The sequence below is a fragment of the Myodes glareolus genome, chromosome 26 (assembly GCF_982192425.1).
Source record: "Myodes glareolus chromosome 26, mMyoGla1.1, whole genome shotgun sequence".
Taxonomy (NCBI): domain Eukaryota; kingdom Metazoa; phylum Chordata; class Mammalia; order Rodentia; family Cricetidae; genus Myodes; species Myodes glareolus.
Genome location: NC_142051.1, coordinates 28,172,236 through 28,316,414, shown reverse-complemented (window position 1 = coordinate 28,316,414; position 144,179 = coordinate 28,172,236). Strand labels below are relative to the sequence as shown.

Below are 144,179 nucleotides of genomic sequence, written 5' to 3'. Positions count from 1 at the left end.
GCTAATGAACCTGGAAATATCATTTTGATTGAGTTAACGAGACCCATTTCCCATTTGATTAGTATATTTAGCTTTTAGCTTTTTATTTCACTTGTGTTATTATGCTCTTTAGAACTTCAGACTTTCTGGACATTAAGTCTTTGGATGTAGAGTTTGTGATATTTTTGAATGTGTTTTATTCTCTGGATTGTCTGTTCACTCTGCTTCTTGTGAATGATTGTCTTCACTCAAGTGTAGCCGCTTTAGAATTATGCAATCTCATTTATCTGCATTTTAGTTTTATTTCCATGCTTCACAGTATTGTCCAAAATATCTTCTGTGTGCCATAGACCCCGCCTCTTCAAGAGTTTTCAGTGCTCTGGGTCTTACCTTTCATCTTTTTTTTTTCTTTTTTTTTTCATTAAATTATAAAAGTTTCCATTTCAGCCCCTCCTCCCAACACCCTCCCACTCCCCCCACTCCCTCTCCATCCCCTAGAGCAGTCAGGGTTTCCTGCCCTGTGGGAAGTTCAAGTTCCTCCCCCCTCCCTCCAGGTCCAGGAAAGGTGAGAGTCCAAACAGACTGGGGCACCAAAATCCAGTATATGCAGAGGAAGCAAGTCCCAGTGTCATTGTCAATGGCTTTTCAAAAAGGCTCCGGGCCAGCCACATTCAGAGAATCTGGTTGGATCACGACCTCGTTCAGTCCCAGTCCAACAGGTCTTGGTGAACTCTCATTATATCAGTTCCCTTGTATCAGTGGGTGCTCGCATCCCTCGCAGTCCTGGTTACTTTTTTTATTTTCTTCATCTTTCTGTTCCTCATTTGGACCGTGGAGTGCTCGGTTCGGTGTTCCAATATGGGTCTCCATCTGTATCGCCATCCAACGTCGGATGAAGGTTTCCTCTGCCCTTGCCTTCTTTGCTCACGTTCTCTTTCCTTCTGCCTCTTATTTGGGGTAACTCTAACCAAGGAAATGAAAGACCTATTTGACAAGAACTTTAAGACTTTGAAGAAAGACATTGAGGAGGATACCAGAAAATGGAAAGACCTTCCCTGCTCTTGGATAGGGAGAATCAACATAGTAAAAATGGCAATTCTACCAAAAGCAATCTATAGATTCAATGCAATTCCCATCAAAATCCCATCAAACTTCTTTACAGACCTTGAGAGAACAATAATCAAGTTTATATGGCAAAACAAAAAACCCAGGATAGCCAAAACAATCTTATACAATAAAGGAACCTCTGGAGGCATTACCATCCCTGACTTCAAACTGTATTACAGAGCAACAGTATTGAAAACAGCTTGGTACTGGCATAACAACAGAGAAGTCGACCTATGGAATCGAATAGAAGACCCGGGTATTAACCCACAAACTTATGAACACCTTTCATCTTTAGTGTATGTCATTCACTATGTGTTTTTTTTTTCTTTTTCCCATTCAAAAATTTCTACTTCCTCCCCTCCTCCCATTCCCCTCCCTCTCCCACTCCCCCTCCTTCCTCCCCCTCCCTCCTTAAGAGAGGGCAGGGAACCCTGCCCTGTGGGAAGTCCAAGGCCCTCCCCCCACACACACATCTAGGCCTAGGAAGCTTTGCATCTAAATAGACTAGGGTCCCCAAAAGCCAGTACATACAGTAGAAACAAGTCCCAGTGCCTTTATCAATGGCTTCTCAGTCAACCCCCATTGTCAGCCACATTCAGAGAGTCCGGTTTGATCACATTCTAATTCAGTCCCGGTCCAACTGGATTTGGTGAGCTCCCATTTTAACAGGCACACTGTTTCAGTGGTTGGACCAACCCCTCGCGTCCAGACATTTTTGTTCATCTTCTCCCTCCTTCTGCTCTTCAACTGGACCTTGGGAGCTCAGTCCTTGCTCTGATGAAGGTCTCTGTTTCTAGTTCCATTCGTGGCCGGACGAAGATTCTATGGTGATATTCGAGATAATCATCAGTGTAATAGTGGTGCAAGGCCAGTTCAGGCACCCTCTTCTCTGCTGCCCAAGGACCTAGCTGGGGACATCCCCTTGGACACCTGACATCCCCTCTAGAGCCAAATCTCTTGCCAACCCTAAATTGGCTCCCTTAATGTGGATCTTCTTCCCTGCTCCTATATCTGCTCTTCCTCCATTTCCACCCTTCTACTTCCCCAAGCTCTCTTCAATTTTTCCTTTCTCCCTTCTCTCTCCCTATCTCCCCTTATCTTAACCCCTACCCCAATGCTCCCAACTTTTACCCAGCAATCTTGTTTGCTTCCAATTTCCTGGAGGATCTATATATGTTTTTATTTGGGTTCACCTTGTTATTTCACTTCTTTAGGCTTGTGAACTATAGACTTAATATCCTTGGTTTATGGCTAGAGTCCACTAATGAGTGAGTACATACCATATTCATCCTTTTGGGTCTGGGTTATCTCACTCAGGATAGTGTTTTCTATTACCATTCATTTGCATGCAAAATTCAAGACGTCATTGTTTTTTAATGCTGAGTAGTACTCTAATGTGTATATGTGCCACACCTTCTTTAACCATTCTTCTATTGAGGGGCACCTAGGTTGTTTCCAGGTTCTGGCTATTACAAATAGTGCTGCTATGAACATAGTTGAACAAATGCTTTTGTAGTATGATTGGGCATCTCTTGGGTATGTTCCCAAGAGTGGAATTGCTGGGTCCTGAGGGAGGTTGACTCCCAGTTTCCTGAGAAACCACCACAATGATTTCCACAGTGGCTGCACAAGTTTGCATTCCCACCAACAATGGATGAGTGTTCCCCTTACTCCACATCCTCTCCAGCATAGACTATCATTGGTGTTTTGATTTTAGCCATTCTGACAGGTGTAAGATGGTATCTCAAAGCTGTTTTGATTTGCATTTCCCTGATTGCTAAGGAGGTTGAACATGACCTTAAGTGTCTTTTGGCCATTTAAAGTTCGTCTGATGAGAATTCTCTTTTCACTTCAGTACGCCATTTTTTAATTGGGTTATTTAGAATTTTCATGTCCAGTTTCTTGAGTTCTTAATATATTTGTTTTCTATATCAAAGTACTGACACTCTGTTTCTCTTTTTTTTACATTAATGCATATTTTATTTATAAAAAGACAATGAAATAGTTATCAGATGTCATGAAATAAGGTTCACACAACACAAACCAAGGTGGTCCTTTGCCACCGACCTCTTTGCTCTCTATACCAGCAATTCCTCCAGTTGCCTTTTCCTCAAACATGCTCCATAGCAAATTCTCTCTAATTATGTACTTCCCAGGCACTGCAGGGCACTTTTGTTTTTCTTACCAGTTATCACCACTAGGTGGGAGTATAATGCCAAAAATAGAACTTTCCAAAGCCTCAGCATATGGGTAGAAACAGCTTTATGAATTTTACTTTGCTTCCCTTAAATTTAATCTTTAATCCAAGAATGGAATGCTGTGCAGGTGAAAAGTCTCTAATCCTCGCATTCTAGAGGATGGCAACAAGTTCAAGTTCATGGCAGTGCTAGAATTTTAGGTCCTGGCCAGCTTTGGATATAGAGGTCTTATTATTAACAAAAGAGAACAAAACAAAACCTCCAGAAAACAAAACAATAACAACCAAAAAAAAAAAAAGTGCTGTAATGTTTGTACCTTTCTTTATGTCCTTTGCCTTCAGGTATATTCTCAAGCTTTTAAAACAAAAAAGAAAAGCCACGTGTATTATACAGATGAATAGCGAGCTTTATTCACCATGTATTGCTTATAACCGAGAATTATGCTAATGTTAATTTCAAATGAAATTAAGGTGACTTAAGATAACAGTGCTAAAAGCACGAGAAGCTGGTTTTACTGTAAAGCGTCTGACACGCCAGTGCGAGTATGCATCCTCGGAAGCTTTATAAAAAGCAGGAATGATGGAAGATTGCTTGTAACTTCAGCCTTGACAAGAGGAAACCCATCCGGACCTATGAATGAAGTTCACTTACAGCCAATCTAGCCACTTCCGTTACCTGCAGATTTGCTGAGAGACCCTTCCTCAAACTATAAAGGTGGGGAAGAATGGAGTCAATCAGCCTCAGGCACATGATGGGAAACATCCCCAGCACAGACTGTCCGCACGCGCACATCAAAGAGAGAGCGGGCTGAGTAGAAAAACACCGAAGTGTAAAAGTAGCAGCTGGAGACATGGCTCAGAGGTTGCGAGCGAGCAGTGACTGCTCTTCCATAGGTCCGGAGTTCAATTCCACACGGTGGCTCACAACCATCTGTATTGAGATCTAGTGCCCTCTGCTAGCATGCAGACAAACACGCAGGCAGAACACTATGTTGATAATAAATACATCTTTTTAAAAAAGTATAAAAGCAAGGTTTTCTTTTCTCTTGGATCAGAACTTGGATTTGTGATTTTTAGAGATCGTTATTTTATTTGTTTTGTTCTGTTTTTCACTTTCTTTTTTAGTTTTATTTACTTTTTTTTAGTTTGTCCCTGACAATTTCATAGCTGTATATGATGGATTCTGATCCTTCTCTGCCATCATCCTTTTAAACAAGTCTCTCTCTCATACCGAAGTACCCCCATACTCCGCCACTCTTTGAACGGATTCATAATTTTTGGTTTTGTTTTGTGAAATGTTTTGTTTACCCGAGGCTATTTGTACAACCACCGGATTGTAACTATCCACTGGAATTTGGTGGGGGTCAACCAGAACCTTTTAGAAGAAACAAATCATGAAGCAGTGAGGAGTAGGATTCTGAGACCCTCTTCCCTTGATGTTTGACCATTTTAGGCCACTTCCGAAGAAACTTCTGCTGCTACTGAGTTCATGGCTGCAGTATCTATTCTTCCCAGAAGATGGCCCTGCTTGCTCATCTGACTTGCATTCTTGGTCATCAACTCTTCTCCAATATCCCCTGAGCCTTAACAGGGGTGGTATAGTATTTTATTTACAGTGAAGTTTTTATCACTATTACTCAGTTATTTTCAGGTCACTGTGAACTTGCAGACTTTTACTAGATTAGTCATATAGCACTATTGTCTACGATAATTTAAAAACTGTAATATTTCTCCTGTATTCCTGTCCGTCTTTGAGATTTTCTGTAATAGACATGAACAAGGTCCTAAGAGTGCCTCAAGAACACCAGACTGAGAACTAAATCGAAGGAATTAGTTACAGAGTTATATGTAGGAAGACGTTTCTGTCGCTCCATGAGATCCCGCCACAGACATTTCCTACCCTCTACTATTCCTCAGTCCAAAAGTACAAAGATCCTTCCTTGGCCCCGCCTCACCACTTCCTGTCTCCTCTCTGTCAACAGTCCTCCAAATCCCTATGGTCAGTTAGTGGCCAGCTCTGCCTTCTGACTCTAGGCAAGATTTATGATTTATTTGTCAGAACACAATCATAATATATCACACAACATTGAGGGAGGCTTGGAGATGTAAAACGGACTGGCCTGATCCCTTAACTTGAGGCAGAGTTTGAACCTGTCACACTCAGTCAATACCCATCACTCTGACTCTACTGATGATCATTCCTTTAATATTTTTATAACTATTTGTTTTCATCAAGTCTCTATATTACAAAAGCATCGAAGGTAACAGAGATATTCTTATATAAATTGCTATTCTACATCCTATTGCAGATGATATGACAACATGCACAATAACACACATGCACACAAGCACATGCAACAAATGTAAACAAATGCTTAGTATTTAAAAATTTCAAAATGGAAATGATAACAATAAATATTCAAAATAAATTTGCAGTTCTGTATATTAACAATCAGTAATATATCATGTAAATTAAGTAAATATTTCTATTGATAATTACAACACAAAATATCTACAAATTAATATCTGCAAAATAAAGGTGGGAGGTTTTTACAATATGAAACTTTTCCAATAAAAATTTGAACAGACCTAAGTCAGTGAAAACATAGCCAATATTCATGAGTTAGAAGGCAAATATTATTAAGAAGTCAGTATTTCCCAAAGTGACCTAGGAAGATGTGAAATATCCACCAAAATCTCAATGTTCACACCCAAACTAGAAACTTTGCATCTCCAAGTTCACCATATGTGATTTCAAGGGACATCAAATACCCAGATTAATATTGTCAAATATAAATTAGAAAGGACTTACATTTTCTCTACTCAAAATTTACTAAAAAGTCTTTAATGTCTAGCAGTTTTCAATGGAATAATATATTCCAGTAATAAGCCTGCATGAATATTGTCAGTTGATTTACATAGGGATGCAGGATCATTTAGAGGATAAAATTTAAAAATGTTTCCTCAAATGGTGCTCAATAAATAGGATCAAAATTCGGAAGAGTAAGTTTGGGTGCGTATTTAACCTTCTATTACCTAATGTCTCTGAAGAAAATAAAATGAACCTGAAGACATAAAATAAGGACTAATCCATGACAAATCTTGAAAAAAAAAAAACATAGGAGAAAGCCGCAGGACAATAGAAGAGACAATAACTTAGCACACCACAGTCACAAGTCTAGGAAAGAATCACTGTAGAAGGATATGTTTCCTTTCAAGTAAAGGGCCCCATCAAGGAGTTCTGTGATTTGAAGTATTTAAGAAATTTTCATCTATATTTTATTAAGGATGGTTGTTGTTCTATTTATGATAGCAGAAGAAGGATTGCGTATGGCTCTAAAATGAATTGAATTGTTTTACTTTCCCAAGATCACACCATTGCAAACTTTACATCAGATCTCATTTCACAGTGGCTACAAGAGATCAGCAAACTGATAATCCCTGCCCCTCCCAAAGAAACAAGGAATTCAGCAAAGCATGAAGGAATCACAATCTTGGGGCTGTCTGGTGAAAATGACTTCACAAGCATACCAGTCCTCATAGAAGACGTGATGGTGTAGTTGGCCATAAGCTATGCCTTGGTTTGAAGAGGGTTTTCAAGTTATTGGAATCTCAGAGATGGGCAGGTTTAGCCTTCATCTATTTTTAAATTGGTCAGCATAAAATGTCGGCATAATCATTTCTTAGGGCTAAAACAATCGACTTTTTCGGACAGTTTCTCCAGGGTCTTCCACATGGGTTTGATGAGCAATAGAATTTGCTCTCCAACCAGAAACTACCACTTAGAGATATATTCGTGGCTCTAAGATGTAAAGCTATAGCAATCTACAATGTGATGAGCTGTTCTGAGACATGGCCCTTTGTTTATGCACAGTACCTTGAAGAGCTGTGGCTAAAGCAGACTTGGCGAGCCTATCATTTCACTGCCAAACAAGCTATTTAAACCTTAGGTGATGTGGTAGTTTGAAAGAAAATGGTCGCCAAAGGAAATGACACTATTTGGAGGTGTGACTTTGTTGGGGTAGTTATGGTCTTGTTGAAGGAAGTATGTCACTCTTGAGGTGGGTTTTAAGATCTCATTTATACCTCTAGCCATTCCCTGAGAGGCAGTTCACTTCCTGTTGACTTTGGATAGAGATGTAGAAACTCCAGCACCATGTCTGCCTACCTGCTGCCATATTCTCAAGTGTCATGTTCCCCTCTGTGATGATAATAGACTGAACCTCTGAAACTGTAAGACCCCACCACAATTAAATGTCTTCCTTTATAAGAGTTGTCATGGTCATGGTGTCTCTTCACAGTTACAAAAACCCAAAATAAGACAGTGACAATGCTTTGACAATGTTTCACTTTTTTACCATGTATTGGTTATTATATACATGTAACTAGAGACTGGTCCTTCATTTCCTGACCACTCAGATTCAAATAATCACACAGATACGAAATTAATTACAACACTGCTTGGTCTAGTAGCTCAGCCTTCTTATTAACTAACTCTTACATCTTAAATGATCCCATTTCTATTAATCTGTGTATCGGCAAGAGGCTGTGGCTTACTGGTAAGGACCTGGCTTCTGTCTCCTGCAGCAACTACATGGCCTCTCCTTGACTCCATCTACTTTCTCTGTATATATCTCTTCCATCCTGGCTATATTCTGCTAAGCCTTCGACCCAAACAGCTTTTTTATTAACCAATGGTAATAAAACCTATTCAAGCATACAGAGGGAAATACCACATCATATAAATATCACAGATTTCAGTGAACTTGAGAGTTTTCAGGTCGTCACATCAAAGGGCTAAAAAAAATGGCCACTTTTCATCATTCTTAGAAAACTATCTTCAAAAATTAGAAAAGTTTGTCTTTTACTCATTTTTCCTTTGGCACTAGAAAATTGAAATTCCATTAAATTCAGTAACTGAGCTACATGCAGGAGTGAAAGAGAGAGAGAGAGAGAGAGAGAGAGAGAGAGAGAGAGAGAGAGAGAGAGAGAGACTGGTATGCATTCATAAAATTATAAAATTCTTAACGGTTCACTTATTGACCTTTTGGTTAAGATCAAGAAGAAAAGCACAAAGGCTTTCTTTCTTCTTCCTGTGCATATTTTTGGCAATCTTTCTGACCCATGCGAGAGGACCCAGTTAAAGGTGTGATGATTCTTTCTCTTGTTAATGAATATGACCTTGCGGGGACAGGTTGTTTCCAGGGGTTGACTTTTTCCCTGGGTCTTAGTCATGAATGATAGAGGTAATAATTTTGGCGTCAGTTCTGGTTATTCCCCTGGGTGGATGCTGCATCCGATTGTTTCCATAAAATCTTCGTCTAGAATAGTTCTAAGAAATAGCCTATTCCTGAAAGGAGACGAAGGATAGGGTGACCTAGGTCGCAGTTTAGTGTCTCTCAAATAGATGAAGTGAATCTTTCAAAAAGGTACGCAATACTGTTCTGAGCATTTTGCCACTTTGTGTCTTGCTGAAGGGTACGTGTACAGTTCTCCTTATTTCAAAGACTTTTTGATTTCCCTGGAAAGGGATCAAAATATACTTCACACGTGTTTCTTCTGTCAAATTGTAGAATTTGTTTTTAAAAGTTATTATATGCCTTTGTATTACACATATTCTTGCTCCATGGAGAGTCTAAGTCTGCTATCAAGATTATATTATTTTCTAAACCAGATTGAGAAAGCAAATGAAGATGAAAAGGAGAGACTGATGGGCAAGAAAAAAATAATTTGTCATAGTTTGAATTTATTTATTTATTTATTTTATATACCAACCCCAATTTCCTTCCATACACTCACATCTCCCATCCCACTCCCATCCACTCCCTAGATGGGGTGAGATCTCCCTTGTGGAGTCAACCAAGTTTGGCATACCAAATTGAGGCAGGACCAGGCCTCTTCCCCTGCATTAAGGCTGAGCAAGGTATCCCATCAGAGAGAATGGGCTTCGAAAAGCCAGTTCGTGCACCCCAGATAAGACCTGACCCCACTGCCAGGGTGTCACAAACAGATTGTGGCATACAACTGTCACCCGTATTCCGAGTTCCTTGCAGTCAGTCCAGAGTACATGAGCTCCTACTAGCTTGGGCCAGCAATCTCTATGGTTTTCACCACATGACTTTGACACCTAATTAGTTGCCTGTAACTCTACAAGGATTGAGTCCTGTGAGCATTCTCACATCCCCGTTGACTTGCCATGTGTTGTCATCATATACATAGGTCTTGTTCAGCAAATGAATTCGTTAAAATATCATAGCTGCACCTTCTGCTCATGTGCAGAAAGAGTACCCTCATAACAGATGGTCCTCTGACTCTTACGTTCTTTCCACCCTTTCCTCCACATTGAGCCCTGAACCTTCGATGTTGGGGCTGTGTTATAAATGAATCAATTAGGGCTGTGTATCCCACACTCATTTGCTTTCTGTATTTATTTATTATGCATTATCATATACATTTATTTTTCATGGCAGATTCTACAAATGGATTACTGTGGGTGGGAATATAAAATGGAGATCAGTGATCTGTTAAGTGGACATCATCACAAAAATTTGTGGGGTCAGCTGTCATTTATTCAGTACCTTTTTTTTTCTTGCTTTTTCGAAACAGGGTTTTTCTGTAGCTATCAAGCCTGTCCTGGAACTAGCTCTTGTAGACCAGGCTGGCCTTGAACTCACAGGGATCCACCTGCCTCTGCCTCCTGAATGCTGGAATTAAAGGCATGTGCACCACTGCCTGACTTATTCAGTACTTCTACTTGCCTATCACACAGAGTTAAATACTTGTATAAAGGGTATCACTTCATTTATAATAAACTAGAAAATATATTATATGTCATAAACAAGGAATCCTGCCAAAGTTTATAACAGAATCCAGAGATATTTTACTGAAATTAATATTTGTATAATATGTGATGAAAAAAATCTGTGTCATAGGGGCTAACAGTGACATTTAAGTGAAGAAAGGAAGGGTTCATATGAATAGGGAACAATATTAGTCAGAAGAATGGCCATGTAAGGGTTCCAGGACAGGAGAGATTATTGGTGTTCAGAGTGTAGAACCTAGGAGAGAGGTATAGATGTGTCAGTGGAGTTAGACCCAACATTGCTTTTGGTGTAAGTTTTTTTATTTTTTTCTTTTTGTCCTCTCCAAAGATGAGTGCCCTGGATGGTCACCCAATATCAGGTGACTAACATACAAGCAGCATTAAATGCATTTAACAGGTTGCATTCATTGATATGTATATGCATATACAAAATAATTAAAGAAAAAGAAGCCATGTGTTTAAGAGGGAGTAGATTGGGGAATACATGGTAGATATTGGAGGGGAAAAAGAAAGAGAACAAATGTTGTAAATACAGTAAAAATATAGGAAAATTTTAAAAACATCTTAATTAAAATCATAAAATGGTGCATTCTCATAAATACCTTTAATCACCTTGCATCAAGCTACAAATAAATAGGAAACACTGGACCTCTGCTAAAGCCTGCTAGTTCTGCTACCCCCACTCAATCAAGAAATTTAGAGTAGAAATTATTAACAACCAATGATTCCTAATGAACTAGATCATGGGTCCAGAAAGGTTTGAAATAAGCTGAATACTAAATGTAGAGATAAAATCATGCTGTTCTTGAGAAATAGACGAAAATTGGTTCCAGATGAAATATACGATTATACCCTCCAGCTTATACAGCTAATGGAGGAAGGAGAGAAGAGATCCAAGGATCTAAAAACGGCTGGTTGTATTACTGTGGCACACTCTGACTTTTTAAATCTCTGTGTCAGAAGTGCCCAACTTGACACCTAAAATAAACAACCTTTCTTTGGCCACTCAGATTCCCTAGTGCTTGCCATTATAAATGACATCTTTTAGTTCCTTTATATTAGAGAGGAGTCCCACTTTCGTGACCTCATTAAGCATTAATCTCTTCTCTAAAGGCCTTAAATCCAAACATAGTCACATTCTAAGGCACTGTGGGCTACAACACTGGGGAAATCTAAAGGTAATGTCTGCCTCCTAGGTGATTTTGTGCCCACAATTCAAAGAGCGACTCATATCAGTTCACCTGGACCAATGAATCTGTGCAACAAAGATTGTTTAAATAGAGATTACAGCTACATAGATTTACATAGATTGTTTACAACTACAGGGGAATGCAGCCCGCCAAAGTCACTGAGTCACCCTTTATGTGTCTATCAAGTCCCTAGTTTATACGGTTCAAATTCTAAAAAAGATGTCTGCAAACGGCTTTACAGTGTCATGAATGACCAAAGCAGCATATGTAACTGCCACCCAGATAACACAAGAAGAGAAAACTCTAGGGCAATGGTTCTCTACCTTCCTAATGTTTTGAGCCCTTAATACAGCTCCTCCTGTGTGGTGACCCCAACCATGTAATTACTTCATTGTTGCTTTATAACTGCAATTTTGCTACTGTTATGAATCATAATGTAAATATCTGATATGCAGGCTGTCTGATATGATACCCTCAAAATTAGGGTATCTATTAGGACTTCTGATACAGACTCTCTGGGAAAGTTGTATATTTCTGCATGCCCTATCCTTATTTCTAGCAAGGACTGTCAGTTTCCACAAATACTGTTTGATCCTAGGAATTCTGATTTCTGAGTTGTCCAACAACAGCAGTTTCTGGTAGGAAGGCCAAGACTGGATGGGGTCGAATCTGGTGCAACAGTCCAGCGGGATCCCCAGAGAGCTGCCGGTCTTCAGGCTATACTGGAATCCCAAAAAAGTAGGTTCTAATACCAGCAAAGGAACGTCTCAGCATCAGGATAGAGGAACACAGCAACGAGAGTGAGAGCAAGCAGGCAAAAGCAAAAGCTTCCTTTCTCCACGTCCTTTTGTAGGGGTGCCACCAGAGGGTGTGGCCCAGATTTAGGGTAGGTCTTCCAACCTCAAATGATCAAGAGAAATCTCTTTCAGATGTGCCCTGTTGGGTAGGTTCAGTGATTTCCAGGAGCAGTGGAGCTGATACCCAAGGTTAACCATCACGTGACCGGCACGGCTGTCGCCTATGAGAGCCCTGTTCTAGGTTTTAATACATGTCAGCGTTTGTTGGGCATAATGTTCTGTGGCAGTGCTTGTTTAGAGAGAGGGCAGGACAGGGATGGGATATCTAAAAGTAATTTTAAGAATTGAGCATTTAATAAAACTGACTTTTATACTTTTATTATGATGCTTCTCAATAAAAGAAATTACCATATGAACTTCCTCTTTTATCCCATTGGCTGATATTCAGGCATGCGAATACACTAGAAGGTTTAGAAAAATAATTTTCACCACGTAAAGAAAGTATTTTTGGTCTCAGAGACTAAGGGCCCCAGATCTATTTATAAGTTAAAAGAATGCAACTAGTTATCTAGTTGATAACTAGAACTTGCTTCATACTTTGAATGAAAAACAAATGAAAATTCTCCAAGAAGTATAAAAAAATAAAAATGTCTTCAAGAGTGTAAATCCTTAAGGACAGAGTTTTACTAAACTAATCTTGACTTGATACTTTCCAGCTATCTTTATGATCAATTTCTAGAACTTCACAAAGTATAATTTGTCACCTTTTCATTACTCAAAAAATGGTGCAATAGAAGAAATAAGCTGAACTTATCTATATTGCTCTGACTACACTCAGCCTTCCTTTGATCAAATATTAATTAGGAACAGCTAGCAATTTTATGGTTTCTGAGAATGGAGTTTAACATCATGATCCTACCAAGTAGTAAAGCAGTAGGTCAGAATTGCCCTCACGTAGGACACAGGGTATTTTAGCAGTCACTTAATTTCTACCCAAGGACAAAAAGCCTTATCATGCAAGTAAATAGGGACTTTTCCTGCTGTGTGACAATTTCAGCTTCGTATGTTGTTTCACACCTCCAAAAAAAGTAACTGATAATTATACTGCAAGGAGTGATGAAATCTCCTCTCTTATCCCAATGCCCTGCTGAAAACACCTGAGATTCTTATTTAAACTCACTCGTACATGTTTCCAGCTGTTAGTGTTCCGGTACTCCTGTGGATCGCCTTCCTCATGTGAAAGTGCATATATGGAATGTCTTACCAAAGATTAAAGCAATTTAAATCACAATGAGATATAAAAAAAGCATCTAGTCACTTATGAAAACTTTGAAAGCACTCAAAGATTTGCTATTACAGAATACTTATAAATCACTTACACTCTTCCTTTAATCAGCAAAAGAATCTAATATAGATTGGTTCTGGGTGTAACAGCAATGCCTTACTCGGTTAAAGTATTTGGGGCTTATAGCGGAGTTTGAATGTGTCTAACAGACAGTGAGGGCTCCTTTTTCTCTAGAATTCTATTATATATACAGCTAAACATAAACTGAGCTGAAATAGTGAGCTTTTGAAGTCTGTAGCTTCATAAGACATTAATGGCACTGCAGATTAGGGGAGAGCCTCACCACTGCTTAGAAAGAACAGCATTAAATGTGTGTATCGGAGCAAATAGGCTGATCTGGGTCTTCCTATAAAACAGTGGTTCTCAAACCTTGGGTCGCAACCCCGTTGTGCGGTCCAAAGACCTTTCACAAGGGTCACTTAAAACCACCGGAAAACACAGATATTTACATTATTATTTATAACAGTAGCAAGATTACAGGTATGAAGTAGTCACAAAATAATTTTATGGTGGGAGGGGGTCACCACACCATGAGGAACTGCATTAAAGGGTCCACAGCATTAGGAAGGTTGAGAAGCACTGCTGTAGAGCATCACTAGACACAAGAGCACAGTAAGAACACAAGTGAATCAGAGTCTTATTTTGAAAAACAGTACTTCATTTTTTCAGGAAACAGAGTCCACTGGACGTAATATAACTATAACTATATAACTATTGTATGCATCAAATCACAGCAGGTATTGCTGCCTGAACAAGACCTCATATGAGATAAAGCCAGTCAAAATTCTTGTATGGGTAGGTTAGGGGCCCCAATGCTTCATCCTTCTGGCAGATGGTTGCTGCTGAAGGAGGTACTCCAATTTAGGGATGTGGTTGCTGGCAGGTTGCTTATACCACAGTGAACGGCTACAGACCCATATACTTAAGGACTGCAAAATATGAACTAATCAGTTATTAAAAGCAAATAAACAAATTAAAAAGTAAAAGAAGGCATGAAGCTTGGCAGGAGATGGAATGGGTGCACCAGCGGGAGTCTGGGAGATCAAGTTGTGGACAATTGCGATGCACATTGCGTAATGGTATAGAACTTTCAAATAATAAATATTATATATGTAAGAGAGAGCCCAGGCTGCATGCAAGAAATAACTACAAAAATATAACCACGAAGAAGGTGTGATGCTTCATTTTAAGGTTCTTAGAAAAGAATGTGGCTATTATTGCATTATGTGCACAGAAAGGGCTAGTTAGCAGAAACACAATTTGTTGTAGGAATTCAGGAAAAGCAGCCGAAGAGAACTTTGTTATAAATTATGCTGAGGAAATTATATATTATATATATTTTACACATGCATATATATTATACACATGTATAATCTTTTTCTCATGAGAGTGGAAGATAATGAGTTAGGGAAACTAATAACATTTACAGAAAAATAAATAACTTCTAAATATCTAAACAGAAGAAAAACCAAATCACTGTAAATGTAAAGAATGGGAAAAGCAGAAAGCGATTAGCTGGAGAGATGAATATAGAATGGATGCTTGTATATGCTATTTCTAAGTTAGCTAACTTATTTAAGAGGTGATTTTCACAGAGAATGAGGCAAGATCAGGCTCATTTTTTTTTTTTAATTCTGAGTTTCACTTTCAAACACGCCTTGAAAAGGACTTGTACCATTCTTCTCATAAGAAAGGAGGTGTGCCACTGCTCAATATAGTTCCCAGTAATCACAGTGCACTTCTGTAAAGAAGCCATTGGATGAAACCTAAAAATTAAATTCCAGACAGAAATTAGGCTTCTGTCGGGATCAGATTTAAAGTTCCAAGGACAAGAAATTAGAGGAGATGAATTACAATACAATGTTATACGACATATTGCTACCGTAACGTGAAATAGTAGGAACTTTCACTTATGATAGGTGACAATGTAAACTGACAGCAACTTGCAGAGATAGATGGGTAGTTTCTTCAACACACTCTTAGAGACTGGAGAGTTGGCTCATATAAGATCACTGACTGCAGACGATCCTGAATCTCTGGTTTTTCTGATTCATAGCATCCTCACAACCATATGTAACTTCAGTTTTAGGAGAACCAAAATCATTTTATGGCCCCCATGAGCACCAATAAAACACATGATGGCTTGAAATGCAAGCAGAAGAGACCTACATAAGATAAAACAAATAAAATAAAGGAAGCAGTTAACTTTATTCTTAAGCTTTATGTCTTAACAATCACCCTCATTATTTACTCAAAATAATCAAAAACTTGTGGCAACACCAAAACTTTCAAACAAGCTTTTATTGTAGCTTCATTCATAATTATACAGCCAGGAAAGAGCCGAGGTGTTTTTCAGCAGGTGATGAATATGCCTCAGTGTGTTTAGATAATTTCTTAATAAAACATCAAATTATGAAAAAAAATGATAATAGGTTAGAGAAAGAATGTAATCTGGAAAGGGTGTATGTACTCTAATTCATAGACACTCTAGTAAAAAATCCTATGGACACAATAAAAAGATCAGTAACTGCCAGAGTTTGCTGAGAGAGGAGTGTGAAGTGAGCAGAGGATGTAGTTTAATGTTTCTGAAAAGAGAATGGTATTTTTATGATGGATATTTGTAATATATCTACACAGTTACATATATTGTTATACACACACACACACACACACACACAGAGAGAGAGAGAGAGAGAGAGAGAGAGAGAGAGAGAGAGAGAGAGACAATTGCCAAAGTCCATAGAATGTAAGAATGGAACCAATTTTGAAAGTTGAAGAAGTGTTAATGCAAAGTCGAGAGTTGTAAATATGTAAGTCTTTTGTAAGTAATGATGAAGAGTGATGGACGCTTTAATTCAGGGAGAGGAGACTGTGAGAACATGTGAGACCTCTGCATCCTTTTCTTAATTTTGCTATGAATCTAAAAATGTCCCCAATTTGGGCTTAAAAATGTTCTCCATTATGTTATCCACATACTTGCAATATTTAGAAGGAATAATGGGTAACATAACAAAATTGTATTGGGTAATCTTAGCATATATAAACCTATATGTATATGCTTTCATAAAGGGGTAAGAAGGACTGGAAATGATTACTTACTATTATTCCAGCTCTTCATAATCTGTATCTATTTATCTGAGTCATGGTGACCTTTATTTCCAGTTGACTTTGGTTTTTTTTGCTTTGTTTTGTTTTTTATTTATTTATTATTATTATTATTTTATTACTTTAAAAAAACTATCAATCCAAATTCCCACTTCCTCCCCTCCTTCTACTTCTCTCTCAATTCCTCCACACACCCTCTCCCCTCAACCCCTTTCAATCTTATAAGAGGTCAAGGCACCCTGACCTATGGGAAGTCCAAGGCCCTCCCTACTACATTCAGGTTGAGCAAGGAATACATTCAAAGAAAAGAGGATCCCAAAAAGCCAGTACATGTAATAGAGACAAATCCCAGTGCCAGTGTCATTTTCATTGGCCCCTCAGTCTCCCAACAATCAGCCATATTCAGAGGGACTAGTTTGATCCTATGTTCATTCATTCCCAGTTCAGTTGGAGTTGGTGAGCTCCCATTAGCTCAGGCACATTGTAGTAGATGAACTCCTCATGGTTTTGTCTTTCTGGCTCATACTCACCCTCCTTATGCTCCTCAGCTGGACCTTGGGAGCTCAATCCAGTGCTCCGATGTGGGTTTCTGTTTCCATCTGTTGTTAGACGAAGGTTCTATGTTGATATTTCAGATAACCATCAGTCTGACTACTAGGCAAGGCCAGTTCAGGCACCCTCTCTATTGCTTAGGGTCTTAGCTGGGGTCATCCTTGTGGATTCCTGGAAAGTTTTCTAGAGCCAATTTCTCACTAACCCCAAAATGGCTCCCTCAATCAAGATATCTCTTGATTGCTCTCATCTCTGTCCTTCCTCCATTTAGACTATCCCATTCCCTCAAGTTCTCCTAAATCCTTCCCTTCTCCCCTTTCTTCTAGCCCCCGCCCCCATGCTCCCAATTTTGTCATGTGATCTTGTCTGTTTCAAAGTCCCATATGGTAAGCAAGCACGATTCATTTCAATTTTTCAGTCATGAACAATGCTCCTTTTTATACAATTCTAGTCTGACTATACTTGGATTCTCTTTTCCTAAAATGCGTCATTCTCCTTATTGTAGTAAATTTCATGTACCAATTGCCGAATTTTTAATGAATCATGGTTTCCATAAAACTGTGCATTTAGTAGAGAAGGAGGGGAAGGAAATGATTGGCAAGTTTACACTGAACCTTTTGCAAGGTTGGTTTCATGATTAGAACCTATATACTTGTAGAGAGGTTGGAATGCTGCAGGCCCTGAGCTAATTATGATTTATCTTTGGCTGTCTTTAGCCTCCTTAAAGTCTGTTCCCTATGTATTTCTGCATCTTATCTAAGAGCCTTGTGATTGACAGGTGAAAACATTCCAAATGCATTGACCAGACCAAACAGTTTTCAACCTGTGTGTTGTAACCATTTTTGGAGTCCATTTTCAGATATTTTGCATGCCAGACATTTACATTACTATTCATAACAGTAACAAGGTTATAGTTATGAAATCACAATGAAATAATTTCATGGTTGTGGGTCACCACAACATGAGGAACTGTATCGAAGAGTTGCAGCACTCCAAAGGTTGAGAACACTACTGATTTAACCAATGACTAGCTTCCATTAGCCAAATGGTTAGGCCTATCATTTCTATCATTGGAGAGCAACTGAGGCCAATATAAAACTTTGTTCCCCTTCCTGTAACCTCCCTACCCACAGCCTCCAACCATATTTTGCAAAGGGCTTCTGTTTTTCACTTTCTTCATCCTCTTACTTCAAACGATTCTTGCAGTTGTTACCATGTTGAAACATGAAATCTGAAGCAATCTGACTCTATTTCCAGACCAGGGGCCATCAACCGAAATATACTTCCTCTCTTCCTTTTGGAGGTGGGAATTCTGTTTTATATCATCACTAGTGAAGTTCTGTTCTCCAACTAGATCTTCTGTTCTGCACTTCTAAGTGGGCTTTACTTGGCAGAGTAAAATTTTATGGTGTGAAGTATACAAGGTCCATTTGCCTTGGGAACACTGTACCAAAGAGATAACTACAAGAAGTAGGAAAGGTTTCATTCTAAATCTAGCTCTGCGTTCAGTTATCTATAGCCTTGAATGTACCTCTTTACTATTCTGTAGCTCCATAGTCCCAACACAATGCATGAGTGAATGGACCTCTCTCCTCTCCAGCCAACCACTGCAAACTTGAAAACTAAAGAGATGTTTCCATGCCCTGTGGGAAGTCCAAGATCTTACCCCCTCCATTCAGGTCTATAAAGGTAAGCATCTAAATAAACCAGGCTCCCACAAAGTGAGTCCATAGAGAGCGAGGGGGAGGTGGGGAGTGGGAGGAAAAAGGGAGGTGGGGAGGAGGTGGGGAGGAGGAGGATTATTATTTTTTTATTTATTTATAAATAAAATAAATTATAATATATATAATATAATATAATATAATATAAAAATAATTTATAAAGAATTATTTAAAAATAATTATTAAAAAATTAATTAAAAATTAAACATCAAAGAGATGTTTCTTTGAGTTAAATTGTTAATTTGGAGCTCAATAAATCAAGATCAGCAAAGATCAACAGAAGCAGAATCTGAAAGGTAGAAAGGAAGAGACATTGTATGGAGGTTGTTGTAACACGAGGGCCGGCTTGTTGGGGTATCTGTCCCGCCCGGTACCCCACAGTCGGCAATTCCCAGAGAAAATCAATCACACAGAGATCTCTATAAGTTATAAAATTGATTGGCCCATTAGGTCAGGCTTCTTATCAGTCCTTGTAACTTATATTAATCCATTATCATTATCTATGTTAGCCATATGGCTTGGTACCTCTTTCAGCTGTCAGCTCACATGTTGTTGCCTCTTCGGCAGTCTGTGCAGGAATGGCGGAGGGAGCTTCCTGTTTTCCCAGAATACTCCCAGTCTCTTTGCCCCACCCCTACTTCCTGTCTGGCTTTCCCACCTATACTGCCTGCCTGGCCAATCAGCGTTTTATTAAAATATGATTGACAGAATACAGACAATTCTCCCACACCAGGCTGTATTTTCCCTTTCCATGCATATCTGCACCTCAATCCTGGCTGATCTCTGGGGTCCCAGATGATCTGTGTGCCCCACCCCCCAGTGGGGTAGGAGTAACATGTTTGTTGGATTTGGAGTTAGTGAAAACTCTGGGCTTTATAAATGCTTTGAATTGTTCTAAGATCTAGTTACTGGGAAGAATCGAGTTTGTTTACCTTCAAGGCACATCTCAGCAGGAAAGCAAAAGCAAATAAGTATATCACTTTTAAGAAAAGTATCTTAACACATTTTTAAAATCCAAGATTTTGAAAGAAATGTTTGCAGTCCTGATTGCTGAATTTCACAAATAGCAAAAAAAAAAAAAGTTGGTTAAACCATTAGACTGTATAATTTTATGTTACTTTTGATAATAATACAAATGTGAAGTGCTGTGGAGGAGAAAATGGTTTTTCTTTAAAAGATCCTTGATTTTTTTTTTTTTGCATGAGATAGAAATCCGTTTGTTTTCGTATGCAAATCAAGAGAAATGAGTGGTTACTAACCTTTTCATTTTTTTAAAAAAATATGTGAAATGATTTTCATGCTTGTTATTTCACAAGAATAAAGGTACGAAAGAGAATTATAATTTTAGTAACATTTCAGAGTGGGAGCCTTGCAGATGCAAAGGTACATTGCATGCACAGGGACTACACTGTGTTCTGAAATCTGGGCAATGTTCAGGAAAGAATGGTTTGCCTTTGGCTTTTGTATTTAAGGAAGTGAAGGCAGCGGCAAGAGTGGTGTATTAGTGACTTTTCATTACTATAGAAAATACTTGATATGAATAATTTATTGACGAGTTGTTTTGAATCACACTTCTGGATATTCCAATCCAAGATTCAAGGGACTTTTTCCTTTGGGTTTCTAGTTGGTGGGTACGCCAGATGCTCATTAGGAAGCATGTGGCAGAGTAAACTGCTCATGTTATTCCAAGAAGCAAAGTGAGTGAATATAATTTTGGGTCCCAAGTCACCTTTAAGTTGTCCCCAGCAACCTAAGGACTTACGTACCACAATGTCACATGTTCTCAATGTTGCAATCAACTCCTGATGGTGAAATCCCAACATCAAGACTTTAACACATGGGCAATGGGGTATTTTGTATCCAGACCTATGTGATGGCAAGTCAAGTTCATCCACAAAGTAAAAAAAAGATGAAATGGAATTAAAACAAATTGGTCCTTATGGGTAAGCTAGGAGACTTGGTGCTGCTTTAGTGTCAATAGTCTGGGACCTAGACCTGGCACTAGATCCAACGAGGAAAGGACAGAAGGCCTATAGCATGCCAGCACAGTGCTAGACACCAAATTAGACCCCAGGCTCTTCTGGATGAGGAATATGGAAATCTGATATTGAAAACTTCCCACAATTCCTGTTCCACATTGAAGGCAGAGGGGAAAGCGATCAGATGGACTACTGTGGGGAATACACACACACACACACACACACACACACACGCACACACACACACACAGAGAGAGAAAGAGAGAGAGAGAGAGAGAGAGAGAGAGAGAGAGAGAGAGAGAGAGAGAGAGAATGCCATAGTGGATCTCAACACACCATACTGTAACTGGAGGTTTCTCTCCCACAAGCCAGTTCCCAAATAACTACTATGGGGTTTAATATTAACGACAAACTGTCTGACCTATTAGCTCAGGCTTATTGTTACCTATCTCTTACAACTTGAATCAACCCATTTCTATTATTCTGTATTTTACTAGGAGGCTTTTGGCTTGCTACCCAACACACATTGCTTCCCTGGTAGCTGCCTGTGTCTCCCTGATCCCCTCACCTCCCACCCACTTCTCTCTATTTGGATTTCCTGCCTAACTATATTCTGCCTGACTACTGGTCAAAGTAGTTTCTTTTTTATCTGTTGGTAATAAGACATATTCACAGCATACAGAAGGGCATTCCATATCACCATACTTCTTTAACAAAGAAAATTAGCCCTACAGCCCGTGGTGATAGATCCAGAGATTAAATGAGGAAATTCATGATACCAAAAGTCATATGTTTGATGGACAATTTTCCTTTTAGTGTGTGTGTGTGTCTGTGTGTGTGTGAGAGAGAGAGAGAGAGACAAAGAGAGACAGAGAGAGACAGAGGAGAGAGAGAGAGAGAAAGAGAGAGAGAGAGAGAGACAGAGACAGAGAGAGCTCTGTTATAGCAGGACCAGCAGGTCCTAGGAAGTGAGGTACCATCAGGATTCTAGTCTGGGAACTTTTTCCAGGACTGATGACAAATGCATAGGTGAGTAATGAAAAAAATAGTCAACTGCTCGGTAGCTGTACAGATATCATCAGTGTTGGAGAACATTAAGAAAGGGGTCCTTGACCCATGGACATTACACCCCTCTCTTCTGTTTCGTTAGTAATATTTGCAATGAAAGTATCATAACCCTCTTTATTATTTAAGTCACCATATAAAAGATGGAGATGCCAAGGCTTTTTTGAAGTCCCCAAAGGAAAACCTACTTCCTTCAGGTCAAAAGGTACAATCTGAGTTTTAAGTGAGAACATGGGTAGAGACCTGGCATTCCATGCTACAAAAATATTCATACTATTATCTCCCTCTTTTAAGAGTTACAAACATTCATCCAGTAACTGATGGAAGCAGATGCAGAAATCTACAGCTAAGTACAGGGCTGAGCTCCTGGAGTCCAGCTGAAGAGAGAGAGGAGCCATAATATGAGCAAAGGGGTCAAGACCATGATGGGGAAACCGACAGAAACAGTTGACCTGTCTGAGCTAGTGGGGGGTCACCAAATCTGGTTGTTTTAAATTAAAAAAAAATCTAAAAGAAGGGTAAAGAAAGTTATTCTGATTGGCCTATTAATCCTCTTGCCAGGAACCTATCCACTTCCCACCCAGGAAATCTGACACAACTAAAGACAGGCTAGAGTGGAGAAAGGACTAATTTTTTCCTTAAAGAGGTATCATGCTTCCTCATGCCAATTGCTTGCAGGTGCTTTTGTCCTGTAGCATGGTGGTGGATCTGTAGTGATGTGGTGGCCAATCTTTCCCTTTCCCTTTTTATCTCTTTCTTTTGGATCTAGGCCAAAGTCTGAACATGTTTTCTTTGATGCCTTGGGATTTTTCCCTAATTCCTTAATTTCTCACTGTGTCCCATTTGCCATGTAGAACCATTGCTAACCTCTATTACAAAAGCCCGGCTTTCTTCCATTGGGTTTCTCAGCTCCCTCCGCCAGGCATCTGCCAGGATTTAAAGCTTGCTATTATCGTAATTATTTAATTATGGAAACTAAAAATGGACCCGACTTCCATGTTTGAAAACATGAGGAGACCTCAAAGTCCGCCCCACCTCACCCCAAATTCTCCTGGTGACAAATCCACCTGACACATCCAGTGGGAATCTGAATGCTTTCTCTCAGTCTCAGACACATCTTTAAGCACAGATTCTAGGCAGGTGCTCATTTAAGAGAAGACATAAAAAGGAATGCGGAAGCAGAATTATCTTCCAGCAGTTCACACCTCCAGCTAGGACATTCTTTAACTGCTGCTTTGGGGATCCCATTTTTCCCCAAGCAATTTCTGTCTTCTGTTCTTATCATTAAAGTTGGGAAGATGAAACGGTATGTCTCCCTCTCCCCTGTGGGGTTATCTTTCCCCCTCAGTCTGTTGGCCACCACATCAAGAGGGGAAAGATGGGGTAACAGGAAGCATTAACGGCTCGGGAGCCTAAATGGAGACAGCTCTTCTCGACACAGATTTCCGTGAATTGGCTAGATTTTATTCCAGGGTAAAAGGAATATATAGGATTGGGGAGACTGGGGACAAACCCTAATCTGCATTAAGTGGCATTCTCCAATCACAAGGTTTTGTATGCAGTAGGGTCCTATAGCAGATCCCCCAACACAAGTCTTTTTATCAGGGATCTGTGCCCAGGGTCAAGCTAAAGATGAATCAGGCATCTTGTTTAGAGATAGCCTTTAGATAAGGTCAGTCCTCCAGGTCCAGGGACCCTCCAAATAAGGGCAGGTAGGGAGAAGGAAGCTTTGCTGGGGGAGGAGGGAGCCCCATGTTGCAGAGTTTATTGAGATAAGCTGTTATACCACGGGAAGGCTGCAGCTATCTCTGACCAGTCAGCAACATCTTCCAACACTCCCCTACTAGCCACCCATGAACCAACAGACCCTGTGGAGCCATGAGGGTACACAGGTAGAACAGGGAAAATACTACCACTTCTAGATCAGAAGAACAGTTCCAAGATATACAAGCCCCAAAGTCACTTTGCTGGTAAAAGAAGTTGACTCTTTTTTCCCATGAATTGGTCATTTGTTCCTTTTTTTTAAAGGCTGTTAGTTCTATTTACTTACTTTCCCGTTTCCATGTGGTTTTCAAGATTTTTAAAAATTCTATTTACAAATGCCACTGGAATTTTCATTCCTTTGATAATGTAGCTAAACATTTATTGCCAAGCTAAAGAAGTTTACATTTTTCGAGTGCTATAAATGTTAGAGTTTTGTGTTTTATATTTTGGTCTGTGATTCATATTAAAGTAGTCTTTAAGTATATAGGGTTTCTGTGTAGATGTAATTGCATATGCCTGTCTAGTTATTGTGGTCATATTTTTTGGAAAAATATTTTTTTCATTGAATTACCTTTGTTTTTTTTTTTTAAAGATTTCATGTTCATATATATGGATCCAAGTTTATATGGATCTACCTCAGCATTCTAAGGTGTTTAATTGATTTATTACTATACTCTTTCTTTAAACAAACGACACTTCTGTGGTTAACATTGCTCTAAGGTAAGCCTTGAAATAGGATGGTGTCAGAACTCTAGGTCCAGTGATTTGGTAGTACTTTATTAGTCTGAATATTTTGTCTTTATAAAGTTTCTAATCATTTGTTTATAACTACTAAATAGCTCACTGGGAGGTTTGGGGGATTACACTGAGTTGGTAAATCAGGTTTGGAAAGACTGACATCTTAGTAATGAGTCTTCAATTTCTTAAATATGGTATACTTCACCTACTTATTTTTCAGTAATTTTTCATCACAATTTTGTACTTTTTCATCCTATATACCTCATATTTGAAACAACCTGTAGGTTTTAAATGGAAAGAAAAATTGTAAGGAAATGATTGGAATATGTATTTCTTGTCTTCACTCTGTGCTATCGAGTGTAAAGAAAATGTTAGTTAATAGTTGAAATAATGACCTTGATTTTTAGAGAAAATCAGTAGAAATGACTCTGAGAACTCAAAAGGAGACGATATCGGTTTTACAGAGGAAGTTGCAGATGAAAGATGACTTTGGTGGCTAATAAAACAAGTGAGAAGATTTGCTAGGAGGAAAGGGGGATCTCTACTAATGATAGTATAATAATATATCAAGAAGATACATCATGAGAAAATTAGTACCACTGCAAGTATTTACTGCTGGATATAGTGTATTCCTAATGTGTTTTACAACAGTCCTATGTGTTATGTAATATATGTTATACCATGTATTGTAATCAGCATGTTTCACCTTTTCTCTACTACCCACTCTCTTAGCTTTTTTTTTGTTAATTAATCAAAAGACCCACAATTGCCCACCTTTGCTAGTAAACAAATTGAGTATAATCTTGATGTTCTGAGTTTGAAAACATCCTCTTAACCTCCATGACCATTTGTGCTATCTTGGTTAGTTCTCTGAACATTTTAAATGCTATGATTTCCTGACTCCCCAAGGAATGTGAAGAAGTCATAATGAAAGTCAGAATTTGGTGAAGAAAGCTCCTCCACCTGTACAGTTGTCCTCAATCCTGCTCTGGATAGTATTAAGCTTGGAGAAAGATAATCTCATTAAAAAAAAAGACTCAGTCTTTTTTGAAGATGACTTAGTTACGTGGGCTCTGAACACATCTTTCATGAGTAACAATGGATAGACCACAATTCTGTAAGAGCATGACCTTCCTGGACCCAGTAAGGGAAATAATTAAGAAAGTCCCAGGCGGCAGTGAAATGCAAAGGCTCATCTTATCATAACCATGACTTTAAAGAAAGTCAAGAAGAATTATTACATGCACAGCATTGAACTTAAATATACCTTCCCAATGAGAGAACAATATTAAATACAAGATCCCCTAAGTGACATTTAAATATGCATGCATAGTATTCTATCTTAAAGGTGTAAGAGAGGGGGGATTAAAAAGAATTCTCATAAAAATCAGAGAATCTGAAATAAAGCATTAGATTTTGATGGCTTGTTGAATTTTATTAGCTATTAAATTCATTTGACAGGCAAAATATTTACTTAAAGATACACTCACCAAGATAAGCATAAATAACAGTATTTCATTAACAATTCTTTCAGATGGGCCTTTTTATGACAATAACTTTGTTTTTTACTGAGTGATGAACCAGTGGTTTTTGGAAAGCAGTGTATATTTCTTTCAGTCAAAAAATGAAAGCAATCAAATGATCCAAATGGTGCCATTGTTCTGCTTTGGATTAATGATGTGTGCTCAACTTTGTTATAATCTCTTACGTTTTCACATAAAATGCCAAATGTGATGAGTGTTTGGATATCCTGTAATATATTTTGCAAAATTGCAAAACATTCTATATTTGATATGATTATTACCTAGTCCAATTATACAGAACACATCATGCTGAAGCTCTACATTTATTTGAAATCATTTAGTTTAATTGACAGGAATGCAGAGAAATAACATCCAATAAACCACAATCATGGCAGAGATGACATAATCAAGTTCTGTCACATTTACACACACATGAAACTATGTATCTAGGTGATCACATGATCATATATCTAGGTAAAGGGGGATCAATCACAATCACGTGTCAAGAGTCAGCTTCTTAGTAGTAGTAGGTGCCCCTCTTGAGTATGTAGGGCCTCCTAGGTTTACTCTCATACAGCTGCCGTTTCAGAATGTAAGGGATTTTTCTCTTTATCACTTCTTCCTTCTCAGTTTTGTCATTGCCATTGTCAAGAATATCCTCCTGAATCATCTAAAACAGAGAAAACACAAAGGGAAATTACATGCATGAAACATATTTCAGATTATTTCCCTACACTTTCCCCTATTTGTTTTAAGCAAAATGCACCTGTAGAATCAGAGAAACTACTTTGTCAGAGGACAGATGATTATCACGACTGAAGGGAAACAGATAATAATCTTTCTGATTATTTATGTCCTTTCTCAGGCCTACCTCTCATTAAAAAATGTATTTACATTTTCTAGCTTAAGGACTGTATCAGAGACACCTTCCAATTAGTTTTGAGTCTTTGAATATCATGGCAGTCCAAAATGATATAAGATATATCATAATAAATATAGTATTGAATCTCAATGCTATTTGAAAGAGAAGGTAACAGGATTTTATGCTGACTTAAATCAATTACTGCTAGAACTTGAAAGTTACTCTAATGACCAGTTTCCTAAACAGAAAAAAAGCAATTGCCCATTCCAAGTATCTTAGATGTTGTAGGAATCAACAACTGTGGAAACTCTGTTTAAACAGCTTTGATCTTGTCAGATTACAGCTGTCTCCTAAACTTTGGGGTGACAATAACAAATACTGATATTCTGATTGTACTGCATCCTATTCAATTGTCATGCCATCCTATCACCAAGTATTTTATCTCATGTTGCAGTTATTGAGTTTCAGAGAAGGTAAAGCAGCTACTGTCGGACAATTGAGGTTTTTAATCTTTACTTTCTTGAAAGTGCATAGTCTGTAATTACTTGTACTATGCTCAGTCTGATAATATCATTTTATTTTTAAATGACTCAACAGTTAAAATAACAAGAGTTCCAGTCTTATGTTCAGTTGACTTATCTGCTAATTAGTTTATTGAGGGTCTTTCTTCTCTGGATAAATAGAGCATAATTGGTATTTCCCTCTGCTAAGATCTGAATGTTCAAGTTTTATTGAGCTAAATAGTGTTTTAAAGACTGTAGCATTTAGCTGGAATTAAAATTAAAGGATGAATAGTACAACAAGGTAATTTGAACTAGCCTTTTCGGTTTTTCATCTGGAAAGCATACCAGTTAGGATAAACACCAGCAGTCTTGCCGGCATTCCCTTCTTCCACAGGGCATCTCTGTGGCAGCCACGCACGGGCTTGTTATATTAACAGAGAGGGCTCTCAGATCTGCAGGGTTGGTGCAAACCCACAATCTAAACCATGAAGCAAACCTCTCAGGGCTTGGTCTGAAAAAATGTTTCTCCAATCGGAAAAGTGTAATAGTATCCTCTTTTTCCCCTTTCTTTCGAACTCTAATTTAGTTTTTAGTGACATGTACGTCCAGGCAATAAAAAATAGTGTTTGAAGAGAAGGCCATCTGTAGATGACCAAAATTTTCAGTCTCTGCCCCCCCCCATTTAAAGATAGGTCAACCAGACATAATAGTACAGGGTAGTCATACTAGCCCTTTGGAGTCAGCGGCAGGAGGACTGCTACAGGTTTGCGACCATTCTAGACTACAGCCTATATCTCAGGACAGCCAGGGTTACCTAGCTATTAGACCTTGTCTCAAAATATGCATAAATAATCCTAAGGCTCCTAAGGATGGACAGCATCCTTAATACTATTCCTTTCATGATGTCTTCCTTGTTTATTTTATCAGTAGGAAAGTGGGCTTTGGAGTTAATGTTTGGGGAACTGATGCCAATTTTGGATATACCTAAAAGATGGTACTTCATCTTTCTGAATTTAAGTTTTGAGTTCGAAGAGGAACAGGGTTAATTCAACAATGTCTGTTTCAGAACCTTTAATTAACAGAAAAACTGGAATATGGACATAGATTGTTGATAATGAAAGTTATGTGTACTTACCTACTAATCTATAATGTAAAGGCTTTTCCATATTTGTATGTGTGTGTGTGTGTGTGTGTGTTGTGTACCTCTCTCTTTCTCTCACTCTATCTATATCTATATCTATATATGTGTGTGTGTGTATAGTGAAAAGTATATATATTAAAATATATATTCAAAAGAAGGTGAAAGTTATATATATATATACCTTATTTTAAAAATTAATAAATATTTAACTTTCTCAATAATCAAATACAGTAGCTAAAAAACAATTCCTATGCACATTCTAATTTGAAAATTGCAACTGGAATTCTTTAATTTTGTTCTCTTTCCTTGAAACTTGTATTTTGTTTGGTTATAAATAATTAAACATTATTTTTGATTTTGGTAAAATGATTGAATTTACTTAAATTTCTTGACATCTGTCCCTACTGCCTATTTAAAGCAGATCTGCCTCAGTGTTTCAGCAATTTACATTCTTGGTTATCATGTTCCTTAAGACATATCATTACCCTTTTAAGATTTAAACAAGAAGAGTTTGTTAATATCCAAATATTTGAAAGACACTTTGAAGTTAAGAAGGGTGTTATCTTCAAAATATGGTTTTACTCATTACTTTCTAGGATTCGTAATTCTCCCATACTGTGATTTTACCAGCGTATAAGAATGAATGCAAATGAGAGCCCACTAGTGCAACGACCCATGTGTCCATCTCTGGGTTCTGTTTTACCTCCCAGTGTTGAAAAGCCCTGCTGTGGCAGATTTTTTGCAGCTGGAATATGGTCAGCATTGCTTCCACGCTAAAGCCATCGAGAACCATGGGGAGTTTCCTTTTTCCAACAAGACCATCTTCATGCATTTCTCCTGCTGCCTCTTCAGCTGGGCTGTTCACGTTGTTGATAAGGCTGCAAACATTTAGCAAGGTCATTTTCCAAGAGGGTGGGCTTGATTTACTGATCTGAAATAGTGAAAAAAAAAAGAAATCACAATTAAAATCTGTTAGAGGAGTATAGAATATGCATTGATTGGGTTAAACCATTCTATTTTAAGTTTGACTTGCAATAAGACTGAATGTGTGAATCCTACTTTAATACTCTTAACTCACAGGCATTAAAATTTATGAGTATCAGGATACTCCCTCTATTTTCACAAAGATTGCAATTCCTTCTACTACTTGCCTTGAACAAGGCTATCCACATGTTGTATGTAATGTTCTGAGTTAGTATGGTATTCTAGAAGAAACAGTCTCCTTTTAATTTCGGTAATACCTCGTGTCTTACCAGTTCATTTGTTACTTTAGTTGTACATTTAGAAAGTTCTTTCAAGATTTTCTATTTTAGTGTTTCCTGAGATTAGTTCATTAGACTCCGATTTGTGTGCTCAACTCTTTTAAAAATATACTTTAAACTGAACTAGAACCACTTTCCTTTTCCCCTCTTTTTCCCTCTTCATCCTTTCCCTCAAACCCTTCCCATGTTGCCCCCTACTCTTAAGTTTATGACCTATTTGTTTTTTGGTTATTATTGTTGTAAACATACTCATATACTGCTCATACTCATATACATGTAGTGTATACACAAATTCATGTAAATGCAATTTGCTTAAACTGGTTTTTTTGTTGGTGGCGTTTTACTGAAAACTATGTATAGGCCTCTACTATTTTAAAAGGATATTAGCATTAAAGGAAATGGAAAGGGTTTTTAATTAACTACCCTGAGATCATACATAAGAATGTATAAGTGGGTTAGTAGAAGTTTGAATAGGATAGAATAGAATAAATAGAATATTCTCCCTACACACATTTGAACACAGAATGTAGAGGGAGGATAAAACATTGAGCTAACTGACTGTATCAGCTCTTTTCCCGTCTAACAGTAAAAAATGTCACTGTGACCCCTCTCCTACCAAGACATAGAACTGGAAAAAATGATAACCCAGGAGACACATATATATTTGGAGAAAGTTTTATGTCTAAATAACAAATTCTAAGTATAGTCCTTCTACTGTGTATTTCATTATTAAATGTGATCTAAGAGATATGGTTAACCCTCTGTGCCCATGATTCACTGATCAGAGATAAATTTAACAGGTGGCAAATCTGAAGATGTCAACAGAGTGCAAGTGAAGTAAAGTCATCAGGTATCATTTGACTCTAAAACTTATGTCTGAATAAAAGAATTCAAGAGTTTGTAACAGATCCTGGTTCCCAGTTGCTTATTCATAAACATGCATTGAACTCCTACTGTATATAAGGATTTGAGTTTGGTTACAATTATCTAGTTAGCTTCCAATGGGGAAAAAACATGCTTTACCAATACTGTTTCTTCGTAAAACTATACTCCAATGCCAGTCATGATAAAATATATCACATATATGAATATATATTTATATATATAAAGAGAGAGTGAGAGAGACGGCATTGGAGTATGTATATATTAAGAACAAAAAAATAAATACTCCTGGGTCTGCTATTTCTTGTCTCTGCCATTTTTTAATTTGCTGGAGCGCCTGTTACCTAGATAGTTTTAGTAAATAGCTCTTCAGTGTCTAAACAACTTTGTTCTAAAAAAGAAATTGTTCACATACTTGATTTAAGGAGTGAAAAGAGGAAAACTCATGACCTCTGAATCTTTTAATAACATTGCAATAACAGAAGCTAATAATCTTCTCCTTAAAATTTTGAATGCAGTCATTTGGTTAAGGTGGTCATATATAGAGAGTTCTCATTTACGTAGTACTGTAAACAAACAAAAATAGTTGAGTGACAGAAATGAATTATAATGTGATGGCGCAGCAAACATACGCTGTGCTTTTATTTTTATCCTAGCAGCAAAATTGGAGTAATTTTATGTCTGGGTACCTTCTCATCAAAGATTGGATCTTACTTATCTCAGTTGAAATGAAGCAATGAAATATAAATACTGCATCTTGAACAATTTTAAACTGATTGAACCTACACCATTGCACCATATTTTCTTTAGCAAAAAAGATGTCACTATTCCAGATATTGAACTTTTTTTCTTGCATTTGCTTGGTCAGCGAGAGTAAACCAAACACACACAGGGTCTCAGAATGGTAACACTTTGTCAAAACTCTGTCGGATTGGGGGGATTTCTTAGGACATGTATGTGTAAGTAATGTATATTTAGAATTTCAAAAATAAAATCTATTCTAAACCACTAAGGACTTGGAGTATAGTCTGAGAGATTATTGATTGACTCCACATAATTTCCTACCTTGGAGAAGAAAAGCTGTAGTCATTGACATCCAGACTGAGTACTAAACAAAGGATCTGTTATAGTTGGATGAATAAATTTCTCTTTAATACTGACTACATTTATAAAGAAAATGTATAAAGAGGATGTTTCTGGTGTTCAATTTCCATAATAATATTTGGCTTCTATTCAATTGATTTTAGTAAATATTGGCCATTATTGAATTCTATGTGATCTTAGATATTACCAGGGTATCTTTTAAGAACCATAGCAAAACACACATCTTCATCACTTGTAAAGTAATATTATAATGTGCTGTCAATCACATACTTGCAAAATGAATACCTTTCTTTTCTGCTCAGTGTCAAAGACAATAAAATTGACTTTACATACTAGAGACTTCTATACCTAGGATAAGCTCATTCAATTAAGGAAGACTTCTGCATGGAAGAATTAATTAAAATATTGCTTCAGAACTTCGGTCAGCGTCTGGGTCACTTTCCATCACGAGTGTTAAATCCCAACCTTGCTACTACAGTTTTTAATTTTGGGGGTATTATAAGATGAATTGAACTAAAAATATTCCCCATCTTTTCATTAGAAACCTGTATCCTAACCATCAATTTCGATACACAGTGATTTCCTGACTCTGAATCAATTGCATAGGGTAACTTGGTTATGTGAGCTATTGTAACAGTTTTGTTCCTAGGCAAAGGCTGGTAACTAGAAAAGGTGCTCTCGAGCTTGCAAAACTTTGTTCAGAATAGAGAACTTCACTAAACCGATTCAAAAGATGTAAACTTTGTCATAGGTAGTAGAGTTTATAATAGCCTATAAGAAAGCCGTAAAATTTGAGGTTCCACACTCCTATCCTTGTACTTAAAAAGATCAGGAAAGTCAATGTCAATCTTATTGACTGACCAGTTGCCTAAGATTAAATAGACACAAGTTTTGGCTTCAGGACTATATCTCAAAGTTAATGTTTGCATGTTCGTAGCTTTCCTCTATGTCATGTTTCCTCTTCATCTTGCCTTGATGCCATGTTTTAGGAAATAGATTTTTCCACAATTAACAAAAACATGTAAAAATTTCAATTAGGCTTCACTTATTTAACTTGAGGATGACCTGACTTTTATGCTGTCAATCTAATAATCATGAAAACAGGTTAAGTTTGTTTCCCTGTCTCCGTGACATTATCTGTGGTTGCTTAATTAAAATTGAAACATACCAATTGGCAGCCCTATACATAATTCCTTTTCCTATCAACACCTTTCTTCTTCAGAATAGTGGTTCTCAATCTGTGGGTCAGAAACCCTTTGGCAAAATTATATCTCCAAAATTATTTACAGTCTGATTCATAGCAAGCAAAACTGGAATTATCAAGTACCAATGAAAATAATTTGGTTGCCGTCACCACAACAAAAGGACTTTACTAAAGGGTCGCAACATCAGGAAGGTTGAGAACCACTGCCTTAGAAGAAAAAAAATAAAATCTCCCCAATAGGAAATGTTTCCCAAAGATCTTTACAGTTTTGAACTAGGTAACTATATCTATATTGATTAACATAAGAAAATATTATCATGCTTAGAGTGGATATTCACATCACCTTCAAGCCTGGATGAAAGAAAAAAGTTACCTTTGGCGCATGCATGTTTGTCAATAAATCTGCCTCTAAGGCTCTCATGTCCTCTTCGGAGTCTGAAAAAAAAAATCAAAACCACATGTTGACTATGTAATCGCATATCATGTTGTCACATTGAAACCAACATATTTCAAATTAATTTAAAGAATTAGTCTTTGAAATTTATTGTCTTCTCCATGTAATTCCTTCAGAGCGGTACACAGAGAGAAATGGTTCACAGCTTCACTTTCTTCTGACAGCTACGGTAGCAGAATCGCTTCCAAGAAAATGAGCACAAGAGAATTTGCTAAGCGAAGTATTCATGATTTGGAGTTGTTTCATCTCTGAATCGCAGTAAAACACTTAATTATATTGTGTAATCTAGACCTCAGTGAGACTAGTGCTGCACCCAGTCTCATTCTTCCCAAGGGTAGTTCGCACAAAATAAAATAGGAATACAAGTGTTGTTTTTTATTTCCTGGTAATTACTTCCTGCTAATTTTGGAATAAAAATGATACTAGGATTCACTTCACTGAAAATGTCATTTTATAAAATGGTCTTTGAAGGAATTGGTTTCTGCTTGAAATAAGAGCTTTGAATTTTGTGCTTCCAATTTTATCCTAGGCAGGTGAGGACTTGGCTTAAGTAAAGACAGAGCTCTCCGTCAACACAGGGTAAGCAGTATTGGAAACAGATCCCTGATTCATTTTGGAACACATTTTCCATGATTCCATTTATGAGCGTAGTATAGAAAAGCAAAATTTAGGAATGCTACACAGTTGTAGAGCATTTTCATATTCAGGAGTGTCATACTAAAGCAGAGCAGGGCTTAAAATTGTCCCATAAGCCACTCTGCAGTCATTAAAACACAGAATCCCACCTGATGCAACCAACTCATAAAGTGCATGCAAGAATTGAGTTATCCCATAGATGCTTCTGCTTGGCTTATTACAAATACATACTTGTTTGCTTTTCAAAGTGAATAATAAAATTAATTGTATTAATCATTGATGAAAATGTGCACTTGTCACAGAAAATAATTTCAGTTAATACAGACTTTTTAATCACTGAGCTATTTTAATCTCTAATTATAACTAATTTATGCACCATTTGATACAATTACATTTACAGACAACTCATAAAATATTTACAGAGTTTTATGTTAGTAAAATAATTAAATCATTCTAAATAAACTTCATTCCATGCTGATAGAGTTATCTTTGTACTTGTAAACCTTAACAGGAGTTTGATCTAACCTTTCAGAGCCCTAGTTGTTAACTATAATTTCTACAAGTATAACTTAAGTGATTTTATTCCATTACCCCATAAGATTTTCCACTGTGATGTGTCTGGTCAATTATTTCTAATCATTAATTAAAATGCACTGCAGTCATCGAAATATTTCACATTGTTCTTTTAAATGTACCTTATTTCTAAGGGAGTTGCTACATGTTTGACAATAATGCACTGATTCTCCTTTACTGTTATACACAAAACACTCTAAAGCTAAATTGTATCAAAAACATAAGTATAACTGATTTTATGACTACAGCTTGTGCCTAGCTAAATTACCTTAGGAAAGCAACAGCTATATTAATATCACAGCTCTGTAACAATGAAAGAGTATAAAATGTACTTTCAGAAAAGACTTGGGACATTTTGTATTACTAGAAATAATATTCTGTAAATCTTACTCACTCATTTACTTACTGACATTAATTTCCCATCTCCTAACACAGATATAAATTTACAAATAATCTGAAGAAAATCACAAAAGAAGGTGAATGAGAGACATCACCACCTAATAGAACGAGAAAAATGAGACTATAGATTGTGAATGGGGTGTTTTAATGTCTGCACGCTGACACACACAACTTCTATTCTTCTCAATAACGACCAGCCCACTGCAAATTTTCAGCTTTGTCTTATTACTCTGACCTATTTTCTCTCTAGTGGTTATATTCCAAAGGAGAATGAATATGTTGCATTTCCTTGAAACCACATTAACTGCTTTACAGACTCTTAGAATGGGAATAAACATTTGAGTTCTTACAGTCAGAACAGGAGAGAAACGTAGCAGTCACAGTTTCTGTCACCGAAAGGCAGTTAGAGCAGAGAGGAACTCCAGGATTCATTAACCTGAGCAGCAGCAGCCTGCCAGAGAAATCACTTTAGGGAGTTGGGAGATGTAGTTGGGCTTACCTGAGCAGAGACTCCAGGAGCTGAAAGCCAGAAGCACCAGGCAAACCAGCTGGATGTTCAGTCCTACCATCATCTTTCAGCCTTCTGACAAACAGGTCCAGACAGAGAGACACTGAAGTAGCGCTCTCTCCGTGCTTTCTCTTGCCTTCAGCTGGCTTTGAGAGTGAGTGAACTCTGAAAGATGCTCTGGCCATTCCCTGTATATATACCAGAGCAGGAGAATGATGTCATAGCTGTACAGGATGTGCCCTGCCTTCATCTCCATCGCCCCCCCGCCCCGTTCTCTCCCCACTTCCTCCTCCTTTCCCTTTGTCCCTCATCTCATCCCCCACCCAGAAACCTTGATTGAAAGTGACGATCTTCTCTAATTGCAGCTGTTGCTCAGGATTTCTGACTCACGGAAAGAGTTGCTCAAAGGCACTGCCATATACAGCAGAGAAGGCTCCCCTGGTGGCATTTTTTCTCGTTTTCTCTCATGCCCCCGCTCCAGAAATTTGTCATTTTGCTATCTGGAAAGATGAGTTTTTTTTTTTAAAAAAAATTCCTAATATTTAAGCAAAAGCTTAGGGCAAAATCACTGATTCCTTATGCAGGGGAGACTAAAAGACTTGGATATATTTTCTGGTAACACAAACTTCAGAGGAAACATTTGTTGTTTCAAAACTTGCAGAGAATTTGCATAGCACACGCTAAAACAGGAATGGAAATAGAAAAAAAATGGATATAGTAATGAGATTTTTAAAAAAACTCAAAAAAGGGGAAAATCAGTTCAAATAAGGAAGAATATCAGATCCAATGAATAGTATTATTGTCCACTGAGCTGAATGTATATTATATGTAACTGGGGAAAGACTAAATTGCATGTGTTGGCCTTTAATTGAATGTTTTAAAACATTTTTATAAAATAAAGACTTAAAGAGTTCATCTGTTAGAAGATAAACTGAAATTGCTGTATCAATAATACCTTCCAAATAATTATTTTTCTTATGACATATTTAGCTCTTTCTTGATGTGAATGCTGTGTCTCCATAATTCCTTCATTTCATAACCCCCCTCACTGTTTCTCTGCATTCTGTCGACTGCCCCCTCTCAGTTTAACACTCTTTTATTGTAAAAATGAGATTCGAGTTTCAGAAAGAGAACTATTCTATATAGCCATTATCCACCCGAGTCTCATTTCTAAGAAACCTCAGGCAATCTGTGAGTTACAATGCTATTCTTTCCTTCCCTTGGCCCCTGGAAGGAAATGGCTCAAATGCCTTTGATGGGGGGGTGGGTCGCTTTACTCCTGCATTCGATACTTGGTAACACAAGAACTGGTGTTAGGGATATGACTATTTGAAAGCAAAGATTTCTAAAATTTGTTTAATTTTTTAAAAAAACACTAAACGTGTGAAAACATCTAAGGAAAAAATCCAGACTGGCAAAACAGACAATTGATTTATATTATCTGGTATTTGCCATAAAATTAACTTCTCAGTCTTTGCACCAAACCAAAAAGTTATTAATTATAGATATTTAACAACTATTTAAAAAATAAAGATACATTAATATAACTCAAGGTTCAAAAGCTAAATGGAATCCGTCTTTTTTAGTACTTTAATTTGGATTTGTAGTTTCTGTGAAACAGATGTACCCAATTCACCTCTCCTTGAAAGTTTTCTCGCAAGGATGACTGACTAGCAAACCTGACGTATGCACAGATTTTTCCTACCGCTAGGGGGAGCAGTGGCAGTTTAGAACGCTTTTCCTTTTCTCTGTGAGAAGGCTTGCTAGGTGTTCCCATTAACCCAGTTTCTGTGCGACTGAATCATTTCAGACTTAACGAAGAAGTCAATAAATTATGTATTCTTTGAAGCATATTTAAATTAATTACTTTCTTTGCTTTTAAATTGTAAAACACAAAGAATAGTCTTTGAAAAGGTGTTAAAATGTGTGCTAGCAGTCTCAGAGTAAAAGGAAAATTTGATGCTTATTCCCCCGAGTGGTTTCCTAACAAGTGGAACATAGGGAAGTGTTTATAAACGTATCCCTGATCAATTAAGGAAAAAAATAACACTTTTAACTAATTTTAAGCATATCACATGAATATTCATTAATAAAGTGAGAATTATTTTTGGTATATGATAATCCCAGAGAAATAACACAAGAGCATGTATCAACCAATGTCAAATGACTCAAAAGTCAAATATATTGTTAGGTAATTTTCCTTATTATTAAAAATGCATATATACCTTTTTCTGTCAGGGTTATAATTTTGGTACATGCTTTTAAATGCTTTGATAAAATGCTCTTCCCTTTCTCTTTTAGCCTTGATTACTGGAACTTTAGAAAAATTGTTAAAGAGTGTTTCAGCAGGAAGGTACAGTTGCCCAGTGGTCTAGGCTTGGTGCCTGGGTACCATACCAAATAGAAAGGCCAAGACAGGGCTTCAGAGAGTTTCAGTTACTCCCAAACAAAATAACTGAGACTTGACAGAGAAAAAAAAATACCTCACAAGGTGTTTTGAGACATACTGTGAGTCAAAATACTCATAAATTGTAAACGTAGCAGAGAAACTTTCAGAATAGGTGGTTTGAAAATGTTTAAGTAAGTAAAAAGAATGAAAAAATCCACAATGCCTCCACCTAAGGCTCAGGGATCATTGCAGAAGATAGGGCAGGAAGATTTTAAGAGCAGAAAGATCTGGGTGTTAGCTGTGAGAGTTTGCCTCCTATAAATGTCAGAAGTTGCATTCTAATGTCTCGCCAACATGACTTCCTATACATGACCGGAAAGAGCAAGCATCAATAGACATGCTAACACTGACAGGGGAGAAGGCAGGAGGAAGCTTAATCTACACAAAAACTACTGGCAACTAAGAAATGCTGAGAGTGGGCTTTGAAACAGTCTTCTTCAGGGAAATGATGTCAAATGGTCAGTTTTGAAAAAATGCATACAAGTAGCATTATACACACCAATCATGCAAGCATGTTGCATTTAGGAACACACACACAAACAAAAATCAAAGAAAGGAGAGTTCATATATTTGAAAGACAGAAATGGGAGGTGAATACATGGTAGCGTTTGGATAGAGTAAAGGGAAGGAGAAGATTATATAACTATAATCTCAGAAAGGATTTTTAAAACATAAAAAATGCATAGTTAAATTAAATACATCATCAGGAGAGGTGCCTTATATGGGAAAAGGCTTGGACTGGAGGCATGAACTCCAGATGAACATCTGAATTTGGAAATCTAGAACCCATGTAAACGGTTGGGAATGGCAATGTGTTTTTATTAGTCCCAAACTTGCAGGGAGGGAAGAAAGAAAGGGAGCAGGAGATATCCTGAAGGACTTTGACCAACTAGCCTATGCAAATTCATGAGCTTCAGATTCACTGGTAGAGTCTTCCTCAAAAGAAGAATTGAAGAAAAATACTCCCTGTCAATCTCTGGCCTCCAAACATGTGTGTAAGTACATGTATGTGCAGTTTCATGAATATGTGTGCACACAATGCCATACATACACGTATACATCACACATGTATACACACATATGCATGCACACATACTCATATACACACACTCATGTTCATTCACATGCATACATACATACATTCATTACATACACATATATGCACATAAGCATGCACTCATACAATACACACATACATGTATGCATACACACACTACATTAAAACTGACACAAATGAAACCTTTCACACAGAGTTTAGGTGTCCTTCTATGGTTATAGGTGAGCAATTTTTGCTTTAAAGCAGTTTTACGTGGAAAACTGCCTCACGCAGTAACCAGCAGCTTGTGCCCCTGGATGACACTCTTTGTACTACTCTTCCCTTGCTGACTTTCCAGTTTGAGGTCACCATGTCAACAGGGTCCCCAGTGAAGGTTTCTACAGGAAATAACTTCTACTTTTGGACAGCTATTTACTGCAGTTTAATTTGCCAGTTTCTCAAAATAATCAACTAGGACAGATTAGTAATTAATAATTATAAAGCATTGATGTGTTCTCCTGTCTTACTTGGACAAGAGAGAGCCTGAAACCAGTTGATGGACAGCTGGTCTGCAAGATCACCCCTGCTCATTCTACACCTCAGGAGACCCCCTCACCTCACAGAACCCACCCGAGACTTACTAATACTTTGGTGCTGACATGCATACCTGAATCTGATAGTCCGTTTCTACAAGCTGCATAATGCTGACTTCCTTCAATTGATCTGTGCTCTCCTTGTGATATTAACTCTCATTTTAAAAAGACGTTCTTTTGAAGTCTGACTTCATCAAAACCTTTCCAAGTTAGAAACCTGTGGTACTCATAATGCCTTTTGCTCTCCCTAGGTTCTCCTGAAACGTGTGCTCTGTATGAAAAGTTGTATACTTCAGATGGAAAGGACCATACATAATTCTTCAGTATTTCTTCAGAAGGTTTACATACCAAAAGCTAACTAAAATACTAACTTAAAGATACTTCTAATTTCTCCAGGCCAAATTTGCCATTCTTTTGAGTCATAATCTCTCAAATCTCCCCAATTCTTTTTCATCTTTCTTTTTTATGTGCGCCTTTAGAGTGACTTTACTTTCTCAGCCTTTCCCAGGTATCCTTTCGTTCCATGACTAGGGATATCAACTTTGTAAAAGTCACTGAGGGAGTTCTTCCTGGAGCCATGGTCTTTATCAGCCAAATGTTTAGATAAATGGTGGCATTAGTTTTATTTCTCTAAATGCGTCTCAGGTCTGGAGCTGTGGCTGTGATTCATCTGAACAAACAATGTGACAGATTCCTGTAAGCCCAATTGATCTTTTTCTGTACAATTAAAGACCATTTTCAGGACATAGATAGGTATGTGTGCATACACCCACACTTATATACACTATCTTATACACTCAACGTGTATTACACAGACTTTAGAGATGTAGGTAAATGGAAGCCAAATGGGCAATTTCCCCCTGGAAGCATAATAGGCTTTGCCCATAATCTCTACAAATCTCCAGTTCATTTTTTGAAGGTTCTTCCATTTTCTGTTGCTTTATCTTTAGAGATAACAAACAGGGAATAGTTGGTAATGGATTTCTATAGTCAAAGCAAATTTTACAACTGAAACTCTAATTATCATCCCTGGTTTGATTAAGATTGACATGTTGTACATTAACATATTTAACGAAGGCTGTTACACATTGGGATAACATAGATTTCATTTACTATTTTCTTTCTCGTATTTAAGACCCATGCAGTGCCATTATTCCCGATGTGTAATACTTAGGTTAAGGGTCCTTATAGGGCTTCTTTCTGTAAAACCCCTTTTTAAATAAGAAGTTAAAAAAATCCTCCAGAAAACATTTTTATGCTTTTTGTCTTCCTTTAACAAATTAGTGCAGTTATCAAGAATAAGAGATAAGTTTTACTTGGAATAAAATCTTCTCCCTTTTATGTTCTGCAGTTTGTGGATATTTCCACAGAATCTGTAATTGCTCACACTGAGACTTACTTTAGTTACTGTTTATGAATAGTTTATTCCAATTTTATAAACATGTAACTCCTCCCCCCCCCTTTTTCACTTGTTTTCATGTTCCTGGGATCAAAGACAGGGACCCATGCATGTATGACAGACAAGCAATTCAGCAATGAACTACAACTCCAGGTCTCAATAAAACACCCATTTTTCCTTCTTTTTCTTCAAGACACTGCTAGTGTCTTTGATACATGATAGTTCATACTAACTTGATTCTTTTTTTGTCATTTGTTTACTACTTTCCCATGAGATCCTGATGTGAGCCCTGGATTTAAAGACTCCTTTGCTCCTTGTGGTCTTAAAATGTGCTTCTCTGATGTAATCAAATGTACATCTGTATGTATAATCACACCCATATCGTCTCTGTCAGCATCCTGTCCACAGTAAACCTTTAGACCCCAAAGTCCTTACTAGACATAGGCCCCTCTCCTTTCATTTTATTAGAAATTATGATTTCAAACAAGTCATTGATCTTAGATTATGATTTTTTTGATGGGCATACAATTAAAAGGTAGGGATGCTATCATCTGATTTTGTTTTCTTTTGTTTTGTCTTCCATTTCCAAATACTTCCGAGCTAGCAAAAGCCCATGGGAGCCCAGCTCTACCATTAAATTATGTTCCATAGCCAAATGCTTTATTTTCTTTTATTACCGCCACCCAGTTTCAAGTCAAACCTGACTCCTGATTTGTTACCATGACTTCTTGAGCATTCCTCCCTGAGTCATCCATGATCTCTTCCAATGCAGATATTGCACAGGCTATACGGTTGGTATGTAAAATATAATTCTATTCTTGTCGTTCTCTGAAAGGTTTCCTCCTGCAATAATAGGGTTCTCAGCTGACACAGAAAGCCAGAACAAGTTGAATTAAAAAGTAGAAGACCAGGTTTATTGGCAAAGCACTCTCTGGTGACTTTTCTGGCCCCCAGAGATGAGGCCAGGGAAGGGAGCAGGAGAGAAATCGCATGACCAGTCTGGAGTTAGGGGGGCCTAGATACCCTGTATAGGTAGGGTCTGAGCAGCTAGACGCTTTGGAGGAGGAGGAGCTGCCACCACCGCTATAGAGTCTGGTATTTGGAGGTTTTTCTGAGATGGTGGGGTTTAGAATGGGGCCAAACTGGAGGGGATTCCAGCAGAATAGTCTTTACTTAAAAGAATGTAACATTTTTTATTTGTACTTAGAGCAAAGTCTTGACTTCAGTCTATAGTCTAAGAGTGGGCCTTTACTTCTTTTCAGTCAGCGTATCATACGTTTCTTCTCTTCTGTGTCTAAACTTCAAACCTATTAGTTTTCTTGCTCTTTTGCACAGATGCTTAACTTCTTTTAAATAAAAAATTGAAATGAATGTCATAAAATTAGAATAGTATTTAGCAAATTCTCCCTGACGACTCACAGAGTAGAGCAATTATATCAGTCACTGTGTGATATTGGCTTCAGTAATGGGACTTACTTTGACCCATTTGAGGATGTTAGCAAAAAGAAAGAAAACTGATTTGAAATGTCTTTGAAACATCAGACTTGATTCCTTATTTTTCTACCATTGCCTAAAGAATAACTTTGATTCAATAAACTCAAGACCTAAAGAAACAGATGACCAGAGTCATTCCACCTAACATAGACCTTGCGATATGAATCCAAAGCTTCTGTGCTCAAGCTAGATTTACCTGGATTATTGAATGGTGGCAGGAACTGGTTTCATTGATTAGTTTTAAATAATTAATCTTTGGAGTCTTTTGTTACACAGCATTTTTGTAGCAATAGCTGACTAATAAGGTATCTATGTGAATCCCTCTCCATTGGTAAATATTGATAATAAAATGAATTAATGACATTCCAAACGGCCCTACCAATTACACAACTGCCATCTTTCCCTTACTTTTCAAAAAGGACATTTTATTCTCTACTCTATAAAGGGTGACTCTCACAAAAGAAATCCTTTGAGGTGATTCTTAGCTACAGGAAAAATCACGACAAAACTTTCTTTCAATGAGTCTTGAGTATTTTTTTTTAAGTTGCCGGGGACATTTTGTAACCTGCCATTGAGAACTGAGTGGGAAGAAGATATCCTAACAGCACCTGAAAATCCCCCCAATTTGATGAGTCATTTTGTACAGAGCAACTACGCAGCATTGAGTTGTCAGAGGCAAAGACAAGAGTGAACAGTCTAGGTCAGAAACAGCCGTTCCAACCAACCTCAGAGGACTAAGAAGAGCCTAAATCTGAATCTAAAATTCATTCATTAAAAATGTCTATGAGAGATATGCTGCCAGGTTAATTTGATTTCACATAACCCAGGAAAGTTTTAAATAAAATTAATAGGATGATACTATATACAGCATAAATATTTATTTTTAAAAAGACATGGCTTAAGTATGGCTAAGTGTTCTGGTTAGAGTGTTGATAAAAATGAAAATTATTTCATTGTCAAAACCAGTTAATCTTTGTTACATGAATAACACAATCTTCAAGTCTGAAATTCTTATATGAATATCTTACAGAATATATTGCTCCAATAAAGGATGAGTTAATATTTTTAACTTAAAAATGCATTCAATAAAACAATAAAATGTTTAGGTTTTAGTTCTCTTGCCATTATATTAACCATGCTTTTCTCCTTTTGTGCATATTACAGATTTTCAATGCATAAACCCTTTACGTCAGAATTCTTACTGTGCCAACTTCAATGAACTCTATAGGGTATGCTTTGCTTTACTGGGTGTAAAGTTAGCAAGTACAAATCGAGGAGATGAAGACAGTGAACTAGGAGTCTAACCTGAGGGCTAAAGAAAGAGAACGTTTCCCACTCTGTCCTCTAGGTGGAGACACCAGTTTATGGGTGACAGTGACAGCTGGGATCTCTTGCTAATAGCAGACATTTGAACATCACCGTGAGTCCTTGGCTCAGTGGATACCAGACCTGGAAAAAGTTAGGTGGACCTGGTTTTGAATTTTTATTTTTCACAGGGAGAAATGCAGGCTAGATGCTGTTCAGTATCTTTTCACACTTTAACAATGTTTGTTCCTATGGTGTTTAACTAATTTCACACCCTATCCTAAGAGTGGGTTATCATGGAACATCAGTCTAACTGTTTTGAGAAATTGACTTCCTCTGAGGGTTTCTCTCCTGCTAGTCCTGCATCCCCATAAGTTGGAGCTCATGCAAAAGGTATTGGCCATGTATTTTGTAAAACAATTTACCTTTTGGACAACTGTGTTTTATGCTTTCTTTGTAATGACGCTCTTGCTTTTGGTGTATTCTATTCTGTTGCTGTATTTTTGTATACCCAGATCTGTTAGTTTTTATATTGCAGACTCTCTACAACTCATCTTTTCTTACAATATTTAATCCTCCTTTTATTCTTTGTCTTGTCTGGCTCTGATGTGTAAAAAGAACGGTGGGCTGTGTTCCCACTCAGATCCCGGCTAGTTTACCCCCAAAATAATTACACACAAATTATATTCATTTATACACTGCCTGGCCCATTATCTGTAGTCTTTTATTGGCTAACTCTTACATATTGATTAACCTATTTCTAATAATCTGTGTAGCACCATGAGGTCGTGGCTTTCCGGGAAGATTCTAACCCACATTCATCTTGAAGAGGAGAGCCATGGCGTCTGCCCCACTGCCTTCTTCCTCCCAGCATCCTGTTCTGTCTTCCCCAGCTGCCTATATTCTGACCTATCAGGCCAAGCAGTTTTCTTTATTAATTAACCAATGAGAGTAACACATAGACCGATGACCCTCCTCCATCACTGATGTCAAGTGAAAATGGACATAAGCGATACATACTGAAGTGCTTAAGAGACTCAGTTGAGTAAGATATCCCATTTAGGACTTAAGAGAAGTATTCACATTTGCTTAGATTTTTTTCTTCCTGATAGGAAAACATACATGAGTGATTATTAATGTTAACCCTCATTAAGATGACCTTAATGATCATTTTTTAGTGTAGTTATTATGTGAGATAGCTCTCTAATGTTCTGGTAATAGCAGTTGAGATAATTTTTCAATAAGGATTTCCTTAGTTTTAGATGCATTACCACGTGATGGCTGCATACCCATCTGTGATTTGAGTTTTTTAAGAGTGTTCTCTTATAATACAGATCATTAATTAACTATAATTCTCTTCAATAATTGAGAGATATAGTACTTTTTAAGCTATATTTCTGTGGGATCTATAGCAATATTCTTTTCAATGACTATTTCTGCATTTCCCTTTATATTATCACTGAATTTTGCTAATATTTATCAATCTTATTTATCCATTCACAAAATAACTCTCAGCATTTATTTTCCCCACTATTTACTTTCTGCTGCATTAACTGCAGTTCTTAACACTGTTCTTGCTTCACTTCTTTTTATTTTACTTTAAACTGCTATTTCCTCTCTATTTTCTAGGAGTAAACCATAGAACTTTAATTCTGATAGTTTTCTCTTTTCTAAAATAAGCATTATATCTATGAGTATCTCAAGACCATGATTATAACAGTTTTTAACCATTTTGTTCATTGTCTTAATCACTCATTTATACTTGATTTATATTTGATATTTTTATCAAATATATTTTTCAATTACTAAAATATGAAATTAGAAATCTTTACTAGAAATGATTTTATAAAATTCACCAATATGGGCAAAGTAAGCACTATGCCATTGGCTTCAATGGATGAAAGAAGAAATGAAAAGAAAAAGTAGAAACACGGAGTTTAAATTTTTTTTAAAATAGCACATAGATACTTAGGCATAGATAAAAAGCAGTCATAAGAACAAAGAATGCACACTGTTTCAAAGAATATAAAAATCTCAACCCAAGTCATACACCACAAAAAGATATAAAATAAAATAAAATGAAGCAACATAATACTAACACAGTGAAGACAAAACAGAACAGAGATGACGAAAGATTATAGAAAGAACTAGGATAAAAGAAAACAATTCCAACAATGATAAGGAAATAGTTTGTAGGATTATGTAGCAGCAAATTGGATAACCTAGAAGATAAGCAATTCACTACATATATAATACTTTAACAAATAGATCATGAAATATTGAAAAGGTACTTAGACCAATAATGAGTAGGAAGAAGAATCAACAATAAAAATCTTAAAAGGTTCCCATTGAAGAAAATCCCAGAGCTTGGTGGCTCCACTGAAGAATTCTAAAAATATTTTAAAAATATTTATTTTGTCCTCAATTTCTTCCTCAAACTCAGTTTATGAGACAAGCTATACTCTGATAACAAGTCTCCATGAGGACACTTACAGATGCTAAGAATATTAAAGGTCAGTATTCCTGTAGGTATAGGTCAAACCCAACAAAACTATCAAACAAAACAATTCATTATAAAATGGATTTATCACGGAAATGCCTACATGTCATGGATTCTCTCATGGAGAGCAATTTCAGCAAGGGTTACTCACCCACCCATAGCAATCATACCACTATCACACACACAGACACACACACACACACACACACACACACACACATACACACATACACAGACACACATACACACACACACACACATACACACATACACAGACACACATACACACACACACATACACACATACACAGACACACATACACACACACACATACACACATACACAGACACACATACACACACACACACAGACACACAGACACACACACACATACACACATACACAGACACACATACACACACACATACACACATACACAGACACACATACACACACACATACACACATACACACACACACACATACACACATACACAGACACACATACACACACACACATACACAGACACACATACACACACACACACAGACACACAGACACACACACACATACACACATACACAGACACACATACACACACACATACGCACGCATCTTGACTGGTGGCTCATACTACAGTTGACAGATATGACAGCTGTGGTGGACCTCCAATGTCTTTACTTGCAGCAGTTTATATAGTAATTTCTAGCACCAAGATACCCACCAACATGGAACTCTTCTTTACTCCATTTTCATTTTCATTACTTCTTGAATCCAAGCTATGTGATGCCTACAAGAGTATGGACTTATTAACTAATCTTGGTAAAAACCTAAGGGGAATGGTAAGAGTCTGGGGTTCTGGGCAAGGGGCAACCTTTGAGATTCTATGACCAATGTCTCCTACAGAGATGCCTTATATTCAGCGCTAGAGTTTTTGATTTATGACTTTGTTTTGAAACTATATTTGGACCCAGAAACGGATTATTCTGGCAGCAGAGTTTGACACTGAACACATGACAAATGACATTATTGTAGGCATGAAAAATCCAAAGTTGACTTTTCTTTGACATTTTGTTGTTCTTTGGAAGAGAGGTGGCAAGGACTGTGGACAGAAGTGAGAGGATGTGGAGATAAGTGAAATTGGGATGTCTGATGTTAAACCCACAGAGAATCAATAAAAATTGAAAAATAAAGAAAAGAAAACTTCAAGCTACTGATTTTTGAAAGCGTCCACCAAGACTGGGAGACAAGATAGTATCTAACAAGACTGTATTTCTTATAAAGAGCCACTACAGGACCACTAGAGAAGTTGAAAGAATAAACCCTAACTGCAGTGAAGATTCCAGCATGTGATGAGTTTGAAAAACGTGGTATCCCTGCAAAGAGAGCTAGAAGCTGTATGATTAGCTGACCGATAAGAATGGTCACATAGGCAACAGCTAATATGTAAGTCCGTAGTGTGATATTGTTCAGACCCTTTCCAGCTCACTTCATACTACCCTGTGTCCTAGAAATAGGATGTGAGAATAGAGTACTTAATGTTTGCCCTCTGGCATTTTCATAATCCTCTTGTACTCTGAGCCACCTCATACTCAAATTATGCAACCCATTTTCTTCTACCATTTACAGACCAGCTTATATTAAAAGTTTGTTCTGAGTCTCTGAGAAGATTGTCAACTCCAGCTTTTTATGAATCCTTGAAGACCAGCTTTAGGATTCCCTGGATAGACTGAATACATGGCATATTCACTGACATAGGGTAGAGATGATGTTTTGGAGGCCAGGAACTTAGTAGTTTGGATACAGAATGTTCCCCAATGCCCATATGTGGATGACTTGCTCACAATTCTGTGGCACTATTGGAAGGTGGTAGAATATTTACAAAATGGATTTAGTTGATGGCCATAAGAACCTGACCAGGTTTTACTGCATCTAATCTCAGAATGAAAGGAGCTCAAAGTTGGTTAGTATTAGGGTGGAAACAAGTGGGACTTGGGAGAAGAAGGTTGGGTCATATATGTAATTCCATTATAAAGGACAATTACTGCTCCTTATGTTCTTATCTCTCTCCCTACTCCCCGGAAACAATGAGGAAAGCAGCTTTCTCTTACATATGCACACACACACACACACACACACACGCACACACGTACAACGCGCACATACACACACATGCACACACACACACACACACACACACACACATACACATGGCAGCACCTATCATGATATACTGTGTCCAAAGCAAGAGAGACAAGCAACCACGGGTAAAAAATTCTTAAACCATAAACCAAAATAAAGATTTTCCCTTATTAAGATGACCTACTTAGGTATTTTGTCACATTGGTAGAAGCTAAGAGAGTTCCTATGAAGAACCCAGGTAGACATTCTGACAAGTCTCAGTTTCACATTATGTGAAACTGAATTGAAAATTTGACAGCAATTCTCCAGAGAGTCACTTACAGGTCCTCAAGCTTCCTCATGTTGTGACCTTTTAATATCATTTCTCATGCTGTGGTGACCCCAAACTATAAAATTATTTCACTGCTACTTTGTAACTGTAATTTTGTTACTGTTCTGAATTGTAATGTAAATATCTGATTGGCAGGATCTCTGATATGCAATTCCTATGTTAAGGTTATTCAAAAACTCATGGGGGTCACAACCCACTCCTTAAGAACTTCTGCAAGAAGACTTCTAGGGCAAGATAGAAACTGCAGTCTCTCTCAATCCAACATTGAAAGTGATATACTATGTCTATCTATCAATCTATCCATCTATCTATCTATCTATCTATCTATCTATCTATCTATCTATCTATTAATCTATCTATAAACCTATCAATCATCCACCTATCTATGATGTATTTATCAATCATCTATCTATCGATCGATCGATCGATCGATCCATCGATCCATCCATCCATCCATCTATCTATCTATCTATCCATCCATCCATCTATCATCTATCTATCTATGTATCTATCTATCTATGATCTATCAAACATCTATCTATTTATCTGGATGTCTCTCCATCCATCCATCTCTCCATGCATCCATCCATCCATACATACATACATACATACATCTATCCTATCTATCTAGCTAGCTAGCTAGCTAGCTGTCATCTATGTGTTTTGATCTCTGCTCATGATCAAGGTTCCAGGCCTAACTTTGATCCATTACAAAGAAATACACTGTGCACAAAAACAGGGCAATCAGCTTCACCTATTGTATGTAACAACATGAAAGAATCCATATTTTTTATTAATGACAAAATATTAAGTACCTTTATATCTTATAGTGATCTTGTTTTTGCATCTATGACCATTGTTTTTTATTGTAATTTTTGCAACTCTTCTATGAAACAAAACCTAATTTTTTCATTGAAATTTAACTCACTGAGTACTTTGTGAAATATAACCCCATTGTTTTAAATAGAAATCTATCAATTACATTATTAAATAATTCTATTATCAGGAAACCTAGTATGCTTTTACTCTCTTCATTACCTACGCTCTACATCACCATACCAGATTATTGATTTTTTTAACCTGTCCTAGTTTCATTGCTTTATAAGCTTAGTCTCAAAAAATAAGCATTTTTGATTTCTATTTGTGATCACTGCTATCCCAATTTGAGAACCCTACAACAATGCAAACCTTAATGCTCATGTCATATGATCACATGTTATATCACTAATCTGCATTCACAAAGGTGAATTTTCTATAAATCATGGTTTCTAGATTGTATCTACTCTATCCTTCTTTACAGGCCTGTAGGGTTTTTGTTGTTGTTGTTGTTTGTTTGTTTGTTTGTTTTACTGTTGAGTCATAGTAATAACAGTACAAAGTTTGGTTTGAGTTATAATTTGATTTAAATATAATTTAAAACTCTGGTATCATATTGATCTGCTAGGGTGGTTTTACTTACTGAAAAATTGATGCTATTGAGTTCATAGGGAAGGGAAGGACTCGGGATCCTCATTCTTAGGATTCTAGCTTTAGATGTCAACTCACCTGTTTTTAATATCAGAACACAAAGAAATAGTCTTTTTTTAGTGAATACGTTAATTTAGTGCTTTAATAGAGAATATAGTTGGTGTTTGATGGGCATATTACTCTGGTTCATCACAAGACACACACAGGGTGGCTAAACGACCTAAAATTTACATTCATACCATTTTGGAAGCTACTAATTCATAACCACAGTACCTAAAATTCCAGTTTCTCATTATGACACTCTTTCTAGGTTATAGGCATATTACTGTTTTGTACTCATATCACACAAACTTTCATCTGAGTCATACATAGTGAGAAAAAATGGGTATCCTTTTTTCTTTTTGTAGGAACCTTATCTGTTTGAAAACCCATTCTTGTGTTTCCTTTAAACTTAACTATTTCCTTCATGAACCTGTCTCCACAAACAACATTGGTGGTTAAACTTTCTCTATCTGATTTTAGACTGAGGCACAATCCAGCCCATAATAATTTATTTTTTAGACCTTTGATATACACAAGACTAGCATGTTTCCAGAGCAAAAGGAATAAAAATTTTCACAGTTTTGAATTCACAAAACATAACATGCATTTTATAAAACTGTTCCCAACCTACTCTAAAGAAGAGAAGTATCAACTAATGAAAAACTTTCAGCCATAGTATAGGTGATTTATTATACAGTTGATAACACGTATATAATAGCACCCCTCAGTTACATGACTTCCCTCTATCCTGAAAAAGTTTGATTCTTTCCCTTCTCTTTATCAAAAATCCACTTTACCGAGAGAGCTCAACTCAAGGAATGGTCTTTTATATAATGCTCCCCTTTGACACACAACTTTGTAAGTTGGCATTATGCTTCTTCTTCATTGTAGGATATTTTAACATAGTGCTTTCGTACTGCATATATATGATAAGCGTTTGTTTTGTCAAAGAACAAATTAGTTTCAAGGCTTGCTGTCTGCCAAACGTGAGACAAACATCAATGGGGAGGAATGATCATCGTCAACCAAGTTATGATTCTGTTTGCATCGTCTTTGTACTAACATGTTAACCACTCTTACCATTAGCTACAATCATCATATTTAAAACCATTAGCATTTTCCTTTGTACATTTTCTTCAAGTTCAGTCACATCCTACTTTACATTCCAACCAGAATAATACTTTTTAACAGGAAGAAAATGAGATGTAAAGTCTTTAATTTTCTGTTAAGATTTGAAGCAACCCCATGGGTTTAAAATCAAGAGATGGTAATCCCCTGTAAAACTTTCAAATGCTATGAATTGTAAACAAACTTGAATCCTTACTCTAATCTACAGATAGAAGTGACTGGCATTCTGATTTTCTTCCTGAATCTGATGCAATACCCTGATATCAATTCTCTGCTACAAATATCAGTTATTATGTAGTAGGTAAAGAAGCATTTTACCAGGTGTGATAGGCATATATTAATCCCAGAACTCATAGGTTAGGGCAGGAAGTTGGTGAATTATAGGCCTACAAGTTTGAGGCCATCCTGGATTATTATATTGAATCTCTGGGTAACAGATATTGAACTTGCTTGTATCAAACAGAACACAGGGCTTAGGTTATAACTCAGTGGTATAGCGCTTACTTAACATGCATAAGACCCTAAATTTGATCCCTAGCATATAAAAAAAAGGTCCTACCAAATAATATCTGAAAATATATGGATTCTTATTTCTTTGAATATTCATCCCTTATTCATTAAAAAGAGTTATGTATCTTAAAATTAGTCTAACCCCTCAGATTTGAATACTTTTCTATTATTAAGTTTACGTATGCCACAACTCTCTACAAAACATTATTTATTTTGCAAAAAATAGTTGTAGCGCCTCATGATTTCCTGATGTTTTGCTTTGAAATGAATATATCAAGAGAGTCGTATTTCAACTCTAAAATTATGAGAAATTTATCAATAAATGTATTCCTTTCTAGATTCAGCACTCATAGAAGAAGCATGAATCCTTACAGGAATAAATTCTATCTCTTTCATCGGTAGACTTTAGTTTTGTTTATTTATTTATCTGTTTATTCATTTTGTCATGGTGGATGACTTCCAAATAGAAAATAGCCTATACAGTCTGTTTTGTGCAGGAGAAACTGCTGAACAAGTGCTCTCATTGCTGGGTCCCATAGTCTTTATTTGTACAGTGAAAAACTGTAGGTTGAATATCTATATTTCTTAGAAGAATTCGAAAATCACCTTGAACTTTATCATGGTTTTGAATCATTATCCAGTTGACCAATGACTCACTTTTCATTGAAATTTTATGGTAATATATGACAGGATTGTCCTTCTTGGTGACCAACCTTGGACAAAATAAGGTGACAAATACATTGATACCTGTACTGCACAGAGTATTACAACATTGCTTACTGCGGATAAATGCATTTTGGGGACACTGACATATACATATGCCTTTTAAAGTTTTTGTTCAAGTACCAGTTTTCCTAACTTTCAAAACTTTCCCTGAGGTTGAGCAATGTCTACTTGTAGCCAGCCTTATATAGACTTGTCACTTTATCTCATTAAAGTTAATAACAGCCGTGACTACTTAGTGAAAACATTTGGCCTTTTATTTAGGTCACAGGTATCTGGCCAACACCCAGCCAGTCAGCTATTCAAGCACCGAGTTTAATTAATTAAAAGCTATTTTTAATGGAAACACCCATTGAAGCAGGGTGACTAATTATATACCCCGACTATATAAGCCCTACAAAGCTTAGGAGTGTCTTCATAGGCTTTTATGGGGAATCAGAAGAACATGGCCACCATAAGGTCTTTTAGCTGAAATGAACTCTCAGCTTCTGCTCTTGGTCCACAGCATTCCAGGTTGGTATTCATTCCTGGTGAAAACCTCTCAAGGCATTTCGCAAGCCTTGCCACTCTCATAGGATTTAAACTGTTTTGTGGGCAAAGCCACATCCATTCCAGGTTTTAGACACACTTTCTGTAAGCATGGTCAGGTCAGAGGCAGGGAAGAACTGTAGATGACAGACATTCACTGGGAAACAGCCCCAGCAACCGTGTATGGACTCTAGAATTAGGCTACACTCTTTATTACCCACAAACCTGCATGGATTTTTGTTCGTTCTTCTGTAGACAGCGCTGTTTTGTCCCATGTCACTTTATCTGCCACATCCCGGTAGTCTGAAGACCCACACACTGGCTTTCCTGTCACCCATCTGACAGGCTTGAATCATTTCTGCTCCTTTCTCTCTTGTCCAAACAAAAGGTTGCATATTTCATTATTTCCCTCTTAGTTTGAGAATAGTGTTTTCAGAAAGCCAGATGGACTGATTGGTTTTCACAAGTTACCTAGTGTGCTCTTTCTTCGTAGATCACCATGTAAGCAGTGTCAAATTGGCTCACAGTCACTTGTGTGTAATCCCCAGACTTAGAACTTCGATTCTGCTGTTCTTTTTAACACAGGCCCCAGGGAAAACTGGCTCATCCCAACACAGATGCTTCTGATAAAATACACCAGTACGCCAATTTAATTGTTAAAATGTGAAGAGAAAATGACTAGTACCAAAAAATTATAAAACATCTACATAAACTACGTTTTAAAGAAAAACTTCCCCTTAAATTTGCATGTCATAAGGGAGTTGGAATACATTATTATTCCTTTTTTTTTCATTTTCCAGAGCAGAAAATCGAGGCTCTGATTAGTTAACAATTACCTACAGTCTCTTAACGGAAACATAAAGAGTTGTGATACAGAGTTCAGCATAGTTAGAACACAGAACACGGAAACTTTAATGTCTATGTGGCTCAGTGAAGTCATGCATGCTACAGTTAAGGAAACTCAGTAATAACAACCCACAATGCCAGGATAGACAGCTGATTATATAAGAGTTTAGAACAATTTAAATTGATAGTGATCGTGGTATCCATTCTTTTTTATTTTAATTGTTGTGTATCTTTAAGATATATAACAGATTAGGAACATGTACTTAGAGTATTTGCTATAATGAAATGAATTAGCAAATACAGCATTTTTTGTATGATAAGAAAACCATGACATCATTTGTATTAAAATTAAGATTTTTGGAAACACATGTATTTTCTTATGGCAAGAACAATTATTAAGCAAAGTCCTGGAATTTAGTGCTTGATTCACGTGGCCTTCTTGTTGTACATTAGCTCTTTGAATTTGCTGCTTTGGATTCTTAGTCTTGCATTTCCCCAATCCCTCTCTGTCTCCTGACACTGGTGCAGAGAATAGTATTTTCAAAAGATTAGCTTTCTAATGTACTAGAGGAGAAAGGTAACTGAGGTGTTGACATAAATGGCTAAGAGTATGTGCCAAGGATCTACCCCACATTATCTGCATGCAAAGAGCAGTTCAAACTGTCTTGGAATTTACTTGTCAGCCAGAGAATGAGACCTCACAATATCAATTGAACTTAGTTCTACACTTTAAAAATGAACTGTACCAACAATGGTTCATATATTTCTTGTTTGTAGCTTACAAGGTAGGTTTTTTTTTTTTCTGTCCAAGTGTTTTGTCAGTTTTTGTCTTTTGGCAGCAATTGAAACACAGATAAAATAATATTCATCTGTTAGTGTAAATATTCATTTTTTCATTATTAAGTTCAATGTCATCTATGTTGATGTTCAATTTATAATCTAAACATGGAAGATAAGGTATTAGTTACTTCTGTATGATTGTCAACAAGTAACTAACATTATAGCTCCCTAGAGTGAAGACTGATTTGGACTCAAACTTCAGAGAAAGTTCAGTCCATCATCACGGAGTAGAAGGCAGAAGCATTCAGAACACAGTTGGTGCTGGTCACATCATGGGCGGGGCCTAGAAGCAGAACACGGATGGAAACTAGGGGTGGATATAACCTTTAAAGTCTATCTCTACTGACTTACTTCTACCAGGGAAACCCATGTAAAGATTATAGAGCCATTTCCAATCACAGAAAGCATGTACTTTCTATTTGGGTCAATTTTGTACTCATAGAAAGAATGAACATACTAGACACCATCTACCATCATAATCATTTGGATTGCTCCTGAGCAAAAATCATTTACAGCTTGTATATATTTTGTCTAATAATTTAGCATCAGTTTCATGCTACCCAATAAAAAGTATAAAAATGTATTGTTCAGATGCTCAGATAATCTGTATAAACTCAAATAATAGCAATAAGAATAATTACTGATAGACAAGCATTCTATTATATCATTGGAAGGACAAGGAGTTTGCCTTATTTTCAATTTTGGGATAAGTCTGGGGGAAAAGGCACTTAGGCTAATACTAGCTGTCAAAGTTAATGTACATTATTTCATGTACTTAGCAAAATAAATGTCACCGAGCATTAGCTCTTTTCTGAAACATTTTTTCTTGGGAAAACTTCTGATAATAAATTGGCTTCAATGTTCAATATTTTGCAGGTTATTGTGGTACAAAGTCAAGCTCATTCATAAAATTACACATCCATTTATACTACTCATATAGATTATGATTGGAATTTTAAATAGCAAACAAATTTACAAAATCAAAGTAAAAGTCACCTTTACTATTATCTACAGAATATCTTCTCCATGAATCAGATATTATAAAGCATAGTTTTGTTATTGTCTTTTAGCATCAGGGTTAGAGTTGTTGCTTCCTAATTTTTTTTTTTATTTAAGTACTAGGGCCCATGTTTTGAATTTCTTTTAGCTTTTAATAACTAAGGGATGGTACCATTTTGCCCTTTTCCTCAGCTTTATTGACATATAATTGACAAATAAAAACACATTTGTTTAATGTATGCAAACCTCTCTGTGTTTAACTCTCACACATGAAAGAGCTTGTCATGAATAGTATTCATAGACTATTTTATGTGATAAATAATAATATGTTAAAGGCAACTCATTTGTGATTACTTGAAAGTAGCATAAAGGTTAGGCTAGTAAAGGTGTAATGCTGTTTCCTCTTCCACCATGAAAAGTCGTTATTAAAACTATAGTGTGCATACATAAGTCTACAGATATTGATAGCACAAGTAGGGGACCAGAATTAAAGAATCTACGGAGACAATAGAAAATGCAAAACTCACTGCAAATTGACAAAATTATTACTGAAAAGTTGCTGCACCCCAATAAGCCTCTCTTCTGAGGCAATAGTACAAATCAGACCAAATCAATCTGAATTAGACAAAGCCCAGGTTTAATAGATACAAATGTTCCCGGATAATCTTACCAAGCCCCCCAGAGAGGAGACAGGAAAGGAAGAGCAAATACCAAGTGATTTTTTTTTCTCTGGGGTGCAGTTTAAATGCGCTGTGGGAGTGGGGTTGAGCATCTCTGGGAAGGGGGTCATCATTTGGTGGACTTTCTTCCTGGCTGAGTCTGAACTGAGACAACTCCCAAGGGTGGGGGCTTGGGATTGAACTTCCACAAGAACAATTACATAAATATATTAACATCTAAGCTATAGAAACTCAGTTTTGAATGACTTAGAGAAACTATATAAACTTTCCTAATGACTTAAATCACTTTATGTGTTAACAAATGAAGGAAACAGAAGAATACTCCAGATTATGTGACTTTTATTACAAAGAAAGTGCATATATATGTGTGTGTGTGTTTGTGCAGTGAAGAGTACACATGTATTTGTATGCAGAGAGAAATAAAACATACAATTGGCACCTTTATTATTGTAAAAGTTTTTTCTAGCATTTAAAGATGATTATATATTCTAAAACAGTTCTTCCGGGGATGTACAATGTGATCAAATTATAATACCGTGTAGTATAATTTTTAAATTTATAATGGTTCGGGGGCATATGCATAATTTATATAAGTTTACGAAGAAAAATAGAATTTTAATCAACATAAAACATAAACATAGTATATTGATGAAGTTATGACTACGTGATGAAAAATGGTTCCTCTGAGCATTAGGAAATCCAGAACACTGTTTAAAAGAAAAAAAAATGACCCCTTGAAAATCATGTCTCCCCTGCTGTTCCTGGCAACCAGGCCAGACATTCAGAGAAATCTGGGCTGTGTGTTTTGCTGGGATACAAGGCAGCCCCAGCCTGAAAAGGGAAGTGGTGAAGTTCCTTGCTTTCTGCTCCCTCCCTCATCACCCCCCTCTCTCTCACCCCCACCCCAACCATCACCCAAACCTGTGATTAGGTGCTGGGTTGTGCTTGGGTGAGTGATTGTTGGTGGAGAGTTGAAACTGAATACCCAGAAGGCCCCTGGGTAAATCCTCCAGCACCCCAGTTCCCCCAAACACACACACACACACACACACACACACACACACACACACACACACACACATAGACACACACACACACACACACACAGACACACACACTTTTCCTCCTGTTGATCCTGAGCCGCTGCCCACTCTCTCTTAGCCCCCAGGCAGGTCAAGGGTTCGAGTTTTTCCACATACACACACAGTTTGGTCATAATCTCCCTAATTTCTTTCTAGCTTTTTAGTTCCAGAACCCCCCTCAACTGTTGTATAGTTAAAGGCGGTGGCAAACAGCTCACTTTTCCTATGACACTCCCAAGGTCCCGCGGGCACAGTAAGTGATCACACAGGCTGATGGATGTCAGCATTCCTAGGGGTCAGCCAGAGACCCAGGAGGAATCATAGGCAAGGCAGGTATTGCTAGTTTTGCAGTCCTTGTAGAAGATTCGTTTGAGAGTGCACAGGGGGAGTCGAGTTGAGAGAGACGTTCTTAAAATGGAGAACCAGGGAACTTGATTTCCTGGTAGCTGCATTCCTCAACTGGCTTTTAACCTTACGCGCATTCAGGGCAGGGGAGGGTTTTTATTTTGCGTGTAGGGAGTCCGTAGGGAAAGCATTCTTGGCCCTCATTCCTGTTTGCCAGGATCAGATTACTTTTTACAGACTGGAGCTGGCTGGCAGGAGGCGGCTGCGGGTGGGTGGGAAGGGTTGGGGAAGGGTGGGGGTTAGTTTAAAATCTTTTATGTGTGTACACCTTGTGTGGTTGGGTGTGGAAAGCAGGAAAAGGGGGGTTTCCAAGTCGAGTGAAATTCCCATCCTATGGCTATTACCACGCCTGTAGGGTTGGCAGGTTTTAGAGGTTAGGTAGTCGGCAAAAAAAAAAAAAAAAAAAAAAAGCGCTCCAAAACACAATAGAGTTAACCCCCCTCCCCTCCCTGCCTCTTTCTTCTACTCTCCCTCTTCCCCTCTCTCTCTCCACCTCTCTCATTCTTCTCTCTCTGGTTTTTCTGCTTCCAAACAAACACCTTCTTCCAGGCTGAAGTTGGGCTGGTCTCCCTAGGAGCAGCAGCCACAACAATCCCGCAGTTCAAAGTTAGGCAGCAATTACACAACTTCCAGCAACTCTCTCAGCCGGCTGCTAATGAGCTGAAAGCCAGGAACATCTGAGGAGGTGAAAAGGAAGAGTCCAGCCCTCCTCCTTTCACCGGAGGGATCCAGGCACCCCTCCCCAGACCCAGATCACTTTTCTTAAGGACTGTGTTTTCTTTGCTTGCCTTGCCGGACAGACCATGGCTCCCTTTGGAAGAAACTTATTGAAGACGCGACATAAGAACAGGTAAAAAGTTTGTGTGTGTGTGTGTGTGTGTGTGTGTGTGTGTTGGGACTCAGTTTCCTAAGTGTGAAAATATGTTTCTTTGCACTTCGATTCAGATGAAAACTGTTTTGAAAGCACAAAGCCCGGAGGAGTCAGGTCTAGAATGAAGAGCCAGCTCTTCAGAATCTATGTTCTGTATTGATGGCAATGATACAAGGATCATGGGAAATCATGACCGATTTTAACTCTCTTTTCCCTTTATCGCAGTCTGAGTTCACTACAGACACCAACATTTTCTCTTTAATTTATCCTGACCTTTGCGGGAGAGAAGAATAACAAGATATATAATTTGTTTAAACACGGGTTTAGAATATTCACTGCTTGAAAAAGCTTCAGACTTTGATAAGATGTAAGTAGAATTTCTCGCCACTTGTTAGGGGTAAAAAGTAAGATGCTGATATCGTCTGGAAACAATGCTTTGGTTTTCCTGAGAGTGGGGCATACCGAAGGTCTGGAAAGTTCCCAAGTGAAACCATTCCCATGAGGAGATTTTTATGAACTTTAGGTGACTTAGGCATTCAAAGAGGAGTCAAACAGCTGAGTGCCTAAGATCTTTATGATTTACCACTTTACACTTTACCTTGACTTCATACCTCAAGTCAGCATTAACTCTGGTTTAAATACATATATTTACACCGAAGATGATGAGAGGGGATAGGGAGAGCAAGGGATTGAATTTGAGATAATGGGATAATATCCATATTTATATTTTAGTACTATAAACTATTTTATTTATGTCTCATATATTACATTTAATGCAAACAGCAGAAGGATAATTTTTGAAGGCTTTATATATCTTAATTTATTTCTTTTGGCGTAGGGGCTTTCCAAACACTCTCCTCTCCATTATGCCTGTTTGCGCTTGTCATAATTTGCTTAGCGTAAATTTTAAACGGATACAATTACAAGGTAGGAAATGATATAATTATTTTAAAGCGTCTGCGTGAAAACATAGTGATACAACTTTAAAGTAATTCTTCATACTTTATTTCAAACGTAAATATCTACTTCGTCTATTCTGTTTTTAACCCTCTCTAAATATTTCAATGACTTAGTTGACTAAATTTCTTGGAGAAACAAAAAAAAAAAGCCATCTTAGGTACTCTAAAGCTTTCTAAAGGACTTTATTTGCTAATAGCTCAATACTTTATGCTAAATGTGGTACTTGTGAATTAAGTATGCTTTATAAAATGTTAAGGGAAGACAATAACAGTGTATTTTAAAAGCTAGCGATGCATGTTAAACTAGATTTGTGGTATTAAAAGTGGCAAGGTATATGAAAATACCCCCAGAAAACCCACCCAAGCTGTCCACCCCCAATTCTGTTGTTTCAAAGCGAATTTTTCTAGTGCCACTAACTGTAGCGATTTTGCATTTCTTAGATCACTATGAGATTGTTTGAAAAGTATTCTGGAAAGGCTTAGCGTTTTGGCAAACAAGTTGTGCTTCTGGCAATCAAGTCTTCTCTTCAGAATTGTTGTGTGTGGTGAAGTTTTTCTTAAACCAATTCAAGAACGCCATCACTGCACTGGCATGCTATCTAACAGTGCCCTGAGCCCTTGAGAGCTCCCCTGCGGTCGCTTATCAACGTGCATAGTCCATTTTCACCTTGTGGCTTTTGTGACTGCACCTTCTGCTCTGCCCATAAAACTAGCAGCCATTCAAGGGACCTACAGGAACAACTTTAGCATGATATTTTAAGTGCAAAATTGTGATCAAGAGGTACGAATGACAGACAAAACTGGAAGTTTACCAGCATTTCATGTTTCTCTGAGAGAGCAGGTGTTGCTAAGGGTCATGGTTATTAGGACCTCCATTTGAGGGCATGAGCAGAGGCGGTAACAGGGAGGATGTGCTTAAGCTATTCGGGTAGGACTGGGTTGCTTCCTTTTGCAGATTTTTGCTTTTTTTTTTTTTTTTTGGCTTGGAGATGGAGGGTGAGAGAGAGAGAGAGAGAGAGAGAGAGAGAGAGAGAGAACATAGCTAAGGACAATAACATAAAAGTATGAGTATATATGAGTGTTCGAAACTGAGAACTCAATAAGTCACATTGGGCATTGAAACAGAATAATGGGGCAATTTATATGAGGTCTTGTTAATGGAGTTCATCCGTAGAGCACCTCAAGATGAAACAACAGATGAAAAAGAGTTTTAGGGTTCAGTTCATCTGTTTCATTGACCAGGATCTATGTGGTTTAGACAACCCCACTTCATCAGCAAAACAAGAAGTCTTTTCACTAAGTGATGAGTCAGTCAGCTGCTTAGTAGAGATGTGATTGGTAATACTTGTCTTATAAGAACTAACTGATTCGTTGAAATATATTCTATGAGATACACATTTGTGGGTACAGGAATATGTGTATAAACAATTTATCAAGCAGAAGGATGAATTTGAGTAGCACATTTGTGTGTCATATGACCTCTAACTATTCTTGAAGTTTGCAATTACAGAATTTTGACCAAGTTCACATATTAATCTTAAGTTTTGCATAACTTGTCGCTTTTTCTTCACTGTTGTGGTGGTGTTAAATCAACCAAGACTGTCTGATATGAGCCAGGCCTGGAGCAGCTCGGAATAAATATATATCTGAGAGTTTCAAACATAAACATCATGTAAACGGAGCTGCATAGGACAAGGCATAATAACATTTAGCTAACGAGCTGTGGAGTGAGGAGGGTGGAGTCATATCTGTCTAGACACCATTATGTGTCCAGGCCTGGGAGAGTGCCTGGCATATTGTAGACCTGTAATACAGTTGTTTGTTTAGTTTTCTGTACTAAGTTATAATTTCTCCGCAACCCAGAAAGACTGTCATTACATTATTCCTTCTTTGTCATGTGATGCAAGCCAGAGTTGCTCAAAACTCAATACTCAAGAGAAACCAATTGACATTGAATACGATCAAAACCACGACGAGATAGCCAAGTTATTTTATAGATTCAGACCCAAAGCTATTCCTCTTCTACCAGATAACTCATCACAAGTGGAATGAAAGCTTTCATTAAAATGCTTGGCAAGTTTTGTTTAGAAAATTCAAAAATACTACAAGGCAACGAACATTTCGGGTTTTTAACTCTAACCTTTCATGTAAATGGAAGAGAGCCAGTCTGAAAGTTTTAATGATTATAATTAGCATTAATCTGCTCAAATGTTCTAATTGTATATTTAATTAGAAGAGTACCGTTTTCAAAGTACCTCGTGTTCTCGGGGAATGAATTGTTTATTGTGGCTCCAAAATAATAAGATAGACTGTGACTGAAACTGACAGGATCCTGGATATTGTTGCACATTTTGCTAATAAGACTTTTGTTCAATGTAACTAAAAATGAAAAAAAAAATCGAGATTGCTTTTTTCTTTCTTTCCTTCTTTCCTTCTTTTTTCCTTTCTTTTCTCTCTCTCTCTCTCTCTCTCTCTCTCTCTCTCTCTCTCTCTCTCTCTCTCTCTCTCTTGTTTACCAAACAAACCATTCAGCTTTTTAAGGTGTATGCTAATGGTTACTAGGCAACCATTTTTTTTCTCACATAAAAGGTAAGGAGTAAATCACAAAACACGGATCCATTTGATATTCTTATAAACTTTCAGTGATTAAACTTAGGTTTTTAAATATATATTTAGCTATTTATAAAGACATTTGTGACTGTGATAGCCTTTGTATTGGTTTACACCCTCAACTCAGTATTTTTCATAAATTAATATAATTAACTATTAATTTAGAACATTCATAAAAGTTTGAAGAACTACTGACATTGCAAGGTTAAATTGGGATGTTTAATTAGGAAATATAACTCTTTTGTTTTGCTTAAAACAGCCTCACTGTGCTTCAAAACCACACTGGCCTTCAGCTTATGACTCTCCTGCCTCTGCTTCCTGAGAGTTGAAGTAATAAGCATATGCCATCCAAACTTGTACAAGACATGATTTCTTTATGTATTAATTAATAACATTCAGGGAAATGGTATTGGTTGCAACTTTCACCAATTTTTACCTCCGTTGAGGGTGTCGGTCTGTCATGGGCTATACAGACAACTTTTTTTTTTCTTTTTCTTTTCTTTTCTTTTCTTTTCTTTCTGTTTTTTTTTTGTGGATCCTAAATAAAAGGGTTCCAGAAAATGTACCTGTAATGAATATATTTGAAACAGTACAGTTCCCCTCACATTTAAGTCATTTTTAAAGCATTGACATTCATGTTAGTGTTGTGTGGTTACAATTTACCTGGCTGTATTTTATTTTATTTTTTAACAAGCACACGTATCATAAATAAACCTTGTTAACTATTTCATCAAAAAGAAGAATTTGGTATTATGGTTAGAGTCAAAGATTTTGGCAAGAAGACTGTCTCCTTTCTGTGATTAGAAAATATCAGGTACTATTTTCTGTAACTTCAAGTGGAGATTCAAACTGGTCACAAACTTGGTTTGAGAATTGCCAGATTTTTTTTTGAGTTTGTAAATGCTTGCCATCCTCTGAGTTTCTGAAAAGACTTCTCTTGATTATACCTGGGTCCTTAAGTGGTTGTCAGTTGGCAGCAAACAACCCATTAGGAACAATGACTGGAATGCTTTATCCCTGGCAAAAAATTGGCAGAGGTGAAACTGAGCTCCAGGTTAAAACTTGCATTGATTGGGGGAGGGGGTAAAAGTCAACTTAGCCAGCCTAGCATTTATGGTGTAATATGTTGCAGTAGGCATCATACCAACAAGTGGCACACGCCAGTGAGAGCAGCTCTTGAACAAAAACTGTTTTGAAGCAAGTCAAGCAACTTCTAACTGAATAACAATTTAATTTAGAAAATGTCTTGATCAGTTTGACTGGTTAACAGAGCATTTTAAGTGTATTGGATGTACAGTTCTAGAGGAGCTAACAACAGCTCTGAGCATTCACAGAAGTTAACTCTATTATATAATATTATATATATATATATATTTATACATTGAAAAACATATTGACATATGGGTTATGAGTTTACTTCTTCTGGGTACATATGGGCTTATGACCTTGACAAGGCATCTGTCTTTTGCATGTTCATCTTCTAAAATGAGCTCTAATAATAACTGTACTTCAAACATGACAAAGGAAAAAGTCTAGCACATTTCTGTCTTCCGCAGTTCCTTAGGCATTTTCTACTTAAGGTGGGTTTTGGCTTGCTTGTTTTGGTCTTTCATGTTAGTTTTGTCTCATTTTGTTTTGCTTTGAGAAAATCCTTCTGTATGTATAATTAATTCTCTCATGCTCTTAGGTTATAATTATGGCATTTCCCCCCTTTTTTTTCCTCCCCCAAACCGTCCCATATACCCCCTCATCGCTCTCTTTCAATTCCATGGCCTTTTAAAAATTAATTGTTGTTGCATAAATATATGTATATGCATATATGTATCCCTAAATACCTAAATACAGCCTAGTCAATGCATATAATGCTACTTGTATGTATGTTTCACAGCTGACTATTTGGTATTTGGTAACCAACCAGTGTATTCTCTTCAGGAACTTTCTGCCTTGCAAGCATTCCTTAGCTGACAAACTGTGTAGTGTTGAGGTCCGAGAACTGTATACTGGATCATACCTATTGCCATCCTTATTTAACTCACACCTCAGTACTTATCCTAGTGAGACTTTATGGGTGCAGTTTCTGATGTTCCTAGGACCCACACCTCACAGCAAACTCCACGATTTTCTGGCTCTTACAATCTTATCACCCTTTATTCTGCTTTGATCCCTGAGGCTTAAGTGCTGGAGTTGTACTGTAGATGTATCTCCTGGGACTGGGCTCCATAACTCTGCATTTGGTTCTGCTGTGGCTTTCTGCAACAGTCTCCATCTTTTGCAACGAGAAGTTTATTTGATGGGGACTACCATTATCTGCAGGTTTAAAGGCAAATGTTTAGAGTGTAGTTAGGGATTATGCTGTTGTACTAAAGTGGCAGTTTTAGGTTCTCCTCCAAGATTCATAATTTCATTAGCCCTAGGTAGTTGGCTAGGTTTCCATTATCTGGCCTGGTACCAAAACCAAACCAAAAAGGGCACTGTCACTAGTGACACTCTGGTGATGTTCATGCCTTCACTTGTGTGTTTTGAATGCAACTGTATGTGTACATAAATGAGGTTCAGTGGCTCTCAGTGAACAGGCCCTGTAGATTTTAATGCTTTATTAGATCATTCCTCCTTTTTTTGAGACAAAAGGGAAATATGGCTGGAAACTATGTGTTCTCCCAAATAAAAGACATGTTATGTTAGACTATTATAGTGTATAAGACAAAGAGCAAGTGTTCAAAATACACAGGAAAAGTATTTTGGCTATGAGTGATTCTGTATTCACACAGACTTTAGGATACAGCCCAACTATGTCAATACTAGCCATGTGTGCCAAGGGGTAAACAATAAAAAATTCTTAAACAAAGACAACAACAATAATAACATGCAAGAACAAATCTAAAATTTGCAATATCTGCACGCATGTGTATATGGGGGGGTTTTATTTAAAATGACGTGTAGGCATCAATTAATAAATTATAAAATTCGTTCTATGACTGGAAAAGTGATTCTTTTGCTGTATTAGCAGCAAGTTGCTTCACCCTCGCTAGCGTTTCTTATAACAACTCATTTTCTGTTGAGGATCTTTCTGAGACGGTGAATAAATAAACTCACAATTCACTTAATATTTAATGCTGTAGAAAGCAGTAATTATCCAGACTCTACAGATGAGGCATCTAAAACACTGAACCTTGCAGCATTCAATAAGTGAAAAATGGTTTCAAATTATTATTATTATTATTATTATTATTATTGCCCTTAGGCCTGCTGTGTAATGTCTAGAATCCTTGGGATGTAATTTTCTCATCTTAAGAAAACAGAATTAATTCTAAGCCAACAGATTTGTGGATTAGACATCTAGGAAAGACTTGCTAAAGTCCTGGAATATAATAAAAGGTCAATGGTCATTCCCCTTTCAGGAATGTTAGGTAGAAAATGCTAATTTTATGAAAATTTAAAATACATAAATATACTGTGTGATATTTGGCACTTTGAAATTCTAACACTCACTTATTAGAGTTTCTGCAACAGAACTGGTCTCCTTATCACTAGTATAAAAAGAATTAGAGTATGGATTATTGAACATAAATAGAAGTGTCTACAAATACTGTCTTTTGGTGATGATGAAAGCACTTGAATACTAACAGTATTTTAATCCCAAATTAATTTGCTATACATATTAAATATATAACACAGTATGGTGTTTGTTTATTATTTAATTATATGTATGTATCTGTAACTGTATATGGGTATCTACATTTAAAAATTGGTACTCATGAAGCTAGGACAGGGTGTGGGGTCCATGGAGCTAGGGATTATAGTTGCTTTTGATCAGTAGAAAATAATGGGTGTTGGGAAACAAACTCGTGAATCCTTGGTGATTGACTCTCAATATAAGCATACGGGAGAGGAGTGGATGGAAGTGAAGAAAATAAAGGAACAGCATCACAATTAAGTAGCATTTATTAAACTCCCACTGTGACAGGTCTGTGCAAGAGAAGGGAACGCAGTAAGATGTGCAGAAAGATGTGGGATGGGGCTGAATCACACAGGCATAAGACTGAGTCAGTACCATCAAAACAGAAGAACCCAAGAATTGAACAGCATTATGGATCATTTACCAAGAATCCATAACTATGGTGGTACTGGAGGTTGAAAACTTTTTAAAACTGAGTTTACAATGGATATGTTTAAGAAATAATTGTGAATGTTTCTATGACCTTGCCCCTCTTAATCTACTGTAGTTGACCTCAAATGATTCTAATAATTTTGTTAGATCCATCAGTTTATTGAATTATGTGATTGAGTTGTTTTAACTCTTAAATTTTAGTCAATATTTTTGTGACTAGCTGCCCAGCTTTTGAAAGCGTTCATGCCCTCGTCCGTGCTATACAATTAGTACATGCTACATGTGAACTCTACTTATGTACTTAGGAAGTATGTTTGCTGTTCTCAACCAGTAAGGCAGGTATTTTATAGAGTCTTAAATGCCTTTAAATTATTCTGGTGTGTGTATCTGTTCTGATCTCTTTCAGCCCCACTGGAATTTCCTGCCATTGTGGTTAGCTGAGGGAAGAGGCAATGCCTTTGAGAGATCATAATCTTCCACAGAAGGGCCTGTGGGTAGCTTTTTTTTTTTTTTTTTAGCTCTACCAATAAGACCTCAGATTTTTCTGGAAGCTAGAGCAGATGCCTTCGAAAAGCTATGGTCATTTTCATGGAGTAAACATATAATAAATCCATTCCTACATGAAGAAAAGAAACTCATTTAAAAAAATAGCTCTTTGGAAGCTGCAGATTCTTGATATTTCATTGTCATTCACTGTGCAGGAACCTGACCACACCCTTTTAGGAGGCTACAAAGTATCTGCAGTTATTTCTTTGCTTCCTAGCACCGCTGTCAGAGAATGTCAAAGGAAGTCCTTTCTTGGAACTGTTAAAAATACACACAAGACTTAGCAACATGATCATCTTAGTGCTATTGGTTGTATTTTAAAATGGATAAAATCATATTTTAGATAATTACATGAGTGAAGATGTACAACAAAATGTTTTACACAGTCTCTCCCAATTGCACTATTATGTAAGGTTTTAATGTATTTTGCCAACTGAAAAGAAAACATTCATGGGTTACCCCTTTCTCTCTCTCCCTATACACATATTTTATTTACTATATATGTCCACTATTTGAATATTTGAATATGTTATACACTATTCATTTGTTATGATTCAAGGTGCTGATTAGTGATTTAAAAGATCTTGAAATATTATTTAAGCCCAAATTTGGGTGACTTATAAAGGATTAGTGATAATTCCTATACAGATGATGGTTTTTAAGGAACTGAATAATTGATAGACTTATAAGACCTATCTAAACGTTGAAAGTGTGGGCAATTACAATTGTCATTTAAAAAAATCATCCATCCAACAATAAATGTGTATCTTATCTTGAAATATATACTATACCATATGTTATTTAGTTGCTAAGAATAAAGTGGTCAAAGTTCCCTTGTTGCCTAATATATAAGTATGGTACTAAAACAACATTATAAAACAGTAAATTAATAAGAAATTTTAGATAGTTGTTATTGCTATAAGGAATGAAAACAGCATGTAATATTGAAGAATGTTTTGTAAAGGTGCTTTCAAATTAAGAGTTAAATTGACAAATGGATTAAGGTATGTAAGGAGCCAGGGGAAGACCATTTCAGGCATATAAAATAGCATATGTATTGTCTTCATCGTGGAAAAAGGGCTGCAGATCACAAGTGATTGTATTCGATAAGGAAGAGAAATTCACTGGAATGTGTGTAGTAAGGGAAATATATAGTCACCTTTGTGTTTTCGAAAGATCATCGTGTCTATTAAATGAAGTGATAATTGTGGTACATGAAGAGAGAATGCAAGTGGTAAATGAGAAACCTAGTTGCAAGTCTAGTCAAAAGTCATTACCAGGGTAGTGACAGTAGTCCAGCAAGAGCAATGGAAACACTGAAGACGATTGAAAGTAGGATTTATAAGTGTTTAATTGTGAAGGAATACTGGAATATGAATAATTAAGAAATTTTAAACTAATTAACTATAAGTGGTTGTGCCGATAGAAAATATGTATGGAAAAACAGATGTTGAAGACATGTGGGGAATTAATGATTCTTGAATGCTTTGTTAAGTTTCAAATGCTAACTCAGTATTTGAGGGGAGATGCTTAAGGTGAGATTGATGTCTAATGCTCAGGACAGGAAATATAGGGAGAAGAGTTTCTTCAGTGATAAAGAGAAGTTTACCTTGTTGTTAGATAGCAAAGGCAACATTAAACTATAAATGAGATATAAGATTTGACTTAAAAAATGGAAAAAAAAGAGCAAAGAACATCTCGGGCTTAAAAAAGACAAAGAGAGAAAAGTGAGGTGCTTGGTTTTGCTTCATTTTGTTTACAGAAAACCAATGGTTTACTTTATTTCATGCTAGAAATCCCTAACGATCTATGATTAATCTGGAGACATAAGGTTGAAGGCACTTCAGAAATAAGACGTATAGGCCAATGAAAGGAGAGATAATTAAAGAGACCTCTTCATAGGAGAATGAAGAGTTCGGTAAGAGTCACCATTGGAGATCGAATTTATAACAATTCAAGTTCAGTGACCAGGGCAGTGTCAGGATGGAAGAGAGAATGCATGAGGCCAGCAGTTTTGGGTCTGAGTCACTGAGGACCTAGGTGTGTCATGGAGAAGAGCAGGAAGAAAGTAACCAGGACAAATTAAGAGAGGGAAGATCAAGGGAAAGAGTGAAAACACAAGGTGCCATTTAAATGTTTCCAAACATCCTACCTACGGACACCTGGTGTTTGGACATATGCACCTGGGGAGGGACCATGATAGCCTCCATTCACCTTGTCTATACCGCCCCAGTTCTGCCTTCATGTGGGCATTATTTATGTGGGTCATCGTGCTCCTGGAGAAGGGCTTTATAGGCCACAGGCACTGGTTTTCAGCCAAGAATTCCAGGGTGACTAATCCAATGATAATCCCACTCAGTGCACATGGATCAATCATCTTTACGTGAAAGAGAGAGAGAGAGAAACAGAGGCAGAGAGAAAGAGAAACAGAGGCAGAAAGAGAGAGAGAGAGAGAGAGAGAGAGAGAGAGAGAGAGAGAGAAACTCAGAAAGACAGAGCCAGAGATTTAATTCCTACCATACAAGGTTTCTAGATGTCAAAGATGAAAGGTTGAGAACAAGACCATATGGGAAGCAAATTCAAATTAACCATGGCAGAATATGCTGTTACTGAACATCCACTAGATTCTGCGGAACCATGAGAAATGGGTGTCTATTTCCATTTGGGATTGTGTGCATGGTTTTTTTTTTTCTTATTAAAACAAACATTTTCTAGAGGACAATTTCAGAGAATTTCCCAGAATAAACAACATTGGGGGCAGAGTGTTATTCAGCTGGGGGAAAGAAGGGGGGTGTTTTGATGTTTCGTGACCAAACATGTATGTGTGTTTGTGTGTGTGTGTGTGTGTGTGTGTGTGTGTACATATATGTATCAAGGTCAGTTCATTCTGTTTGAGAAATCATATTAATAACAGAGGTCAGCAAGTAATTAGGAATTAATGTACATGTAAGGAATTGATTTGTTATGATGTGGAGACAGATCAGGAAAAACTAGTTAAAAGGTTGAAACATCAGCTATCTGCTCCTATGATCTGCATGTCTATTTATTAATGTGGAGAATTTAAGAATTTCATTATATTATATATAATATAATGATATACTCATTTTTTGTCTCCGCATTTCCTACAACTTTGCTTGATGATTATCTCTGCTTAAATTCTTTCTGTCTTCTGTCTCTTTTTCATCAATTCTTTTCTATTACCTGACACATTACCACTTCTACCATTTAATGACATCTTCACCTCAATTATCTTTCTTACACAAAGCCAAACTGCGAACTATAATCACTTTCTCTACTTCATCACTTGCATTTAACTCTTTAACTCCACACAAAGTGTCTTCTCCCAAGTCATTCCAGAAGGGACAACTTTCTTCTCCTTATCAGGTAGCTTCCAATTGCCAAAGTCAGTAGCCAGTCCAAGAACTCATGCGACTCCACCTTTCATAATGGGTTGTGACTTCTTCAAGCTGTCCGGAAGCCCTCTCAGTCTTGGCTTCTAGGACACTGCTGTTATGTAATCTTTCCTCTATTTTTTTCTTTGATTCTGATGTCAAGTTTCCCATAGGCCTTGTGTATTCAACCCTTGGAACATGAAATCCATGTAGCCACCAACTCCTTATAGTTCCTTTAAAAAAGAAAAGGTTTATAGTCCTTCATTCCCTCCTTCAGTAGGTCTTGCTATGGCTCAAAAAGAAAGAGGGAGAGAGAGAGAGAAAGAGAGAGAGAGAGAGAGAGAGAGAGAGAGAGAGAGAGAGAAAGAAAGAAACAATGAAAGAAAAAACAAAGAAAGAAAGGACCAATGTCATAAAAATATATTCTATGGAGGTACATGGAGGCTTTCAACCTCCACTCTCTTCCTTTGGAATGTTTCCTGAGATTGTTCTTTGATGACAAACCTGCCATGATGTGCTGTGATGGGCAGAGCGAACAACACAGGCAAAGACAGCTTCCGCTACCGTCCTTAGGAAGAACCCGCTACTTGGAAAGCATAATCAGTTAATGTTTGGAGTTCTCCAAAAGGAAACTGATGAAGAAAGTTCAAATACATACAGCTCTCAGTAAAGACGACATTCAGGTTAGGTAGCTTTTCCTACAATCAACATGTTCTGTTATTATGAAATAATTTTCTGTATAATAGAAGTCAATAAGGAAACTTTACTTTCCAGGTAGAGACAGAGTTAACACTGGGAAGCACACACTGGAATGGACCCAGAGATTTAACATTTTCTCAGGGGTTTATCTGGTAAATACTAATGTTAAATATTTACATTTTGATTAAAATCAATTTCCGGAATCCAAACACTGAGCTCAGTTTACTTACCCTCCAGTAGTCTTTTCGATGCACATTCTTCATACACTCCCTTCCCTTTCCCTGTGTATGGGGATCATGTTCCAAACCCACACTGCCGCCGTGGAATGCCAAGGGCTCTCTTCTGCATGACTCTCTTATGGTTTCCCCCAAAATTGCAATGGACATTAGTGAAGCAGAAAACTAGTAAATGTTCACACAGGCATGTGCCAAACTGGGATGGTCAGAGCCATCCTTGTCACATTTGTCTCCATTAATATTTTGCTCTCCTGCCCTGTCATGAAAAACTAAGTTTTCTTACAGAACTCTAATTCTCAAAGTATTTTAATCAAAATACTAATGATCTACGTGTGGAGGAGGTTTTGTAGGGTTTATGCTTCATTTCGAAAACCACTGATTCATATTTTCTCTGTGACCTCAGGAAGGATATGGATTACTTAGCAGGGAAGGGTCAGTGTTATTCTCTTCCAATTGGCAGTTCTTTGCTCAGAATTGCTGTAGCTAGCATTTGCTTCACACTGAGTCTAATTAGCCCAAAAGTGGTTGTGGGGCAGAGTTGCCTCGCTTGTGTGTGCTTGATTAATTTTAACTTTTATCAGATTCCATTTTGTGAGTTTGTAGATGGCTGAGTAAACTTTTAAGCAGTCAATTAAAAATCACCATTTATCATGACTACATCTAAGGCATGTATAACATATTTGCTTAACTTAAAACACCTTTATATTTTTAGAGATAGCACAGAAAATCTCAAAATAACTGGCCTTAAAGTACATGCTTTGATTCCAATACTCTGAATAAAGGCCACATGAACTAATCTCTGTGAATTTTGGACGAACCTGGTCCTACAAAGTGAACCCCTGTCTCAAAATAAAATAAAATAAAATAAAATAAAAGCAAGCAAGTCAGCAAGAATGAAAGAAGGAAGTAAATAAAATTAACTGCCCAATTTAACTCTTAAATACTGGTAAGAATGAGGAATGTATCTGGTTCAACACCTTATTAAAAATAAATTCAACACTTTCTAAAACATATAAGGTCTATAATTCACATCAGGAGTGTTAGTCAGCATGTTAATGTTTTAAATTATCAGCCCATCAGCATATTCTATAACATCAGACTAAAATCATGTTATTTTCATATAAAATATCAAGGTTTATCTTAGTTTATTATTAAATATTCAGTGAGAAGGCAAATGACACAGTTCATTTTTTTTGTAGTAAAGAAGGTAGCTGAATTTGTGTACTGAAAGTGTTTTGTGCAGATCATGAATTTTCTGAGTTGTGCCTAGAATACCAAATAGTTTAGTAAGCATTAAAATGTGTGTTTTTCTTTTCCTGGGTTTACAGTGAAACTGTACCAGGTTACCTGCTCTCGGATTTCTAAAGTCAAGAATTTCCTTGTGTTTGTTCATGAGTAGGCAAAAGTTCTGTGGGAAGGACTGGGTAATAAATGTCTTAGAGTTTGTGATCCATCAGATCTCTCTCTGCTAATTAGCTTTGCCATTATCGAGCAGAGGAAACCAGACAGAGGATGCAAATGAACAATCGTGACTGTGTTTCAATAAAACTTTATGGACACTAATATTTAGTCAGACAATGTCCATGGGTTATGAGATAATTTTTCTCCTTTAGGAACTTAAAAATATTAACAAATTTAAGAAACACTCTTCGCTTCTAGAATGATGTCTTTCACTTTTAGATACCAATTCTAGCGTAAGCAGTTGTTGTTTAAGACAAAGTACTGATTCATCTGCAAAAGAATACTGTGTTGTAAAGAAGAGTTCCTATAAAAAGTCAATATGATGAGAAAATATAATTTTGAATAAAATAGTTTAATATGAAATTACCTGTTCTTATTCCTCTGTAAAATGGGCACAGCAGTAGGACAACATTTCTTTGTGATGAGGGTTAAATAAATAAAAATATGAAAATTATTTGGAAAGGTGCAGACAGAGCTCACAGTCAGCGTCTGCTCAGTGTTATTATTATACTGTTGTTTGAGTAAAGCCATCATGTAAGCTCAGAAAAACAATGAGGAAATGAATATTTTTCCACAATGCTCTTACTTCCCTGCTATGTGACAATTTCCTGAACAGAAAAGTCAACCTGTCATCTTTGTTTGTTATTGGACCAGTCTCAAGCTTCTGATGTTCCTGCCTCTGCTTCCTGAGTGCACAGTCATCTCAGCACTCCAGCACATTCCTTCAAGTTTAACTAACAAATGAACGCAGATGCAAATTACAACTTATACACTGTGTGTCAAATGCATAGGCTATTTTGAAGTCATTATCCAAATGAAATGGTCTAATAGATTTACAAATGTTTAACGTTTTGGTTTTTTTTGTACATTTAATATTTGTCCTCATGAAGCTTTACCTATATGTTTCTATATTGATGTCATGCCCTCTCTGACAAATCTAACTGGTCTTATTTTGATCAAGCATATACGTTTCTGTCATGAAATAATGATAAAGCTGGTGAAATGAGTCAGATAAACTAATCACAGTTGCAGGTTGACAATTCATAATGCTTGGGAAAAGTGCTACTGAGTTAGGATTTATAAACTTCCGGTCTGAAAGTAGCTGTGACATTTTAATTGTTGTTAAGCTTCCAAACTGATTATGTCATTCTCAATATTTTATGCTTTTTAAGTGAAATGTATCTGGATTTACAGCCTCAAAACCAATTTATAACCTCTGGCATATATCTTAATTTAGGGAGCGTCTTCTTTATCAAAAGGAATTCAGTGTTCTTGGTGCCAATGGGATGGACCAGCAGTTAAGATGGTATACCGCTCTTGCAGAGGAACATGAGCTTCATCCCTAGCACCCAAATCAGGCACTGACAACTGCCTGTAACTCTAGCTCCAGGGTTTATTTCTGGACTCCTTAAAGAATTAAAAGTTGTGGTTAGAGCCATATGTTTCTCTATAACTTCTCGCCATGTTTGTGTCCGTGCTTAGTAAGTACCTTGCTATTCTTTAGTTGCTTCCATAATATTGTTTCTGTAATCTTGTCATATGGGCTCATTTTCTTGTTTATTGACATGTTAAAATACGAAGGCCATTCACTTTGAGTTATTGAAAGATTCAAAACCTAGACCTCATTTCTCATGAGATTTAATAGCCAATTTGGGTGGAAAAATATGAGAAAGACCTGTTTGAAGGGATTTTGTAACTGCCATGGCCATTTAGCTTCTTCATGCTCAAAGTAACTCAAAAACTGAACTATTATGAGTCACTGAAATCTGCGATTTCACTGGAAAGATGACATGTTGGATAAAGCACTTCGTGTACAAGTGTGGGGACCTGATTCTGGATCCCCAGAACCTACATAGCAAGTGTGGCAGTCATTTGTCATCTCAGCATTCATGAGTCAGAGACTGAGATTCCCACAGTAGGCTAGGTAGGTTGGACAGATCCTTGGAACCCTGCTTCAATAAGTATTGTGGAGAATAATTGGGGAAGGCACCAAGTGTTGTCAACTTCTGGCTTCCACATGCACACACGTGCAAATGGGTGTACATGTGTCCCCACAAATGCGTGTTCATACACGTGCAACATGAAAACATATGTACACATACTCACCAAACACATGTTAAAAATATTTCCTGCTCTATATATGATTCCTTAAAGTTATTTTTTCTATTTTTCAGAATACTGGTTATGTAACAGTACATAACATATTCAACTTAGCATATTAGAGTCTTTTGCAGTCATGAATTAAACCAACCACATATCTATATATAAAGCACTACAAGAAACAATTGTATTAGTCCTGAACATACACAGACTTTTTCATTCCCATTGTCATTATTCTCCACACAAGACAGTTTATCAAAATGCTTGCATGACTTCTTTAAGATATAGGTATTTTTGAATCATTCAAAAACATGGTAGAAAGTGCAAGGTAGATGTGCAAATCTTGTACCACTTTACAGAGTGGCTGAAGCATCTCTGGGGTTTGTCATCTCTGAGCTATGAGGTCTGCAAAACAAGAACTGTGGATCCTGAGAAGTGACCTTGTGTTGTAATAATTCTGTTTGGTTTTTGTTTTTAAATCTATGAAGACAATTTTCACTTCCTTATGGAGCGAGAATTTTGAGTAAAATCCATTTATTTGCATTCTACTTTACATGCTACACTGTGACATTTTCTTACCCTAACCAAAAAGGTTGACAATATACAAATCAGAAACCCTCACTTCACAACCAACAGATAAAGGCAAAAATGAGTAGTTGTTGTTTTTTCTTTTTTTGTTGTTTTTTAGTTCATTGGTTGATAGTACAGTGTTAGGATCCAGGGACTAGGGAGATGACTCAAAGGGTAAAGGCATCTGCTCCTGTGCTTGATGTTTGAGTTTGATTTGGGACCTACGTGTTGGAAGAGGTGAACTAACTCTGGCACATTGTCCTCTGTCCTACAAATATGTGAGATGTTGTAAACACACAGACACATAGAAACACACACACACACACAGAGACATAAACACACAAAATTAAATGAATAAATAAGTAAGAATACTTTTATGTGGTATCTTTTGATGATCAGAAAAAAAAAAACAATGCTACATTCATTGTACTTTTATTGCTGAGATGTTTCCTGAAGGCTGTGGCTGATTGATTTATCTGGTCCTATTTAACATTCTTACAACTCAAATAGTAACAGGTGAGAAAAAAAAATTTCATCATTTCCGGCAGCGGTAGCTGGATATTTCCATTTCATCCTACAAATGCCACAGGAATTTTATCTTGTCTTCCTCTTCGCATAAATTTTGCGAGCTTGGAAATTCCCTCAACCATAATCTGGCTTGTTCATTCTGTCTAGAACAGGCTAGGTTTGGGGGCAAGTGTGAGAGAGTGACACACGGCTCCTAGATTCCAGTGACTCCTACCCCAGACAGCCATCACCCAGGTGTCCCTGTTTGTTCCCTTAACTCTGTACCCACACATCGCCTTTCACCTTACAACCCACACTCCAGATTTACTAGCCTGGCGTTTTTTTCCTAACGAAGAAGGAGGCTTTGAGAAGGTGTACAACCAGGATTTTCCATGGACGAGCAGAATTTTATTTTGAGTGTGTTTTGACAGCATCAAAATGCAAAAGTCCTATTTCTTCCAGTCAGCTAAGGGTTAACAGAATGCCTACTTCAGAAAGGTTGGCTATGGAATGAAAGGGGGAGAAAGTTACCTTATGTTATATTTAATAGAGGGCTAACTTTCATCAACATTTGTATTTGACTGTGTGAGACTCATAATGTCACCTTTGTTTTTTTGCTTTCATGCATTTTTTTCCTACTAGGTTCCACAGGAAAGAAAACAAAAATGGGTAGAGGTGAAGCTTAGATAAATCTTGGAAGCAACGAGCCATTAATCTATACTAGGATTTCCTAAATACTTTCCTTTCTTAACTCTTTTTTTTCTTCCAAATTTTATATGGCCCAAATCTGTCAGTCTTCTGCAGATTTACATTTGTAAAAGTCAAATGCTTACTGGCTATAAAGCTAAAGACATTTTGTCTAAAATATTATTTTCTATACATTGTCTATATAGTCCCATGTAAGCTTGCCTGTTCAGAACCAAGACTAAAGTAAAACACCTTAGATCCATTGTATACTTGTTTCTAGGTAATTTAGGGTGACTGCACATTTCAAAAACCTTCATTACTGCCAATTTTTTGACCTCTTGCATTTAGTTTCTTCAAGACTATGACTTTTGATTCACAATTAAAAAATCTATGCTTTAAACAGTGTCATTGACATTTTAGATTGGACAGTTCTTGCTGCAAGGGACCCTTTCATGAATTGTAGAATATTGTGTTACTGTCCTCTATGCAGTAGATGTCAATAGTGTGTGGCAACCGATGTGTAAACTAGTAGCATATATCAACATTGACAGTGTGTTCTGAGATGTAATCTGGTGTGGAAGATCGTCTGACATCCAATGAATCTTTAGCTTAAAATTCAGTTGCAGTAAAAAGAAAGAAGAAGAGACTGGACTTTGGGAACCAGTCTGTACTAATTCACTACCAATGCACCTCAGCTCACTTCTTTCAATAAGATTATCACAATTTTTAGCACAAATATCAGTGGTATAAAAGACCTCATAAAATGTCTGAATTTGAAACATAAAGACTTGTTCTACAAAGGTTCAAGTGACAAACACGTTTTATTTCAAAGCTGTCCTGTTCAAGATAGATACATTGTATCCGTATCATATTTTCCAGACAGACCTAGGAAATGAAGAAGTTTTGTATAGAATCCACAGAAAAAACGTTTCCAGAGTTCCAAATGTTGTTATTATGTATGGATTGTATCATAATGTTTCTATGCAATATTTGACTGACAAACATATTGTATAAAGTAATTATTCTTAGTCATTTCTACTGATTCTTATTGATTTGAAATTTGGTTCTCTGTGAAGTAAACAGTTATACTGGTAAGTTTAATATATTCACATTCAACTATATTGTCTGCTATATTCCTTTAAGAAAGTCTGCTCTTTAATTCTACATACCAATTTCAGTGTCTGGTCCATTTGGATAACTAAAAACTAATGTCAGTTATCTATTCACCTTCAATTTTTTCTGATTTACATGTAACACCTTGTATAAAGACCAAGTTTAGGGCTCTCTATTTGGCATTGTAATGCTATATATAAGTATATATAAGTATTTCACTTAATTTTAGTTTATAACTTCAAGATTTGAGTTTTTAACTTATTTTCTCGTGCTTTATTCCCAGGAGTTATTCAGTGGAAAGTTTGATAGTATGAATTTTGAATTTCTAAGCCAACCCATCCTAACTGTGTGAAATTTGTGATTCTAAATTTAATTATTAATGAGTGGATATTTTGTATTCCTATTGAATGACAGACATCACATACCTAACACTCAATATTGTACATCCAAAAACAGAGAATCATATAACTATACTGAGAAGGATTCTCTTTACAAATAGTGCTAAGATACAAACACCAACTTGAAGTGAATCATTAGATGTAGCAAGGAGGCCACTTGTTTGTCCTGGCTGCCCAGAACTGAAATAATCACACAGAAACAATATTAATTAAATCACTGCTTGATACTTTAGTTCTAGCTTCTTATTGGCTGACTCTTACATATTAATTTAACCCATTTTTATTAATCTGTATATCACCACGTGGCTGTGGCTTACCAGCAAATGTTCCATCTGGCTCTGGTGGGGCTACATGGCTTCTCTTTGACTCTGCCTCCTTTCTCCCAGCATACAACCTAGCTTTCTCTGCCTACTTCTGTTCTTCCTTGCCATAGACTCAAAGCAGTTCTTTATTCATTAACCAACAAAAGCAACACACAGATAGACGGACCTCACACACCAATTAGACTATGAAGTATTCTAAATTAAAAGCATTAAAATTGGTTGTATTGTACTTAGAACCTGTAAGTTTATATATGATATACCTTACAAATGTACTTGTGGCTCAAATCATTAAAACTTCATTGAATTGTGAGGGTTCTAATTTCATCTATACATTACACCATTTTGTGAGTTCATAGATATGTTGCTAAGGACAGATCGAGGTGATGGAACATTTGGGGTACACCCTTGATGTTTACTACTGGTACCTAGGTCTTTCCTTTTGCTCTATACTTCCTGGCTTCATGAGATGGGCATCTCTGTTCTACTGAGTCCTCTCCACCATGATGATTTACCTCACCAGTTCTAAGACACAATGGAGCCACCTGATCATGATTTGTAGTTTCTTAATCCATGAGCCAACATAAATCCTTCCCCTCTTGGGTTCTTTTCTCAAGCATTCTGTCACAGCAAAAGAGTCTGATTAATACTCTCCAAACCAGAAAGCAAAACCAACACAAAGTACATCTCAGAAGTGTTATGTGTTTTCACATTTTTATTTTCATGTAGCAAGGCCTTGAGAAATCAGTCTTGGATCTCAACCACTACAGTCGCATTCACTAGATAAGCATTGTTTGTTATGTTACATCACAAACCAGGTTATCACACTAAGTATGTATTTTCATTCTTTTGTTATGTATATATTTGTAGATAATACGACTTTCACCAGATAGCACATTTCCAAAACCTGATATGCTGGACCTGAACTCCGGAGTTAACTAAATTAAGAAACAAGCCCTTCTTTCTAATGTTTCAGAGTTAATTTTTTTTATCCATATCAGGCGATTAAACTTTGTATTATTCAAAGAACACAATTATGTATTAAGGAAATATTAAGAATTCTAGTGTGATTTAATTTTTTGGGATGTTTATTTTGACTTTGTTTTAATTTTGATACTTTTTTATTTGGGGAAACACAAAGACTGATCATTATTCCTCAGCAGTGAAGCATTTGAATATCCTTGCTATATTAAAGGACTTAGTAGATTTGTCACTGAGAGTGTGCACATGCCAACCCAACACCTGTTTACCACAGTGTGCCAGAGATAAGTCTTGTAAGTCATTCCTGTCTTTGTATCATGTTCGGCTCCATAGAAAAGGTGATTAGGAAATATTTGTCAAGTGGGTGTATAGAAACTCAGTCAGAACAGTATCAGAAAATAACTCATTTTCAAAAGCCTAAGCCAGCAATAAAATAACCTTTAGACATGTCAAAACACAGGCAAGTTGTGACAGATTTGTTACCTGCATTCGGTAATGAGTGGTCATTACTTTTAAATGTGTTAGGTCAAGTTGCAGAAGTTCTAAAAATTATTTTGTTTCAATAACAACTTTAAAAATCCCCCCAAATATTAGTAATAGTTTGTAACACCCGATTCTTTGTTACCCCCTCGGTACAGTTCGTGTGCCACTCTGCCATACATGAGTCCAGGCAAGGGCCTGGAGATTGAAAGAACACACAAGAGACCTGGGTCATTCTAAAGAAGATCAGCCGAATGCCCTTTATTCAATTTAGGGGAAAACCTATTATACCTGACTGCTGCATAAGGATTTCCTCCCAGGCAGGTGGGAAATTACCATACCAAAGATGAAACAACGCCCTATAGCTAATCACCAGGCTAGGGCAGAGGGAGCACAGGAAGAAACAGAAGCTGGCTAACCAGAAATTGTCCTCAAGATGCACCCTAGGAGCAAGGGTAGACCCGGGCCCAACAATGGTTTACTCTAGAAGATGTACAAATGTTGGTTGGATGTTTGAAAGAAGATATTTTAAAAAGTTCAGAATCAGTGGGATTATGAGATTATAATAAAGTCTCTAAAACCAGTGAGATTATGGGATTATAATAAAGTCCCCAATTTCATATGTAATACAAATAAATAAATGTTTCTTTCTCATTGCCTGTAATGACCATTTTTGCAGCTTGATGGCAACAGTTAAAAGGTAGCAGCCTTTTGGGGCAGGGAAAACTCAGTGTGTAAGAATACGATCCTTTCAAAGTAGGAAACATTCCAATTGGTGTGGGAGTTGAGGGAATCTTGGGGAATGGCCATGCATATCATTGTGACATTTCAGAAAATGAGCTTCATAAAAGGAATGCATGCTCTGCTTGCTGCTTTTCAGTGTTATTCATACCTCTAATATAGGGCTGAAGAACCCATAGGTCAGATGACAACCGCTGCTGGAGACCAGAACTAAAAAGAGAAGAGGAACAGCTATGGTGTGTGTGTGTGTGTGTGTGTGTGTGTGTGTGTGTGTGTATGTGTGTGTGTGTGTGTGTTGAATATACATGATTTGTCAGCTAATGGAGATGCCCAAAGCAGCTAAAAGTCGTCACACTTTATCAACTTAGAGACATAACTAATCTTTAGAAAGTGTTGTAAACATTAACGTCTTCCCACACTTTCCCTGTGACTGCAAGAGAGAGAACCCCTTCAGGACGAACTGAGGACTCTGCAGCGGACACTGTGAGGTTATTGCTCTCAGAAGATAAAGTTTTCATGATAAAATTCAATAAAATAGCACTTTTAAAAATTTATTTAACCCATATGTCTAAAAGATCCAACTTAAAATCTTAGAATGTCCCCACACTTTATTTTTATTGGTGAATTGAGCTTAATATCTGTTGCCCTTATAGAACTGTGACCATTAAACAATTTCATACACAGCTGATATGAGAAGGAGGCCTGGGATATTTCAAGTTCTTTAGATTTCATTGCTATAATTTTCATTGTTGTACTTTTAAATTTGTTGTTTTATTTGTTTTAATGTGCGTGCCGGGATATAGGTTTGTGTGAGTGTGCCTGTGTGCGTATGTGTGTGGTGTGTCTGTGTGTGGTGGGGGTACATGGCACTGTAGGTGTGTGAAGGTGAAAGAAACAATTTGTAGGAGTCAGTTCTGCACTTATCCCATGTGCATTCTGGGACTTGATCATTAAACTCAGATGGGCAGCCAGCCAATAGTATATATATATATATATATATATATATATATATATATATATATATATATATATATTGAATAGGCTTTTGCAAACCCCAAACATTTAAAAAAATAACTTAAATTTTTTTTATTTGTTTAAATATTGTGGTTACTTGTACTATCAACTAATGTTGATAATAAAACAAAAACTAATGTTTTTATTTTATATATTTTTATGGAAAATCACATAAATAATTTGTAATTAACAGAAATGCAGAATGAGTGACTGCTTTTAAAATTATCAAAGCTGACATAAACCACACTTAACTGCAAAGCATTAAAATATTTGCAGTAATTTTTAGTATTGTATGTACATGGCTAAGATGAAAAAATAGAAGGTTATTTACAGCTACTTTATACTATATTGCCATAGCACAGACAGTAATTGTTCAACTACTTCCTTTGAGAAAATATTTATTTTCATTTTGAATACTGTCGTGGACTTTTTCTCCATGAGTAAGAATATAATTTTTGTTGTTCTGAATTTTATCAGTTGGCGTGGCACATAATTAGCCAATGAACTATAAACATCATCAGAATACCACACTTCTTTTAAAAAATATATCATTCAACATGAATTACTGAGTGAAAAGATTTTGCAAGAGATTTGTCAAAATCCATTATAGATTTCAGGTGATGATATAAATTCTACTTTCTAAAGTTGAATATTTCATTTTCCTAAGTCCTCTGCTAGGGAATGAGTTTGATCTTGTATGGCTCTAGTGTTACTGATTTTCTTCTTCTCCACCTCAGAAGTAAATAGCTAAGGTGAGATGTGAATTCCTCATGAAAGAAAACCCATAGAAGATCTTTAGTGAGTTTTGCTTCAAAAACATAAACATGGTACATTTTAAGTGCTGAATGAAAGACTGACAATGTCTTTGGTAACTTTTTCATTGAGTGTATGCTTCAGGACCATTACATAATGTGATGAATAATTTGCCTTAACTCGCACAACAAATCTCTCATGGCATCATAAATCACATCGGAGTATAAATTGTATCACCGATTTGCTAGTGTTCTTTTGAAAAGAATTGCGAAACACACAGTCCATGTGACTGACACGCACAATGGAAATGTGGTTTTAACAGTTCTCTAAAGTGACTATTAGCAGTCCCCTTACTTTTTAACTCAAGAAAACTTTTTATCTACCTCTTGATAAATACTTCTTTCTATTTTAATTTACATTTGAAGTCATGCAACGGTTTATTTCTGCCCTATATTTACAGTAACAATGGACTGGATAATTTATGTAACTATGGTGCTCAGAAATATAATCTTAGGGAACTGATTAAGGCTGCATATCCTTGCATGTGCAAGGGAGTGGCTGCATATGGCCATGCACCCTCTCTATATCTTGCCACGGGATGCTCTATGATACTTTGGGATTTTTATCAGCAAGAAGTCCTTATAAAATGAAGTCCCTAGGCTGTGCGCATTTAGAACTGTAAGCCACAATAAACCTTTGTTCCCCTTTAGAAAGCAGTCTGTTTCAAGTTATTTTGTTAGATAGTAATCAAAACCAAACGGATGCACCAGCTCCCTCAATAGTAAATAGAGGATATGCTACCAAATCTATGAGCATGCATATTCCAACTCCAATCACTTTCTAATACTTCTATGTTTAAAAAATAGTTCCTTAAACCATTATTTTTTCATCCTTTCCCCAACAGACTTGGATAGGCCGGTGGGAGGTGAGCCTGGGTGAAGGATGCTGGTCATTTAGGGCAGGTCTTCTGGGCCATGATTCTTTCCTGTTAGAAATCTGTTTGGTGTATGCATCACATTATAAGCTGTTTTTCTATTCCCTGTCTACCACGTTCCCTACTCCACATGTCCCATCACTACCATGGAGTTCTTCCCAAGTATATGGAACCAAACATTAGAATAAAGCCTCTGAAACTCAGTGAATCCTTCCTTCCTTGAATGGGCTATGCCAGGTACTTTGACAGGGCAATGCAAAACCTGATAGTTGATACCACTTTTGTAACAGATTCCTGCCTAAACATCGCCTTTGTTTATCGCTATTACTCCTATTACCATTTCGGCAGTGATGTCAACCATGCTTGTATAGAGTTGGCATAAGTGTTAGGAATATTTCCTAACATGAGCTCCCTGCCGACGCAAAAATTCCCAATCAAGCCAAATCAAAACAAGCCAAATTAAGAAATATCCAGGTTTAATGGAAGTTCTGCACTCTCGGGTGGCCCCACGGGGAATGGGAAGTCGCGTTTATGGAAATTCGACCCCAGGGAGGAAGAAAGGAGGACCACGTGTTCCTCTTTTGGTGGGTCACTTAAAAACCCTGGGGAGTGGTCCTGACCCCACCCCCAGGGAGGGTCAGGACCTGGCCTGCTGGGATTTGGAGTCCAGACCAGGCCTCAGGGCTGGGATAGATGCCAGGGGCAGGAACCTATGCTCCCAACTTGACAATAAGCACTTGCTCAATGAAGGAATGACTGCATTGAATATAAACTCACAGAGCTAGCGATTTTTGGCTCTACGAAATACGAACTACCTAATCCGACCGTCCCTGCTTATATACTCTAACCTTAAGACTCCTGTATAAGGGGAAATGCCTCATACAATATCTTCCTTTGTCAAGCTCTCAGCCATTACTATCACTGTATCTGTTTTGCGAACATGCCAAGACTAATTTTAAAAGATTAAATAAAAAAGAAAACATTTCATTTGTTTATCAGTGACTATGTGCGCTTCCCATAACCAGCTAAAAAGGCAATTGAATAAAAATCCAAAAGCTTCGCATTCCTATCTTAGAGCACTGCTTCCTGTTCTGCAGTCACGATGTCAAATTATGTCCCTCGTTAGAAGGAGAGGCAAGAAAAGGCATTAACGCTAAACCATCGTTCTGAGTTTACACAGGTGATGACAGAAATATAATGCTCTTTGTTTTCCTTTTAGATCTCCAACTAAAGACATGGATTCCGAAGAGAAGGAAATTGTGGTTTGGGTTTGCCAGGAGGAAAAGATTGTCTGTGGATTAACTAAACGCACCACCTCCACCGAGGTCGTCCAGGCCTTGCTGGAGGAGCATGAAGCTACCTTTGGAGAGAAGCGGATTCTGCTGGGCAAAGCCAGCGACTACTGCATCGTGGAGAAGTGGCGGGGCTCAGAGCGGGCGCTTCCTCCCCTGACCAGGATCCTGAAGTTGTGGAAGGCTTGGGGAGATGAGCAAGCCAATATGCAGTTTGTTTTGGTTAAAGCGGACGCCTTTCTCCCCGTTCCCCTGTGGAGGACGGCGGAAACTAAACTTGTGCCAAACAGTGAGAAGCCATGGGAGCTCAGCCCGGCCAATTACATGAAAACTTTACCACCTGATAAACAAAAACGAATCGTCCGGAAAACCTTTCGGAAACTGGCGAAAATTAAGCAGGACACGGTTTCCCAGGATCGAGACAGCATGGAGACGTTAGTTCATCTAATTATTTCTCAGGATCATACCATTCACCAGCAAGTACAAAGAATGAAAGAGTTAGATATGGAAATTGAAAAATGTGAAGCTAAGATCCACCTGGACCGGGTAGGGCATGACGGGGACAATTACGTTCAGGAGGCGTATTTAATGCCCAGGTTCAGTGAAAATGAGCCTCAGCTGGATTTTCCACCTGAGGACAGCCAGGCTCCGATGGACCTGAACAACAGCGAGGGGATGGCTCAGCTGGAAGAACGTTTGCAGTACTACAGGGTGCTCATCGAAAAGCTCTCCGCGGAAATTGAGAGAGAGGTGAAGAACTCGGGCGTCGACGGAAGTGAAGATGCAGAGGGGGCAGCGGCCTGGGAACTCGAAAACTCTGATTTAGAGAACATGAAGTGCGATTTGGAGAAGAGCATGCAAGCTGGTCTGAAAATCCACTCTCACTTGAGCGGCATCCAGAGAGAGATTAAATACAGTGACTCACTGCTCCAGATGAAAGCAAGGGAATATGAACTTCTAGCCAAGGAGTTCAGTTCGCTTCACCTTGGCAACAAAGATGGATGCCAGCTAAAAGAAAATAGAGGAAAGGAATCCGGGGCTCCCAGCAGCGGCGAGGAGGTCCCTCCATTAACTCCAAGGGTGTTGAACACATACACAAATGACACAGATTCGGATACTGGCATCAGCTCCAACCACAGCCAGGACTCGGAAACGACTCTTGGCGATGTGCTGCTGTTGTCAACGTAACTCAGATGCCTTCCTTCTGACAATGACTCATGTTTTGTGTGATTGAACTAGAAACTCTGTTCCACATATGACTCTGTGAAAGTGTAAACCATGCTAAAATATCCAGTAGTTAATTAAAAAAAAAAAAGCTAGTGAACATTGTTGTTCGTTTACATATAGTGCTTCCAGTTTGACTTACTTACAGGTTCAAGCAAGGAACTGTGTATTGGGGATGCAGCAGATCTAGTCCATGGTTACATAACACAGAAACAATGTAATGGGAATTGATTGACAGTTCCCCACATGAGACAGGAATGACATGAACTTGAAAACAGTTCTCAACTTTGTTGATCAAACTATCCATGCCCTAAGCTGACAACATTGTATCGTTAGAATGTTTAGAGTCTATAAAGTACAAGTCTGCTCCTATGTTGCATGGGTCATAGATGGATTAATTCAAATCTTACTTTTTCAATAGTCAGATTGTAAAATGTACTGTGCGTGTGTGTCTGTGTGGGTCGCTTCCTGACTGCTCTCTGTTTAAGTCTGAGGGACAGGAAGCTGTTGGGACATGCATAATTCCTGACAGTGAACCAGTTTGGGCACAGAAGTGGCAATGTCAAGTGCTATAGACATTCAGCTTTCTTCCCCCGAAGCACATCTAACATGATCACGAGCTATACATAAATTCTTACTATCTACCCATTAGATCTGTCAAAGGATGCTCTAGGTTCATTATTTTGGAAGTTAGAGTGCAGGTTACTGAAGAACTCAGTCATTAGTGTATTTATACCCTCTCAACTGCATACAGTGAAGTGGAATTTACTGTCCTTTGTGTATATAGCAGTGTTTTGTTCTCTGTGAACAGAGTAGAATTGAATGTTTATTCTAGGATCCTGTAACCCTGCTGTCAGGATTTCCAGGGTGGTTAAAAGAGCTCAGTACTTTTACGCTGTCCTAAGCACACTAAGGGAAATTTAACAGATCGAATGGATTATCTGGATTCTGTCTTCTCTCTCAATTAGAATGTTTTGCTTGATTTTAAAACGGACATTTACCCTCCTGCTAGCTTATTTTTTCTTCTCATCTCACTTTTCCTTTACCCTTCTTCAAAGCTAAGACAGGATGCCATCAGAGCCAAAATAGTTAATTTATTATTTTGTCTTCAACTGAATATAGGTGTACCTTAGTTTTCTTTAGTTAGCCAATTTCACACAGATCGGGCTACATAGAGCAGACATGTTAGTTGATGTATTTATAGTATGTATATGCATTAAATATTATTCCTAGAACATTTCTCTTTTATACAAATTGATGCAAACTTTAACTGTTTTTTCTTTTAAAGTTTGAAAGTTTTAAAGATTTTACCAGTTTTATTGTGGACTCAAAGTCTTTAATTTGCTCTTTCCAAATGTCGTGCCTCCCCCAACTCCCACCCCTTGCTTTACTTGCTTCCTGTATCTTTGGGAAGATGCTTGAATTTCCATAGAGTTTTACAACTCGGAAGCACCTCTGCTACCTTTTTTTTTTTTAAAAAAAATATAATTTCAGGCAATACAATAAGAATTTCTATTCCAGGGAATACTGGAATAAATAATAAGTAATCACGTTCACATAAATTATATTTTTAAAGGAAGAATGGAGCAGTCGTTTGTGAAAGGGGCGTTCACCTGGTTAACAGTCCATTAGATCACTAAAACATATGTTAAAGTGTTGAACATATTTATTGTTACCAATAGAGATCAAATTCAGAAGACTATCATAAATAATAAGCCATTTGGTTCTTTGTCTCCCTGAAAGGAAAGTTTTCTCTTTGGAGTTTGTGTCTAGTAAGAATATAAACGTTGCGCATCGTAGTATGCAACTGGATAGCAGTACCTAAATTCAAAAGTAGTCATGCTATGAATTGTCACAGGATTTCACTGTAAGGAGGGTTTCAAGACAGGTTTTCTCTGTCATTTCGGAGCCTGTCCTGGTACTTGCTCTGTAGATCAGGCTGACTTCAAATGAGCTCACAGAGATCCCCCTGTCTCTCTGCATTTTACTTTTAAGAATGTTTAAAACACGTTGTAGAATGCTGACTCCTTATACGTCTTGTACTTTCCTTCATCATTAAAATATATTTGTATCCTTGGTTGTTACATTAAGTCACATAGTAATTGGTTTCCACTGTGAAATTCTAATAGAGTTCAATATAACCATATTTATGCGGATAGAAATCATGAATGATCTCATGGGTACTATGGTATTTATTGTTCAATTGATGGTTAAGCTTATAAATACAGGACTTGAAAGTTTAATGCTTTAATTATCTTGAGAAACTTAGTGAATTACAAACCCTTAAGTAGCCTAGCAGATTAATCATGAATTAGCCATATGCAGCTAGAAGAGGCAAGCCACAGCTGAGGATACTTACTTTTCCCAGGACTAGGTTCTAGAGCACGCCTTCTGCACTCTTTTGCTCAGGGGGCCTCTTCCTCTCTACTCTTACTCTACACCAAACACTGCTGACTTTCTTTTCTTTCCTTTTTGTCTTTCTAGGTTTTTCTTTTTTACTTTTTCTCTTCTTTGTTTTCTTTTGTTTTTCAAGAGAGGGTTTCTCTGTGTAGCCCTGGCTGTTCTGGGACTCCCACTGTAGAACTCAACCTCCCAAGTGCTGTGTGCCACCACACCCAGCAAATATCTACATTCAAAGTACTTTAAGTCTTAACAATTGTGTTCCATTTTGGCAGTTCTAATCTATTATGTTAGATGTATTTCTTTTTGGCTTCTCTTATATAATCTGTTGTATATATTTATGTAACCATTTAACTCCACTCACCCAGCAGAGTTTTTATCTTGTTCTTTTATTATCTGCCTTTCTAACTTAATTAGTAATTACCAATTTCTTAGGTTCTTGTTTCATTAGTGGAGTAAATTGCTACTTGTAAAGGGTTTTAACATGTTTTATGATTTTTACATTGTATTTACTTGTGCAATTTGTATATAAACATGCATATAAGCAGGTATAACAATATTAACTGGCATTCTACTTATAAATTTAGGCAATAAATACTAAATATTTACAGGACATCATTTTTGATTAACATAAAAGTATACATTATTAGGGGCCCTATGTGGTAGTTCAGTACATATATGCATTGTATAAAAATTAAGTCAGAAAAAAACATTCACTTATTTTATTAAGAGTTTGTGACTTTAAACAACTCATATGCCTTTTAATTTAATGGCAATGTTATAACATCTACGTAGATGAAAGTATCTGTCCCACCACCAACTCATAAATAAATACACTGAAGATTGTATTACTTACAAATACTCATCCAATAGCTCAGGCATATTGCTAAGTAGTTCTTACAAGTTAAATTAATTCATGCACATCTAAACATTGTGCATATATAAGAGTAAAATTTCATAGCATTGAGTTTGAAGTAGTAGATACTCCAGAACTTTTAAATGAATAAATTAAATCTCTGCATCATTTTTGTTTTTAATTGCAAATTATGATGCTGTAATATTATAAAAAAACCTTCCTAACCCTTTAAATTTTTATTTTTGTATTTATTTAAACTGTATATGACAAAATATATTTCTGTGGCTGCATTTTATAATTTTTTAGAGTAGAGTTATTGTTATATTTAAAGCATATTTTTCTAGTGACAAAGGAATACAGTTTCACCCTGATATAGCTTTTGAAATAACATTGAACTGCTTCTTTTCATATTGTCTTACTGGTTTGGTAAACTTCATGTGATAAACACAAAGTTTTATTTCTTCAAGTTATAACTAATCCAGAAAAATAAAAGATTATTGTATCCTGTCTGTAGTATTTTCTTTATTTAAATAGCTATGTTTCAAACAAATTGCATGGTATTCAGAATTATATAATTGCTAAGATAAATGAGCACATTCATTTTGGGGGGGTTGGTTAGTATTTCTTGGCAAAAACAAATGTGTGGAACATAATATCAAAGTAAACTTTTTAATAGGTGCCTATGTACTTGTTCCAATTTGTTATGGAAGTATGCCCCAACTCGTGTGCTGATTTTATGCATGGCTTCTTTCTTTGTAAAGTGGAGCTATCTCATGTAAGATTGTTCAAGACCTTGTTGGTTCTTTCTACTATAATTTATTTTGTCATTGTCTTCTGCAAAATAAGCCTTCTAGATGGACTGTTTTAAATAGCTGATCACTGAAGTCGTAAGATCCATTACCTCATTTTATAACCATCACCAAAAATTTCATAAAAAGATTGCAATAGAAATAAGTTTACACTATTCTCTTTTCCTATATGTTATAATGATTAAAGGAAAGGGGCAATATTTTCTCAATCAAGCTGAATTTGTGCTTTTAATAACTGTTGAAATGAAGAACTAGAAATTTTAGTGTTATTATCAGTAGATTTATGTCTGAAAATCACAGACTCTCTTTGCATTTCAAGTAAGCTGAATGTTGTTTTTCTGAATCAGACATAGAAGAAGCTATTATATGGGGCTAAGTAGATGCCACACTGTGTAATATAATTGGATATTTGATTTTTGGTAAAGTGGATACATTATATAAAGCTCAAATATTTTTTTGAAAATGAACACTATGAAATCTTACTTCTACTACTGTGGGCCTGCTGCCCACATGAATTCATTTTGACACTGAAGATGTAAACTATAATTTATGAATTTCTCTAGAAATAAAGTATGAATAAATAAGTGTGTATTTAGTTACATATTCTGACATATGTAGCATAACATATCCAGAACAGTTAAGTGATCTGTTACTTTGCCTTCATACATACACTCTTCTAACTCAGAGATGTGACTATTTTGGAAAGGGTCCCACATTGTTCATATGGAGATCTTTCCTTCTGTCTCACTATATTAGAGTATTCTGATAGCACATTAATTCCATGATCAGTCACATGACTGTCTGATGAGGATTTGAATGGCTTCCAATTATTTACTCTGTTATTATAATATCCTTCCAAAATTTTCTGTGAGGCAAGATGTAGAAATATTGGCTCAAATGGTGGCAAATGTGTTTTAATTTTGAGAATATAATTCACATATGTGGAAATTAATATGTTATGAACTGAATCGAAAATGTGCTCAGCAGAGACAATATTATTTTTCTATTCGTATGTTTAAAATGCCAAAAAAGATCAAACATATGTAGTTGATCTTATGAGTTACTATTTAATGATGTGCTCTCTGATCATTCTTTAAGGGGCTGTGAGGGAGATATGTTTCTATTGTTGTGATAAAACTCCTTACAGAAGTAATAGTGTATTTGAGCATATAGATCCAGAGGGATACAAGTCAATTATGGCAGGGAATGGTGGCAGCATGAGGGAGACATGGCAACAGAAAGAGTTGAGAGCTCCATTTGCATACCACAAACAGGAAGAAGAGATAGTAAACTGGAATTGAAATGGCACTTGGCTTTGTAGCCCCCAAAGTCCACCTCCAGTGATGTTCTTCCTCCAACCATGCCTCCTAAATCTATTCATCTGTCATCACCAACATCTGACTCCATAGGGCACATTCTCAATCAAACCTCTACAGACTCTCATGTCATATTACATAATAAATATTTTTTTAAAATGGTTTCTATCATTTTTATATACACATTTATGTTTCAGTTTTAAATTTTGGAGCGATCTAGCATTGCAGGACTTTTAGTTCTTGAAAATACCGAAACAACTGATTTTTATTTAGATGATTAAAAATTATTCCATAACATTTATCACAGAACTTTAGCCCACTTTTATAGAGCGGGATCTATTATTGATTGTGTGTGAACCAAATTATGGTTTGTATGTTAGATGTATTGCTGGCTTTTCTATATCATTTTCTTGCTATCTTAACTCTGTATTTATATTATGGTACTCTATTATCTCTTCACACCTTTAGAATGCTTTTAATATTTGGTATATTAAAATGGCATATATACCCACTACATTTTACAACACATTTCTTTGATTTTTTTTTATTTTCACAATGTGCTCAACCATGTTTCAAGTACAAGAATATTACAATGGCATTTTAAATGTGCTTATGCAAAATTTATAAATAAACACAGGGAGTGTTGGATTTATTTGACACTAGAACTTAATATCTGAGACCTCTGTGTTCTTTAGTAGCATTGAAAAGTTTTATTCAGTTCTATCGCATGAGGTATTAAATTTTTACTGATTTCTTCTCCTTCCCTGTTACATATTAGATAGTATCTTCCCACTAGATTATTCAGATAGAAGCTATCCTTGCCCTCTTTGTGCAGAAATTCTTTACTGGTATCTCGTGTTAAGTTCATACTCAACTATGTCTTATCCATTTATGTTATCATAAACTTGTCTAGTCTTCTACTCTCTCTTTTACTGATGTTATTTCGTATCAGAAAAGTAATCTGGAAAAAAAATAAGAAATAATGTACAATCTCAACTCTTTGAAGAGAAATTTCTGAACAAAACCAACAAAATGAAAAAACAAAACAAAGGAATGGAAAGAAATATAGATAATGCCCCGGTTCCCATAAATTAAGACAAACAAAAATGCTCTTTCCCAACCCCATTTATTCGTTCCTACATTACCATTCACTAGAAGTCTGCCTTGCTTTCTTTCAAACACGGAAGCACTATAAATTAATTTCAGTACACTTCAAATAAGTTGCAAAACTAAAATAATTCATGCTAACTCTAAAATCTATGTGCAAATGGAAATGTACAGATACTGTTGATATTTTCTTCTTATCTTGATGACTTGAGAATTAATATACCTCTGCTTTCTCCATGTATGAACTTCTAAACCAAAATTCATTATGATAAAGATAATTAAGATTGTTTACTATGTGAAACATATTTCTGACCTTTTCCTGTATTTATTGAGACTGTCAAAATTAGCAAGCAAGCAGCTAGGTAAATGTCAACTGCTAGAAATTAGATGTTGAGTACCTTAGAAATAAACTTGACTTCCAAAAGTCGAATTCTAATCCATAAATTAATGTAAAAATAAAAAGAAGATACCAAACAGCTGATTTTGTTTATATATGATAGAGGGTAGCATGGATTGGGGTGAGGTATAAAATTATTAATTACTTTCATTTTTGAAATCTCTAGTTCCAATATTTTATTTTTGTAGAGCCAACAAAATAAATAAATATGAAGTAGACTTCTAACTGACAGACTTGGAGTTAATACTCAAAAATTCTGTCTTTCCTAACATTTTCACATCTGTCTCTTATTTATTTCCAGAATAGCTAAGTAAGGTCGTTATCATCTACTTTAATTGACAAGAGTTATCACTATGATGTAAACAGAGACTGTTTATTTATTTCACAGCCCCCAAACCTGAATAATCACACTAAATCTATATTAATTATAATACTGTTTGGCCTATTATCTCAGCTTCTTATTAACTAACTCTTACATATTAAATTAACCCATTTCTATTAGACTATGTATCAAAAATAGGCTGTGACCTATTGGGAAGGTTCTGGTGGTGTCTTTCTCCTTTGGCAGCTACATGACATTTTCCTGACTCTGCCTATTCTCTATATATGTCTGTTCAGTTTCCAACTTGCCTGTACTCTACTAAGCCATTGGCCAAAACAAATTTATTCATCAACCAATAAAGTAACACATATACAGAAGAGCATCCCACATTATCTCCCCTTTTCTGTCTAATTTAAAAGAAGGTTTGGACTTTAACATAGTAAAATTGCATATAACAAAATAGCTATCAAGCAAGAATTATAGTTACAATATTTAGTACATTTATATTTGGCAAAGTAGGGGTAATACTTTATCATCTATCCTATCTTTATGGGTCTAAAGTTTCATATCTAATTTATCTTTTATCATAACTAAGAAAAACTGTAACTATCTTTTTTCAACCCCATCGAAGACTCCGGAGGGATATAATATTACCTAGTAAATAGGGAGTCCAATGCTAAGCAACTTCCAAAACTGTAGAACTGACACAGACATCTTGCAAACCTGGACAGTCACACAAAGTTGTTCTGTAACATGGGGGAATCAATCTTTAGCCTATAGGCACATGGTATCTGCAGACTTAGTAGGGAAGCAGGAAATTTAAAGATTTGCTCTGCCTTTTTGCCTTGTTCTAGCAAAGTTCATTAGTTGCTTTCTTCTGTGTCCTGCAGAATGTCTGACACTTTCTTCTGTGAAGCAGGAACCCTGAAGGACCATTCTGTCTTTTGGAAAATTCAGCAGGAACTTTTCTGTGGATACTGCGTGTCCATTTCATACAGAATACCATCAAGCAGGCTAGGTTCTACCCCTGTCCAACATGGCAGAGGTATGTTCACAACCTCAGCATGCCATGTTCACTGCCCCAGCTCCAGTGATGTAGTGGGTCTATGCCACCATTAAGCAACTAGTACCTCGCTGCTCCAATAAGAACGAGAGTTTGTGCTGCCAACATGAATCAGGAAGCCTTCTCTTAAAGAAGCCATGCAGTTATTGCTGCTAATGCTGAGTCAGGAAGCTTTCTCTAAAAAGGAGCTGCTACTCTACTCACCACCAGCAAACAGAGTCTATCTAAAAATATGTGGCTGCCAAGAAGCTCCAACTGACTACTGTTTTTGACACTGGAAGCACTTTTTTTGAAAGCTTTCTTAGGCTTCATGTGAAGTATGTTGCCAAGCATTGGGTGTCATTATGTAAATGGAGACTGCTTGTTTGGTTCCCAGGTTCCCAGACCTGAATCATACAGAATAATCATACAGAAAGTATATTAACTATAATACTGTTTGTTCTATTAGCTCAGGCTTCTTATTAACTACCTGGTACATCTTAAATTAACACATTTCTATTCATCTATATATCACCATGAGTCTGTGGCCTACCCGTATGGTTCCAGCAACCTCTTGTATCTTTTTTCTTCAGCAGCTACATGGTGTCTCCCTGACTCCACCTACTCTCACTCGTCAGATTTTCTTCTGTTTTAGATTTCCCATTTGGCTGTATTTTGCTAATTCATTGGTTGAAACAGCTTTATTCATTAACCTATAGGGCAACACATATACAGAAGGACATCCCATATCACCATGATATCCAAACAAGATATGGCCAAGAAAACTTGTCATCATCTAATTTTCCAGAACATAGAGCAGATCTGCAAATACCGTTGGAGACATAATTCCTGATTTTTAATCTTTTGAATGTCAATAAGTATTAGTAGTTGATATTGGCCAATATGTTATTAAGTGATACAAAACTGGAGGTCTAACAAAGTTTCTATAACATAAGACACATTCTACCAACTCTTTTTAGTAAAATAATAAAGAGTTAAGTTTGTTTCTACCCAGGGATAAAATATAATTTACCATGATGTACAAAATGAACATCTTTTATTTCTGTTTAGAGCATATAAACAATGATATTCATGAGTACATACATTCACATGAACTTTTATTTATTGCAAAAATAATTTTAAAGTTTTTTTCATTATGAATAGCATTTGTTTCATTTCATATAAGAAAGTAAGGGGAATTTTATATTTTCCGAACTGAAAAATATTTTGAAACAATTGTTAACGTCACCCTTTCCATATGTGAGATTGTCATGACTCATTCTCCTTTAGGATGAAGTACAGGATTTTCTGATTGCTAATAATACTGTGTTGTGAGTACAAATATTTGACAAAAAAGTAAATTTTCATTAGTCGAAGGAACTCAAAGTTGACTAGCAGCTATACAACTCCTCTCTAAAATTTACCTACAATAATTTATCTTTCAAAGGACTATAAAATGCATAAATACTAAGTTTCATGAGGAAATTCAATGTGACTTTGGATGAAGCTATCATTCATTATAACTGTAATTTATAACTCAAAAACAGGGCAGACTGTGGAGGACAGTGCCCTCTGATTAAATTTCTAGGTCACACTGAGTCATGAGTCTTTCTGAGATAATTCCCAAACGTGTTTCCACAACACATTGACAAAGAGTTCCTGTTAAAAACACAGATTCCTAGATTTCTCCTTGGAGATGGAGGGGTCTGGATCACAGTGTTAACTTCCCAAGGTTGAATTTATGCCCAAGTGATTGTAAAACCAAAGCATTAAAAGTGGTTTATTAATTTCGGCAGATCTGGTAACTAAAGCTTTCACCAAGCAGCAATGAAAGAATGTGGGAAGCCAGAATTACCATGGTAACTGAGAACTCATTAACTAGGAAAAACTCATTAACTAGGAAAAAAAGCCTCTAAATTCCCAAGACAAAGGTGAAACAGAAACAGAAACCTGGTCGGTCTCCTCCAGAGACTGCAATTGCCCAAGGTCAAATGCTTTAAGGTCACATTTTAAACAGTACTTAGGCTAAGGTAGAAATAACAGAAAATATGACGAGCTTGGAGGAATTTCTGCTGTCATATAAGTGCTGGACATGTATTTTATATGCTTTACATTTTCCATCAAATATGCCATTGGAGGTTATACATCAAAAATTTTTAGCCTTTCCCAAAGTGGTGTTTTTCTTGGCTCAAACTAAATGCAATTTATTTTACTTAATGATTTAATACCTAATGATTTTAAATAGGTCTTGTTCAAGAGGGCATACAGAGTCATTTCATATATGTGCTCTAAACTTTGTTATTCTGTTGGCTTAGGAATTTTAACATTTAGGTCCCCAATTGTTGGCACAGTTTGGGCCACTCAATAGGCATGATCTTACTAGAGGAAGAACGTCATTGTGGCAAAGTTACGAGGTTTAAAAGCCACATTCTATTCCCAGTTCAGTCTCTTTCTGCTTTCAATTTGGGATTTCAAGATAGGAATTCTTAACTTGCCATATATCTGTTTGCTGTATATCCAGTTTTTCAGTTGCCATATCTCCCTGCTGCCCTGATTTGTCATCATGGTGGTCATAGATTCTATTCCCTCTAGAACTAAAAGGCCCAGATTTCTCCTATAAGTTGCTTTGTCATGATGTTTTGTCCGAGTAATAGTAACTAAGAGAGTTACTAAGACAGCATTATGATATAGTCACAAGACTCAAGGGATGGGACCCAGTATGGGATGTTGTGGTTTAAATAAGATAGCCTCCATACACTCAGATATATGAAAACTTGGTCCCCAGTTGGTAGTATTAGTACGGTCATTTAGAAGATGTGATGAGATGAACTGTCACTTGACTTGGGCTTTGAGGTTTCAAAAGACTGGAACCTTTCCCAGATTCCTTTTTCTGATTCATGCTTGTTCTCCAAGATGCAAGCTCTCTCTTTGTTGCTCTAGCCACTGTTCCTTCCTGTTGTCATACTTCCTGGCCATGATGGCAGACTCTTATTTCACTGTAACTCAATAAAAATCTTTTTTCCTCTAAGGTGCCTTGGTCATGATATTTTACCATGGCAATAGAAATAACTGAGTCAGCTATATACACAGCATCACTACAATTATTTATTTGTGCCCATTTTTTCAATCAAAAAACTGAGATGAGTAAAATTATGTGAGTTATTTTGAGATTCCTAAAAGATAAGGAGTATAGAATGAAAATAGTCATTTGACATAGACTAGTTAAGTATTAATTTTTGGTAGAGCTTATTAATAGACCTGTATTTTATTTACATATAACTAGTCATAAAGGTCAATGTTGAAAATATGAACTAAAGAAATTGGATAATTCTTAGAAGAGAGACACTGACATAATTTATGATAAAAATTATGAAATTATTTACTAAAATCCTAAAGAACTTATTGCTTCATTCAGTATTTAAAACTGTTTAAAAGATATATTCTTTATATAAGTTGTTCTAATTAGTCTCTAAAAAATTTTTTTTCATTTATTTTGAATATTGGTCAGAGTTTCTCCTCTCTCTCTTCTGTTCCCTCCCCTACCTCCTTTCTACTCCCTGCCATCCACTCTTCCTTTCTCTCCATTCAGAAAGGGACAGACCTCCCTTGGGAGTCATCAAAGCATGGCACTTCAAGTTGAGACAGGAGCAAACTCCTCCCCCTATATCAAGGTGGGCAAGGCAACCCAGCATGGCGAATGGGTTCCCAAAAGTTAGTTCAAGTGCCAGGGACAGGTCTTGATCTCACTTTTAAGACCACTAGAAACAAACCAAGTTATGTAAGTGTCATACATATGCAGAGCACCTAGGTAGGTTCCATTCAGTTTCAGGTCAACTGTCTCTCTTTGTTCCTGTGTCATAAACTTGACAGCCCCACCCCCTACGCTGGTTCATACAATCCTTCCTCTCTCTTCATCTCTCATTGCTCCCTTCACCCAGTGCTTGGCTGTGGATCTCCACATCTGCCACCCTCAGTTTCTGGATAACGGCTCTCTGATGACAAGTCGGAGAGTCAACAATTTGATTACAAGACAAGGCCAATTCAGGCACCTTATCCACCATTGCTGAAAGTTTTAGCTGAGATCATCCTTGTGGATTCCAGGGAGATTCCCTGGCACCAGGTTTCTCCCTAACTGCAAAATGCCCCCCATCAAGATAACTCTTCCATTATTCTACTCATTCATCCCACTCCCTACACATCCAACCCAATCCCTCATGTTCCCATACCTCCAGCCCCTCCCTACATGCCTCCAGTTTACCCAGAAGATCTCTTCTATTTCTCCTTCCCAAGGTAATCCATGTATCCCTCCTTGTTACTTAGCCACTCTGGGGCTATGGATTGTAGTCTGGTTATCCTTCACCGCTAATAAACACTTATGCGTGAGTACAGACCATGTATGTCTTTCTGGTTCTAGTTTACCTCAGTCAGAATGATTTTTTTTAAAATTTCATTCATTTGCCTGCAAATGTAATGATAACATTGTTTTTAATAGATGAGTAACACTCCATTGTGTGGATGGACCACATTTTCTTTTTCAATTCTTCTGTTGTGGGGCATCTAGATTGTTCCTAGGTTCTTGCTGTTATTAATAATGCTGCTATGAACATAGTTCATGCTGGCTCGTCTTATGCCAACTTGATACAAGCTAGAGTTATCTGCAGGGAGGGAAGCTTAATTGAGAAAATGCCTCCATAAGATCCAGTTGTAAGGCATTTTCTCAGTGATTCATGAGGGAGGGCCCAACACATGGTAGGTGGTTCTATCCATGAGCTGGTAGTCCTGCCTTAAATAAGAAAGCAGGCTAATCCAGTCAGGGGAGAAAGCTAGTTAATGGCTCCCTCCATGACCGCTGCATCAGCTCCTGTCTGCAGGATCCTGCCCTGTTTAAGATCCTGACCTGGTTTCTTTCACTGATGAACAGTGTTGTGGAAGTGTAAGCCAAAGCTACCCTTTCCTGCCCAAGTTTCTTTTGTCGTGGTGTTTTATCGCAGGAATAGTAGCCCTAAGACAGTAGATCAGTATTGTGCACTTTGTTTATCAGCATTTTATTGCATATTAAACCTTAGAAACTCTACACAGCAACTTTTCTTTGTAGAAACCAGCACGTAGCAATCCACAGTGGAATAGGGAACCAGAACTCCAGCAGAGAGAGAAAAGGAGAAGAAAAAGCCATCAAAATGAAAAACTAATCTTGCAATATGGAGTATTAGCTTCATGAAGAAAGGAATTATCAAACTCCTCAGGTCTTCTCACTTTTGAACTGAATGTTTCCTTTTCTGAGTTTTGCATATTATGCTATTATCCCCTGAAATCTCTTCTTTATCCCCTGAATGCAGATGTGTTGCATTCATCATATTCTCTGAATGAAGAAGGCGCTGTTTACAACGGAGCAAAGAAAAGTTAAGAGAGAAGCTAAGGACAATGCTGTGGCAAGTGGCCAATCTCCCATTCTGTAGCAAAAACCACATGTGGCCTAATGTATAGGATGTTCTATGGTCATATAAAGCACTGTAGATATTCTTTTACTATATGCAGGCTTATAATTGTATCCAAGAAACACAAAACCTACAAAGATTTAGGCTGAATTTAGCTCCACTATTCAGAATGCTATTTCTGCCCCAAATAAACAAACAAGCAGAAACATATAACATATTTTAACTGGTTTCTTTTGTCTATTAAAAAGTTAACGAGAGTATAAAGCTTTAGTATTGGATATATCTAATACTTAGACTCCTGAGTTAAAAATCCGTCCATATATTGCTTTCTAAAAATTATTTGTTTGAAATATTAAATATAAGCAAAATAGACTACACTTAAAGAGCGTTCAAAAACTCCATTTCGCTACTTGAATTGTTTGTGTGAACATTGCCTCAATCACTATAAAGTACTGAAAACTATAGTTTTCCTGATTATTTGATATTAATAAACAGAATCTGCACTAAGAACTTGAAAAACAATAATTGGAACATGGACAAATATCTATTAGTATGGCAAAACAAATAACAAATAAAGACTGACAACTTTAACAGGCAACTAAATTTGAAAGAAAAAAAAACAAATAAAATTCCGTGATCATTTTCTAACCATGGGAAATATGTATTGCCTTGCCTTTCCAGTAGTTTTATTTGGGTAACAAAAAGAAACATGTTCAAGCCTACTGGAGAACATGAAGGTAGTAAGGCTAAACAGATCATGGCAAAAGGGTTTCAGGTGAAACAAGCAGCAAAGCAGGTGGCCAACACCTTTAATCACAGCAAATCACCTGAGAGACAGAGACCGGAACATCTCTATGAATCTGAGGTCAGCATGGTCCACAGAATGAGTTCTATTTAAGCCAGGCGAGGGTGCATAGTGAGAATTTGTCTAAATCAGTAATAAGGAAACAAACAAAGGAGGAGGAGAAAAAAGAGGAGAAAGAGACAAACAGGGTGAAGGTGGAGGAAGAGGAGGAGGAGGAGGAAGAGGAGGAGAAGAAGCAGAAGCAGAAGCAGGAACAGCAGCAGAAACAGCAACCAAAATTAAATGAGGCCCAAGAGGAGCTGTACAGAAATGTCAACATGTGGAACACTGAAGCAGTAGGACTCAGAGGTCCAGACCAGCTAAAATGAGTTCAAGACCAGCATGAACTAGCCCTTGATTTAAACCAAGATCAGACAACAAGCAAAGAAACAAGTGAAAGTTAAATATGGAGTTAGAAATCAATTTTGACCTAAACTATTGGTTATACTGGAATCATTTGTTGAAATTTATCAGAGACACTACAAATAGTTATCATACATATTTGATCGCCTGGCTCTAATAATATTTCAATTGAGCTGGAGAGAAAATAATTTGTGTGATTACATTTTGACATGTTTTGGGTATGGCAGAAATGTAAAGAAAACAGGTGTGACCTTTATCTTACTGTCAAAATATTATTTTAGCAATCAACACATAAAAATAGAGCAGATAACAATTCTATACCTATAAGAAAATTCCACAACCCCAGAGAACCTAGACAACAAAGAGGACCCTAAGAGAGACATACATGAATCTACATAGGAAGGAGAAAAAGAGAAAATCTCCTGAGTAAATTGGGACTTTGGGGTCATGGGAGTGGGCAGAAGGGGAGAGGGGAGGAAGGGAGGGGAGTGGAAAAAAATGTATAGCTCAATAAAAACAATAAATAAAGAACAGAGCCACAAGGACCAAAAAAGAAAGGAAGGAAGGAAGGAAGGAAGGAGGGAGGGAGGGAGGGAGGGGGAGAGAGAAAGAGAGAGAGAGAGAGAGAAATACCACACTCAATGTTAAAATTAAAATATGTAAATAAACTCAGCAGAATGTATTTAGTAATTAAGGGACAGAATAGTATTTCACTGTACCAGCAAAAGTTGAGAATCCCACTTGTCTCTATCAAGCAGAGAAGTAACATGTGTAAAGAGCGAGGTAGTAACATACAGAAATACCCCTATCACTCAGAGAACATTTGCTTAGCTGGACTTCTGAGCAATTTGCAGCTTGTGATTTGCTAAAAGCCAGACTGCAGCCTGTACAAATCTCAGCTATTTGTTGAAAATTCTATTCTCCCTTTAGTTGAACCTTATTTACAAATAAATTCAGGTACTATTTTGCTACGTATATAAATGCATAATTAGGCCAGATTTAACTTCACAATGGCAAAAATGCCGAATGGATTTATATGCAATATAAGCTATAATAGTTGAAAATGTTACAAAATGATAAAATTATCTACAAGTCTTCAACCCAAAACACTTCAATCTTCTTATACATAAACAAATAAATACGAAATCAATTCATCACACATTGTATTAGGACTAGAGTGTGTGATTTGAGTTAGGTACTCCAGGCCTACGATACGGTGATGTGTCATTTCAATTGGACATGAGTTCCATTTTCCTAGGCCTCCATCGCCTTGGCAGCACAGCCGAAACTGACGCTGTAAGTCTGTCTCCACCTTACTGCACTTAGCACAACCATTAGCTAGGCTCATGGGTGGCCACTGTGTTACGCTTCATCCTGCTATCCTAAGTTCATAATTAGAGGCCCAGCTTAGAAGTCATCATTCCTTGTAGATACAAATTAAATGAGGCTTGAAGAAGACAGGCTTTCGCCTTGCTGAGTAAGGAGTTTTTAAACATAATACCAGGTGATTTTTCCTGATGGTTCACACATGAATATACATGTCTACGAAGAAAAAAAAAAAGTGAGTTACAGTTACCCAGTTAATCAGTATGTAGTTGTCCGATGTGTACATTACATTTTGCTTTCCTTTTGTCATTGTTTCATCCTTTCAATAACCTTTTCCAGATGTGAGTCATTTAAATTTGGTTCCTCAGATTCTTCTAGATATTCTCAATCTACAAAACTTTTTATTTATTGTTGATATGGACTATTAAACTTTGACATACATAAATTTCTCAAAATAGCCCATCTTTCACCACTTTTTTTCTTAGCACTTGGGCGTCAGGGAAATTTAAGAATCCATGTACTTAGCTGGCTCATCAGAGCCCATTCCCTATGCCATGTTCAGCTTTACCGTTGGTGGTGCGGGAGAATTGTCTGTATTCTGTCAATCATGTTTTAAATAAACACTGATTGGCCAGGCAGGAGGTGTAGGCAGGAAAACCAGACAGGAAGTGGAAGTGATACAAGGAGAGCAGGAGAATTCTGGGGAGAAGGAAGTTGATTACTCCCGCTCCTGCCCATACCACCAAAGCAACAGGATGTAAGCTGCCCCACTGAAAAAGGTACTGAGCCACATGGCTAATATAGATCAGAAAAATGGGTTAATCAAGATGTGAGAGTTAGCTAGTAAGTAGCCTGACCTAATGGGCCAATCAGCTTTATTATTTACAGAGATCTATGTGTGATTTTTCGCTGGGACTAAACAGCTGGGGCAACTGGGCAGGACAGAAACCCCCAACAAACAAGTAGGCCACTCATGTTACACGTTGGGAAGAGTGGATGGCAGGTAGGCTGGGGACAGGCATATGGCCAATAGCAGGCTGGGAGAAGGGGTCAGAGGTAGGGAGAGAACTGTGCATGAAATGTAAAATGAAATTAAAAAATAAATTAAAATCAAAAAGAATCCATGCACCCAAAACTTTCTCAAGTGACATAAGAATAAAGATTCTCACATAGTTTGAGTTTCAGAAATAGATGCTTGAATTATTATTAAAGTTTAGAATTCTGTTTATAAATAAAGAGCTCGGTTTTCTTTTTCTACATCTCATTTCTAGGAGAGTAGATTGCTTACAGTATTATGTGTTAATATACCTAGGCTTCACACTGTCTTAAAGTGCTATGTAAGTTGTTGGGAGAAACCTCATCATTGGTTCTATCTACCTGTGGACCCCATGAATTACATCAGCACCTGCTTGGCAAGATATCCAGCTAGGGTAATAGTGACATGATGATTCTGGGTTTAACTAATCACTTTCTGACTAGATTTGAGGCCTGCTCCACTGAAGAGAAATAAAACATGGTATCATCAATCTGATCAAGCGTTAAGGTGATTATAGGCTCTAAGAAAAACCTACTACTGCTGTCTTATTAAATAGACATTGTATCAAACTGCCTTATAAATACTTCTGTTTATTCTCATAAATTTATTCACCACAGATTTGTGATGGCCTCAGTCTTTCCTGGAGTACTGATAGACTAGGAGATATATGTAGTTATAGATACTGGACAGAACTTGATTTGATCAATTCTTCTATAATCAATACCATTATCGACAGAAATAATAACCGCACAAGTATAGTATCTTGCTTAACTTTGCCTTTTCATGTTCAGCTAGAAAGAGGCAAGTAACTGCAAAGTATTTAATAAATATTGAGGAGACTCAAATTAGTTTTCTCACTTGACAAACAGCTGCACCATTAAGATGCATGTATCTTCTCGCTACCTAGATGACTCACTACAGGAACACTATTAGCTATATCTAAATAGTTATAAAGGGAATGGTTTCTGAATATGACACGTATGAGCAAGCTTACAGAAGCATTGTTTCCTGTATAACACTGAGCTAACATGATTCACTGTTGTCTTTTCAAAGTATATAATCACTTGATAGAAATGTCTCTTTTAAGAGTGTGACTTCTTTATGAAGTCTTTGCAAACACTATAACTCTTTATTGCTTTATTGATCCTAGGCAGCATGAAGAGAATAACATAACATATTTCACTTCTTGAACCACATCAAGTGTATTACCTCTCATTCACTGGCTCGACATAGATTTATAGCCAGAGGCTCTCAGATTTACTAGTTCCGTCATACAATAGCGGGTAGTGATACAGCGCATTGCCGAGCCCCTTAGCGGCACTGTCCCTGGAGTATGAGTCACTGCCTGGAATCGCCCTGCCAGTTTTCCCCATTCTACCCCTCACCATCTCCAAAGGATAGCATGAAAGTTTATGCCAAGTAACAAATCTCTGAACAAATTTGTTCTTTTCCTTCCCAAGCTTTTCCAGTACCCCATTATCATAAATAATTAAGAGTTGCTTACAAAAAAGGCATCTCTGGTTTGGGTCTGAATGTTAATGTGTACAACTCTAGGGATGGGTAAGGGATTGGATAAGCCTGAACATCCAGGATCTCATTGCCAGCTGAGCAAGGCAAGGCAAGGCGAGTCCTTAAGTGGCTGGCATATTAAATGATGCAAGAGGAGAAAGTTGTGACTCAGAAATTTTGGACGTTAATGACATGTTGGTTATGGACCACCACTGCTGGTGTCATCCACTGCTTTTAGTCTCACATGATTACACCCTCCTGGGAATGCACATAACCAACTCTACTTCACAGGATAAAATAGGCAACAGTAACCTGCGCAGCTCTGGTTCCAACAGACTGTAGACTACAGGAGCAATTTCTCTTATATCTTTGGTGGACCTGTTTCTCCACCTGAACGTCTCCCCAGCCATTTTGTATTGGTAAAGAAGCATTCAAATCTCAGAGAAATCTATAATTAAAACGACACTCAAACTTTGTTGTAAGATTCCAGAAACAAATTATGAGGTTTTTGATTTCACCAACTAATCGGGTTACCCTCTTTATACTGTGAATATGTTTTATTACCATTGGTTTTTAAAGAAGCTGTTTTGGCCAATGCCTTAGTAGAGTAAAGCCAAGAGGGAAATCTGAACAGAGATAGTGAGGGAAAGTAGGTGGAGTCAAGAAGATGCCATGCAACTGACAAAGGAGAAGGCCACCAGCCGCCAGCCAGAACCTTACCAGTAGGCCACAGCATCGTGATGAAAACACAGATTAATAGAAATGGGTTAATTCAAAATGTAAGAGTTAGCTAGAAATATGTATAAGCTATTGGACAACGGTCTTTTTAGTTACCATAGTGTATGTGTCCTTATTCAGATCTGTGTGGCCAGGAAACAAATGGGCATGCTCTGCCTACAACCAACAATATTAATTATTTTGTGCTGTTCAGTGTTACGCCACCAGCAACATGATGCATAGTCTGGAATTATGCTTAATGAATACATTTCCATAAAATAGTCAGCTTCGGGAAAACTGAAGCCTGTTGAGGTCCATTTCTCTTTCATGTTAATAACTAAGCCCTGGGTTAGGGAGTTGGCTTGGGGGATAACAGCACCTGGGGCACAGGTATGAGAACCTGAGTTAAAATCCCCAGACCCATGGGAAGGGCTGAGTGATCTGGGCCCTTATTTAAAATCATCAATGTGGTAGACAGCAGTAAGACTTCAGGGCCTTGCTGGCTGCCAGCTCAGATCCGGAATCACCAACAAACTGCATCTTAGGAGAACAAGGCAAAGAGTGATAGAACAGGACGCCCTGCATCCTCCTCTGGATTCCATGTACTCTATGTACTCAAAGCTATACTGGCTCACTCATAAACACATACACATATACAGATACATAATCTTTCTCTTTCTCTCTCTCTCTCTCTCTCTCTCTCTCTCTCTCTCCCTCTCCCTCTCTCTCTCTCTCTCTCTCTCTCACACACACACACACACACACACACACACAAATTTCTAAGGAAGAATAAAGCAAAGCATGGCAATTAGTTTATTTAGAGTAGATTGGCTCTTCCTGCCCAAGTAGTAGGGCCTCCAAGGCAAGATGCATGCATTGGTGTACTGTGATAATGCACAGGAAGAGGCCTCTTGTGCTCTAGAATTGGCTATGTTGGAGCAGAAAGTATGTCTTTTGTACACTATGCTGTTATGATACATTGCAAAGATGTTTTGGAAAGTCCTTTCTCCTGTAGTAATATAATCTAGTTATGTATTTTCACTGTATGACATATGAACTATAACTGTGAGAGGGGTATAATGAAATAAAATAAATAAATGACAAAATAATTTAATGTTCTAAGTCTAGGAAGAAACAGGTGTGTGTATATATGTATACTTAAAGCATATACCATTATGATCCCCCTTTATTGCTGATATTTTGTTTCTTGTAGTATTGGGACTCAAACCAGTGCCTCACGCGGGTCAAAGGGACTGAGCCTCATCTCAGGCTCTTGTCATGTAATCTGACTTCAAACACCACCTAATCATATGCAGCTCTAGAACACATCAACATGCTTCCATATATGACCTCAGTCCACCGGGATCCATAGGAAACACAGTTAAAAATAAAATTACATCAGAGCTGTCTCTTGCCCCTTCAACATAAACACCTCAGAATGTATAGAACGTTAGCATTCTGGAAAGAGAAGAAAATTTGTCCTGTACATAGAAACACCCCAGTCTCTTCTTAGACTATAAATGTGTTTAGATTCCAGGAGTCAGTTTTATGTTTTTCTCTCCCTCTTTGGCAGAGTCAGTGCTTGAACCTAGTTCTCGGGTATTCTAAGCAGGTACTTCACCCCTAGGCACCATACCCAGGGAAAGTGTTTACTGTTTCCTACTTAATTATTTTGAGTCAGGGTCTCTCATAGCCTACAGTGGCCTAGAATTTACTATGTAGCAAACGATGACCTTGAACTTATTTTCTTCCTGTCTGTACTTTCCAGAGGTCTGGTATTAAAGGCACATACATACCTCCATGCTTATGTAGTGCTGGAGATGCTGGAGATGGCATTAGACCTTTATACACAAGAGGCAAATATTCAACTAATTCCTGCTTTTTCTTTTTAATTATCAAAAATTTAATGGTTTGGGTTTTCCCCAAATAAGGAGCCTCCGTGAAATTGTTCAAAATTCTACTTGTAGGATTTTATTTTGTACTTCAATAAAGATATTGAAAATTATTTACTCTAAAAGATATGTTTAATAAATACATTATGATTCCTACAACAAATATCAATTGCCATTATTGGTACAAAGAAGATATGATTCAAGACAAGAGTGCGTTGTCTCAGAGCTTATTCAAGCAACCAAATATGCACCCATACTTACAAAATGTAACATGACAGAGATGAGGGTAACTGCATACGGAAAGGAGGGAAAGTTAAGGAAGTATTCTAATATTATTTGGCTCAGGACTCAGCAACCACTATTTCATTTCAAATTAAGTTTACAAGTCTGAGATAAAAAAGACAGCATCATCTCCACTTGGCAAATGAAAACAAACAAAAAATCTAAGGCAAGAGAAGAAGCTGAATCTTTTGATATTTCTAATGATTAAACAAAACACCTCATATCAAAGGTTTATTTTGGATCTGGAGGAGCTTGGAAAGTTATACTTGGGGGGATGAGTGTGAAAAAAGTAATGGGAAAAGAATTCATGAGCCAAAGGTCTAAGAAGCTTAATTTGGAAGAAGAAAATGTGAGAAAAGTTTTTCCTGTTTAATTTGAGTGGGTGTAAAGCTTGGTTTGGGAGGAGTGTAACAAATAGATGACATTGCACAAACCTAGACAGGAAGAAATGAGATTCTTCTGGGTGGATGCAGGCAAATTAGAGAAGAAAACATATCAAGGATGCTCAACAATGCTGCATGAAGGGAGATATTAGAGGACAGAGGAAGAAGACAAAATGATCTTAAAATTATATAATGATTTGTCCCGAAAGTCAAGAAGAGAATGGAAATAAAAGTTTCTGACCTGTCAATTTTAGACACCGTCTAAGATGAAATCCACTGCTCTAAGAATATCCAGAGGGTGGTGACTTCAAACCCTGTTCAATCTAGTGACTGTAGGAAGATTAGAGGAATGCTTGGTCCTACGAGCTGGTAATCTCAGCACTCTGAAGGCAGGAGCCTATCAGTTAGCTTCTCTTGACTATTTAGTGAGGCTTTGCCTTAAAACAACAAGAACAAGAGAATCCCAGTCTTACTTCACCAAATGGACTGAGGGGTAGAACTAATCCATAATTTAAAATCTTTCTATGGAACAGAAATGGCCCTAGAGGGTTAGGATTTGAGCTATGGGTATAGATGACATCATCTCTTGGCAGAGCAAGAAAAGTCCTTCCAGCACAATGTGGAGTCATCAGTCTGGGGTGAATAGGCCCTATATGGGAGGGAAAACTAGACACTGTAAGATCTGAAAGGCCAAGGAGAATAGTATTCACATGGAAAGGACCCTCAATGGGCCATCTGTTCAGACACAATTAGGATGGGGACTGAAAGAAGGTTTCAGGTAGGCTGGTAGGTAAGTTACCTGATGGCTGAAGAATTATGTTCAAGAATGTGGTCAAGATCATGTTACAACTGATTAAGAGAATGGATGCTGAGAAGGGAATGAGTCCATGAGAAACAGCCCTTAGAAAGGAAGTGGTCTGGAATCGGAGAAAGAAAGAAGGCAGATTGGAGGAATTTGATCTGTTATTCTACGACAGACCTGTGAACATTTAAGGGAAAGAAAGGAGGGTAGAGCATTGAGAAAGACTCAGGATGCATGCACAAAGAAAGGCGGGTGAAGCAGGCAAGTCAAAACAACAAGAACCAAATTGCGCAAACAGGATTCGATTTGACAGGAGTTTTATTCTTGGCAAATAAAATCAAGTAGGAATACAAAATTTGAAGTCACTGATAATTAGGAGACATGGTCATATTCTAATGCCTTTACGTGGCACAAAAATGCATGGGACATTTTGGTGAAAATTTTGGAAATGTTATTAGGCACACACACACACACACACACACACACACACACACACACACACACACACACACAAACACACCAAGGCAGAGAAAGTGACACAGAGACAGATATCAGAGTATCTGATGGCACTGAGGACACTGCTGGAATTCATTTTAAATCTTAAACAGCTTTAGAGACATCTCTCTGTAAGTTCTAGGCATACCAAAAGAGTTTTATATGAATGTAGAAAAAAAAAGTAATATATCTCATGCTGGATTTGGTCAGGAGCAAAGCTTGAGGTCTATTTCAAAGTACTTTATAGGAGTAATAAATCATGTTATGCGGTAACAACAGACGTGCCTAGAAATTACTTTAAATTAAACCCAAGTTCTAATATATAGAAAAAAGGACATGAAAATCCTGGTTGGGCTGCCTGCAATGAACAACTTGTTGGATAAAAACAAATCTGAAAGAAAGCAGGAGATGATAAAAGAGAAATATGCCAGGTATTATGAATAAAATACGAATGTCGCAATGCCCCAGGGACTGGAGTAAGGAGGAAGGACAGTGAATTTCAAGTTTTAAAATACATGTTAAACCACAAATTTAGAACATTTACAAAGTATTTGTAGTCTCATTGACATGGGTAAGTAAATAGAATATACTGAAGGAAATAATTTACCAAACATTCAAGAAAAATATTGTTAGAATTATTTTCTGGGAAATTTTCAATAAATGACAACTTCATCATTCAAATAAAACAAATGAAATATTTACCTGGCCAAAGAGCCTCACAATTGTTGTATGCTTTTTAGTATCTGCCTTTTACAATTCTTATTATCAAATAAAAGGCCCTCTAAGGTCTGACTTTGTAACACTGCAGAATTAGGAACTTGAGTATCCTTTAAACCTCCTAGATTTAAATAGAATACTTATATGCTATACTGTGGCTCCACTGGGAGACAGAATAATCTTCAAAGGTAAAATCTAGTAAAAGAAGTCAGAAAGTTGTGGACAAACCACGGAAGGGAATATTGGGGCTGCAGCCTTTCTTCTCTTGTATGTTTCCTTGCTGACATATGTGACCATCTTCTTGTAATGCCTGTTTTAGCCAGAGTGCATCCCCTTTCATAAAATCAAGAAGAATGGAATATGGACTAAAACTTTGGAACTTTAGAGCCAAGATGACATTCTAAATATATTATTTACATATCTATTTCTACAGTGACAGAAAACTGACTAACACACACACATATTATATCAAAACAATAATACTTCACTTAAGCTGATGCTATCCAAAACTTCTGTAGTTAGCAAATCCTTTCTCTTCTGCTATACCTAAAAAAAATCCCTACCAAAATAGTATTCTGTAAAATGTGTCAGTTCAAAAAAATTATATCACCTATTATTACTTTCCTTCTTCTAAGAAACTCTATTAAAACGGTGGGACAGAGAGTTCAATCTTCAGTATAAATATTGAACATGCTTTATGTAATCCAGTAGCTCCTTTTCTATTGACTGGTAGAAAGAGAATTTCATGCCACAGAGACTTTCAGTGAAGATTTGTAGACTGAATTCTAAACTGAATTATGTTTAGCTGAAGCGAACTTGTTTCATACGATAAGCAGTCCTTCTGAGTGTCTTGTTCTACAAATGACACACTACCCTGTTAAACTAATTTTGCTGAGTATAAAAGCAACCCCTAAGGACTTGGTACTGTATGGTGTTGTTTCTTGGAATACAACCTCAGTTAAAATAAAACAAATAAACGTAAAAGTTAACTTGCCACAGTGGGGAAAAGGTTTGTAGCACATCCAACCAAACAATCGTGAGTTGTAGAGCAGGCATAAAATTAGATAAGAGATAGTGTAGGCAAGTAATAATCTCACAGATGTGTAAAGCTGAAAATAAATTGAAAAAAATCTCAAAAAGTCTCTTTGAGGAAATCTCAATAGTGAACATCTATGCTCTAATACAGGGGCACCCTCATATATAATAGAAACACTTTTAAAGCTTAAATAATACATTAAACCTCCACACACTAAATGAGTGAGACAAAGACACTCCATTCTCACCACTGAATAGGTCAGTTAGACAAAAAATTAACCAAGAAATAAGGAAACTAGCAATGTTATGACTCAAATGGACTTAACAGACATCTATAGACTATTCCATCCAAACATAAAATAATATACCTTCTTCTCATCACCTCAGGGAACCTTCTCAAAAATTGACAACATACTCCGTAACAAAACAAACCTTAACAGATACAAAAAAATTAGAATAACCTCATTTATCTTATCGGGTCACCATGGATTAAAATTAGAATTCAATAGCAACACTACAAACATATAGAAATTAAAAAGTGCTAACCTGAATCATCAGTGGGTCAGGAAAAAATAAAAGGAGAAACTAAAGACTTCCTAAAATTGAATAAAAATAACCACATAAGATAACCAAAATTATGGGACACAATGAAAGCAGGGTTAAGAGGAAAGTTCCTAACACTAAATGTCTACATAAAAAAGATGGGAAAATGCCACACTAGTGAATTAACAGAACATTTGAAAACTCTAGAACAAAAAAAGGTCAAACTTACCCAAGAAAACTAGAAGGCAGGAAATAACCAAATTGAGAGCTAAAATCAACAAAATAGAAACAAAGAAATTAATACAAAGAATCGATGAGGCAAAGAGTTGGTTCTTTGAGAAAATAAACAAAATAGACAAACTTTTATCCAAACCAACCAAAAGGCAGAGAGAATATGCAAGCTAACAAAATCAAAAATGAAAAATAGGACATAACAACAGACATGGAGGAAATTCAGAGAATCATCAGATCATATTTCGAAAACCTGTATTCCACAAAATTAGAAAACTTAAAGGAAATGGACAATTTTCTGGATAAATATCAACTTACAGAAATTAAATCAAGATTAGATAAGCAAATTAAGTAGATCTATAACAGCTAAATAAATAGAAGCAGTCATCAAAAATCTTCCAAGATATAAAAGTCCAGAACCAGATGGTTTCAGCTCAGAATCCTAGAAGATTTTCAAAGAACTAATACCAATACTCCTAAAATTGTTCCACACAATACGAGCAGAAGGAACATTTTCAAATTCTTTTCATGAGACTATAATTACCCTGATACCCAAACCACATAAAGACATTACTAAGAAAGAGAATTACAGACCAATCTCACTCACGGACATTGATGCAAAAATACTAAATAAAATACAGAAATACATCAGAACCATCATCCACCATGATCAAGCCGGCTTCATCCCAGAGATGCAGGGATAGTTCAGCATATGAAAATCTGTCAACATAATCCACCATATAAACACACTGAAAAATAAAAACCACATGATCATCTCATTAGATGCTGAAAAATCTTTTGACAAAATACACCATCTCTTCATGATAAAGGTCTTGGAGAGAGCAGGAATAAAAGGAACATACCTTAACATAATAAAGGCAATATATAGAAAGTCAACAGCCAACATCAAACTAAATGGTGAGAAACTCACAGGGATCTCACTGAAATCAGGAAAAAGACAAGGCTGTCCACTCTCTCTGTATCTATTCAATATAGTTCTTGAGGTCTTATTATATAGAGCAATAAGACACCAAAAGGAGATCAAGGGGATACAAATTGGAAAAGAAGAAGTAAAACTCTTACTATTTGTTGATGATATGATAGTTTACATAAGTGACCCCAAAAATTCTACCAAGGAAATTCTACAACTCATAAACACTTTTACTAATGTAGCAGGATAGAAGATTAACTTTAAAACATCAATATCCCTCCTGTACACAGATGATAAATGGGCTGAGAAAGTAATCAGAGAAACATCATCCTTCATAATAGCCACAAATAGCATAAACTATCTCAGAGAAACTCTAACCAAACAAGTGAAAGACTTGTATGACAAGAACTTTAAATCTTTGAAGAAACAAATTGAAGAAGACACCAAAAAGTGGAAAGATCTTCCATGCTATTGGTTGGTGAAATTCACATAGTAAAAATGGCAATCTTACCAACAGCAATCTATAGATTCAATGCAATGCCTATCAAAATCCTAGAGAATATTCTTTGCAGACCTTGTAAGAATGGTACTCAACTTCATATGGAAAAGCAAAAAACCCAGAATTGCCAAAACAATCCTGTCAATAAAAGAACTTCTGGAGGCATTTTACAACTGCTGACTTCAAACTCTACTACAGAGCTATAGTACTAAAAATAGTCTAATATTAGCATAAATACAGACAGGAGGACCAAAGAAACCAAACTGAAGACTTAGACATTAATCCACACACCTATGAACATCTGAATTTTGACAAAGAAGCAAAAAATACAAAAGGAAAAAAAAGCATATTTAACAAATGGTGCTGGCATAACTGGATATCAACATGTAGAAGAATTAAAAGGGATCCATATCTATTTCCATGCATAAAACTCAAGTCCATATGAATCAAAGGCCTCAACATAAAATCAGCTACACTGAACCTCATAGAAGAGAAAGTGGGAAGTACACTTGAATACATTGGCACAGGAGACCACTTCCTAAATATAACTCCAGCAGCACAGACACTTGTCTCAAGCAACTGAAGTGAAGCTATGACAGCAGTGAACAAAACAATATCTCTGTCCTTGAGTGGCGTATGACTTATACCCTAGTGAGTGAACACAGGAAACCAATAAACATTTAATATGTCAGCAAGGGGAACTTTCTACAAGAAATCAAAACGTCGATGTGGGAGAGTCAATAATTTCATGTAAGAAAGTCCTTTCTACTCTCGAAATGGGTAACCATTGTGAAGATACCTGAAGAAAATCATAACCAAAAAATAGAAGCAACAGAAGGTAGTACATTTCAAAAAGAGAAAAATGCATGTTTGGAGTTGTACGAAGGGTGGGGTTAGAGTGGCTTGGAAATATAGGGAGGTAGTTACTAATCAGAATAGACAAACAGAAATTAAGTTCAGACCATCTGTGTGAAGCAGAAAAGGAGCAGGGATCTCCAGAAGAGGGAATCCAAGGTGTCTGACTCATCGGGACTCTATTGCGTTGTCTCCCAAAGTCATTCAGAGGCATGGAAATCAAAATCTGAATGAAGAGGACAGAGGTAAAGAACATGAAAAGTGACAGTTTTGAGGTACACTTCAATATAATGGTGAATTGATTTGTTTTATTTCCTGAAAAAATTTATATGTTCACTATGAGTTAAATAAAACAGAGTTCCACAGCACTAAATTAAATACTTGACATGAATCCTTAATTTAGATTGGAAAAATTCTCATCTGAGTAGGTTTATGTTGATATTTCTGAAATAAGTGAATCTCTTCTACAAACAAAAAGAATTTTGAATAGTAACTTTTAACTCTCACAAGTGTTGTACTATGATTTAGGCAGACACAAAATTTATGTCCAGTAATCAAGTCATTATTGCACACCTGGGAATACCTTGCAATGTTGGTCTTTACTGTAAGACAGTTGATGACTTCCCTCAGCAGTCTGCATTGTATCTTCCACATCTACAAAAGCTTTCCAGCAGGGAGGAAACTTTCTGTTTGGCACCAAATTGATTTCTACATGTCCTTTCCCCCACATGAGTGCTATCTTCACAGAAAAGGTCTTTCTAAGAGGTAAGCATTTTTTAATTAGCCAGGACTCCTTACAAGTGAGTAAAATGACTAATTTCTTTATACAAATATAAGTAATATAAAAAGAAACTATATTGAGGAGAGAGAGAGAGAGAGAGAGAGAGAGAGAGAGAGAGAGAGAGAGAGAGACACTCTAAATGGAAAAGGCTCCTGCAACTCCTACATCTCTGAAGCCCTAAGTGTTTGTAAAAGACATTTAACTCTTTTAAGAATTTTCTTTCTACAATTTCTTCTTCCAGGATTGGAAGTGTTCTTGTTCACAAACAAGCTTCTTTACACAAAATAGAAAATTTATTTACAAGTTCACCCAAGTTTGCCTGTGTCCTGTTCTGTATGTAATGAAAAGAAGAGAATTCCTTTATTGTTGCAGTGCAAAGACTGCCACACAGGGACACTGATTGGACAGCTAAGCCTGTGTGTGAGAGTAAGGACAACGCCAGAGATGCAGAGATCCTGGGGCCCATCCAGAATAGATTGTTTGTTCTCACACTACTTGGGAGAACGAGAAGACTGAGAGTGATGGTGATGATAACATGACCTCAGTAGCTACACCAGGATGTGGGAATTAAAAAGGGAGCTATTTGAAACTAATCTCATAAGTGAAGATGAGTTTGAAGAGGGCATATTGGGCCAAGTCAAGAACATATACAAAGCCAAAAAGTGAGAAATCTTAGCAATATTATACTGCAGGGAAAGAATTGTGTAGACTGCACTGTGGGTATCATGGGGAATAGAAAGAAAAAATAAGCATACAAACACATTCAGTCACATTGTGCTACAGTTTTGAAAGTCCTTTGTTGGAAGGAATCCACTTGTTGATTCCCATCCACACAGCTAGTTTGGGCCCAGAATAATCCCACAGAAACTGTATTATTTAAATCACTGCTTGGTCCATTAGTTCTAGTTTCTTATTGCCTAACTTTTATATTAATTTAACCCATTTCTATTATCTATATATTGCCACATGGCTATGGCTTACCAGGTAAAGTTCACAGCATCTATCTCTGGCAGCTCCATGGCTTCTCTCTGACTCTGCCCTTCTTCCTCTCAGCATTCAGCTTAGCTTTCCCCACCTGCCTAAGTTCTGCCTTGCTATAGGTCCAGAGCAGTTTCTTTATTTATTAATGGTGATCACAGCACACAAAGGGCACTCCCACATCAGTCCTTGACTGTAGTAGGTGATCACTGACAAAGTAGGCCTTGAGTCACTTAAGGCACAGTTGGTGAAAACTTTAGCTGAAAGGGAAACTATGAAGGGGAGGAGCTAGAGAAAAAAACCTGAAAAGTGATTCTGAACAAATTGTTTTTCTGCAAAGTGCTTGAGATAAAAACGTAATACGTCATATGTGTTTTCATAAGGACATTATCTTTGAGAGAAATGTACTATCAGCAGTGAGAGAAAGAACTTGAGGAGGGAATGCAAATTGACTTTAAAATCATGTTATGGTCACAGTGAAACATACTTCCCACACTTTAAGTCTTGCAGAGTGAACGTAATTGGCACCTGCTAGGCCAGATCTCTTCGAGACCAAATCTCCTCCAAGTTCTCGTATCCCCAGCACTTAGGAACAACCTTTAAGTGGCTTCACCTACATCAACAGTTCTCAACTTGTGAGTAGAGACCCCTTGGTGAGAGGGTTAGTCTCATATCAGATATTCTGCATATTGGATATTTATACCATTACAATTTATAGCATTAGTAAAATTATAGTTATAATAAATACAGCAACAAAAAATATGTGGTTAGGGGTCACCACCAAACAAGGAACTGATTCCAAGAGTTGCAGCATTAGGAAGGTTGAGAAGATATCCTTAGCTATTTAATTTATAAATTGTTTCCTGTGACTTGTCCCTGGACAACATGTTAAGTAAGGCATGGCCGTAGTATCTTCCACTTTTTTGTTTCATAAAACTTTCTTAGTTTTGCTTTGCAATAATCTTTGATTGGTTTGATGTTCTGGGATGCCAAATTGAAGTATCTCAATGCATGTGTATAGCCGCAGACAGAAATGCCAGGAGAAACTATTATAAAATTACCTGTTAATGAATACTTGGGTGGCCTAAGGAAACTAGGCAATTTCCAATTGAGCTATTTATCTGTAAAGTTACTGAAGTTACCCTTCACAATTCAGAGATTTTTCTAAGAACTTGCTTGAAGATTCGCTGAGAATAATGGCAAAACAGTCCTAAAGAAAACCAAAAACCAGCCTGTGACGATGGAAAGGAAGGGAGAAAACAAAGGTCTGGGCTTTCTTTGTTGTCTGCTTCCAAGGACTAGACAGCAAATTTTGATGTGTGTTATACCATATTGATTCCTCTTCTCTGACATCCTCACATTATTCATCTGTTACCCAAATTATTGCTTCCACCCCGAATTTACATCTTCAAATTTCGAAGATCTTTCTCTTCAGGACCATACCTTGGATTCCTAGAACTGAGATCAGCAAGAGTGTGTCCTAATATCTGCATAGTTCACTTTGTGAGCCAGCCACTGTTTTAAGTTTCCGCAGAACCAAATATGGGCCATTCCAGTCGTTTTATTTGGTAGGATTTTGTTTTCATTTCTGTCACCTCGAATATAACTGTATTTTTAATGGTATTTTCAGTAATTTGTTCAAAGTCAGATAGTGTGTAGTACAGAGCTGAGGTTTGTATCCATGTAGTTATCTATGGACTATGCATTATACATGTGTGTCTAACCCCTTAGGTTTCTCCCTCCCAACAAATAAACATGTAATGTTACTGATTTCTTCCAAACACTTAGAAATGCAGACTGACATAGTCAAAGGATTTCATTGCATTGTGATAGGTTATTAGCTATGAGAGAAGCCACAATTACTTTTATTATTATAAGTCATTACCTATTTGATCACAAACTTCCTATCTGAAACAATTACTGTGTCATTTTGAATTTAAATCAGTGATAGGTCATGAAAACATTTTCTTAAGAAGGAAGTTTGTGATTAAACTTAAAATAATAATAACATTAATAAAGCACCATTCCTATGCAGTCTAGACAATTTTACAAAATATAAGGGAGGAGGATTCCACACTTCATACACAATAATGCAATTTTGTGCAATACTGAAATTCAGGATTTTACACTATGGTCTTAGCATGCTTTATTTTCCTATGTATTTTAGCCCACTTGACTTGACATGAACTCTTAAAGACTACTTAGTAACAGTTTTTGATTAATGCTTTCTTCTCCTTTTTACAACTATTTTTTTCATCTATGCCAAACTTAGATGAAGTATCCCTTGTGTTAAAGCTTTGTGAATGTCTTCCTTTATTTGTGAGACAAAATGTTCCTAGTGAGTATTTTGTTCCTATCATTTTCTAATAAAGAATTGGGTTAATGGAACACTGAGATTATTTTTACCGTCAAATGGACAGAAGTATGAGCATCCTGATCATGGAAGAATGTTCTGAGAATTAAGATGACCTATAATGCTTACATATTCAACTACATTTGAACACGATCACTCTCCAAAGGCAGGCAGCAGATGGTAAGAAATTTGAAATAATTACAAAGAAGTAAACCAGACACCATGACATGATTTCAAGTCCAGACTTGTTTTGTTTTTCTCATTTCAAATAATCACAAATATAATGAATCTGATTTCATCAATCAGATCTTTCAACCATATGTCAACCAAATCTTCTCATAGTACGTAGGCAAGCAGGACCATGGTTTTGAGGAAGAAGTAAATCATTAGCATGTTATATTGCTATATTCATCAACTTTTCCTATATAAATTGGAGAGTAGTCCAAAACTGCACAAACAATAACAATGACAAAACATTGTACCTTGCTCTCTGAAAAAAGAAAGAGACAAAATAATGAATACTTTTCTAAGCAATATTAAAGGTATTTTGTTTTTAAAACTCTCTCTTTGGAAATTGCTCACACACGTATTTCTTATGAATGTGAAGGCTAATATACATATTGGGGGAGAGAGAGGGGGGAAAGAGAGAATTGTATTTTCCTAACACTTCAAGACTAGAGGAAGGACTAGGACTCAGACCCTTCCAGTCATGCTTCTTCATTGTCTTGTCCAACACATGGGCTTGAACATAAGGAGACAATGTAAATGATGTAGAATCACTGCTTTCTACTATGATTATATGCTTTTTAGGGCTGGCAAGATGGTTCAGCTGGTAAATGTCCCTGAACATAGGGTTTAGGATTGATGATATGAGTTTATTCCTGGAAGCCACATAGTAGATGTAGAGAATCTGGCTTCTGAAAGTGATTTTCTGCACATACATCATAGCACATGCTCACATAAGATAAATAAATTACAAGTTCTAGATTTTTTTTCTTTATTTGACTTTTTGAGACAGGGTTTCTTTGTGTAACAGTCTTAGCTGTCTGGAGATTTGCTTTATACATGAGGCTGGCCTAGAAATCACTGAGATCCACCTGCTTCTGCCTCCCAAATGCTGGGATGAAAGACATGTCCAACCATTCCTGGCCATAAGTTCTAGATAGTTTAAAGTTATTTTCTTGTTTATAGATGCACAGTATATGAAAAAAGGATGCTAACTGAATTCTAAATCTGCCAGTTTTCTTCTACAATTATAGAATGATTGTTTTAATAACAGAGAATATAACTAAAACCAACAGCAAATAAGAGTTCCAATGTCCTTGTCTTATGTCTTTGTCTCCAGCACATCTTCACTCCAGTACTGTGACAGAAGATTGCATTTTCATTTGTCTTATGAAAATTTAGTTATTAAAATAGTTATTATTAGGAAATAGAACAGAAGGCATGTGCTCAATAAATGTAAGATTAGATGGATTTAAGGCTATGTTACATCCCTGTTATAAAATGTATACTCTTTAAATATTGTTGATATTAACATGCAAGTTGTCTTATGTGTTGTGAATAGACAAACTGAATAAGGCTTCACATATACTGAGTAAGGGTTATACGAAACTACAAATGAATTAGGACAGCTAAGTTACTTACCTATGCATCACTAGTCCTTGTGGACTTATATTTATTTTGTCTTTGTATTATTTTTTAATTATAAGTTAATTTGTAACCAATCCCCTTGTGAATTCTTGGTTAAACAAACATAAAAAATGCCAGGGTATTTTTCAAGGCATTTTGACAACATTCTTTACAACGTCTTTTTAGTATGTTTACTTTCCCCAAACAATGCCTTCGGTTAACACTTCTTTTAAAAGTCCTATTATATGTTATTTTGTATCTATTTAAATTGGATTCAAAATGCTTTTCAAGCAGAATCTGTGTGATTTATCTATTATGGTTGGAATACTAATGCGGTGGTTCATCCAACTTCACAGTATATATTCTGCCTTCAGAACTCTGCCGAACTCTCCTCCACCAAAGAAACTACAAACATGTTTCTTCACTGTTAACCTACCATGTTGACTTAAGGATAACAGACTGCATCAGCCAAGGACACCTTGCAAAACCAGGCTGTGTGGAGGCTGCTTAACAATGAAGCTTGTCTTTGCAGGATTTTATAGGGTATCGGTGGGTAGTGTTTTCTGAGGCTTGACTCAGTTCTGACTTTGTACTTTCTTGTAAGCAAATCAATATTTTCCATTGTGATGATCTCAACAACCCATTATCTGTAACCTGCATAACACAGTACACCATTTACGTGACTCATTTGTTCTCAGACTTTTCCACACCTTTCTTCTCCGTGAGCATCCTGTCCCTCACAAACACCTGAGTACATCAATTAGAGGGTTGGTAAAACAGTTTGATCCATTGAATACTTTCTTGTTTACTGGAAACTGGGTATTATATTGAAACAAATTTTAAATAGCGTTCTTGTTAAGATTCTTATCCAGAACTTCAGAATTCAATTTGTTAGTTTCTCTCTTTTAAAATTTAAATGAACTACAAATAAAGTATGTCTAATTGTTTCCTAATTTCATAATCCCTCCCTCTTTCCATTTTCATTTCTTTTCCTTTATCTCTACATTTGTTGAGTTTGACTTTTGAAAATAAATGTAACCCTAAGTAAACACGAATTCTGGCATTGGATAATTAGGTGAACATTGACAAATGCCTTTTTGATTCATGAGAGAAAATTACCACTTCTTCTGTAAAAATATCACTGTTCTTGATTCAATTCCTAATTGTAATTCTAAACATGAAAAGTCCACCTTGTCCTTTATTTTATCTTTAGGTATAATGCACCCAAAAGTCATAAGTATCAAAGCTACCTTCTTCCGTGAGGCTGGAAAACAACCATGAAGTTTCTAAAATGTAGATGAGGAAAGAGTAATAATTACCTACACAGCTTTCTCCTTCCATGTTCAGTGATGCAGGTCACTATACAAAGGGATGTGGTAGTAAAATCAAACTAAAGTGAAAGCCTGGTTTGTAGCACTTTCTTGTTTGTGTGATATTAATGTCAATCACCATGTCCTACTTAAAAGTATCAGTCTGATGCTATTGAACATTGAATTGACAATAGATGCTGTTACGGGTTCATCATAAACTGTGCTGTTTTGAAGGCTCATGATCTTGAGCATCTACCAGCTGATAGTGTGTTGGGAGGCTGTGGGGTATTGTAGGCATGACTTTGAGGGCATGACTGCCTAGGCTTTCCATTTAGAGCCTTTTGGCTCCTATCAGCTTTGTTGGCTACACATTTCTCTTGCTGTGAATGCTCCTATACATTTATCTCTATGATAAACCAAAATCATGAGCCAAAATATAGATTTCCTCCATAAAGATGCATCTGGAATTGCTAGTGTAATACACACACTAATAATTGGCTGTAAACAGCTAACCTTCCAGAATGTCTGAATATGGGTCAGATATGGAAGAACTTGGGTTTTGCTATAACCAGTTAGTTTCTGAGTGTTCTACAAACACTTCCTTTTTGAAGATCACTATTCATGGAGCTATGACCAATGGAAAGTTAGAAAAGACTTTCAATATAACCCATGACATATTAAAAGAAAGAGAGGGAATAAGATTTTCTTATAATAGAAAGTATGGCTTGATACCTGTATATTCTCAAGCTTGAAAAGTATATAACAAATTAAATTTATAAATATAAGTTGAAGTAATTAAAATTTTCTGTAGATAATAGACAGAATATTCACGAAAACAATATAGTAACCTACAGATCAGTACCACTTAATCAATGAAAATAGAAATTTGATTAAAGTTGTTTAACTATTGTTACTTTGAAAGTGACAAGATTCATAATAAATTAATTTCATTCCCTAAAAAGTAAGATGGAAAACAGAAGAAAAGTTTGAGAATTGAAGAATCAACTTATAAGAAGTTAAAGGAAAATGTTCAAATAAATTGAAATATTTATTTCCTTTAGGTCACTCCCAGTATATTAGAAAAGATCTACTATGGACTTTCCAAGAGTTTTCTAATATTTCTCTGAAAATGGTTCAGCAAACAACCATTGATAGCAAAATTGTTCTTTACAATAAAGTAAAACAAAAATCCTATCCATAAGAGATATTTTATTTGTATACTTGAAACATGCCTCTTTGATAAGTTTCATAGTGAACCACATGCTCTCTGAATTCTTAAAACAAAGTGTTTTAATTATTTCTATAGGGAAAAAACATGACAGTAGACATATAACTTTTGCACAGAGGGAGTTTTAGTTTTATTTGATTACAATTTATAGTTTGAAATAATTGCACTTGGGGGCTACCATGGTCTAAACAAAGACATTTGAGTGGCTATTGGTAGGATAATCTGACTTTCATGATATCTGGTCTTTCTTCAAACTTAAATTTGGTCATATTTTCTGAAAGTGGGATAGAGACCCATGAACACATGGCACAATGATCCATGTTAGTTCTCAACTTCACGGGATCGAGAATCCCGTAGGCGGCAAAACCTCTGGGCGTATTTCTGAGGTCCATCTATGTTTGGTTAGTTTTTCCAGCATGCCTGTAAGTGATTATCTTTATCTAGTGAGTGAGGTAGAAAGTCACACCCCTCATATTAGGTGAGCTCACTCCCTTAGTTAGGATCCAGAACTGCATAAATGGAGAAAATCGTTCAACAACAATGTGAAGCTCATTCCTCAACTTCCTGATTGTGGGTATAATGGGAATAGTTGAATTTGAAGTTCCTGTGACCTTAAGTTCCTTATCACAATGGAGCCTACTCATGATGTGAAAACCAGAACAAACACACTCTCCCTTTGTTGCATTTTGGGAGCATTTCAAACACAGCGACATGAAAAGTAAGCTGATACTTGGTATAGGTAGGGAGCAGAACAGGAACAGTGAGATCAGGTAAGTGAGCATTTCTCAAAGCAGCATGAAGATGCCGTTTTCCAAGTTCCTGACTCTTTAACTGAAAGGAAAAATCTGTGGATAGATCAGATAGACAAACTTCATAATTCTGACAAGCTATGGAATGGCAAGCAAGTCACAAAATACGATAGTCAGCTGAAAAAAACCCAAATGGACAGTAATTATCCTCAACATTTGAGAGTGGAATATAAGTTTATGTTTCTCATTTTACTTTCTTTAATTCTTTACAAGTTAGTCTGTAAATTTGCATTCATTATCTCCTTTGTAAATCTCAGCACATTAGATACTCAAGATGATAAAGGCCTGATAATTTTCTCATTAGCTATGAACATTTTCAAAAACTTACAATAAAATGTTAAAACGTTTAAAAAGCATCTTTTTGTATTGATGTGATAGCTCTGATTGGTATGAAGTTATTCCAAAGTACAGCTGGTAAGTAATATTTTTAAAAGTTATAAGAACAATGTTCCTTAAAGAAGAAAACAGACTTGGTAAAAGGGATTTTTTAAAAAAAAAAAAACTAAAAAAAGTTATCAGTTATAAAAATGTTAAAAGACTAAATATAGCCAAAAGAAAGATATTTTCCAGGCATTTGATAAAATCTCTTCAATAATTATTGATTTACACGATTTATCAGGGACTTTTAAATATATTATTACATTTAAAAATTAAAAGTAGCAGGGCGGTTGTGGCACATGCCTTTAATTCCAGCACTCACGAGGCAGCAGCCTGCAGATGTTTGGGAGTTCAAAGCCAGCCTACTCTACATAGTGAGTTCCAGGAGAGCAAAAACTATACAGAGAAATCCTGTCTTGAAAGACAAACAAACGATCAAAAAAATGTAAAAGAAAAAAATTAAAAATACTGATGCAAGGCTGGAGACATAGCTCAGCTGGTAAAATGTTATGTTGCACACTCGACGATCCTTACATCCTGTGTGAAAAGAAGATATGTTAGAGGATACTTATAATCCAGCTCTAGTGAAGCAGACATGGGTGGCTTCTTGGGGTATATTGAATAGTCAGACTACTTTGCATGATCAATGGTGAATTCCAGGTAAGGAAAACTTTAGCATATATATAAATACATGCACACATATACATACATACACATAGTTTATATGTGTGTTTTTATGCATTATACATGTATTACATGAATACACACACACACACACACGATGGATGGGGATAGTGTCTCATGGAATACACCTAAAGTTATCCTCTGGACTCCATATAGACACACACATATGTATCAAAAAGCACATTTATATAAATACACTCAAATAAACTGATAAGTGGCTTGGTGTAGAACACTAGGGTGAAATCCACTAAATTTATTTTTCAAAATACCTCTTAATAAACATTCCTTTGTCTTCACATATATTCTGGCATATCTGAGAGGACTGCTGAAAGAATTCACTGAAGTAGAAAAGATAGAAAACCCTACCATGGAGGAATGGGCTCATTCAACAATAGAAATGATACACTGGCACTTCCTTCAAAAACAAATGAACTGATTTTGCATTTACCCTTGTAAAGAATTTTTTCAGATGTTACTACAAATATCCCAACTCTTCCCTGAAAGTTTGGAAGGAGAGGAAATTCCCCGAGATGATGAAAATCTATCAGTTGACTCCAGACTTATGCTAGCATGGGAATGAAGATGGGCAGAAGACATTTTTCAAAGGCATTCACCAAGAAACAACATAATTCTCATTATCTTTAGCAGAAACTTCTTCTGTTAAAAGAACATGTGATCCTTTAATGCTCTTGTCAGAGGAGACTGCCTGTGGTCATATTTTCATGTCCCCAGACTTTTAAACTTCGTCCCTCTCTTCTATCCATGGAGGAAGTATGACCAATCTGATTGGAACATCTGCAGAAACTGTGTCTAGCACCATACACATCATCTTTGGATGGTCTGCTTGTTTTGGTGTTGATTGATTGATTGATTGATTGATTTTTAGGTCTGCAGTTCCCACTTTGAGTGGGCAGACTGGTTTTCCTCTTCCATTCAACTGGCCACTAAAGAGGTAATTACATCTACCTGAAAGAAATCACTTCTTTGCAAACACACACACGCATACACCCCCAGCACATAACAGCACAAAGGAGACCCGTCACTAGTTTTATCCAGAAACCCCACAGAGCTTCTGCTTTGCATTTCTTTGTTTCCCAGGCCTGTACATGAATCTTGATTTCTATGACAACTGTTTGAACACTTAATTTTCTGGGACTGTTTTTGACTGACTTTCTCATCTTCTCCCAAACTCTGTTTCTTAGCTGAAGTCTTTAAAACCTTATTTTACTTTTTCTCAACACTAGAGTGTAGGTGATTGTTCTAGGAAGAGTTTGACATTTACACTGAGCCTTTACAACTCTAATATACTTCTCTATACTATTTGATAGAAATCCTGAGATACAGATTCTGTTAGGAAACTGTTTTCACATTACTCTACATAAGTAGTTAAATTCAGTTCCTTGTTCTGTCCCTTTCTTTGGGCTCTATGTACTCATTAGATCATGAAATAACCAACTGATGGTATTAGTTTCCTAGTCAGTCTCCAAAACTATTTTCCTTCATCCTATTTCTTTCCTTACTGTTTTTTTCCTTTGTGATGGTTTTCTTGGACCTAGAATCAACCAAGAGAAACATCTCAGGAGTTGGGGGAAGCTGCATCCTAAAGGATCAATTAAGGGGAGGAAGGCATTCTCTAGTGGGTAGTCTCTTCCATCAGGTGGTGGAAATATAAAAATACCTGAGGCAAAAGCAGTGCCCTGTTTGGCAGCCTTTGCTCCCCTTGGTGAGTCTGCTGCTGCCCCTGCTGCTCCCATCCCTTGCTGACAATAAATGTCAATCTCTTTTTCCTTCCAACTTACAGGGCCACAGCTCTTTTTGAATCTTCAAGACCTTCAGTGTCAGTTTGGGAGTGCTAAAGCACCCACCTTTGTAGAATAAGCGGCTATGAGGTTCTTAACCTCTCCAGCCATTGTGGCATTACCCAACCCACATTGTGGGTTGTAATCAATCCCCTTTGTAATATATACTTAGTCTATCAGTTCCGTTTCCTCCAGAGAACCATGACTAATAAACTTCCATGTCCTTCTTCTTTCTACACATCCCTGAATGTATTCCTTCCACTTAGCTGCAAACACATGGTCTGAGCAACTATTTCGTCACTCCCGTTCCTGCTGTTACACTGATACTTCTAGGAACTATTACTCACTGCCACCTGTCATGAGGCACAAGCCTGAAGTTTAGGAATCACAGTCGCCCTCATTTTCCTTACCTACTAGCCTATTGCTTTTCTTTTCTTGCATTTCCAGCAATTGACATGTTTTGCTTCCTTCACAGTCTCTAAAAGTAAAGGCTTTTTTTTTTTCTGAACCTGTCATTCATTCTTTCACATGTCATTCTGCTCCTCTATTCCATGGTTTTACCCAAATAAAATAAAATTATAATTAGGAACTTACTCTTGGTAAATTGTTGTTCTCTGCAACTTTCAAATTAAAGCAGTTTTAATGTGAAACCGTGGAATCAGTTATTTCCTTGGAAGTAATATTTTATAGGGTTTGACTAGCACATGAAGTGATTAGTATTAACAGCTGCTAATGTTTGGGGGTTGTAGAGCAGAAACTACATAGATCGTTGCTGAAGGTGCTTTTAGGCCATATGAGCTAACAAGGCAAACATAAAGTGAAAAAGTAGTGTTGGTTGGAGACATATAAGGCAGGGTGGAGCAAAGAATGTCAAGGCATGTTTCTGGATGACACCACAGTTCCATCTTTCATTTTTGAAAATGAACTCTTGTATTATTTTCCCTAAGGGCTGTACTAATGCAAAGCACATCAGCCCAACTGGTCATTAAATTACTTGATAATCTGGTCCTACTTACTGGGGTGACACAAGTTTTCATTGTGGTGTTAATTTGAATTTACCAGAGGATCAGTGGTGTTGAAAAATTGCTCAGATACCTGTTGGCCACTGCAACTTTTCTTTATAGACCTGTCTCTATATCTAATGATCATTGTCTAAATTGGCATGGTTTCTGCTGTTTAGTTTCTGGAGGATCTTAGATTTCTTGGTGTCAACCCCTTGTTAAATGGAGATAATTTAGCACATAGTAAAGTTTTTCTGTGTTCTAAGCCTACTTCATCTCTATTTTGCTAAATGGCAATGCTCTCAAACTACATTCTGAACATTTCTATTTATACCCATAGACAAGTCTGCTCTGAAGAGTGAGCAGAGAAGCTTGTTTTAGCAGTGAGCCACAGTTATCGCGGGGACACATAGCTGATCAAAGAGCTAAGAACAAGTGACAGTGACACACTCAGGGGACTTTAAAGAAGAGAAGGCAGAGAGAACATACTAGCCAGAGATGTGGCATACTGTGAAGTGCTGTCTTCCAGGCCATGATGCAGCTAATTGTATGCACGCATGAACACAGCAGAGCTGTGATTATCAGCACAAAACCCGCCCAAGATCAAGCCAGGCAAGATTCTAGCTAGATAGAGAAGAAATTCAGGGGACTCCTCCCCTAGCTGAGGAGGTATTGGCTAGGGGAGGGAGAATCATATTTTTTCTTTGTGGGCATGGCCCCTTGTAGAGTGTCTATGCTCCAAGGGATGGCCTCCCAGCCCTGTTGTTAGGAGTAGCAGTAAATAGACTTAGCAAGTGGCACATACAATAAAAAAAGGAAAAGAAAACATGAACTTAGAGGTAGCCATGGGGGGCGAGGGAGATGTGTGGAAAGATGAGGTGGCAATGATCAAATTTAATTACACATACCTATGAATTTCCCAAAGAATAAAAAGAAATCACTGTTATAACGCCATCTACTCACTTCAATTACCAAAAATAAAATTGGTCAACCTCAGTAATGGTGGGCATTTCGAATTACCATTTTTCCAAGATGCATAGGAAAGTTTCAGATTTCAATTTTGAAAATAATGAAGGGCCCACTTGAGTCAGTCACACAGCACCAGTGCCCTTATCATAATCCAGGGAACAATGGGAGCAAGAACTCTCTATCATCTTGGTGATGAGAAAGTGATTCACTTTTTATTAAGAAAGTGCTGTATGCAACCTAATGATTTAAAATTATAAGTGCTCTTGAAAATAAACAATCTGATAAAATTAATTTCCATTCACTGCGAGATAAATGTAGTATACTAATTTGACGAGGGTAAAATTCTCTAATAAAAGAGTGCATGATACAATTGTCTTTGCGAAATTAGCACTTTATGAACCCTCAAGAAGGAAATCTAAAGAATAATGAGTTATCATTTTATGTTTGGAGAATGAGAATGAAGCTCACAGAATAACTACGTCCTTTTCACCATCATAATAACTACGAATATAAAATTGCCCCGGTTAGAAATTATTTTACATAACAGTGAGTCGTTTTTACAGCCAAGCTGTTACCACACGATTTGGAGGTATGAACCTGAGAGAACAGAGCCTAAAAAATGAGGCAGACTAAAGTCTCATGAAGTAGCTGACTTTCATGCGCATCAGATGATTTATATTCTATGGGTATATTCATGGTTAAGCAAGGTCAAATGTGCAAAGTTCTCATGAGGTTAGGCTATATAAGCTCACGAGTACAACCTGCACTTGGAGATATGTTTGAATAACAAGTATAAGGTGATGGATAATCTAAAACAAAACACATTCCTGGGCCTGGATGGACAAGAAAGTGCATTTCAAGACAAGTCCGTGCTATAAGGAACATCGGTGGCAAGACTCTTGTTTACTTGGAGTTTTCCCTCACAAACTCTCAGAAATCTCATGCAGCTTCATTCATGGACCATGTTGCAATACAATGAAATGTTATTCTTTCAGTTAAAAGGCAAATGTATTTCACATTTCCTCTCTATAATGATAACTTTCATTGGATCATATTTCATCTAATAATATAAAAACTTAAGGAAAATCATGGTTTTCTTTACATCTTCATTTACACTAATATGAATAATTTAACTTTGCATTTTGCCATAAGATAAATTAGTTGACTGACTGTAAATCTAAAATATTAAAATTGACTTGTGTTAATGTTTCAGTGTAGAAGCAGAGATGAACAAAGCATTTATATATTGTGCAATAATATTTTATACTATCATAAGCACGTTGTTTTCACTTTTTATATTAATAAAAGTGAACTCATATGAAAAAGACCAAATATATTGATGGAAGAATGTACCAATTGCTACATAACCCTTAAACATAATGCTAAATGAATGTCAAAGAGACATTTCCCTCTAAAATTATAAAATAGACCTTTTCAAACTCTGCCTTCATAATAAATAAGCAAAGAGAAGTACAGAAATCTAGAGAAAAACAATGCAATATCAAAGTTTACGTATATTAACTGATGAATTAGAGAAATTAGTTTTATATATATTTAAGATATTTAAGTGATGAAAATCTTCAATTTGAAGGTAATATAAAGCTGTAATACGACATGGATCTCTTGGTATCAATCAAACAGCCAAGGCATTTGATAATTTGCTAGAACTATACATGCTTCGTTTTATAAGCAAATAAATACATAAGAGACTTAATTGCTTGGCAGAATTTCTGAGAAGGCAGAATGGCAGAAGGTCACCGTTTAAATGAAGACTGTTATATTTAACAATTCATAAGTGGGGACAGAGATGGGACAATAAAACAGAGGAGTGGCTCGGGGAAGGGATAGCTAATATTAAGGATGTCTGATACTCACACACGCGCGCGCGCACACACACACACACACACACACACACACACACACACTCACAGATTAATTGGAGCTACTATATGCAGGGCAATGTGTTTATCCCAGATGTCATCAGGTTGGCAATGAGAAGTCCACTGCCTGAAGAGGGATACAATGCAGTCTATGATCGTTGCTCTTGGTTGCTTACCAGACATAATCGTTAAGATATTATTGTTGATGACATTACACACATTGGTCACAGGACATGGAAAAATCAGATTGATTGAACCTTCCCCACTGCTGGTTAGTTTCCACAGTTATGGGAGGTGCTATGAAGGCTGTTGAGGGGAAACATGTCACACTAACAGTCTCACCAGTCTGGGATCCTAGTGAACTTCAATAATCACTACTATAGCAAGTTATGTCCACTGGTAGAATAGGGAATAAATAATATAAGGGTGAGCCACTGCTTTGTAATTGGATCTCAGGCTCATTCCACAGGGGATCCATACTATAAATCTGGCCAAGATCCCAAGGCTGAGTCAGACTCACAGAGGCAACAGGGTTGAATCTATTTCTATTGTTCTGCCAAATGACATAGTATTAAATTGCCATCTAAATGTATGTGTTTTCAATATAGATTAGTGTGGTTCTCACACATCTTCAGTGATCACAATGATTTCTGTGTGTAGTAGAGGATAGTTACCTAAGAAACTCAAAAGTAATAGTGCAACCAATGTCAGTAGAGTTCTTAGCAACAAAATGGACGTCTATATTACATTCTGTTCTTTAGTCTCAGGGACTATCAGGGAAGATGGCGAGAACAGATTCCAGGAACACGAGGTCAGGGAAGCTGGTGTCAAAATACAGTGTCTTCTGTACGTGATAGGACACGGTAGTCATGAACTGATAGCAGCTGTGGTTACCTGAACAAGATCTGAATTAGGTAACATCCACCAACATTTTAGCATGAGGTGGGAAGAAGTTCATGAGCCTCTAATCCAACGAGGAGGAGCTATGCACAGATGGTGGTTCCTCTGGGAAGACAAGTTTGCGATGACTCAGGGCAGGATAACCATAAGCCAAGAGATAACCCCACACCTAGGCTTATATAAGTAGCCCAAACTGAATTTGCTCTACATTCACTAGGAACTCTTTTTAGGTATCACAGAATATTCTTTTGTTTGTTTCTAGCCATACAAAAACGCTTTATACATCTATCATGCTTTCTGTTCCAATCTTGGAACTAGTCAGCATTTCTCCTTTCTGCTTGTCTTTGGGATACATCAGTATTTGGATTTTGATTTTCCATGTGGAATATCTAATGGTCACTAATTCACCTGGAGCTAAGCAGTAAGAGTTGACTATCTGACTATGTCTTAGATGTGAAGACACTGCCAAGGTTTCTCCTTTTATTACCTTCTTTGTTTGGCCTAAGTGCCTGGGTCAAAAACATCACTCAGAAAGCCAGAAATTTTCCAAACAATCCTTTAGATTTACTGGCCTTTCTGTCTAAGAAAGTAACTAGAGAAAACCTGCCTATGGGACCATTAGTTAAATAGAACGGTGATAATGGTCAACACATGACAAGCTCTTAAGTTCTGTTATTAGAGAAAAGGACAGTGATGTCATAGCAGTCACTCAAAATCTAAGTAATTGGACACATTTGAATGTTTCTTTTTGAAATAATAATCTATCAGTGAATTAACCATTATTTTTTTATTTTTTAAATTTATTTATTAAAAATTTCCACCTCCTCCCATTTTTCTCCCCCTCCTCCCTCTCCCCTTCCCTCTCCAGTCCTAGGAGGAGTCAGGATTCCCTGCCCTATGGGAAGTCCAAGGCCCTCCCACCTCCATTCAGGTCTAGGAAGGTGTGCATCCAAACAGACTAGGCTCCCAAAATGCCAGTACATGCAATAGAATCAAATCCCAGTGCCATTACCATTGGCTTCTCAGTCAGCCCCCATTGCCAGCCACATTCAGAGAATCCGGTTTGATCCCATGCTCATTTAGTCCCAGTCCAATGGGCCTTGGTGAGCTCCCATTAGATCAGTCCCACTGTCTCCATGGGTGGACGCACCCCTCGCGGTCCTGACTTCCTTGCTCATCTTCTCCCTCCTTCTGCTCTTCATCTGGACCTTGGGAGCTCAGTCCAGTGCTCCACTGTGGCTCTATGTCTCTATCTCCATCCATCGCCAGATGAAGGTTCTATGGTGATATGCAAGATATTCATCAGTGTGGCTATGGGAAAAGTAACCATTATAATTGATTTAAATATTATCTGTATGAAATTTGTGTAATAAATTAAGAGTCACTTAGGTCAATGGTAATAATGAATGTGTTTTTTAAAAGTGATGTACTGATGTCAGTTTAGATATGAGGAAAGTTGCTTGCAAAACAACAGAAGCATTTCACAATAAAACTGGACACTACTATTTTGAATTTCAAAGTTGATACTTACTTTATGCCATATTATAGTTTAAATTTATAAGACTGATAGGGGAGTTCAGCCAATCATATTCTGTTTTTGGGGCGTGCCGCCCTCAGGCAAAAGCCTGCCTATAAACCTTGAAAATGTGCTCCACTAGCCCTCTTTTCGCCTGGCTCCTGTGTCCGGACGGATCGGTTGGATTCTGGTGTAAGCTGTTGTAAGTCTTACTTCTGTTTATTAAAGCTATATATTTTGTATCAAGATAGTCTGGGGACTTTTCTTTACCAATCGCCCTGCAGCTTCATAAGACTGCTTTGTATGATTGTATTTCTAATATATGCTACTATTGCTTTTGGTTTTGAAATAGAATTGCTAAAAAACAATCTTTATAAAATCACTATTGATATTTTAAGAAGAAAGTAAGTAAATTACTTGGACAGTAATTGACCAACAAAGGTCACTCCCAAAAAACAGAACCGCTGGAATTGTTTATATTTGTAGTGTTTATTTTTCTTAAATCTAAAGTTTAGCATGGTAGGTACATCTCACCCTATATCAGTTTTCATTAATAAGAACTGCAAAAGGATAGAAAATTGATCAGTCCTCATATCCCCATTTACAAAGTTTCAACTAAAGACTTGATAAACACATATTTGTCAACGGTTTTTAAAAAAGTTATAAGAGGGATTAGCATATTTGTTTGTTGCATCCAACCCTGGGTACTTGGGGTTTTAAAAATATGTGCCTTGCATTTAAATCTTAAAATATACTATCAAAGTAAGCACAATTATCACCCATTTTGGTAAATTAGAAGACTGAATTCCTGGGAGAAATATGTAACTTCTATATTCCAAACCTGATTGCACGTAGAAATATAGTTTATATACCAAAACAAAATTCCCAAAGTTTTCTCCCTCCAGGGTAAGGCTGCAATTATGAGGAGAGCTCAATTTTTGCTTTGTTAGGGGAGGTTTTTAAAGGAAGAAAGCAGGAAACAGCTTGGGGAGATGTTTGTACAGCGCTCTGTGATGGCAGTGAGCTCCTTTGTGATCATCTGCTGACTGAACAGTCCTTCACATACAGGATATATCATGGGAAGGAAACAGAACCACGGGAGAATATGGTCCAAAGTTAGAAAAAAGTTAAAAGGAGGATTGAACCAATGGTCTCACACTAGGAAGTGAAGGTAGTATAGATATGACTGAAGAAAAATAAAAGTATAATTGTAAGTGAAGACAAACAACAGTTAAAAAAAATCAGGTCGTAATACCTCCAAACCATCTGTGAGATAAAAGAAAGGGGCAATGTGTAATGATTCACTTATTGGAGGGACTACCAGAGTGAAGAGCATATTTAAGTTGTAGGATACAGAGTGCTAGTTATGTACCATAGACTTCTACAAGTTACCAAATGAAATTCCCCATTTGAAAACCATTAACACACAGATTTCCCTGGTTAATGAACCAGTGAGCTATAATGGAACAGCCAACTAAACCCATTCTGGCCATTTAGAAGTATTAGTTCTTTTTTTTTTTTTAAAGTAATTTTATTAAATTATGAAAGTTTCCATTTAGGCCCCTCCTCCCAACACCCTCCCACTCCTCCCCCCTCCCTCTCCTCCTCCCTCTTTGTCCCTAAGGGCAGTCAGGGATTCCAGCCCTGTGGGAAGTCCAAGTTCGTCCCCCCTCCCTCCAGGTCCAGGAAGGTGAGTATCCAAACAGACTGGATCCCAAAAATCCAGTATATGCAGAGGAAACTAGTCCCAGTGTCATTGTCAATGGCTTCTCAGAAAAACTCCGGGCCAGCCACATCCAGAGAATCCGGCCACATTCAGAGAATCTGGTTGGATCACGTGCTCGTTCAGTCGCAGTCCAACTGCCCTTGGTAAACTCTCATTAGATTCGACCCCTTGTATCAGTGGGTGATAGCATCCCTCGCAGTCCTTCGTCATTTTCTTCGTCCTTCTGCTCCTCATTTGGACCTTGGGGGGCTCAGTCCGGTGCTCCAATGTGGGTTTCCGTCTGTATCGCCATCCATCGCCAGATGAAGGATCTATGGTGATAAGCAAAATATTCGTCAGTATGGTTATGGGCCAAGGCCGGTTCAGGCACCCTCTCCTCTGTCCAGAGAACAATCTGGGGATCTCTCCTTGGGCCTGGGATCCCATATATAATCAAGTTTCCTATAAACCCTAAAATGACTCCCTTAGTTGAAACATACTCTTCCCTGATCCCATATTCATCCTTCCTCCCTTCCCCCCATCCCGGTCAACCGAGCTTTCTCCATTCCTTCCCTACTCCCTTCTCTCTAACCCTCTCCCCTTCCAACAACCCTCCCACCCCACCCCCCCATGCACCCAAGGTTACCTGGGACTCTTGACTATTTCCTATCTCCTGGCGGATAGCTAAATAATCTTCATCAGGTTCGTCTTCTTATTTAGCTTCTCTAGGATCACGAATAATAGGCTCAAAGACCTCTAAATTATGGTTAGAATCCACTTATGAGTGAATACATACCGTGTTCCTCTTTTTGGGTCTGGCTTACCTCACTCAGTAAAGCGTTTTCTATGTCCATCCATTTGCATGCAAAATTCAAGATGTCATTATTTTTTACCGCTGAGTAAAACTCTAATGTGTATATGTTCCACACCTTTTTTAACCATTCTTCTATTGAGGGGCACCTAGGCTGTTTCCAGGTTCTGGCTATTACAAATAGTGCTGCTATGAACATAGTTGAACAAATGCTTTTGTAGTATGCTAGGGAATCTCTAGGGTATATTCCCAAGAGTGGAATTGCTGGGTCCTGAGGGAGATTGACTCCCAGTTTCCTGAGAAACCGCCACACTGATTTCCACAGTGGCTGCACAAGTTTGCATTCCCACCAACAATGGATGAGTGTTCCCCTCATTCCACATCCTCTCCAGCATAGGCTATCATTGGTGTTTTTGACTTTAGCTATTCTGACAGGTGTAAGATGGTATCTCAAAGTGGTTTTGATTTGCATTTCCCTGATCCCTAAGGAGGTTGAGCATGACCTTAAGTGACTTCTGGCCATTCGAAGTTCATCTGTTGTGAATTCTCTGTTCAGTTCAGTACCCCATTTTTTAATTGGGTTAATTAGAGTTTTAGTGCCTAGTTTCTTGAGTTCTTTGTATATTTTGGAGATCAGACCTTTGTCTGATGAGGGGTTGGTGAAGATCTTCTCCCAGTCAGAAGGCAACCTTTTTGTCTTACTGACAGTGTCCTTTGCTTTACAGAAGCTTCTCAGTTTCAGTAGATCCCATTTATTCATTGTTTCTCTTATTGTCTGTGCAGCTGGGGTCCTGCTTAGGAAGAGGCCTCCTGTGCCTATATCTTGTAGACTACTTCCCACTTTCTCTTCTAACAGGTTCAAAGTGGACAGACTAATGTTGATGTCTTTAATCCATTTGGACCTGAGTTTTGTGCATGGTGATAGGTATGGATCTACTTTCATCCTTCTACAGGTTGTCATCCAGTTATGCCAGCACCATTTGTTAAAGATGCTTTCCTTCTTCCATTGTATACCTTTAGCTCCCTTGTCAAAAATTAGGTGCTCATAGGTTTGTAGGTTAATATCCGGGTTTTCTATTCGATTCCAAAGGTCGATTTCTCTGTTCTTATGCCAATACCAAGCTGTTTTCAATACTGTAGCTCTGTAATAGAGTTTGAAGTCAGGGATGGTAATGCCTCCTGAAGTTCCTTTATTGTATAAGATTGTTTTGGCTATCCTGAGTTTTTTGTTTTGCCATATAAACTTGATTATTGTTTTCTCAAGGTCTGTGAAGAAGTTTGATGGGATTTTGATGGGGATTGCATTGAATCTATAGATTGCTTTTGGTAGAATTGCCATTTTTACTATGTTGATCTAAGTACCATATACCAAAGTTGAACCAAGAACAGGTGAACAATCTAAATAGACCTGTTAGTCGTGAAGAATTAGAAGCTGTTATCAGAAATCTCCCTGCCAAAAAAAGCCCAGGACCAGATGGTTTCAATGCAGAATTCTACCAGAACTTCCAGGAAGAGCTAATTCCTATACTCCTTAATGTATTCCATAATATAGAAACAGAAGAGTCATTGCCAAACTCCTTTTATGAAGCTACAGTTACCTTAATACCAAAACCACATAAAGACACAACCAAGAAAGAGAATTACAGGCCAATCTCACTCATGAACATCGACGCGAAAATTCTCAATAAAATCCTGGCAAACCGAATCCAGGAACACATTAGAAAAATTATTCATTATGATCAAGTAGGCTTCATCCCAGAGATGCAGGGCTGGTTCAACATACGCAAATCTATCAATGTAATCCATCATATAAATAAACTGAAAGAAAAAAACCATATGATCATTTCATTGGATGCTGAAAAAGCATTTGACAAAATTCAACACCCATTTATGATAAAGGTGTTGGAGAGACTGGGGATACAAGGATCATACCTAAATATAATAAAAGCAATATACAGCAAGCCGACAGCTAACATCAAATTGAATGGAGAGAAACTCAAAGCCTTTCCACTAAAATCAGGAACGCGACAAGGCTGTCCACTCTCTCCATACCTCTTCAATATAGTGCTTGAAGTTCTAGCAATAGCAATAAGACAACATAAGGAGATCAAGGGGATTCGAATTGGAAAGGATGAAGTTAAACTTTCGTTATTTGCTGACGATATGATAGTGTACATAAGTGACCCCAAAAACTCTACCAAAGAACTCCTACAGCTGATAAACACCTTTAGTAACGTGGCAGGATACAAGATCAACTCCAAAAAATCAGTGGCCCTCCTATACACAAAGGATAAAGAAGCTGAGAGGGAAATCAGAGAAACATCACCTTTCACGATAGCCACAAATAGCATAAAATATCTTGGGGTTACTCTAACCAAGGAAGTGAAAGACCTATTTGACAAGAACTTTAAGTCTTTGAAGAAAGAAATTGAGGAGGATACCAGAAAATGGAAAGATCTCCCTTGTTCTTCGATTGAAAGTATTAGTTCTTATATCACCAATTTATAAATTGATCTCTTTTTCAAGTCATATTAATCATATTCTTCAAGTGATGCTTTCGAGAGGATTTTTTTTTCTTTTGCAGGAGAACAATTTCTGCTGTTAGGTAGAACTGTATGACAAAACTGATTTTGCAGTATATCTCTGTGTACCCTGCTACCCAGACACTAAATTCACAGAGAACAAAAGTACCCACATGGGCAGCACTTTAGCTAATATGAATGTGCAAATAAAAATGAGAACACTTTGTATTGTCAGTGTACTCTCTAACCGTGGTCCACTAAGTGTCTCGTTCCTTATGTTTTAGTCATGACACTTAATGCTTAAACTACTCTATTTGGTAGTGATGCATTGTAAATTAGGATTAATCAAGTTCAAGTTTCTAGAGCACTCTTGCTGAAGAACTCCCTGTACCACACTGATAGCCTTTGATTAACTTAATTGCACACCATGTAACTTTCATGTGGTTTTTTTATGAAACTATCTTTTAGAATATTCACAATGTAAAAAAATAATGCAGAGAATAAAAAGAGGTTATATTACTTTCCCTGCCCTAACATATTTGGAAAAGACACACGACAGCTATGACTCTTAAGTCTGAAGCAGGGAAGTGTATTTAAAAAGTAAAGAGAGAACTCCATAAAGGATAATAGGTAAGGATTTACTCTAGATATAGGGTAATTGAAGAAAAAATGACCACCCACATGAGGTTGTGTTTTGTTTTCAAAGATGTGCTATATTTAAGAAAATATAATCTTAAAAGCATAGACATTAGTTGTCTCTCTAAATTGACTATCACTGCAGATAATAGTATATTCTTTTATAGTTTAAAATATACTTTAAAGACATATTTAAATAATAAAAGATATGTATGAAACAATTGTAATAGTGCATAAGAAGATGGAAGCAAGTTTACTTTCTTTGATGTTACAATACCTTAGAAGCCAAAAGTTAATGAAACACAGATTTAATTATTGGTGTTGGAACTGAAGCCTATCTTGGGCTTATATATGTATATAACTATGCATTTGTATAATACATGTATATAATTGTATATTTGAAGCTATATATTTATGTATGTTGAAGCTCAGATGGCTCATATAACCCTATGAGACATGCAAGAATAACATAAAATATAGTTGTTGTGTTGATCTTGTATCCTGTCATATTACTGAAGGTATTTATCTGATTTAGGAGTTCCATGGCAGAGTTTTAGGGGTCACTTATATATACTATCATATTAACTACAAATAGCAAAAGTTTGACTTCTTGTTTTCTAATTTGAATCCCCTTGATCTCCTTTTGTTGTCTTATTGCTCTAGCCAGAACTTCAAGAACTGTATTGAATAAATATGGAGAGAGTGAACAGCCTTGTATTGTTCCTGATTTTAGTGAAATTGTTTTTGAGTTTCTCTCCATTTAATTTGATGTTGGATGTCAGCTTGCTGTATATTGCTTTTATTGTGTTTAGATATGTTCCTTGTATCTCTGATCTCACCAAGACCTTTATCATGAAGGGGTGTTTGATTTTGTCAAATGTTTTTTCACCATCTAATGAGATGATCATATGTTTTTTCTTTAAGTTTATTTATATGGTGGATTACATTGGTAGATTTTTGTATGTTGAACAATTCCCTGCAACTCTGGAATGAAGCTGACTTGATCATGGTGGATGACTTTTTTTAAATGTGTTCTTGGATTCGGTTTGCCAGTATTTTATTGAGTATTTTTGCATCCATGAACATGAATGGGAATGGTCTGTAATTCTCTTTCTTGGTTGGATTTTTGTGTGATTTTGATATCAGGGTAACTGTATCCTCATAAAAGATTTTAGTAATGTTCCTTTTGTTTTTATTATTTGGAACACATTGAAGAGTATAAGTATTAGTACTTCTTTGAAGTTTTGGTAACATTCTGTACTAAAATTATAGAACCCTGAGCTTTTTTTGGTTGGGAGGCTTTTGACAACAGCTTCTATTTCCTTGCAGTTTATAGGTCTATTTAGATTACTCACCTGGTATTGAATTAATTTTGGTATATGGTGTCTATCCAGAAAACTGTCCTTTTTCTTTTACATTTTCCAATTTTGTGGAGTACCGACTTTTGTAGTATGACCTAATGATTCTGTGGATTTCCTCAGTGTCTATTGTTATGTCTCTGATTTCATTTCTGATTTTGCTAATTTGCATATTCTCTTTCTGCTTTTTGATTAATTTGGATAAGGGTTTGTCTATGTTGTTGATTTTCTCAAAGAGCCAGCTCTTTGTTTCATTGATTCTTTGTATTGCTTTGTTGTTTATATTTTGCTTATTTCAACCCTCAATTTGAATATTTCCTGTCTTCTACTCCTCCTGGGTCAAAAAAAAAAAATCAGTAGCCTTCCTATATACAAATGATAAAGAAACTGAGAGGAAAATCAGAGAAAAAGCACCTTTCACAACAGCCACAAATAACATAAAATATCTTGGGGTAACACCAACCAAAGAAGCAAAAGAACATTTCAACAAGAACTTTAATTCTTTAAAGAAAGAAATTGAAGAAGATAACAGAAAATGGAAACATGTCCTATGTTCTTGGATAGGTAGGATCAACATAATTAAAATGGCATTCTTACCAAAAGCAATCTATAGATTCAATGTAAACCCCATCAAAATCCCAACACAATTCTTCACAGAGCTTGAGAGAACAATAACCAATTTTATATGAAAAAACAGGGATAGCTGAAAAAATCCTGTACAATTAAACAACTTCTGGAGGCAATACTGTCCTTGACATCAAACTCTCTTACAGAGCTACAGTGTTGAAAACAGCTTGGCATTGGCATAAAAACAGAGGGATTGACCAATGTAATTAAATTGAAGACCTGGATATTAATCCACATACCTAGGAACACCTGGTTTTTAATAAAGAAGCTAAAAATATACAATGGAAAAGAGAAAGCATCTAATTACCTAATGGATGATTAGATAATGAAAATGTGATATAAACACAATGGAATATACCCAGATTTAAAAAATAAATTATGTAATTCACACAGAAAACATATGTAGTTGGAATCAAAACGTCTGAGCAAGGTAACCATACAAAGAAAGATAAAAGACAAATGTCACATCCACACATTTTTTTCTCATTTGTAGATGTTAGTTTTGAAACTTCAGATGCATAAATATCTTATTTGTAGTACCCTCAGCAATCAGTAAGTTAGTAAGGGATCATTGTAGTGATTGGACTTCCAAGAAGGTTAGAGAAAGTGTCTGGGAATTGTGAAGAGATAAGAGTAAAGACCATTGGAAGAATTCACATAGGAGTTCAGCAACTATTTTGGAATATTATTTTAAGATGTTTTAGCTTTGTTTATGCTGTGGAACATTTGTTTAATGAGGCAAGGATGTGTTGCATTCTTCTATGCTGCATTTGTTTAACTCTGCGAAGCTGTGTTACCTTGCCTGTCTAAAACAGCTGATGATCTACTAAAAGCCCAGAGAAAGAATAGGTGGGGCTGGCAGGAAGAGAGTATAAAAAGGAGAAATGAGGAAAAGGGGAGCAAGATAAAACAAGGAGAGGAGGACATCAGGGGCCAACAACTGAGCCACCCACCCAGCCACAGAGTATGAGTGAAAATGAGATATGCAAACGTAAGAAAAGAAAAAATTCCAGACACAAAAGGTAGTCGGGATAATTTAAGTTTAGAAAAGCTTGCTAGAAACAAGCCAAGCTAAGCCCTAGATTTATAGGAAAGAATGAGCTGCCATGTGTGATTTATCTGGGAGTTGGGTGGAAGCCCCTAAAAAGTCAAAGAGTAAAAGAGTAAAGAAAGAGCAACAGTCAACTTGATGAGATTTAGAATTACCAAAGAGATGGGACTCTTGGAATTTCTGTTGATAGTTATCTTGATGTGACTGGAAATGCAAGACCCACTCACATTGGCTGACTCCTTTCCAGGATTGGAATTCTTTATATAAAGAAGTAATGAGCTGAGAACAAATATTCATTATTCTCTGCTCTTGACCATGGATGCAATGTGACCAACTGCCTCAAGGTCCTTAGACTCTCATTCCTCCACTACGTCATCCACAATCTCAAACTTAGAGCCAAAGTCTGGCAGCTCCTCGCTGACATTGCTTTTGTCTTAATGTTTCCTTTTTGTTTTTTTCGTTTCTTTCTTTCTTTTTTTTTTTTTTTTTTGTTATAACAACAGGCATGTTAGTAGACAGGGCTTATATAAAACTTCCTTGGTTGTGTCTTGCTAACTTTTTTTATTTTTACTTTTTTTCATTCTCTCTCTTTCTCTTTCTCTCTCTGTGTCTCTTTTCAAGACAGAATTTTTCTGTGTAAAATCTCTGGCTATTCCAGAACTTACTTTGTAGACCAGATTGGCCTTGAAGTCACTGAGATCCACCTGCCTCTGCCTTTCAAGTGTTGGAATTAAAGGCATGTACCACCACCACCCAGCTTGCTTACTTTCTACATCTTCAGCCACATATTTCTCTCCATGCTTATGTATTTGTCCATTTTATCAGATAAGAGTTTACAATGTTTGTCCTCTCAGCATCTCTCTTCTCAATATTTGTCATTATTATGGGCAGAGATATTGTTGAATGAAACTTTTCTATCAGACTTCTGTTCACTATTGTAGCTGTTTAATAAATGCATAATCCATAAGCCTATATATCAGAGTGAACAGCAAAAGTGAAATACATAGAAATAATTTCTATCAAATATCTCTGAAATAAATATTCCAGAGACATTTTAAGAGGTTTGTTACGAAACTTATCCTTCAAAAATAATCAGTACCAAGGAGATTCTCACTGGAGGCAGATGTCTCCTAAGGGCTTTTACATAAAATAGTCTTCTTTTATGTTGGTGTCAGCTTTACTTGATCTAGAATGAACAAAAAGACAATCCAATAGGCAAACGTGTAAGAGATTTTTTTTTTCTAATCAGATTATTCAATGGGGTTAGACTCCTCATAAATGTTGTCGACAGACATCTGGGAGATCTGAGAGGAAGAATAAATCTGTCTTTTTTATTTGTTTGCATACACCTTGTTCAGGGAAGTTCATCTACGCTGCTAGCCTCTTGTTGGAAAGTTCATTTACCCTATTTCTGCGGATGGATCTGGTGCTATCATCCTTCACTGGCATCAAATTCATTTTCTTCCACTTCCAACGTAGACTGAAAATCAGTATCTCTCCAGGGATTGATCAGGACTTCAGTACCAAACTGGGACTGCTGAGTTACCCATCCTAGTGGAATGAGGACCTGTTGGGTTCTCAGTGTCTCCATTGTGAAGATGACCATTATTAAATTAACCAAACAGTGTAATATAAGCATTTATAACAAACCTGCTCTGTGAAATATATCCATCCTAGACATTCTGTTCTTCCGGAGAACCCTGACTAATAAATACAAACCGACATCTAACACATGCCTCTCTGGGAGTCATTAAAAAACTGAAGAAGCCTGAGAATCTCATCATTAAAAAATAAGTTACTAAGGTACAGCAATTTTATTTTCCCTAGATAATAATACAGCAGCCCACTGATGTATGCCTAGTCCCCACACCTAGTCTAAAATGCATTCTCAGAAAAGCCCTTTCTGGAAAAATTCCTACAACTCAATGGAAAGACCCTGTCCGTTACATCTCACTTACCACATGATGAGATTCTTTGAATACTATTGTGTATCTTGGAACTTAGCGCATGACGAACAGTTTGATAAGCAAGAGTTAATAAACTGTCTTGCTCAATATGCCAAACTAATGTTTTATTGACTCAAAGGATTTGAAATTTTCCATTTGGCTGTCTTGGATGTTTCTATGTGGAATTTTTCATATTCTTAGCAAAAATATGTGCATCATTTTGATTGACTTTACTACAATAAATATTCAAATGGTCAGCTAGCATGAGTGAAGACTATGTTCATTTCTATTAGCTGTTTTTCAATTGGAAGTTTTCATTCAAAAAATTTCAATCTGTTTCTCATTCATTTCATTGTTAATGTGCACCCCTGTGGTTCCCACATTGAAGTCAATGGAGAAACCTTAGTGTGAAGGATGACTTTGTGGAAAAAAAAATAACTGAAATCCTTTTCAAGTGAATATAAAATAATTTCGACACTTCCAGGAATTTAGGTAGTCGGTCCTTTATCTTCTTTATAAATTAAGAAAGAAAACCTTGAAATTTATTTTAAAGACGTCTAGTCAATGCTCTGAACATGATGAAGCTGTCCAAGTATTATATTTAAAAATAAAATATGACATTATTTTGCTATACAAATGGTAATTTGAAACAATTATCTGTTTCATAGCTAGATGAAAGTACTTACTTTATTTTTCATTTCAGTCTTCAATTGTCATCCTGAGTAATTTGGTTAAGTACCCAGACACACTTTCAGTGAGAAATATGAATAAGAGAGAGTAGGCATTACTTTATCCTGTTTCAAGTCTGACTCATTGCAATTATCAGAAAGAGTAAGGTATCAGGGCATCAAGGCTAAGCTTAATTTGCTGTTACTAACAGAATCGGGTGTAATGATCCTGTGTAAAATAAAAATTAAAGCAAATACAAAATATATGAAAAATATGAATGCAATTCACACAAAATCCTAACATTATAATTATATCTAGATACTGTAGCACTATCCCTTTGAGGATGATTTGGAATAAAGAAGTTATTCTTTTATCTTATTAATATTCGCTAAATTGCTGTTTTAAGATTGGCGCAGAACACTTTTTTTCCGGAAAGACATTAAGTGAGAAAGAAGTCTCTGATATTTAAAGTACAAAGAGCCCTAACAGCAAAGGAAATCGGCACAGTGCTGTGCACTGACTCTCCCGTAGCCCTTTCCATATGCCAAGCACACCATCTGCGTTCAATTGCTTGTTATTTTG

At 36.8% G+C, this 144,179-nt stretch overlaps 2 protein-coding genes across 3 annotated transcripts; one reads left to right on the top strand and one right to left on the bottom strand.

The window, feature by feature from the left end:
• Positions 1-26,192: 26,192 nt before the first annotated feature.
• Nts (neurotensin) lies at positions 26,193-35,592 on the bottom strand. The gene is made up of 4 exons (XM_048418480.3): positions 35,405-35,592; positions 33,217-33,278; positions 29,095-29,322; positions 26,193-26,555 (listed from the first exon to the last, which is right to left on the bottom strand). Exons 1-4 carry the CDS (start codon positions 35,475-35,477, stop codon positions 26,403-26,405), a joined length of 516 nt encoding a protein of 171 aa, XP_048274437.2. The 5' UTR covers positions 35,478-35,592; the 3' UTR covers positions 26,193-26,402.
• Positions 35,593-58,177: 22,585 nt separating this feature from the next.
• Positions 58,178-89,673, top strand: Rassf9 (Ras association domain family member 9). 2 transcript variants are annotated; one of them, XM_087901952.1, is made up of 2 exons: positions 58,178-58,764; positions 84,614-89,673. In XM_087901952.1, exons 1-2 carry the CDS (start codon positions 58,718-58,720, stop codon positions 85,872-85,874), a joined length of 1,308 nt encoding a protein of 435 aa, XP_087758078.1. In that variant the 5' UTR covers positions 58,178-58,717; the 3' UTR covers positions 85,875-89,673. The 2 variants fall into 2 exon arrangements, with proteins under 2 accessions (XP_087758078.1, XP_085539565.2); XM_085683439.2 differs by lacking the exon at positions 58,178-58,764 and adding an exon at positions 59,022-59,152.
• Positions 89,674-144,179: the final 54,506 nt, after the last annotated feature.

Bases quoted from the DNA above. Each gene is read 5' to 3' on its own strand.
- Rassf9 (XM_087901952.1), top strand. From the start codon at position 58,718: ATGGCTCCCTTTGGAAGAAACTTATTGAAGACGCGACATAAGAACAG. The intron at 58,765-84,613 runs GTAAAAAGTTTG...TTTTCCTTTTAG, and splicing joins AAGACGCGACATAAGAACAG to ATCTCCAACTAAAGACATGG.
- Nts (XM_048418480.3), bottom strand. From the start codon at position 35,477: ATGATGGTAGGACTGAACATCCAGCTGGTTTGCCTGGTGCTTCTGGCT. The intron at 33,279-35,404 runs GTAAGCCCAACT...TTTTTTTTTCAG, and splicing joins CTCCTGGAGTCTCTGCTCAG to ACTCCGAAGAGGACATGAGA. The intron at 26,556-29,094 runs GTAAAACAGAAC...TCTCTGTTTTAG, and splicing joins GGGCTTTTCAACACTGGGAG to ATGATTCAGGAGGATATTCT.